Source organism: Biomphalaria glabrata, chromosome 4 (genome assembly GCF_947242115.1).
Source record: "Biomphalaria glabrata chromosome 4, xgBioGlab47.1, whole genome shotgun sequence".
Lineage (NCBI taxonomy): Eukaryota > Metazoa > Mollusca > Gastropoda > Planorbidae > Biomphalaria > Biomphalaria glabrata.
In genome coordinates, this window is record NC_074714.1 from 51000975 (window position 1) to 51131214 (window position 130240).

At 35.9% G+C, this 130240-nt stretch overlaps 7 protein-coding genes and 1 long non-coding RNA gene across 14 annotated transcripts; 5 read left to right on the plus strand and 3 right to left on the minus strand.

Moving 5' to 3' along the window:
• Positions 1 to 4164: 4164 nt before the first annotated feature.
• LOC106077904 (40S ribosomal protein S23) lies at positions 4165 to 7203 on the minus strand. Its single transcript, XM_013238605.2, has 4 exons — positions 7053 to 7203; positions 5962 to 6121; positions 5105 to 5225; positions 4165 to 4342 (listed from the first exon to the last, which is right to left on the minus strand). The coding sequence occupies exons 1-4, from the start codon at positions 7054 to 7056 to the stop codon at positions 4196 to 4198; spliced, it is 432 nt and encodes a 143-aa protein (XP_013094059.1). The 5' UTR covers positions 7057 to 7203; the 3' UTR covers positions 4165 to 4195.
• Positions 7204 to 7544: 341 nt separating this feature from the next.
• On the plus strand, positions 7545 to 14776 carry LOC106077897 (V-type proton ATPase subunit S1-like). Its single transcript, XM_013238595.2, has 9 exons — positions 7545 to 7761; positions 9789 to 9915; positions 10018 to 10095; positions 10273 to 10492; positions 11202 to 11293; positions 11735 to 11976; positions 12266 to 12325; positions 13441 to 13687; positions 14194 to 14776. Exons 1-9 carry the CDS (start codon positions 7661 to 7663, stop codon positions 14404 to 14406), a joined length of 1380 nt encoding a protein of 459 aa, XP_013094049.1. The 5' UTR covers positions 7545 to 7660; the 3' UTR covers positions 14407 to 14776.
• Positions 14777 to 19773: 4997 nt separating this feature from the next.
• LOC106077900 (tafazzin-like) lies at positions 19774 to 34096 on the plus strand. 4 transcript variants are annotated; one of them, XM_056027946.1, is made up of 9 exons: positions 19774 to 19970; positions 20354 to 20618; positions 21589 to 21717; positions 22504 to 22716; positions 25629 to 25670; positions 26546 to 26608; positions 26830 to 26882; positions 27467 to 27544; positions 33876 to 34096. In XM_056027946.1, the coding sequence occupies exons 2-9, from the start codon at positions 20501 to 20503 to the stop codon at positions 33969 to 33971; spliced, it is 792 nt and encodes a 263-aa protein (XP_055883921.1). In that variant the 5' UTR covers positions 19774 to 19970; positions 20354 to 20500; the 3' UTR covers positions 33972 to 34096. The 4 variants fall into 4 exon arrangements, with proteins under 4 accessions (XP_055883921.1, XP_055883923.1, XP_055883922.1 ...); XM_056027948.1 differs by having other exon boundaries at positions 19777 to 19970; positions 20426 to 20618; XM_056027947.1 differs by having other exon boundaries at positions 19777 to 19970; positions 20464 to 20618.
• A 1-nt stretch (position 34097) lies between these two features.
• On the minus strand, positions 34098 to 41414 carry LOC106077899 (uncharacterized). Of its 2 annotated transcripts, XM_056027927.1 has the most exons (3): positions 41250 to 41414; positions 38909 to 38978; positions 34098 to 37196 (listed from the first exon to the last, which is right to left on the minus strand). In XM_056027927.1, the coding sequence occupies exon 3, from the start codon at positions 37183 to 37185 to the stop codon at positions 35740 to 35742; it is 1446 nt and encodes a 481-aa protein (XP_055883902.1). In that variant the 5' UTR covers positions 37186 to 37196; positions 38909 to 38978; positions 41250 to 41414; the 3' UTR covers positions 34098 to 35739. The 2 variants fall into 2 exon arrangements, with proteins under 2 accessions (XP_055883902.1, XP_013094050.2); XM_013238596.2 differs by lacking the exon at positions 38909 to 38978.
• A 69-nt stretch (positions 41415 to 41483) lies between these two features.
• Positions 41484 to 60896, plus strand: LOC106077896 (uncharacterized). 2 transcript variants are annotated; one of them, XM_056027920.1, is made up of 6 exons: positions 41484 to 41527; positions 43904 to 44023; positions 44505 to 47967; positions 48434 to 48631; positions 50049 to 50328; positions 50906 to 60896. In XM_056027920.1, exons 3-6 carry the CDS (start codon positions 44578 to 44580, stop codon positions 55294 to 55296), a joined length of 8259 nt encoding a protein of 2752 aa, XP_055883895.1. In that variant the 5' UTR covers positions 41484 to 41527; positions 43904 to 44023; positions 44505 to 44577; the 3' UTR covers positions 55297 to 60896. The 2 variants fall into 2 exon arrangements, with proteins under 2 accessions (XP_055883895.1, XP_013094048.2); XM_013238594.2 differs by having other exon boundaries at positions 41485 to 41527; positions 48434 to 48625.
• Positions 60897 to 70338: 9442 nt separating this feature from the next.
• Positions 70339 to 82369, minus strand: LOC106078487 (uncharacterized). 2 transcript variants are annotated; one of them, XM_013239366.2, is made up of 3 exons: positions 82004 to 82369; positions 73216 to 73894; positions 70339 to 72486 (listed from the first exon to the last, which is right to left on the minus strand). In XM_013239366.2, exons 2-3 carry the CDS (start codon positions 73778 to 73780, stop codon positions 71816 to 71818), a joined length of 1236 nt encoding a protein of 411 aa, XP_013094820.2. In that variant the 5' UTR covers positions 73781 to 73894; positions 82004 to 82369; the 3' UTR covers positions 70339 to 71815. The 2 variants fall into 2 exon arrangements, with proteins under 2 accessions (XP_013094820.2, XP_013094821.2); XM_013239367.2 differs by lacking the exon at positions 82004 to 82369 and adding an exon at positions 74135 to 74343.
• Positions 82370 to 95607: 13238 nt separating this feature from the next.
• On the plus strand, positions 95608 to 98971 carry LOC129926052 (uncharacterized). The gene is made up of 2 exons (XR_008777735.1): positions 95608 to 95749; positions 97733 to 98971. It is a non-coding gene; the product is annotated as an uncharacterized LOC129926052 (long non-coding RNA).
• Positions 95748 to 98971, plus strand: LOC129926051 (translation initiation factor IF-2-like). Its single transcript, XM_056027940.1, has 2 exons — positions 95748 to 98667; positions 98754 to 98971. The coding sequence occupies exon 1, from the start codon at positions 95965 to 95967 to the stop codon at positions 97024 to 97026; it is 1062 nt and encodes a 353-aa protein (XP_055883915.1). The 5' UTR covers positions 95748 to 95964; the 3' UTR covers positions 97027 to 98667; positions 98754 to 98971.
• Positions 98972 to 130240: the final 31269 nt, after the last annotated feature.

Sequence of the window (130240 nt, forward strand, 5' to 3'; positions counted from 1 at the left end):
TTCAAAAGACTAAGAGATAGGTGAGGTGGTGTGAAGAAACAAGTTCCTTTAATTGTAAAGTGCCTTTAATTGTAAAGCATTTAATAGTAACATATTGTTGTAACCCTGCCTTGCACTAGTGAACGTAAACAGGAAGACACTAGGATAGAGAGAATAACAGTGCATCAGGGATTGTGAAGAGTCTGAATGTTTGGAAACTAAGAAGCCAGCTTTTGTGCTGCCTGAAGGTTGTAGAAGGGACATGGAGCGAAGCGGAGAAGGCTGTCGTTGGTCCACGTTCGGGTTGCTGTCTAAAGGACTGGTAAATTAGTAGCAAGACTCTGAGGAAGCTGATTCGAAGGATGGTATGTGTTTGTCCTAGTGAATAAACATCTGTCTTTATTTCCTGTTAAACTGTGTTGAGTTGTCTGCCTTACGTTGAGTGCCCACCATAGAGTTGCAACAATATGTACAAGGCTAACATTATATACAAAAACAATCTCTACTAGATCTTCTTTCCTTGCCCTTATTTACAACACACTCGTAACTTCCCGCAAGTCCCCTAACTCTCAGGTCTCCAACACTTGACCGTGTGTTACGGTTGACCACACATAGTAACCGTGTCACGACTGTAATTTGATGACATTCAAGGTTTTAAACACAATAAACTTCCCGAGGCCCGGGTTCAACACCTTGCCACAGAAATTTTCTTGGTTAATAATGAGTTATAGTCGTACAAGTTCGGTCTATTTGTCTCGACAACTTTTCTACATGCTCTTGTTGCCAGTCCTCTATGTCATCCAAACATACTTCCGGCGCCATCAGTGGTCACTAAATGTTTAGAGAATATAGAAAGAGGCGCGGTGGTTGAGCGGTAAAGCGCTTGGCTTCTGAACTGGGGGTCCCGGGTTCGAATCCTGGTGAAAACTGGGCTTTTTAATTACGCGATTTTGGGGAGCCTCTGAGTCCACCCAGCACTAATGGGTACACTAGTTTTGGAAAAGTAAAGTCGTTTGGTCGTTGTGCTGGCCACATGACGCCCTCGTTGACCGTGGGCCACAAAAAAAAAAACAACTAGATTACCCTAGTCTGATATGGAAACTTTACAACTTTACTATAGAAAGATTATTTATGATGGCTTAAACTTCAAGAGTGGAGGTCACATAGTTTTCTTAGCTGCTAGCTCGTTTAGGATTTCACAAATGTTGTTTGTAACGCAAATAAATTCCATGAGTTGGGCGGTTTCAACGATGTCGGCAATAGAAAATATTTGAAAATGTACTGGTTTGATTATTACTTTTGACTGAAGAATTTAACTCCAATTTATCACTCGCCTTTTAATAGTACTGGGAGAAAGGCTGACCGCTTAAACTGGGTTCTTCTATTGAGGAAATATTTCCTTCATAACTTTTTTCATCCACTTAGGCCTAACACATTCGTCGTCTCGTAATAAACTAGAACCCAATATCACCCCAACAAAATATACACGTAGAGACAGCTTCCTTTGTTGGCTTAAAATGTGACAAACGTTTTAGCTCGCCTTTCATCGCCTCATTTTATTCTCTTGTGAAATATATTCGTTAATCTCCTAATCACTTTAACTTCATTTAATTCAACTGACTGTCCGCAACTGTCTGACTTTGACTAATATTCTATAACTTACTAACTTTCTCTCTCTCACCAACTCTCTGATCTTGAACTATCGAACAGTTCACTTTGCAAAATAGAAGAATGAACAAGAAAAAAAAATTTTTTTTTTAAAAAAAGGTTATCTAAGGGGAAGAATCGGAAAAAAAATCTCTGCCATATAGCTCAATACTGAGGGATAAGCTCCCCTTTTATGATTAACTATTTCGTTAATTAAAAAAAATGTGTTTTGTGATCCGGTAATGGGAAAAAAAAAGTTGTACAAAATGTAACATAGAAAATAACTCCATATTTACAGTCAAATCAGAACGGCTACTATAGAAAATGTAGTTATAAAGAATATGGTAGAAAATAGTGTATGTATAGGCCTATATAAAATGCACCTAACTAAAAATAACTTTGATAGAACAACTTTCCAAATAACCTCAACTACTAAATTATAAAGCTGACACTGTAAATAGTTTAAATAAAAAATGTTCTGCCACCCACTCGAGTTACAATGCTGGAGTGTAGCGCAACCACACATGAGGATTCTTGGGAATAAAAGAATATTTTACACGTCTTGTTTCTGTCATAAAAACATTGAAATACCAGCATTTGCATTGAAACATTTTAGGTAATACAGTTAAGTACCTTCGTCTTCATCTATCCCTTAGTCTGTCAGACCGTTGGGACACCACACAAGATTTGTCGACCGTCTTTCTCCATTATTCTCAGTACCTGGTATTTGCCTTGGATAGAACCTCTTTCAATGGCAGGCCCGTCCATTTGTATTTTTATCGGACCGCTGGGACACAAGATTTGTCGACCGTCATTCTCCATTCTTCGCAGTATTTGCTTTGGATAGAACCTCTTTCAATGGCAGGTCCGTCCATTCTTTTATCTTGCTTTCTCTGCCTCGTCTTCTTTTTCCTGGTACTGTTCCCTGTAAGTGATACCTAGGATCTTTCTTTAGCATCTCAATGCCATTGCTAGGATCTTCCTCTCTTGCATACAAGTTAAGAAGATGTGATGCTTGATCATTCGGACTTCTGATACCAGTATATGTGCTAAAAATAGCGAAAACTATTTAATCTTCAATGCTTACCTATCATTGTCGGAATTTTTGATTTTATAATCTTTTTATTAACATAGTCAAGAGGGTGGTTTGAGTTAAACTCCCCTTAGCCAGAGGTCTTTACGTTTAAAACCCCTCAAGATGGTTTTGAGTTCAAATTTCCCTATAGATAGTTTTAAGGTTGAAAATCCCCTCTTCAATATTATTCTAAAGCAAACTACAGTCATTAAATTCCAAGAGCATAGCCAAGAGAGGTTACAAATTTCTACCAGTCGCTCCAGTGCAGTGAATAGCATGGAAGTCATCTGCCAAAATTGAAAAAAGACTAAATGTGGTTCAACAAAGATGGCTCTAAGACTGATTTTAGGAGTCAACTATAAAGATCGGGGCTCAAGGAAATCCTATGTCGAACTAGGAGTCGACAACTTAGTGAGGTGGTGAAAGAGCGTCGCATGAGGTTTGTGAGACGTTCTCTGACAAAATGAATTACGCATACCAAGATTTCCAATGACATGGACGCCACTACGAGGAAAGTGCAAACAGGGACATCCTAGTACAACTTCCTTGAGATTCTATATTCTTCTCAATATTTTGCCCATGCTAAGCCATCGGGTACTACTGTTACCGAACATCTGCATGTTTTGTTTCTTAATCAAGTACTTCTAGGAACTGCCTTTGTTTAAAACCCCTAGTTCTGATAAGTCTGGTTACTGACAGTGGCATAGCTAGGGTGGGGGAAGAATGTGAAAATCTCCCCGGGGGCCCCCAAAATTAGTGTTTTTCACATTTAACCCTTAAAGTGCTGAGCTGTCTTACAATGAGTACATACAAAATGGAATTACAATTCTGATGTTCAGAGGCTAATCTACCACACGCGTTTTTAGGGTTAATATTATGCAAAATTCCTAGCTACGCCCCTGGTTACTAAGATGATTAGGTCAATAATGTTTGATATTCAATGTAACTTTTGGTAACCCTTAAGGAATTTATGGTTGTGATGTTTCTTTAATTTATTAAAAGCCTGTTTTTTTTTTCACAAATTACGGGCTCCATCAGTTGTGACACTTGCCATCTTGTTCCAAGCTAACCCAGCACTTTCAACATAGTTCTTCATAGCACTAAATAAATATTAACCAAGTTTGTGTCTTTGACTGAATGTTTTGAAATATTGCCCATGAGAATAATCGTTTATTTTCAGCTCTTTAGAATGACAAAAACAATATTTCTTAAGCCTCTTCGTTAGAAGTTTCATTAATTCATCTAGATATATTTTAAATTATTTATTTTTAATATATTTACATTTTTTGATATGTAAATCTGTAGGTGGCATGTGGGCAGTAATTTGCCCACATCTGATTTAGACTATTGATTTCCAACAATCATTTTATTGTAAGAATACTACTTAAAAGCAAAGCATATTAAGTTCTTAATATCTAAATGCATGACATAAAAACAAAAAAAAACAACAAACAAACAAAAAACAATTTTATTAAGACAGTTTATTTATCCAATTTAAGATCTTGGACGTTCTTTCTTTCCCTTGAATAAAGCTAGCAGAGACACATTGGCCACCTTGACAATCTTGAAACGAACACCCGGAATATCACCCACGGCGTGACCTTTACGACCAAAACCAGCAACAAGAACTTCATCGTTTTCCTGATGAAACAAATTTATTATTATGAAGGTAATAATATAATGTAACAAACCATCATTTTGTTAAGTCCCCAAATAAAAAATAAAATAAATCATGTCGCTTTAATTACAGTATTTAAAAAAATCATTCACTATAATGACCTTTTCTCCAAATTAATATTGCATATTTTATGACATTATATCGTCATAAGCACTTTCAATTCATTAACTCTTCCAACTGATGCCAAAGTTGATATGACTCCCATTTAACTAAATTGGCTTTTGGATTCATAAACTTTAATTTGTGTTGTGTAAAAAGAGCATGCATTCTCCTATGATTCAATACCAAACATAACATTTTCTGATTCATAACAAACGAATTTGACTAGAGTAACACCTTTAGTAAAATCACTAAATTTAGAAAGCCTTCAGGACAGAAGACTCAAAAGTAAAGTAGCAATTATACATAAAACACTGAACCATAATCTTCAAATACAAAATTTAATAAAATACTCTGAAAGACACAAAGATAAAGGCACATTCCTCATCCCATATGCTAAGACAAATTTGTACAAATACTCCTTCTTCCCTACTGCTATTAGAGCATAGAATGGGTTGCCTGAGCTAGCCAGGAAAACTAGTGACTTGGCAGAATTTAAGTCATTGGTTAATATGCATGACGCGTAGGACATAATCATCATCTTTTTTTGAAGTAACGTCTGTATTATATACAATAAGAAGATAAGTTTCTGAAATTTACTAAAGTATGTGAAAAAATGTACTTACTTCAATAAAATTTAGACAACCGTCGTTGGGAACGAAAGCTGTAATCTTTTTGCCATTCTTAATTAGCTGAACCCTGACACATTTACGGATGGCAGAGTTGGGCTGCTTAGCTTCTACACCTCTGAATGAATAAAAATATCTATAGTGACTTATCTGAAGAAATGTGATTAAATAGAAAAAGACTACGGTTCTATATTCCTTACAATGAATACACCAAAAAGATTTGCTATTTATGAACATGCTCCACGTTTAAAAATCTTGAATACATCTATGGTAATACAGTATTTTTATACAACAAATATACAGAACAGAAGTTCCTTAAAAAGTAACCAGTAATTAAGTTATCAGATATGACATTTAATGTAAAGAACACAATCTGCTATGAGTCTAAGATACTAGAGCTCTAGAACTAGACAGATCAATTCTTAAGATTTTATTTTGTTGGAAACAATAAAAAGAATCTATCTTGATATAAACAATCACAGCAAACGTTATTTTTGTCATGATTTATTCCTAATCTTAAAATTTTAATTTCTATTTCCCTTGCAACTTATAAATATTATAAATTCAAATCCCTCTTTTTAAACTGTTCATTTTGACATATACTTTTGTACATATTAATGTATATGTATTTACAATTTTTTCTGCCCTATTCACATTTCCGCAATTTGAATAAAAAAAAAAAAGCTTCACTTTTTTTTTCACTTTATTAAGTCCATTGGATGTCAGGGTGCTTCGAACAAACTTAAAATGTTAACTTTTAACAGAAAATATAAATTTGGTGTTTTTCATTCTCTTTCATTCCTAGTCTAGGTATGGAAAGCATTAAAAGTAACTTTTAAACTCTTAAAACTTACACTTTTTCCAAAACAATGCCTTTAGCGTGGGAAGAACCTTGAAAGGGATTGGCCTTCCAGCGAGTACCCAAGTGAGCTTTCTTGTATTCTTTATCATGCCATCTTTGTTCCCTGCGATGATCTTTCATCTTGCGAGCAGTGTGCAAACCCATAGGCTTCCCTAAAAGTGTACGATGTGTTATTTAATTAAAGTATTACAGCACAATATAAATGAGAAATAGATCTAAAACAAAAACATCATGAAAGTTTGTAACTTTTGTTTCAATATAGATCTAAATACAAATGGGAAATATATTTAAATCTAGATATAAAAAAAAAATTACACACGGACATGACCACAGGCTCATAGGTCTAGATCTATATTATCTAGAATAGATCTAGTTTAATCTAGTATAATATATGGCATACTGACAGATTTGACTGAGGGAAAAACTGCAAGGTCCAAGGAAATAACTAGATTGTTACTAGATCTAGCAATCTAGGACTAGACTAGATCATTCAACCATTGTCATTGACATTATATTGGCAACTGGGCCATTCAAAATCAAGAATGCTTTTCAAATTTTTAGAAACTTTTAGACTAGATCTAGATCTCTAACTTCACAAAAAAAAAACACACATGTCTTTACAGTACTTTACACTCACATAGTGGCTGCCTAGAGTAACAGAGGCAGACTAGACTTGACTGAGTAAGAGTAAAAGCTAAATTAAATAATGTAAATTGGCTAGGCTCCAATTTATATAAGGAGATCTAAAACTGTAGGGGCTTGTTTAAATGCTTTCACCATTTGTTTAAAGATTCACTTCATTTAATTAATTTGTTAATAATAAGATTCTAGAATCTAGTCCTAGATCAATTAGTCTAGTTTAAGTATTATTATAATTATAAGAAGACGTTATCGAAAATCGGTGTCTATCATACTATGTCTGAAAATTAAAATTAGGACATGAAAATTATCGTCAACAAAAGTTGACAATCAATAAATTAGAAAAATATTAGTCAGCAATACATTATTATACGATTTATAACAGTTACATAAGTGGAGATTACATTTTATATAGTAAATTTAAACACGTGAGAAAAAGCGTACCCATGATTACTGATGTGCGTACTCAAAAAGGAAGAAGTTAGTTTAAGCAGCCAGCTTTTTTAAAGTTATGAGTTTATAATCTTTTTATTTTTTTAGGTAAAAAATAAAATTCTTCAAAATCTATTTTTCGAATTATGACCTTTATTTTCTAAATATTATGAAATGTTAGATTTAACAAGTTAATTGGCATATAAAAACTCAGGGTTCAATAAGCAAATTTAACATTTTCTTAAATTCGTGTGAAATAATCTAGTTGGTAAAATATGTGACATTAACTAACAAGGAATACTCAGTGATTATTGATATTTCAGGTAATGTTATCTATTCATAAATTATAAAATGCTTTAATTTAGAATTATGGCTTTTTGGGCATTCAATTACGATTTTTTTTCGGCTATGAAAAGGTATGACCCAGGTCCCACAGACAATCATAATATTTTAGAGCTAAACTGGCATGTAATTAAGACTAGTCTGTTTGTTTCCGGTAATAACTTTATTATATTTAATCACAAGATTTCCGGTTTTCTGAAAAATTTTGCAGTTGTAGTTGACGTACTCTAAAGGCATCTTATTCTGTATTGGAAGGTCAACACTAACAGACATTAAAAATGACGATGCTTAACAATTTACTCCTCGTAGTGATTATTGCTGTAAAATGTGTGTTTGCAAGTGATGCTTCTATCCCAGCTCTGCTTTGGTCTCCAGAAAGGTAGGCTCGTACTGAGACTCTGAGTGAGTGTGTGTAGTTTTAAGTTTATAGACAGTGAGTAGTGAGTGACTCAGTGAGTAGTTACTAGCCTAGGTAGTGTAAAGATAAAGTGTTGAGTGTTGTGAGTAGTGTAAGTAACTACATTAGATTCTATTTATCATAAAACTGTAAAACATGATTATCATGATAAAATCATTCTAGATCTGAGTAGTCTAGTAGTAGTAGTAGACTAGTAGATCTCCTAGGTCCTAGATCACTAGATGAGTAGATCTGACTAGAATTGACTAGATCATGAACTAGTAGATCTACTTAGACTGTCTTAGACAGATTTAGTCTAGTAGTATCTAGTGACCTAGTCGTAGTCTTACTGTTGTAGACTCACTCATAACTCATTGTCAGTGTGTCTATCATCATTGGCCTCCCTCAGTCGTAGAACGACTATCGTTCATCTCAGAGCACACTTCCTCATGTGGCTGTGGAGCCCTATTTTGGAGAGACACTCCCGTCCACAGATAATGCAGGTAAAGGTGGCTTTTGCTTCGGTGGTAGAGGAGCTGGCTGTTTTTCGGATTGTACGTTTTTCTTCCTGAGCTGAGACCCATGTACTTTCATTGTCCATAGCTTTCTTGGTCACTGTCTCTCTCCATCTGTTGCGGTCTATGTTTTCCCAATTGTCAGTATTGATGTTCACTGATTTGAGGTCACGTTTTATTACATATATGTAACGGAGGTGGGAGCGACCAGTTTTTCTTGTGCCAGTCGCGAGTTGTCTGTAGAGGATGACTTTGGGGATGCGCTTGTCCTCCATCCAGCAAACATGTCCAAGCCAGCGCAAACAGCGTTGTCTGAGGGCTGTAAAGATGCTGGGAATACCTGATCGCAAGGGATCTCAGTATTACACACTTTTCATTCCATGTGACTTTCAAGATCCTACGAGACATCTCAAATGGAATGAGTTCAGTTTTTTTCTCTTGTCTTTACTTAATAATTAATAGTAATAGTATTAATACAGTATACAAGTCTAGGTCTATCTAGTCTACTACTTCATTTAGTAAACTTAGTTATTAAAGTATAACTGTCCTAAACTACTAGGTGACCTAAACTAGACTCTAATAGTAATACCCCAGTGACAAGTGATTGTGTAACATCTACAGTCTATAGTACTATACTCTATACTTCAGAGACTCTATATTTGGCTATCTAGATCTTCATTCTAGCTCTTAAAAAAAAGACCTTTCAAGTCAATAAATATTGTTCTCAGGGTCATCCCCCCCCCCCCCCCCCCCCCCCAAGTACTATCCATAATAGTCCTCTCAAACATTTCTATATAGATCTTAGAAAGACATGAGCTACACATCAGTCATGAATCATATTGGTTGGAGCCCTGGGCTTCTTACAAAGACCCAAATTTAAATCTAAAAAGACGACATTCTACATTACATATGATAAATAGATATCTTTAGAAGTGGTTCTAATTAAACAGATGAAACACAAGACAAGCTTAAAAAATACTTTTAAAAAAAAAACAACACAAAGATTATATTAAGCTTACTTTTATTAATTAGTTTGGATCAGTCATGTATTTAAATTTGTAATAAATGTATAAAGTGGACTAATTCAGCTTATAGCACCTCTTCAGTCAAGTACAATGTCTTTCTCTTGTTTGAGATACCAAACAAAATTATTAATTACCAATAATTAATTAAATAATTGGTCCTTTTTTTATTGCAACTTGTGTTGTTAGAAATAATTGTGTGCGAAATTTCAGCTTGAACTGAGATATCATATACCAGATCTGGATCTAACGAGTTAAGGAAATGACCCCAAGATGTTTGTTTTTAAACAGCAAATTAAAAATATAAATTAGATCTATTTCCCAATAAAAACTTAAACCATAGAAATTAGTGCACTCAAATGACCTTAAATTTATAGAGGGTTACCTTAAAGTAGACAAGGATGTTATCAATTAGTAAACACACATTTTCTTACTCTTTTTCTTTCATGGTTTTTATTTTTTTGTATTTCAGATCCATGGCTCATTTGCCAGAGGTCATGGCCCATGAAACTGTCAATGCTGATACTTTTTTAAATAACTATCTGGACCCTCTAATGAAAAGTTCTCAAAATAGTGCTGTAATATTTCTTCAGGATAAAGTAAGCTATTCAAATTAGAAATGTACACCGGTAGCATAAATATAGAAATAATAAACAGTGTGAGTAAACTGCAAAGTCAAAACATTTTAAAACATATTTCAGCTTCATGTGGATGACTTCACAAAATTTGCTGATGTCTATTCAGTTGATAGTGATGGTGGTGCTTTTAAGAATGTCAAAGTAAGTTTTGCACTACTGTGATCCTTTTTCCAACTATCCTTTTTTCTTTTTCATTCTTAATCTACTAATTGGTAATATTTTTAAAGAAAGTTAAAGTTACAGATAATATTGTAATAATAATGTTTAAAAAAAAAAAGATAAAAATAGCAGTTTTATAAGTAACATTTTTATTTTTAGCAACTTATGGAAGACCACTTTTCCCTTGAATTGCCACAAGTCTTAAATCCTGATGATGCTGTGGAGAAGCTAAAATCGTTTTTTAAAAAGATTCATACAGTGAGCTCCATAAAGGATGTTGAAAATCTGAACCTGTCTGGGGATGAAAGCTTCTTGCTCATTGTGAACTTAGAGCCTGTTCACAGTCAGTCAGACCAAGAGAAGGCTTTAAAGCAAAATGGTAAGTCCTCATCTATATTTCCTTAACATACATTTTGTTCTCTGTGTGATTCAAAGGTAAAAAAGCCACAATAATGTGCAAAACATTCATGTTCTAAAGTGGTTCATGATTTATGCTGTTGAAAATCCAATTTTACCATAGCTTACATTAAATTCAAAATTTGCAAGGGCTACTTATGATCTGCCAAAATCTAGTTTTTAATCATTTTCAGCATAAGTATTCATACATAATATATAAACTTTTTTTTTTTTGCCACAAGGTGAAATAGAATGCAATGAATGAGGTGTTTTTGATGATTGTTAGTATTCATTTGTTGATATGGCCATCATTCACCCTGGTTTTTGACTTAGTCCAGAAATGGCCATCATTCACCCTGGTTTTTGACTTAGTCCAGAAATCTGATCCTTTTCTGTCAGCTTAGTCTTCCTGCACATTTATTCTATAGCAATGTAGACATAAAATTAACATACTACATACATTCACACCAGCCATCCTTAACAACCATGGGATATGCAACTCCACTTTCAGAATCATGGCAAATTAAGCTGAAAAGGTCCTCATTTTTCCTTCTTTTTATAAGATATAATGTGTGAGTACGAATCACACACACATGGGCCACCCAGATTGTGAAAATTCTGTTTTTTTTATTTTTTGTTGGTGATATATTGAAATTAAAAAAATTACTCTCATTGTTTTATTTGAAAACTAGATGAGACCATTGGTGCTATTTCACATCACCTGCAGAAGCGAAGGATCAATTATTCAGCTTTGTATACTGCACTATCAGCTGGTAAAGGCTTGGTAAGAATTTTTTAACAGTAAACTTGTTTTTTAAACTTTCCTTGTGCCATTAAGACCTGCTGCTAATTGTGTACATCTATCTACTTTTTGGTTTGCTGCTTGTTTGATGATGACAGCTTTAGTATTATTAGGATAAAGTAAGGTAGTCATGTACCAGATATTATAAGGATCAAGAGGGTAACTTCACCAGACAGCCATAATTTTTTGTTAATTTTTTAAAATGACCACTGTATCTATTTTTGTTCAGTCAAATTTCTGTAGTTCTCTTTGTTGGGAAATGGTATTTGGGGCAGCTCAATTCAGTTGGGCCCACTTCATATCTTCTGCCTCTGCATAGATATGGGTGTATGTGTGTATATATGGATAGAAAGTATGAAATAATTATTGGTGAGAATTATTTGGCTTGTTAAACAAGTCTATTTATTTCATGTTTTATTTCAGAATGAACATGTGGAATCGTATGCTAATAGACATCTAATGGCAGATGCTTCTGCTAATAACAATGGTACATTTATGAATGTCTCTGATGGCAACATTTATGTTTTCTTGCGCGGTGCAAAACTGTGCTTAAAGAAAGGCAAAGAGAATGATCATATTTACACTGATCCTTGTGACTTGAATGCTACCCTTGATGTCAATGATAACACTGCCTCTTTCTCTGAATGGACTAATAATACTGCCAAGTATGTATTGGATTCACTGAAAAAGTTTTATTTTTTTAGCGTTGGTAATTTTCATATGCATTTCAGTAAACTTTAACTTAATAAAATGGATTAGGTGAAGCCAATGTGCCTTACAATGGCCTAGATAGTACTAATGTACCAGGTACAATAATCTTTTCTACAAAATGACATAAAACACTGATGTAAGCTGCACCAAGGACTTTTTAACAAAATGACATAGCACTGATGTATGCTGTATTATGAACTGTATTGTGACTCTTTTGTTATTTATGTTTTGTTTCTTTTCCAGTATTGTTCTGTTCTTTCCAAATCAAACTTTTGAGAATGAAACCTTTAATGTCCACTTCAGGTAAGTTCAGTTTTCTTGTAAAAACTGTTAACTTAGATTGAAGTACTATCAACAGTTATATATATATATATATCATTCAAGTTATTATTATTTTTAATATTCTGTATTGAATTAATTCAATGAACTTAATTATTATCTAGAAATTTTGATTGCTTTAACTATTTGTTTTATTATAATGCTGAAATTGAGTGGTTGGTAGATTGTTGCACATTAGGCCGAGAGTATAATCTCAATTTTAGTGTGATTAAATTATTATTTCTCTTGACTATTTTTAGCTAGAGAGTAGATTTTAGACTAAAGATAGATCAACACAGTGTTGACATTTGTGTTTTATTAAGTAGCAGTAATAAAATGTAGAAAAAAATATTTTTTTTTACTATTAGTATCATGTGAATCAATTTGTCGTTTTTAATGTTTCTACTGTTTAAGTTTTTTTTTTTCTCCCTTCACCTGTAAACAGATTAAGCTTTTTTATTCAACACATTGTCATTTCCTTGTGGTACATTATGTTGAGATATTCTGATATTATGAAAGTGCTTGAAGGCACTTATAAATTTCCTTGATTTAAAAAGTCTGTGTTATCAGGTGAAAAATTGACTTTATTTAAACATTTGCAATGGTACCCATTAATTAGCTGCTTTGATTATTCCTAATGCTTCATGTCCGTTATAACTTTGAGCCCTAGAAAGCAGTCTGTGGGGAAGATATTGGAAAAGTAATCTGTAGGGCCAATGAAGATGCATTGTGACCATTTCTGTTCTTACTGAGATCAATAGGGGGTATTTTTTGTAATAGAGACAGATGAAAGTATCTGCACTGTTCTGTTGGTCATAGGTGTTACTGCTGGAGTGTGGTTTTGTTGCATGATATTATTACATTTATGTTTATAAATGTCTATAACTGCCTTTACTTTGAGCTACAAATGTCAGATGCCCATTAAATCTGGGTGGACTTCATCAAGGACGTCTAAAAAAAAATTTCAATATTTAATCTTCACTTAAATAGAAGTTTAAGGACTCCTTGGTTTAGAAGTGTAGTAAGCAGCTAGGATGAATTTTTAATCTAATATTTCGTTCTAACTTATTTTTCATGATGTGCATTTCTTTCATTTTTAGCATATTAGCACAAAAAAAGATTGACAAATGGATAATGGAACAGCTGGTTTTAAATATAACTTTTGGCCCTAAGTCAGCTTACAATACATCCTTGGAAAATGCAACTCTCAGCAAAGATTCACAAGACTTGACCATTTCAGTCCTGTACTCTTATCACTGTACTGAGATGAAAATGTATCTTGACTACATTCATGACAAGGAACTAGAGTTTTACAAAGGCAGCTATTTGCTACTAGATGGTTTCCAGGTGAGCAAACGTTTCATTAATTTGATTTGTTAACTTCCAGAAAACAAAATTAAAGTAACATTAAGGTGTATATATATGTATATATATGTATATATATATATATATATATGTATATATATATATATATATATATATATATATATATATATATATATATATATATTATAAGCAGGCAATGCAATTATTTACACAAGCATTATTTTTACTTCTCTTGTGATTTTTTTTTTATTGGGTCATTTATATTGAACAGTGAATAAATATAGTGATTTGGAATTGAGTGCCAGATTATACATAAGAGGAAGTCTTTTATTTCATATGATTCTCTTAAAAACGAAAAAAATATTAAAGCTGAGCATTATTTTGCTAATGCTTTTTTTTTTTCTCTCTCATTTCCTATTTGCTGAAATCCCATTAACATCTAGGAATTCATTTCAAAGAAAAAGAAACAGACTTACTAACAATAGAAATTGTTTTTGCTCTGTGTGACACATGTTTTCTCTTTGCAGGTTCAGCCCTTCAACATCCAACATGATCGCTTCAGCTATGCTCAAGACTGTGTCCCTTACTTCACCACTCCCATTTGGATGGCCCTCTTCTCATCGTCATTCCTGCTCCTCATCCTGTACTTTGGGACTATCATGGTGTTGAATCTGTCTATCATGGACCGGTATGATGATCCCAAGGGAAAAACCATAGTAGTTAATGCAGGGGCTGAATAATTTAGGACTTTTTAATTTGACAATCTGGACTTTTTTTTTTTTTAATCTTGATGTTAATTAATTTAATTAGATTTATATGTTGATTTTTTTATTATTATTGTTATTATTTTTTTTTTTTTTGTGTGTGTGTTTATCTAATTTAATCAAGATTATAATCAACTGTCATAATGTACTTAGAAGAAATAAGCTATTGTCAATAGAAACTTAAGTGGATGTATAGGCATCTTTTTGAACAAGATAACAAATTCAGTGGAGAAATATACAAGTTTAAAACAACTATGGCTGTGATAGTGTCTAAAAAATTATTCATAAAATGTCTAAATTTTTTTTTGTGCAACATTCCTTTACCATTAAAAAAAGAGCAATGCAACTAGGAGTTGTTTTTTTTTTTTTTTTTGTGTTGTTTTAATGTTGAAATGAATAAATTAAAAAAAACAAATGTTGAAGTTAAGCATGTCACTATCATTTCATGACCAAACTCTAAATTAGTGCTCACACATAAAGAGGTATCATTAAAATTTAATTAAAAGGCCAATTGTGTTTTGTTGGAAATGTAAGCTAATAGTAAATAGGAAAAAAGAAAAACTTAGATAAAGGAAAGAATTAAAAATTTAATACACCGGTAATTGAAATCAACTCTTTAAAACTTGGATGCTGACTGGGTGTCGAAATCCGGCCCTCAAAGTGCCTGCCTTCATAACAGTTTGATTAGGCCTATTCAATGAAAACTGAACGCAGGCATGCAGACTTTAATGTATTCTTTGTCTTACATGTAAGTAGACCTAGGGGCAGAGTCGTACTTTGTAGGCCTAATGTGCTGGCCGCACGGAGCAACAGGTGGTGAGGAGCATCAAACTTTCTTCCCAGTATTTTATTAACCTTTTGAACCGATGTATCGGTCGTTCTACAATAAGACCAGTGTTTCCCAAACTATGTTCCGCGGACCACTAGGATCCGCGCGATTCGATTAGGTGTTCCATGAACTATTGGAGGATTGAACTAGTAGACCTATACATGAATTCGTCCTAAGGAAATGGAAAAGAACAATTGATATTTATCAGCTCTTATCGGAAAAACGCTATAACAGCATCATTATGAACTTTGAAATTGCAATAAACTCGAAGTATGAATCTAGAAACAGGCGGCTTGATGCCCCAGCAGATAATACAGTTGAGCTTATCAGCAAACAAAAAGAAGTTAAGCCGGCCAAGAACACATTACCATCAAATTCATAAAACCTTCATTTTTGCATTAAAAAAAATACATTACCGGTATAAATATAGAAAAAAAATATCGTTCACACCAGATTCACTCAAACGTAATGTGAAATGTTTACATAAAGATCAGATCCAGTCAATAATTTGATTGCAAGCGATTAAAGGAGTTTTTGTTTATTTAGTAAACAGTATCTTGTATCTCCTTTGTGATGGTAAAATCTCAAGGTAATACAACCCAAAGTAACAAATAAATTTTCCGAAAAAGAACGATTGTGATGGGCTGATGGGCACTTGCAGTGGAAAGTTTAGTCATGAAGCAGAAACAAGCGATGCTCAAAGCGTCGGAAGAAAGGATCCGTAGGTGTATAACTCGGGCGTTCGAGGCTATTAGAGCCCGAATGACCCAACATGAAACGGGTGCCACTACTGTGGTACTAGTAACCGACTCTCGCTCGAGTCTCCTAGCTATGGGTGGCGGCGGAGGAGGGTCGTCCGTAATAGAAGAGGCAGTCGGCGCCGCAGATAACATTCGCCGAGCTATTGAAGCTGTCGTTTTCATGCAGTGGGCGCCCTCACATTGCGGCGTGAGGGGCAATGAAACGGCAGACACCCTCGAAAGGGAGGGTGCTTGGGCAGCCACACACCACGAAGCACCAAGCACGTACTTACAAGAAACGGCACAAATCCGAGCACTCATTCATGAGAAGTGGTTAAAGTCCTGGGAGGAATCCGATAGAGCACGTAGTGTCTGGTAGCACATGCGTCACCCATATCGCGACGATCCTTGGTGGCGACTGAGGAGGTCAGAGCAGACAATTATTGCGCAGTGCAGGACGGAACACTGTCCTATTGGAGCAAATTTTGCCCGGTTCCGCACGAACTCCCGATACCGTCACTGTGGAGAAAGCGTCGAAACGGTGTTACACGTCTTGTACGAGTGTCCCCAGCTCCGCGAGCTAAGTGGGGACCTGACTAAGCAGTCACTCGACTTGTATGGTAGCTACGAGGCATTAGGCAGAATGGCTAAGTTTCTTGCCAGAGCACTACGGGAGGATTAGTCCTTCCTGCTCTGTTTTTTCAATATGAGTTCATCTCAGGTAGGTGTATGGAAAACTACGCCAGCGGCGGACGCCGTCATCTTCACGGACTCAATCTCATCATTAGAGGACCTCGAAGTGCAAGATGCATGGCCTAGAAGTAAGGAGATATTCCTGACGAGCAAGGAGCGCCTATGTGTAAACAGTGTAAATGTTTTTATGCAATGGGTGCCTGTCCATTGCGGTCTGGTCAATAACGAGTGAGCCGCTAAAGCCCTTTACCTTCTGGCACCTGCACCTGATGCATCTCTCTCCTATGACATTGTTCGAGCTTCAGTCTGTGGGAGAGGATATAGCTGGGACAAGTCAGATAAGGGCAAAGAGTTACGACGGCAGATGAAAAGACCAGACCGTTAAGAGATGCATGGAAGCAATGAAAACGAGAAGAACAGGCCGCACTAGCACAGTTCAACAGGCTGTCCTAGCCCAGTTCAACAGGCCGCAAAAGCCCAGTTCAACAGGCCGCAATAGCCCAATTCAACAGGCTGTCTTAGCCCAGTTCAACAGGCCGCACTAGCCCAGTTCAACAGGCAGTCTTAGCCCAGTTCAACGGTCTGTCTTAGCCCAGTTCAACAGGAAGCACTAGCCCAGTTCAAAAGGCTGTCCTAGCCCAGTTCAACAGGCTAGCTGTCCTAGCCCAGTTCAACAGGCTGTCTTAGCCCAGTTCAACAGGCTAGCTGTCCTAGCCCAGTTCAACAGGCTGTCTTAGCCCAGTTCAACAGGCCGCAATAGCATAATTCAACAGGCTTTCCTAGCCCAGTTCAACAGGCTGTCCTAGCCCAGTTCAACGGGCTGTCTTAGCCCAGTTCAACAGGCCGTCTAAACCCATTTCGGAGTCGGTCATTGCATATAGTAACCATATACTTCAGGCGATTCAGGGAAAACTATGACACACGATTGCATAGAGGACGAAGAAATATAGATACCGGTAACATTTTGTCAAAGTGTCGCATCTTGCACGATACGCTCGAGAGAGGAAGAACTGGTCCATGTCCAGCTATAGGGTTATCCCTTTTACAGGGACAAGTGGACAAGGTTACCTTCGAATGCACTGTCCATTTTCAAGGGCTCTAAGGGTATAAGTCACTGCACAATACTCATTACGGTCACGAAAGATGTTTTAAATACGGTGATTAGGCTACAAAAGGAGCGAAATCGACCAAAAAATAATATAACGCACATATGAGAGCAGGACAGGTCAACTCCGTTTAACATTGGATCTATCTCATAGTACCTGGAAATTAGCGTTGATTCATACGTGTTATATGTCATAGATTCATATAAGTATGTTCACATTAACAAGAATTCTATCAGACAATGGGATACGCTATACAGGCCTTGTGTGCGAATCTATTATTACTAAATTAGCTACATTGCTAGTAGGCCTATTTGGCTACACCAGGGGTGGACAATTACGTCACGCTGGAGTGTTTTATGTGGCCCGCGGAACCTACAGAAATTAGGTGTGCTCACAGATTATACATATGAAAAATGCAAATATATTTTTAAAATACTTTAAAATATCTAAATAAATTATTGAAATTTCTGTTTCTTATCACTTATGATGAAGATACACATTGTCTCTGCATGTCATTTAAAAAATTTAAGTTGAAAGTAAATGAAGATTATTCTTATTGGCAATATTTCAAAATATTCAGTCAAAGACACAAACTCGGACCAGTATTTATTCAATGCTCTGAAGAACTGTGTTGGATTGAAACAAGATTGTAAATCGTAGCAACTTATCAGAAGCCGGTGATTTGACTGAGAAAAATAAAAGGTTTTTAATAAATTTAAAGATATATCCCTACTATAAGTACTTTTTTTTTACTAATATATTTCTAATGAAGCGTATAAGACATTGGAAAGATATATCAATGGGTTGTTTGCACATGAAATGTAGGCTATGTGCATTTTTTTCAAACAAAGTTTTCATATTTCTCCAGGCAAGCAAGCGAAAACACATTTGTCATTTTGCTTTGCTGAAAGGGGAAAATATTTCTAGTGAAATGGTTGAAAAGTGCAAGACTTATCTGGATTCCTTGATTGTGGAATTTGAAACCAAATTTTAAGACGTCAAGAGCTTGGAATCAGTTTTCAATACCCGCAGTTCACTATTTAGTGCAGAAACTGATTCAGCTCCAGCGGACATACTTCCAAGTAAATTGTGACCTGAAAGAGAACCTCCGGGAGTTTAATGGGTGCCAGAAACTGTATTTCCACAATTTAAAATAACTTAGCTGCTAAACTTTCATATTATTTGGGTCCACGTACGTCTGTGAAGAATCTTAAAAAAAAAAAAAAAAACAGGTAAGAACAGGTAAATGTGATGACTGACTGTAATTTGACAGCATTCACAAGGATAACAACTAGTAAGCTAGTGAAATGTTGTAATGTAAAAAAAAAAAAAAAACAATAACAAAATTTAAAATCAATATTCGCAAAATTCGTTTCAGAAATTGCTAAATCTTGTAATTCCTCAAGGGAAAGTGTACAAAGAATGAAACTATAGTGCAGAATACAGCATAGAATATGAGTTTAAAGATAGGCCCTATAATAAACACAGTTGAAAAAACATATTATATGGTGACAGAAGCAACTGCGACATGATATTTTTGTAAATGTTTATATTTTTGTTTAGTTTGTTTTAATTTAGTTTACAGACATAATTATAAAAAAAAATTATTAAAAAAAAAATTAAGCAAGGAAGTCCGTGTAAAAGGACAAAAAAAAAAAAACAAAAAAAAAAACAACATAGAATATTCAGTTCGTTCCCTCAATTTTGTTGTCCTCATAATATAGAAGCGTAAACAATTAGTTTTATTTTCTAGACACATACTTCATTTAAAGAGTTGAGCCGTTGAGCCTAATATATCTATATAAAAGATTATTTGTAAAAGAAATTACCGTTTTTTTTTTGTTGTTATTTTTACAAACGCATAGTATGATAGAAATTTATTATATTTCTTATTATCCCCTCCCAATCAATAAAAATATTAGAGTAGTGGCCCTGGACATCCTTTAATGATTTCGGAGTTATCCTTTTTGTAAATAAAAATATCTTATAAATCTAATCTAGAAGCTAGGCTATCTATCTAGAACTTATCAATAATAGAATCTAGATCTAGATCTATATCTAGAATTATTATAGCCGAATTATGCTATAGGGTCTATTAGAGTACGATTTAGATTAAAAAGGACTTTGGTCACGAAGTGAAATGTTGCTTTTATAGTTCTAAATAATTCTAATGTTTGTATAAATGATTTATTAATTTATTTTTAAGTAGTGTCCGAAGGAGTGTCACACTCTCACTCTCACTAGTCTCACACCAGTCACATCACTAATCACACTGATCAGAGTAGTGTCACTTATTAGACTCTAAATTAGTACTAAATAAAAAAAAATCTGTATAGTACTAATAATAGTAGACACTAGACTCTAGATTATTTTTCTAGAATCTAGATCTAGATCAACTAATCTATTTGAGTATTTCAATCATACAATTACAAGAAAAAGATTGATTAGAAATATAAATAATATAAAATATAATGTAAATGTAAGATAACTAAGAATAAGATTATAATAAAATATATCTAGCCATCTAATCTATTTAATTATTTTATCTATCTTAGTATCTTGTAGATAAGTAAATCTAGTCAGATTCTAGAATCTAGATCTAGGCAATCTAGGTTTACATTTCTTAGAATTCTTTCTTAAATCAAAATCGGCTGATCATATTCAGTTATTCAAGTTATTCAAGTTATTGACATTTGGAAAAAATGCCACTAAAGGATGGATCTTGGAGAATTCCGCCTCCTAAAAATATGAATTGGCTTTGGAAGATTTCTAGCAAATTAACAGTTGCCACTGTTGGCTTGTATAGTAAACTATGGCTAGGTAAAATCTTGTGTAAATTATATAGAATATAGATCTAGATCTGATAAGTTTTAAACAATGAATTAATCACTACTCAGATATTATTCTTAACAATATTTACATAATAAAAAAAATCAAAATGACTAAACTCAGGACCCCCCCCCCCCCAAAAAAAAAAACAAAAAAAAAACAAACCCACTTACATTGTTAACAAAAAATACTATTATTGAAAAAAATCTGAACATCTGTGACACGTGTCGTAGGCCAAACAAACTAGCTGAAACTGGGTCAAATTGATTTGACTGGGGCATTTTTGCTTGAGTCACCTTGGTCAGTTGAAGTCTCCATCACATACACTACATGACGAATCATATCTCCACCAAATGACCAATATCAAACTTGTTGTTGTTGTTTTAAAAATTAGTCATAATATAAATTATTCTTAGTATAGATCTCTTTAAATAATTTTATTAAGCATTTTTTTACATTAAGGTTAATAGATCAATAAAAAAAGTAAAGGACCTCTTTCAGGCCCCTTGCAATTTATAGGGAAGATAATGTAAAAGTTATCTGTTTCTATGGCTAACTTGGGTGTCATGTGACTAGCTTAATGATCAACTGCCTTTACGGTTTACTCCCAACTAAAGCTAGAGTTGGTCGACTCAGGGCATCCTAAAAATCCAGAAATTCATATTCCCAGTCTTCACTGAGATTCAAATCTGATACCCCTCGGTTTGGAAATCAAGTACTTTACTGCTCATCCACCACTCCCCACAGTTACCCATTAGAGCTGGGTGGACTCATAGCACCCTAAAGATCCCAAAATTGAAAATCCCAGTCTTCACCAGGGTTCAAATCAGGGATTTTCCAGTTGAGAAGCCAATGTGCTTTACCACTCAGCCACCACACTTTCAATTTACATTATACATTACTGAAAATCAGAATAAATATTGTTCAATAATCAATGTTCATGTGTAAATGTTTTTTTAAGCATGGTTAAATAAAGTTCGTGTTCACAACAAGGAAATCCTAGATCAAGCAATGCTGGATCGACCAAAATTTAAAGGATTACTTACTGTTAGTAACCACACAAGTTGTATGGATGATCCACTTTTGTGGGGTAATTACTTACATTAGAGATTCACAAAACATTTCATTTTTGCTTTAGTATTTGAAATACAAAACTTCAATATAATGAATGTCTCAGGATTGCCACAACTCTATTCTTATAATCATCACTTTTTTCAGTTTATAGTTGACATTCCTTGTTCCACATGCTAGGACAAATTTGTACAAATGCTCCTTCTTCCTTAGTGCTATTAGAGCTTGCAATGAGTTGCCTGAGCCAGCCAGGAAAACAGTGACTTGGCAGAGTTTAAGTCATTGGTTAACATGCTGTCTGGTCGTGTGGTTTGTGCGCTGGACTGTTGTTCAGATTTATCGATGGTCTCGAGTTGAAACCCTGCCCGCTCCCATCCCCCATCGTCCTGTGGGAGGTTTGGACTAGGAAGTAATTATCTTCTACTCTGAAGGAACATCCCAAACATGTAAAACATTTTAAATCCTGTGCTTTATCAGACTAGAAACTTATTCAAACAAACAACAAACATGCATGATTAGATGCATGACACATAGGACGTAATCATCTTTTTTGAAGTAACGTCTGTATTATATAAGTTAAGATAAGACATTTATCTTGGTGGAAAAAGTATGCTCCAATATACCTTTTATTTACCTCATCCAAGGCAACATTTTTTTTATATTTCAAAGAACTTGGGGACAAACTAAAATACTAAGGTCATACTAGAGTTGTCTAACTTTTTGTCTGGCAATAGAAGAAGTAGTATTTAAAAAAAAAGTAAGTGTTAAATTCATTTCACTTTTTGCATTTTTGTTCATTTCTCAGGAGTTTTAAAGACCAGACAGCTAATAAACAGAGATTTGATGCGCTGGACTTCAGCTGCTGAGGATATTTGTTTCACTAATAAATTTACATCACTTTTTTTCTCATTGGGACAAGTGTTTCCTATTGTTAGAGGAGATGGTGTTTATCAAAAAGGCACAGATTTTGCTATTGAGATTTTGGACCAAGGAAAATGGGTGCATTTTTTTCCAGAAGGTTTTTTAGATTTTCATTTTTTTTTCTCTTTGTGTACCATTTTTGTTGCCTATTTAAAGCTTTTTTATACTAAATTGATCAATCAAGTTTTTGCTTTTACTGCATTAACTAAGTACACTTAAATATGTCTTTGTTGTTAATTTTTCGATGCATAGTCTAGCACCAAGCTGCATTAAACTTTCAACAAACATTCTTATTAGAAAAAGACATTAACCAACCAGTCGATGACCTCTGGAATTTCATTAAAAACCATCTTAAAAGCATTATAGAAAATCACATACCAACTAAATACACATCAAACAAAATAAATAAATGCTGGTTTAATAATAGACTAAAGAAGCTTTGTAAACAGAAGGAAAACCTATATAGAAAATTTAAAGAAACTAATGCAGAAAGAGTTTACAAAAAGTATATAAAAATTAAACACTTAACCCAAAAAGTAAGCAGACAGCTGCAGAGTGAATACATAAACAATGTAATATCTAAAGATAACAACAAAAACCTATGGTCATACATTAAGTCTAAGAAAACAACAGGCATAGCACCATTAAAAGATGAACATAACATAATACATAATGATAATGAAACTAAAGCAAACATCCTAAACAAATACTTTGCATCAGCATTCTCAGCCCCAGGAGACAAAGACATATTACTGAATTTGAACCAAGTAGACAACATAGAAGATATAGTAGTACAAGAAAATGGAATTCAAAAACTATTAGCCAACACCAAACCAAATAAAGCATCTGGACCTGATGGTATTCCAGCTAGATTACTCAAAGAACTAAGCAATGAGCTAGCCCCAGTGTTCAAAATACTCTTTCAGGCTTCACTTAACCAGGGCAGAGTACCAAAGGACTGGAAAGAAGCTAATGTCACCCCCCTATTTAAAAAAGGAGAAAAATCTGACCCAGGAAACTACAGACCAGTATCACTTACCAGCATCACATGTAAAATCCTAGAACACATAATATGTAGCAACATCATAAACCACTTAGACAAACATAATGTCCTCACACCATACCAACATGGCTTTAGGAAATATAGATCATGTGAAACACAATTAATAGGACTAATTGATGATTTTTCAAAAGGTTTAGATAATAGTGAACAAATAGATGCTATCTTACTAGATTTTTCTAAGGCTTTTGACAAAGTTCACCACCATAGTTTGCTTAAAAAATTAAAATATTTCGGCATTAATGGTCCACTGCATCAGTGGATTAAAGATTTTCTGATAGGGAGAGAACAAACTGTAATAATAAATGGCTCTAAATCAACACTGATAACAGTAAACTCAGGTGTACCTCAAGGAACAGTCTTGGGTCCACTACTATTTTTAATTTACATAAATGATTTACCAATTTGCATTAGTTCAGGAACAAAAGTCAGATTATTTGCAGACGACTGCATAATATATAGAACAATAAAAACAACACAAGACACAGATATTTTACCAAGAGAATTAGATGAATTACAGAAATGGGAATCAAATTGGAGCATGTCTTTCCACCCAGAAAAATGTCAGTTGTTAAGAGTAACAAAAAAACTAAAACAAATTAATTCCACTTATCTTATTCATGGCAAACCAGTAACAGACTAAAAACGCAAAATACCTAGGTGTTATAATAAATGAAAAACTATCATGGAATCCACATATTGATGAAACTACAAAAAAATCAAACAAAGCATTAGGATTTATTAAAAGAAATTTCTATAAATCAAATAAGAACATAAAACTAAAATGTTATTTAACCTTGGTTAGGCCAATAATAGAATATGCATCCTCCGTTTGGGACCCCTCAACTCAAGAAAACATTAAGAAACTGGAACAGACACAAAATAGAGCAGTGAGATTCATAACAAACGAATATTCACATTTGACTAGAGTAACACCTTTAGTAAAATCACTAAATTTAGAAACCCTTCAGGATAGAAGACTTAAAAATAAAGTAGCAATTATACATAAAACACTGAACCATAATCTTCAAATACAAAAACAAAATTTAATAAAATACTCTGAAAGACACAAAGATAAAGGCACATTCCTCGTCCCATATGCTTGGACAAATTTGTACAAATACTCCTTCTTCCCTAGTGCTATTAGAGCATGGAATGGGTTGCCTGAGCTAGCCAGGAAAACCAGTGACTTGGCAGAATTTAAGTCATTGGTTAATATGCATGACTAGATGCATGACGCGTAGGATGTAATCATCTTCTTTTTTGAAGTAACGTCTGTATTATATAAGATAAGATAAGATAAAGATTATAGTTTTGGGTTAGTATGTTTGCAAATAGGGTGCTTCCTAGTCTAAAAAATAAATTAGGAAAGTACAACTATCTTTGCTTACTTTGCCACACTTTTAGAAACTCAGTTCTTCCATTAAATTTTAAGCTATTGTTAATGTCTTTTTTTTTTAATTAATTAATTAAATTTCTTTTATTCTGTTAATAAAAAGCTCACAAAAAGTGGACATTTTAAAAAGTTAAAGTAAAAGTACCAATTAAAGAAAAACAAAACATCCAGCTCTATCTTGAGATTTGATACCACAATAAATGTTAATACAATTACCGGTATTCAGAGTAAATTTTGCTTTGCTATTCAAAGGCTTTTCTTCATCTATCTGCAGAGCTGTTGTAAGTTCTTTGGCTCAAATAACTAGTCCTATATCTGAGATGAACTGCACATTGGTTTTTAGATCACGCAGCTCTCCATATATATAGTTTCCTTCTACTAGGGTGTTTGATTTGGAGGCAAAAAATTATATGTTGCTTGTGTCAGGATAGCTTGTTATAAGAATATTTGGATATTCATTTGGAGGATATTTTTTTTAAAAGTCGATTCTTATAGTTATTTTGGTTTAGTCATGGGTTATCTAACATTTCTGCACATCTGTTTTTTATTTTAGGCAAAGTGAACCTGACTCTTGAGTTAATGAGACTAAAATGGGGTAAGTATAATATTTCCCTATAAATCTTAAATCCTTTCTAGTGTTTTGTCAAAATTTTTACTTTGATATAGTTGGACTATCATTTCTAATCGTTTACTTGCTGAATAGACATTCTTTCATATTTATTTTCTTTTGTTGTCTGGCTGGCCAGGGTAAGATGAAAAGTATAGTTGCATTGATTTTTTTTTAAATAATCTACTAGATTTATCCTAAGTCATTTGATTGAACATTTGTTTTTGATTTTACAGACAGACCCTTATAAATTGATATTAAAGTAGGCTGCACTATATATTAATATTTATAAACATCTATACTTTCACTTATTCCTTTGAACCCCCAAGGGAGCATAGGGCCGCAACCAGACCACTCCACTGAACTGGGTTCTGAGCAGTTTTCTTTCTTCGTCTGCTCCCATGTCATTCCACTATCCTCAGCTTTGCTGGTGACTGACCAGTTTTGCTTGGGCCTGCCCATTTTCCTTGCAGATTCCAAGTGCCTTCTTTGAACAGTTGGTACTTGGTTTTTGCATGGTGTATCCTATCCAGCACCATTTTCGCTTTTTAATATCCTTGGCTATGGGTTTTGCTTGGTTCTTTCCCACAAGTTGAAAGTAGATATCTTTTCAGGCCACATGATTCTCAATATCCGGCATAGGCAAACATCTATTTTACAATTTACATATGAAGGCAAACGTCTATTTTACCGGTACAATATACTTATGAATATTTTAAAAACATTTATATTCAGCAAAAAAGTTTTTAGCTAGTAGGCAAGATATACTAATCTGCCTGCTCTACACTCTATTAACACATTTTTATTAATGTGTAGGACAAATTTAAAACCATTTTCTAATAATGATATTTTGTAATTTTCAGGTGTTGGACGGATTATTGCTGATTGTAAAGTGACTCCACTTGTTCTACCAATCTGGCATGTTGGTAAAAATAACTTATTGAAACATTTTAAATATATGGAATTATCAAAATACCTATTTCAAATTCTTGATTAAAACAATATGATTCAATGTAAAAAAAAATTATGTAAGAAAATATAAAATATATTCACTTTTTACATTTAATGATGCATTTGCCAGTTTGTTTATTAAATATTTATTTATTTTTGATCTTTTAGTGACAATAAATGTGCAATTTGTTTTCAGGAATGGATAAAGTATTGCCGACACGTTCCCCCTACATTCCACTAATAAATAAGGTTGAGTATTGTGCATGCCATCATGAAAGTTTCAATTTGGGTTCTTGAGGTTATATTTTTAAAGTAGAGCTTATATGCTTTAAGTTATTCCTTTCATAAGAGGTGCACTTATATTGAGCTAATGAAAGCTCATTTTGATATATATGATTCTAGATGTACAATAAAAGGAGGTTTCAAAATGCTATTGTCATTATATATTTATTTGATAGATAGCACACACAAATTAGTCCTCTGTTGTGAGTAGTTCTTAGATCATAAAAAAATTGTGTTTCACAGTGAATAGAAACTACTAAAACTGGATTATCAAGAAAAGCAAAAAAAGTCCATATTTCTTTCAACATTGGGAAGTAATACCAAAATTATATTAGCATGTTTTCAGGGTTCAATATTTTTTTAACTACCTTCTATTTAGTAAAATAGATGTATACAGATAGATGTACGGTATTGGGGGGGTTTTAATACAAAGGGCTAAAACTTCATTCTTTTCATATAAATTCCTGTTTTGAATTTTTGTTTGCTTTGTATAAAATTAGCTTTTAAATTTTTCAAGAATTATAATGTATGTCATTATTTTCTATCATTAGAGCGTCACCTATCTGGTAGGAAATCCAATAGATTTTACCAAAGAACTGAAGTTTTTGAAAGATTCTAAAAAGACACCAGTAAGTTTTGCAGCATGCAATATTATTATTATAGCTTTTATATAGCGCTACTTTCATGCTTATAGCATGCTCAGAGCGCTTTGGTCCAATCTCATTTGTGGACCAGTGGGGGGGAGGGGGGGTATCTAGGAGTTGGTTTTCCGTGCTGCCCGAGTTGGGTGTCGAACCTCGAGCCCCCTTATAGGTAGCCAAGACAAGCCAAGTTCATGCGCACTTAGCCTCTCGACCACGCTTCCCACCAGAGAAGGTTACATTTTCTTTACAGCATGTAGGTCGCAGCTGGGGCTGTGTAGCCATGGGGAATACTGCATTCCTCATTAATCTTCAGACTTGACAAGCCTTATTATTATTATACTTTGTTGATATGTGCTATAAAAAATTTTGTGTATATATTGATTCTAAAAATTGGACTTACAGGATACAATATATTGATCATGTTTATCAACACTTCTATAGACATTTCCTATCCGAGTTGTAAAAAAAAACTTCTGCTACTGACATATGTTCAAACTATATTTTGAGATGAATTAAAGTTGATTGCCAACATCATCATGCACAACAATTAAGTGGAGCAGGCATTTTTTTGTTCTTACATACCAGGTATTAAAAAAAATGTACTTGTCATTAATTCTGTAGTAATTAGTGAGATGTTCTTAGTTATTTTCCTGAAACCAACTTCTGAATGTCAGGGCACTGGCTGTATTTGATGCAACTGGATTTCTGATGAGATGTATGTCATTTTTCAAACCCTGTAATGGATAACTGTCTCTCCATACAAGTAGCTGCCAACAAAACCTATCAATCATCATTAGATACAATCCAAAACCAAGCCTTGTGGTTAATTAGTGGAGGTATGAGAACTACTCCCACAGCAGCCTGTGAAATAGACTCCAATATTGAACCTCTTAAGTTAAGGCGCAACAGAGCAGCATTAGAAGCTATTGAGAGATACAGAAGGTTGGAGGACGATCATCCAAATAAATTACTAACACAGAGAAATAGGAAAAACAACCAAAAAAAGCAAAGGACTCTGATCCAACTTACTGACGAACTAGCCCTAAAACACCACCTACCCAATAACAGAGAAAAAATTACCAGGTTTTCAAACATTACACCCGGACTAAACTACAAACAACCAACCATCAAAACACATTTACTAAAAAACACCTTAACAAAAGAATCAAATCCACTGGAGCTCAAAGTAGGCACGCTTGAAACAATCGAAAGCTATCAAAAAACAGCTATAAATATTTATACAGACGGATCAGCTTTCAAAGCTACCATCAATGCTGGTCTTGGTGCCTTCCTGGTCTTCCCTAAAAATAAACACTTTGAGATAAGTGCACCCTGTGGTGATTACTGCTCAAACTTCCAAGCCGAAATTGAGGCAATTACCATAGCACTCCAGACAGTGGAAAACAAATTATATGAAGGAGTGCAACCACCATCAGATATTGTTGTCTTTACAGACTCCCAATCTACTCTGCAAGCACTTAACAGCAGCACCTCAAACAGCCCAAGAGAGTTGACAACACTCATTGTGATAATTCACCAGATGATATCAAAATTAAATATCAATATTACACTACAGTGGATCCCTGGACACATTGGCATCATGGGAAATGAAAAGGCAGATAAGCTATCAAAGGCAGGTTCATCTATGGAACAACCAGATAGACCTGTTAACTACCTCACCCTAAGGTCAATGTTAGTCAACAATCACAAAGAGGAGTGGCTCAACCAATGGGCATCAGGAAACACAGGCAGAGCCATGTACAGAGAAATGACTACGCCTAACAAACTGGACAGTATTAACTTCCTCCCCCGCAAAGAACAATCTACAATCTTCCAACTAAGAACAGGACACACACCACTATTAAATTACCACCTGAACAAAATAAACTCCACACAACTACCCCTTTGCAGACATTGCGCCCACCCCTTTGAAACCGTAAACCATATCCTCTTTGAATGCCCCTCCCTAATCCACCTTAGGCAGACCCTACTTCCACTACAGCCCAACATAACCAACACCCTTTACGGCAGTGCTGAACAGCTGAAGAAAACAGCACACTTTTTTTCCTTGGCACAGTCTGCAAAAGAGCTCACAGCTCAGCAGCAATAAAGCTGGCTAGATGAAGAAGAAGAAGAACAAACCCTGAAAGTTCACAAATCTTTCATTGAAATTTTACTTGAAGAGCCCAGAATTTGGATCATTTTTGTTATTCCTTACTGCATAAAGAGTTTCAGTTTTGCTTGGAAGGCACTTATGTATGTACGCATGTACATGCGAAATCAACTTTTTAATCCCTTGTGGTTTGGTGTTCAATTCATTCATATATGACGCAATGTTACATAAAAGATTAAATCCCACAAGTACAAGGGGTCATCCGCTGAGGCATTTGCACAATTTCAACCTCAAACCATGGAAACCATTTTAGTACATTTCCTTGGCTTAGCTAGTTAACTTCACTGTGAAAGAAGAGCTCTATACTTGACTACTGTCAGAAAATTTGTTGATTTCACCCCTGTGATTTGATGAAGCTTACAGAGTTGACCACTATCTTAATAACATGCTTCTGGTTCAACATCTTTCTGCAGAGATTTTGATGGTGAATCATGAAGCAACACAGGTTCGACTCAATTCTCAATTAGACTCAATGACTGTTCTAATATATTTAATATTTCTTGCATTATCCACTCTGGTATCTCATAATAATTCAGGCACCATCAGAAGTCACCCCCTATAGTTTTTCTGAAGGAAGAGCATAATGCAGTTTTATGTTATGTTTTGTAAAAACAACCACACTGTCATTTTTTAAATTTCTTCAGCTCTCTCAATTCATCAGCACAAAAATACAGTGTCACTAACATTGTCAACAAAAGAAAAGTACAAAAAAATGCAGGAAAGCAGTGAAATTTCTGTATTATTTCAAACAGTGAAGTTTTCAAATATTGCTTGTTACTTTTGCTTTCTACATTTTCTTCTTTGCTCTTTGTTCTCCATTTACGTTCCAAATATTGCTTATAATTACTGGAGATTTTATTCTTTGAAGTCGAAACCTTAAATAGCCAGCTAGTGTAAAAAGATGTAGCAAGTGTTGATCGTCTATGTATTGTACGTTTTTTTGCTCACTTTAATATCAAACCTCTTATTATTTAGGCTTAGTCTTCTTCTAGCCAGCTTTATTGCTGCTGAGCTGTGAGCTCTTTTGCAGACTGTGCCAAGGAAAAAAAGTTTGCTGTTTTTTTTCAGTTGTTCAGCACTGCCGTACAGGGTGTTGGTTATGTTGGGCTGTAGTGGAAGTAGGGTCTGCCTAAGGTGGATTAGGGAGGGGCATTCAAAGAGGATATGGTTAGGCTTAATTGGCATTAGGGATCTTTCAAAAGGGTATCCTTGGTATTGCTTGTCTCTATATTTCAATCTTTCCCTACCTTCCTTGTTTTATTTTCTTACATTTTTCTTTAGGTATCTTTATTGTGTCACCACATTTCTTTATATCCCATTCTTTCCTTTCTTTGTCTATGTATTTTAAAATTGAAAGAATAAAATCCAAATTGTTCTTATTGAAAAATGTTATTGAACAGAAGATAACTGTGTTCAAATCTAACAATGAATGCCCCCAATACTTACATAATTCCAATATTGGTTGCACAGTGATTTTAAAACTGATAGAAAACAAACTGCAACCTCTTTCTTTTCCCCAAAGTCCCTTTCGAACAATACAAGTCTTATACTATTTGTATGCATAATACTTTTTAATGTTAAGTATTTAACAAGATAATGTTTCTATATAATAAATGTGCACTTATCCAGTTAAGGCATGGTGACTGGTTTAAAACAAAGTTTGCCCTTAGGCGTTATAATTTGATAGAAACCACTTATTACTTGCTTTGAAAACCCTGCTTATGCAATAATCCAAGCAATGGGAAAAAGCTGAATGCCTGCTGTAATAAAAAGCTCATTTGGGATCAGATCTTTCAACTATTATGCAATGAAGCAAATTCTAAGGCGTGCAATGGAAGATTCCACTGTACCACAGTGTTGTGAATGTGATCTTGATGCTTGAAACATACTGAGTTTCACCTTTAACACACACTCCTTGATATACCCAACCTGCGATCATATAGGTCAGTGTTAGTGATGGGAAGGTCAGACAGAAAGCTAACAGTATAGCAGAGTACAGGTCTGTCAACTTTTTTGTTGACCTGAATTGTAGCTGTATAAGAAATGCTTCAGATTTTTTATGGAGAATTATTCAAGTTAAAATTCGTTAGATGTTTTTGGACTAGGGCAGGGGAGGGCAACATTTCTGTATCGAGGGCCGCATTAAAAAAAGTTTGGGAATGGCGGGCTGCATTTATATTTTAGAAAGATAAGCTTGCTGTGTAGAATGTCTTTTAATTCATATGTACACTGTATTACACAATTTTCAAATTGCTGTTGTCTTTTTATATCACAATATCCCCACAAATATACAGTTGTACTTAATGTGCAGTATTTTACTTTTTACACTCGTGCATAATCTTTTTTAACTGTGCAACTATCTTACTAGTTGTTACCCCTGTGACTTCTGTCAAATTACAGTCAGTCAACATTGACCAGTGATTATATTTGTTTAGTTTCCACAAAAATACTTGCACACTGAATGAGACAATAATATTTGTTCCGGAAGTTAAATGTCGGGACGGGCGAAGCCTGCCCTTGTGGAGCATCACCAGAGAATGCTGACCATGTCCTTCAATGGTGCTTACTAAATCAAGGGACCCGAACAAGGCTCTCCAAATACTATTCGGAGAACTGCCTGATCTGGAAACCACTACTCGGTTAATCTCAGATAAAGGATTACTGATCTGAACCCTCCAACATGTAAAATGAGAACGAAGAAGAAGAAGAACTGATGTATGTGTACCCAAATAATGTGAACAGCTGCAACGTTTTTTTAAGTGTGGAAATACAGCTTCTGGCAGCCATAAGACTCCCGTGGTAGTGCTGACTGGAACTTCTCTTTGCTTTGAGTTATGTCCTCTAGAGCTGAATCGGCTTCTCTTAATAAGATTAGTGTTGTACTTTTAATCATTTCACTAAAGATAGTTTCACCTTTCAGCAAAGGAAAATGACAAAATATTTTTTGCTTGCTTGTAGAAATGGGAGAGCCTCTATTGAAAAGATTTCACATGCATTTACATTTCATATGTAAACAATCAATTGCAATAGATACTATATAAGACATGAAATTTTTTCTTCCACTCTTCATTAGAAATATTGGTAACAAAGTCACAGTCAATGTCCTTCAAGTAACATAACAATTTCATCCTTGCGATTGTATATTCTTCTCCTTTGCCTTGCCCATGCTAGGCTAGCGGATGCATTGGATTATTTATTCTTAAATCAAAACTACCAGTGCTCAACTCCCCTAGGTTTAGTGTGTTTCACCTGTGTATTATATAAACGGATGTGTAAATCATATGCAGCTTTGAGCAAACTTTGTTGTTTTTAAGTTTATGGTTCTCAGTCAAAGAATCGAGCTCCATCAGTTGTTACACTTGCCATCTTGTTGCAAGCCTATCCAACACTCAGTCATTGCGTCTTGAATTGAGTGTATTGATGTATAGCCAATAAGCATAATCTTCGTTTACTTTAAACTTTTTATAATGAGACAGTTTCAATCATTTATATAGATATTTTTTTAAAATATTTGCATTTTTATATTTATATACTGTGGGCACACCTGGTTTTTGTAGGTGTCGGCGGGCCGCAATTTGCCCACCCCTGGACTAGGTGATACAAATACACTTTAATCATCACAATCCTGCTCTGATTTTATTGTGTGGGAACCTTTGTTCTTAAATTAAGTCATTACTTTTTGTTTTCAGCAAAACATTAGCACTTTAGGGAAACTTTATGCAGCTAAACATTGAGGACAAACTCATAAAAAAAGAGCTCTTTTTTTTTCAAAGAAAGAAGTACTAATCTGGAAGGTTTGGGCTTCAACTCTGAAGGAACATCCAAAATAGTTTTTATTAACAAACATGTAATGAAAATTCAACAATTATTTTTAATCAAGCCTGGCTAATATGTATAAATTTGGTGTTTTCATAACACTAGTGAGGAGTCACTGAGAAAGCAGTGATGTACCAAAAATGTTGCCTTGCATGCTTTTCTGATGTTTTTGTATGCAAACTTTTTCCACTTGGCAATATTTAGATATTTTTAGATATTGACAAATATTTAAGATATCTATAAGAAGTAGTATTACAATTGAAATGTCAGACTGTAAGAGCTCAGCAATATGGTTTTAATAATTTACCTCTTGCATTACTTTTCCAGCAAGAAATCAGGAAATATGTGACAGACAAAATACAAGAAGAATTCAAGGTGCTTAAAAATGTGGCAGATAAACTTCACACAGAATTAACTAGGTGACATCATGTGCTTTTGTTTAAATCTGCCATTGTATTTGTTGTTTTACAAATGTTTGTATACTGATTACTATGTGAAAGTGCTGTTACCACATGGTTATTCTAATGAAATAAAAACACAGGACACTAGTTCATGGTCTGCAGTTTTAATCTTTCTTTTAACAATAATTATTTTGAACACTTGTATGACCAATGGTAAAATAAAAATTAATCATACCTCTAGAGAGTCATGTTAGGTTTAACAAAGGCAGAAAACATTTCTTTTATCTATATGGATGATAATAATTAACAGTCAAGCTATATTCTCATATTTCAGCACTTTAATAAATACTGGTACAAAAAAAAAAAGTTAAAATATCAAGAAAATGTGTGTTTTTGTTTATTAGATCTATAAAATATGATTAGTTATTTACAAAACAATTTGATTACATTTATAATTATTCAAAATCTTTCCATCTAGTGAAAAGTTGTCTGCAAAGAAAAAAAAATCAACTGGCATGTGCTAAGCATTTTCATTTAAAAGAAATAAAAATATGAGTGTGATATTAAGCATGGCAATAATAATTTTTTTTTTTTTGTAACACTAACAGTGCACAACAGATGTGCAGAACTAAAGGAAAAAAAAAAAGGTCTAATTGTTACATACATTTTGCACCAGGACTATTTAATTTATAATAAAGTTACAGAAAAAAAAAAAAAACACACAGAAAGAAACAAAAATCCACAATTTTAACACATTGACAATAATAATTTACTTCCTAATAGGAACAAAGAAGTCCTTAGTTCCAACTCTTCCGCTTGAACGGCTCCTAAAAACTCTACAGCATCTAAAAATCAACATGTATTTTATACAAAAGATGAGATATTCTTTTATATTGTAACATATTCCTGTCCTTTTTATAAACAAATCGTCAAGGCACCGAGAAATGTGAATTTCAAAACAACAAAGAAGTTGACCCTATTTAAACGTATAAATAAAAGCAAAACTTCACCCTTATGCACATAAAAGTTAACTACTATTTTAAATTCTATCTAACCTTGTAGGCTTAAATCCTGTAAGTCCAGTTTGTCTTGCCAGGTACAACTAATAGTGATACTACTACAGTAATGGCCCAATAAAAATAGTTACTGAAATGTCACATTTCACAGCAGGGATGATTGTCAGAAATAGTCAAACTATCCAACTAACTTACAAGGGCAAACTGTACACAAATCACAAGTTTGAATAAAAAAAAAATAATTAAGAGAATAAATAAATTGTATTGGGATACAAAACTGATGTATAAATAGTGGTAGCGCATCAAAGTGTTCAAAGAATGGATTTAGTCTTTGGCTATTGAAAATTAAGTTTGTGGAGCTTCTTTTTTTATATATTGTGTATGATGGTTCATTAATTGAAGGAACTTGATCTACATGTAGGATTGGGTTTAAAAAAAAAAATGCCACAAAATGTTTGGATAAAAAGAGAAGCTAGCTTACAAAATTATTTTAGAAAAATTACCATTAAATAAAAAAATGGTTTAACAGTTAAAAGTCGTGATTAAACAAAGCATACTTTTAGGAAATTTTACAAATTAACCCACCTATGACAAATTTAAGTTGCCTGGGGCAAATGAACTATTCTAAAAATATGGGCTGATCAAATTAAAAGCAATTTAATATGTAGGGCAATATTTTTTTTTCCCTGTATATTATCTATTGCTCTTACTTTTAGAATAATAATAAATAAAGTATATCAACATACAAACAAATGTTTGACATTAAGTTAATGTTTATCTTTTCTTCTTTTTTAATATTTGCGTTTTAGCAGGATATCCAAGTCCATGCACATTAAAATTAGGAAACAAATTTGGAAGAATAGCAGGCTGTATTGTTCTCATGGGCTTAGGTGCTGCCGTACATGGTGGGGCAGGCTGTATTGTTCTCATTGGTTTATTTAAAGGAGCAGATTGAGTAGGGGGCTCACATACATTTTGCTCTTTTAATTTCTTTTCTTTTTCAATAACTAACTCCACAGCCCTGTTTAATGTCTCGCGGAACCTGTTGCGCACAATGCGCAGCCGCTCTTTGGACGGCAGAGTCTGAATCTGAGAGAAGTCTCTTGAAATCTTAATTTTGTTGGGTGGTGTTCGAGGTGCCATCCTCAGGCAGATCTGACTGTTGTGAATCTCTGCATGGGGTCTCAATAAAGTGAACTGAGGCTCAGGTTTGACCTTCTTTGAGCCTGAAGTATTTAAGCTGCCAGCAGAGGAAGATGATGTATTATGTCCCGTGTTGGAACTTTGCTTGTGTTTCAGGCTTTTCCCTTTCCCTTTGTGGTTTAGTTTTTCGGAGGACATTACACTAGCCGAGTGGCCTGGGACTGTCCAGCCTACAGGAGGGAGCACTGGATAATCATCATTGGCCTCACAGTCAATTTGTTTCATATATGTTGAAATGCTTTGTGTGGAAGCAGTTGTTTCATTTCCCATATCACTAAGCATAGAGGAAGTGGTATCATCAAATGATGAGAATGGCAAAGGGGTTGGCCAATTAATTGTACTTGTTGATGGCACATGACGTTCAGGACTTTGCAGAAAAAGCTTTCTTTGTCTAGTTAATGGGCGACCGCCAACCACTCCCGGAGTTTTTACTAGCGACCCACTTGGGCTATCCTCGGGTAGCTTTGGACTCGACGTAAGAAGTGGATTTTTAAACGGGCTAACATTTGGCGAAGATTTCTTGAAAGGGCTATTGGTTAAAAACGGTTGGTTTCGCCTGGGGCTTTTGGCTGGGCTTCTAATTAGTCCCTCCAAGTCTTCACTGCCTAAACCAAATAAGCCTTCTTGAAAATTATCTAAAAAATTATCATCCCAATCTGGAATCGGTAGATTATCGAGAAGAGACCGATTACCAAACAGATCGGCTCCCGAGGCAGCTTTGTGGGGGCTTGGTGTGCCTTTACATTCTCTCTTTATGTTACTTCTTATGGGACTAGAATAGCCACTTGACTTATGGGGACTTGGTGTACGCAACAAATAGCCTGACTTGTGGGGGCTAAAGCCAGATTGCAGATCAGGTGTGCAGTACTGCTGCCTCTTTACAGGGCTAGGAGTATTCAAAAAGTTTGAGAACTCTCCAAATTCTGCAAGTGGTGATGAGTTTCCCCATGATGCAATGTCTAGTTTTCTTTTATTAGGAGTACGAAGCTTAGAACGATATTCTTCACTCTCATTCATGATCTTTTAATCTGGAGGAGAAAAAAAAATATTTTCCTTATTTCAGAATATAATTGTACAATTTAAAAAAAACATACAGACATATATGGCATGCATTTCTACAAGATTATGTAAGATACTTATATACTGCTAAAAACAAGACCAGAATTACATTAAAAACAAACAAAATACAAAAAAATAATTTAAAAAAAAATTAAATTTGTAATAGATCTAGACCAGGGGTGGGAAAATTATTACCCACAGGCCACATAGAAATCAGGTATGCCCACACATTACACATATAAAAATGCAAATATATTAAAAATAAATAATTGTAAGTATCTATTGAAATTATTGAAACTTTTGATTCTTATCAATTACAATGAAGAGGCTAATGAAACATTGTCACAAAATGTCCTAAAAAGTTTCAAGTAAAAGAAGATTATTCTTAATGGCAATATTTCGAAACATTCAAACAAAGACACAAAACTCAGGCCAGTATTTATTCAATGCCATGAAGAACTGTGTTGAAAGTGTTGGTTGGCTTGAAACAAGATGGCAAGGGTAACAAATGGTGGAGCCTGTGCTTTGACCGAGAAAAACAGGCTTTTTAATATAAAGAACAATATCCATAAACTCATAACGGGAAAGTTTACACAAAGCTGCATAGACTATCAAACACATTGTTCTCCATGATATCTCAGTGTTCTCATATTTGACATAGGGCTGCCTTAGGCATAGGCAAACTAAGCAACTGCTTAGGGCCTAAGATTGATGGGGGCCTCACACAAGATATAGGAATATAGGCTTTATTATTATAGAGAAGAAATAGCGAAACTTGTCCTCAATGTTATTGTTGAAGTATACTAGGTTTTTTTAATAAATTGCATAACTTTAGTCTTTTTACCGTAAATTTTTTTCTCTATTCTATTTGGGGCCACCAAATTCACTTCAACTAGGGCCTCCAATTATCTAAGCCAGCCCTGACTGGCAATTTTGAGAAGTACTTGAAGGTTTGGAAATCTATAACTATAGCAAAAAACTAAATCTATAACTATAGCAAAAAACTATCTATAGATTCTACATTCTACTTAGACAAAAAAAAAATATGATGGTCTAAGCCGATTCCTGGCAAATTATCATTCAAGCCCCAGCCCAATCAATGGGTTGTAAACCACATAAAACATAAAGGTCTAGAGATACAAGATCTAGAATCTAGATCTAATAATAAATAATAAACTGTAATAATAAATGGCTCTAAATCAACACCAATAACAGTAAACTCAGGTGTACCTCAAGGTACAGTCTTGGGTCCACTACTATTTTTAATTTACATAAATGATTTACCAAATTGCATTAGTTCAGGAACAAAAGTCAGATTATTTGCAGACGACTGCATAATATATAGAACAATAAAAACAACACAAGACACAGATATTTTACCAAGAGAATTAGATGAATTACAGAAATGGGAATCAAATTGGAGCATGTCTTTCCACCCAGAAAAATGTCAGTTGTTAAGAGTAACAAAAAAACTAAAACAAATTAATTCCACTTATCTTATTCATGGCAAACCAGTATCACAGACTAAAAACGCAAAATACCTAGGTGTTATAATAAATGAAAAACTATCATGGAATCCACATATTGATGAAACTACAAAAAAATCAAACAAAGCATTAGGATTTATTAAAAGAAATTTCTATAAATCAAATAAGAACATAAAACTAAAATGTTACTTAACCTTGGTTAGGCCAATAATAGAATATGCATCCTCCGTTTGGGACCCCTCAACTCAAGAAAACATTAAGAAACTGGAACAGACACAAAATAGAGCAGTGAGATTCATAACAAACGAATATTCACATTTGACTAGAGTAACACCTTTAGTAAAATCACTAAATTTAGAAAGCCTTCAGGATAGAAGGCTCAAAAGTAAAGTAGCAATCATACATAAAACACTGAACCATAATCTTCAAATACAAAAACAAAATTTAATAAAATACTCTGAAAGACACAAAGATAAAGGCACATTCCTCGTCCCATATGCTAGGACAAATTTGTACAAATACTCCTTCTTCCCTAGTGCTATTAGAGCATGGAATGGGTTGCCTGAGCTAGCCAGGAAAACCAGTGACTTGGCAGAATTTAAGTCATTGGTTAATATGCATGACTAAATGCATGACGCGTAGGACGTAATCATCTTCTTTTTTGAAGTAACGTCTGTATTATATAAGATAAGATAATTCACTAATGAAAATCTAGATCTATCGAATTTAATCTAGATCTAGAATCTTAAGACTTAACTCGTCTCAAATGAAAATTGACAGTCTCAATCCTCAGTAAAACTTAGAACTAGCTGTTTATTAACTGTTCTAATTAGAGAGATCTTGTCTATAATTAAACTTAAACTATAAAACTAGTAGAGTCAATAAGACACGTGACTTAGAAGGATCTCTGTGGCATTTTATGAAGCTCACTAATAGTCATATATATATATATATATCTATTATTTATTGACTGACTAAATTCTACTAAATTACTAAATATATAGATGTTCTAGATCTAGATATATTTATAGTGTAAAAAAAAAAAAGGTCTAATCTTACATTTCTAATCTAGACTAGAATACACTAGATCTAGACTGACTAGACTTAGATTAGTCTTAGTGAATCTATCTAGATATACTAATAATCTAGATTCTCCTAGCGTAATCTAGAGTGACTTAGTTTAGTCTTCGAGTCGAGTGGTTAGTGGATCTAGATCTAGCTAGATTGTCTAGAATCTAGATTATAGATCTAGTTAGGTGGCTTAACTTAGTGACACTTTGAGTTAGATCTTATCTTATATAATACAGACGTTACTTCAAAAAAGAAGATGATTACGTCCTACGCGTCATGCATTCAGTCATGCATATTAACCAATGACTTAAATTCTGTCAAGTCACTGGTTTTCCTGGCATGCTCTTCTAGCACTAGGGAAGAAGGAGTATTTGTACAGATTTGTGCTAGCATATGGGATGAGGAATGTGCCTTTATCTTTGTGTCTTTCTGAGTATTTTATTAAATTTTGGTTTTGTATTTGAAGATGATGGTTTAGTGTTTTATGTATAATTGCTACTTTATAACTACTTAAAAAAAAAAATTGTGCTAGATCTAGACCAGGGGTGAGCACATTTTGACCCTCAGGCCACATAGAAATCAGGTGTATGCTCACACATTACACATATAAAAATGCAAATATATTAAAAATAAATAATTGTAAGTAGATCTATCTTAGATACTATAGTCTATCTATTAAAATTATTGAAACTTTTGATTCTTATCAATTACAATAAAGAGGCTAATGAAACATTGTCACAAAATGTCATTCTAAAAAGTTTCAAGTAAACGAAGATTATTCTTAATGGATATTGTTCTTTATATTAAAAAGCCTGTTTTTCTCAGTCAAAGTACAGGCTCCACCATTTGTTACCCTTGCCATCTCTTTCATGATCTTGTTTCAAGCCAATCAACCAACACTTCAACACAGTTCTTCAATTCATTGAATTGATTGAATAAATACTGGCCTGAGTTTTGTGTCTTTGTCAGAATGTTTCTAGATATCTATTAATCTTCCTTTAGATCTAGTAACTCGTATGATCATCTAGTCAATATTTGTCTTGGACTTGGAAATCAAATGAGTCAAATTAAAGTTAGCCTGCATGTCATTCATGACCACTATCATTGATCTTACTTATTAAGTTATTAACTTAACTGTCTTAACTTACTAGTAATACTAGTCTAGATCTAATAGTAATATCTAGAATAATATTTAATAACTGAAGTGAGTTTGAGTATCCATAATCATAGAAATTCAGTTATTAATGTCATTAAAAATGATTAATGATTATTCACTTATTCAGTCAAACAGTGGATATAGATCTAGAATCTAGCTGTTAATGTTATATTACTTCTAGAGTCTACAGTACTGACTTATGTGACTACCACTGACTACTGTGACAGAGTCACAGACTCAGTGAGACTGAGACTTCAGATTCTAATTCTAAGTATTCTAGATTTTTAGAATAGATAAGCGAAGTGAACCTTAAAATAAAATTTGCCGTTTGTTTCTTCCTTAATTGGTGTTTTCGATATCTCCTAGCTTGAAAGCAGGCTAGGCTATTAACAGACATTTGGTGCTAGTCGTCCATTATTAGGCGCATAAAGATTTGTTGTTTATTAAAATCCAGTTCACACATTGGCGCCATTGTCAATAGCGGAAGTTGATCTTTTATTGGAAGAAAGTTGACTAATCAGATTGCAATATTTATTCTCCGCTGCAGGAAGTAGACTATATTTAGAAGATATTCAGAGGAGCCGAGGTATGTGTACTCTGCTGTGTTTATTTTTATTTCTGCAATGATTTCCAAAAGAAATAAGGATATTTAATCATTGCATCAACAAATACACCTTATTTTCTTTATTACAAGTGTTAAACATACTTGGCAAAGTGTATGTTGCGCTTAAGTTATGCATATTCTTGAAGGCTTTCAACCTAATTTTACGAGGTCCACTCCATGATTGTTCATCTGGCTTTGGTTTGGCTTGCTCAAATACAATAACACGCTGTGCTACTGTTTTCTTCACATATGACCTAGATCCAGATAGTAGATTCAGATTAATAGTATAGATCTAATACCCTGCTTTAGATCTAGATTTTTTAGATAATATGAATATAAAATTAAAATATCGCCCATCTTTGTAGTTGTTTGGTAATAAAATAATTAGTAGGTCTATCAGTACTATCACTATCAGCTCTAGATTCTAGATAGAAGTGCTGGGCTGAAGTAGAATATAGATCTAGATCTAATTATATTTTAACTTTAACCTGGTTTGGTGTATGTGCCATTAGTTATTTAGATCTAGATTATATCAGATTATTATTATAATGATATCTAATAATATATCTATCTAGTTCTAGACTATTATTGTCAATTTAAAAAAAATTACACATTTACTATCATTTAGTATTAAGTATAGATATTTAAATAACTAAGACAAAGTAGTAGCTAACTAGATCTAAATCTAGAATCTAAACCCAAATCTAAATTCTTATATTAGTAGTTAGTAGATCTATGTCTAGAATAATAGAATTATTTAGTGTACTAATAGCATAGTTTTTAGTAGTAAGTAGAGAAGTCTACATTTTTACATTACATGAAACAGACTGAACAGGTTGAAGTGAAATTTGGTACTTGACAAAATAATATTTAATCAATAATTTGAAGACATTAAGTATTTATATCATTATGATTATTTATTTAAAAGAAAAAAGGTCCCCTTTCAGACCTTGTGGTCTATATGGAAGATGATGTAAAGGTCATCTGTTTCTGTGGCCTACAGTTACAGAACGCATCATGTGGCCAGCACAATGTCCAACTGCCTTTACTTTTCCCCAACTAATGTCAGGTACCCGTTACAGCTGAGTGAACTCAAAGGCGCCCAAAGAACCAGAAATTAAAAATCCCTTTCTTCACCAGGATTCGAACCAGGACTCCTGCTTTACTGCTCAGCCACCACGCATCCTGATTATTTATTTGATTTAAATCTATTACAGATCTACCAATTATACTCCTACAAATCTAATTGGTGATACACATTATGCACTAATTCATAAGGTTATTATTATTATTGATAAGCTCAAATGAAGTAGTTTGGTTGGCTTCAGACCCATTTGTTGCCCTCAGTGGCCTCAGACTTAATAATGTCAGCAAACCTTCAAGAATGATTTTATTTTCATATGCTAGAACAATATGTGCAAGTGCTCTTTCTTTCCTAGTACCATCGCAGTGCAGCAATAGAAAATAAACAATGATCTGAACGTTGAGATAGGAGAGCTCACCTCGAGAGTCAGTATCAAAATGATCAAAGTAGTTACACTATTTCACATATAAAAAAATAAGAGGCAAAATTTTGCCTCTGGGGGAAACTCGTGTCATACACACAACAGACATCTGTTCATTCACTAGACATAATCCTTGTCAGACCAAATTTCAGGTTTTCCGTTATAGATCTAAGATACTACTTAAAGTATGCATAACATTAACACTCTTCAGTATAGAGGTCTACTTTGCAGTCTGATTAAAATGTCTGGTTTATACTACACTATACTTGTCTATAGATACTGGTGCAGCAAAGTTACTAAATTTTATTAATATTGTTATATATAATCTAAATCTAGTTAGATTATATCTTTGTTATGACCAGTAGTGGTTCATTATTACAAACCCTTTATTTTACCCCCAAAAATTTGATATAGGTGAAATTGAAATGCACAAAATGATAGCTGCATAAACTCTTTTGTTTGTCTTGTTATGTTGTAAAAGCTAAATCTACATCTAGCTATTGAATTCAGGAGCTGTAGAATAGAAGAATACTCAGAGAATTTATGTAGGAATATTTTCAGGATGGGGTTTTTAAGAAAGAAAGATTTTTGTTCTGTCTTTGTTTATTTGTGATATAATCATGTAATGAATATATAATGAACTGCTATGAGAGAAAATGGTACTTTAACATTGACACAATACAGCAAGAACTGTATTAACTCTCCCCTTAGAGCAGTAGGGACACAAATACTTCAGTATTAGTGACAACTAAAACCTAATTAAATACTTATTTATTAGTTGTCCACTGTTTTACCACTTTTTCAAATGTGTATTTCATATAAAATTTTATAATATAACTTTTCATTGTTACAGATTGCTCATAAAATGGGTGTCTCTGCCTTCCAAGATGAAGTATATCTGGATATTATCACTCAATCTCCCCAGGATTATGGATTTGGGTTAACATTACACTAACACTACAATACCTCATAGGTTGGTTTTACTTTTATTTTTAGATTTATTGCAATGCTAGAAAAAAATTGGAAATACAATGATCCCTTACTTCCACTTGCTAAAAAAATTACTCTTACATTCACTTCATTTTGTTTTATAACTTTTTTTTTTTTTGTTGCTTAAAAAAACAAACAAAGTAAGTGTATTTTGTGCTATTAAGGATTAAATATAGATTTTAAAAAATCAATAACATACTGCTGCCATTTTTGGAAGTTACTGAGGATACAAGGCTCAATTTTTTGTGTGTGTGTGTGTGTGTTTGAATTTCTGCTGTTAGATTGTGAATCAACTCACGATATCATCTTTATTTCTTAGTGAGCAGTCCCAGAGTTTTCATGTTAGATGAGTGAGCCATTGGTGTTTCGCTTATATTAGTGTATTTCTATGTATAGTCTTTTTTTTTTTCTTCTCTTAGTGATAATAATTCTAATTAATTTATTTTTTCTTTTTGTTTTTCAAGTGATTTCTTTGAATGAGAAGGCAGTGATGGTGTAAATCTTTTTGCTTAGCAGGAGGATTCACTACAGTAAACAATGCGCACCAAGGTTGATAAGAGCCACAAAAAGGTTTCTGAGGAGAAACTCAGGCTCAGCCTACCTTCTCCTAAGGTGGTGCTTAATGCCAGTGAGTGTGCTCGTCTTCTGGATGGGAAGGGGAAAACTTCTGTTCTTTTAGTGGAAAAAGAGGGCAGAATGGTAGCTGCCACTTCCTTGACACCTCCACCATCAGTGTCATCTACAGTTTCTTCTTTACCCATAGGCAGTGAAGCAAATCTTAAGGTCATTGATAGTGTGACTAGTCTGAGTTCTACTGACAGTCTAAAAAAAAGCATGGAGCCAGAAACTGTAGCTGGCTCTAAATCTGAAGATTCCAATAACAGTGCGCTTAAAGAAGAGGTGCCAGCTAATGCTAACAAAGTTATTCTTAAACCACCAAAAAAGCGAAGAGGCCTGGATAAAAAATTTGAATCCTCAAGTCAGCCACTAGGAATTTTAAATAATGGGGATATTCCACATGAGACTTCACCGTTGAGAGAATCTGTTGATGTAATTAGTTCTGCTGTGCTTCGTGCCACTGATGCACAGTCCAAACAGGAGCTACCTCAAAAGGTAGACTTTTCTCAAAAACACAGTGTGGAGAACTTGCTGCAGCATCAACCATCTTCTTCTTTGAGCTGTACCAATAGCTTGCTGCTAACTAATTATTCACACCATGCCCTTTTTGATACAAGGACTCATCATCTCTCACAGACAGCCCACCCTGTCCCATTAACAGTCAACATTACGTCACCATCATCGTCATTGTCTATATCACAGCCTGACAGCTACCAAAGTATTGCCCCATATCATTTAGCGTTAGCTCCACCACCATCCCAGTTGTACAGTCATTCACCTTTCACTTCTAGTGCTCATGGTCCAAACCACTTGACATTGCCCTACTGTGTAGCCAGCAGCCACACCTCACAGACTGTTGTATTTAATGCTAACCTGAATGCACAAACCTCTCAGGCTATTACATTTCTAAATAAGCAAGTGTCTCCCAATGAACATTCTCCTTCTGTGTGTATGTCTTTACTGGCCACTGCTGCCACCAATAGCTTAACACTCTCTCCGAATTTCCAACATCTACCTGAACAAGAAGAACCTATGAACCTCTCAAAATCATGCAAGCCTGCAGTGGGTGCCATCACGCTACAGTCTCAAAACAGCGTCAGTTGTAATGATAGCAGGACTGCAGAGGATGTCTCTGTAAACATTGTTTCCCAGCATTCCCCAGCACAAGGAGAGACAGAGCCAAAAGAATTAAACACTGAACAATGTAACCAAGATGCTCCTCTAGTAAAGAAAGCAGATTTGAAGAAACAAAAGAAAAAAAATTCAAAGGCTCAGAAAACAGGTATTATAGAATTGCAAGACTCGACACAGGAAACACATAGTCCCTTACACAATGGCATTGATGATGTGAATTCCAAAGCTTTGAAATCACATGATGCAATAGAAATTAATTCCCTTTGTTCCAGTAATACTGTTATTGCAAGTAAAATAGTTTTTCCAGATCCCAAAGTTTCTACTGATCTCAGTTCTAAAGTGCTTAGTCCCTTGAGTGAGGAAAAAGAACCAATGAAAACGGTGAGTGATTTGAATGAGACACCAGGTTTATCATCAGTCTCTGATGGAAATGCTGTTAATGCTCATTCACCGAAATCTTCAAAGACAGAATTAGACCAGTCCCAAGACACCCTGGAAGAACCAACCAACACAGCCACAATGTCTCTTACAGATGACTTGCTGGCATCCAATGAATCTATTTCTCAGACCACAGATCAGTCTCTTACCAATGAAACAGACCCCACAAAAAAATCAAAGCGACTTCCAAAGAAGAAAGCTGAAATTCCCATGGATGAAGAGTCAAGTGCTCATCGTAGGGCATTGTATTCTGAGACTATTGACTATGTCATTGCTAATTTTGTATATATTCCTGAACCAGTTGAAGACTTAGTTCTAACAGAAGAAGAAGAGGCAGCTATTAAAGATCAGTTTGAAATTCAGAGTGAAACTAGCATCAAGGCTGTTGTAACGATTCCAGAAAAGAAAGAGGAGGACTCTTCTGTTACTTTGCTTTGTAATCAGGCACACGGTCAAACTCAGACTGATCTCTCAGATTCTGATAGCGAGCCAATGCCAAGGCTTATTACACCTCCTAAGAAGCGACCGATTGGCATGGCAGCTAAAAGCGTGGCACCACGTCCCAGGCAGGAGGGTAAAACTAATGCTGATCGAATAGACAGCATCCTGGCTTTTGTTGTGGCTGATGTTCTTAATTCAACGCCTCCTATTGAAAGTGGCCTTGGAGATGAGTTACTTCGACAACAAAAGAAAATTCAGGAAGCACAGAGTATCATTCAAAATTCAGAACTTGTGCAAAACAACAATAATAAAATTGGGGATAACATGCTTATTCAAGAAAATAAAGGAGTAGACAGTCACAATCTTGATATTTTAGTTTCCAAAATAAACAAAAACAATGATGACATCTTGCTCAATGTTGACAAAGTAAATTCTGACATAAAGAAAGTAGCTAGAGTAAAAAAGATCAGAAAAAAAGTGAATGTGCCTGAGAAATCTTCACCCCCTGCAAAAGAGAGTCTTATTGATTCAGAGGACATAGTTAAAAAAGATAGTGACACAGTAGTTAAAAAGAAAATTTTGCAAGGTACATCTGATGCTGTTAAGGAGGGTGATGACAATCATATTTACCACCCATCCACAGCTTACAGTGTTGATGCCATGCAAGTTTCTGATAAAGATATCCTCATCACCAGAGTAGAAACATCAGATATAGGTGAAAGCATTGCCTCAACATCTGGTGGCTCTGAGCAGGATACGCCCGTCCATGAGCCAGAGATTAAATATGAAATGACGTCTGCAGAACCCAACTCTGCGGAGAAGGAGAATCAGGATACTGGGCTTGAGAGTGGTGGGGATGACAACAAGCCTGTAAAGAAATACAAGAAGAGGCTGGACTTTGTCAAGTGTGCCTACTGCGAACATCAGGCTAGGGGCAGGTCAGCCCTCAGTCGTCACATGAAGAAGGTGCACATGCTGGATGTCAACATGCCTTACAAGTGTTACAAATGTGACTATGGGTGCACAAAAATGGCCTCACTAAACAGGCATCTCTTCACCCATGGTGTGTTCCCTTGTTCCCGCTGCAGCTTTGTGGCTGATGAGAGGATTAAACTAGGTCAGCATGTTATGGACCAGCATAAGGACAAGCTGGACATGAAGCTATGTAAAGTGTGTAACAGGTATGTCAAATGTGACCAAGTCAGCATAGAGTCACACACGGAGACATGTGAAGGTCCAACACCATATAAATGCTCTGAGTGTGAGAAGGAATTTAAATATGCATCATCACTTCGGGTTAGTAAACTATATCGTTACAAGCATGTAATTATATTTCTAATAAGTTTTAAAGTCATTGATATTAATAGTAATTGGACTGAATATGTCTACAAATACTTAACAATCACTTTTAAATAAATAAATAATGAGTAAAAAGGATTAACCAGTTTTCTAGTAGAATTAAAGTCTGGTTAGAAGACTTCTTTCAAACATTGTTTATATTTTATTTATTTTTACCTTGTGTTAAATGCAAGGTTTAAAATTCAATCATTTTTTTCTCTTCTCCCTATACTTTAAGCAATAGTTCTTTTAAATTAAGAGTTAAAAAAAAACATAACAATGTTTTGGCGAATATGCTAAATAAATGAACTTAGAAATAATTGCTAGTGATTTTTATTTATTCTAACGCAATCAAAACCTGAAAATCTGGTAAGACAATTGACAAATTTGTTATGTAAGACCTTGTTTAATTTTGTGTTCATAGGTCCATTACCACACTCACTTCCCAGACGAGCCCAAGAAGTTTAAATGTGATCTGTGTGAGTACAGAACAAATTACAAGGCGAACCTACATAAACACCACAAGAACATGCATGCTTCCAAGGATCGGGATATTCAGTGTCCAGACTGCGGGAAGCTCTTTTCTACAGAAGACAATATGAGAAGGCACAGAAAGGTAAAGGTAACCATTTTAACCTTGGGTGCAGCGACCTATTGTCCTATGTGCATTGCACGAGGGCGGCCAAAAATTTAATCCATGATTACCTCTTTTTTTTTAAATCAACTTAAACCACGTTACAGTTGTACACTTTTAATTTAGTATTGATTCTACATAAATATCCTTTGATACTTGTCACTTGGCAGTACAATTACTAAATTTAAAAAAGGTAAGGAAAACTTATTTATACAGATATATTCAAGTACTTCCAAGGACCTGTTTCAGTTTTCATATAAATGTATAATGCTCTTAATTCTTCAAAAAGTTCCTTTCCGTTATATCTGATTGGTTTTCCATAAGATCAGTTAGTTTTGACTGTAAATTGGAACGATTTTTCGGGAACCTTCGCAGCTCATATTTTTAACACTAGTACTACTTATTTTGTATAAGATTTAAAGAATGCCTTTTCTGTTATATGGTTTGTTTTAGTCTGAAAGACTATTAATCAAACATCAGATAAGTGCGTCAATTAATTTAGAATTAGTCATTTAAAAAATTGGCTCAGAATTTGTTGTTTTAAATTCTTGGATTTCAATGAAAAGTATGAAATAATAATTTAGTTGTTTTATTTGATAAGAACTTACATTGAAATTGTGTGGCTTTTTTAATTAGAAATATTTACTTTGAAAATATTTGTTTATACATGTGCAGCTTTACATACTTCATCCTTGTACACTACATGAAATGGGGCGATGACATTTAAACATTTTGTATGCAGGTGGCCACTACCCTCGTGGCGGCTCTGCTTGTGACCTCCAATTTCTTGTGTACTGGTAGTTAAAAATATTGTCAGTACATTTTCGCACAATTTCACTTTCAGTCTAAATAAAATATGTTTTTGTGATGATTTTTTAAGATTAATAATAAAGACATTTTTTTTTCTTTTGTTCAATCTTAATATCGCAAAAGTTACATTGAGAAGTTTTTAAAAAGTTACACCTCTTTCAGTCTTTATGATCTATGGAGGCGGTTAATGTAAAGCTTTTCTGTTCTAAACCAACAGTTGACGAGAATGTCATTAACAAAATAAAATTAATCAAAGCAATTTTAGTGGGTTTTTATTTTTTTATTAACCAAAAAAAAAAAGAAAGTCAACATGAAATGAATTGCATTATATTTTACAAGCACACCTAAATGTTTCAGGAAAATAACATCACCAATTTTAAGATTTTATAATGGATTTCAATTTGTATGATATTTATAGATTTTTTTTAAAGTACTCAACAACAACAAAGAAGTTGACCTAAAATGTAAATACAAAATGTATATTAAGTGTCTTTTCTAAATTTTGTTTTTTAATTTTTAGTTTCTTCTGTTTTATTTATAATTCCAAAATTTTTTTATTTGCTTCCAATGATATTCAGTCTTTTTTTTAAAACAGGTTCACACTTTGGCACGACCCTTTGCTTGTGAAATTTGTAAGAAAACTTTTAAAACTACTGGAGCATTGAAAGGACATCATTTAATCCACACAGCCACAAGGCCTTATTCGTGCAATATTCCAGGGTGTAACAGAAACTTCCGAACACCAAAGTTCCTCAAGAGCCATCAAGAAGAATTCCATAGGCTGGTGCCCAAAAAGTTCTTTTGCACAGTGGATGGTTGTAACTATTCATTCTTTAAACGCAGTCACCTCAAACGTCATGCAATTACACATACTGGTGAGTAATAAAAGTAGACTTATGTATGGATACAGTGGGAAAGTAAGCTTACTCTGTCGCTAAATTGGACCTAATTTTTTACCATTTTAATATCTAGTGTAACAATCTAGTTTATTGAGGCACACAATTTGAATAAAGAGGAAAAATTAGACTTTAGCAAAAACATTTAAGAAGTCCCTGATTAGCGTAAATTGCTTGTCTGTCAAAGTGATAACTCAGGTTTGGATTATGCTTAGTAATTAAAATTTTATAAGAGGTTTCATTTGAAATATTTGCTGAGCACTTTGAGCACTACTAGAGCACTTTGAGCATGCTATAGTAGCATGGAGGTGCCCAGTTTAAGTAAAAATAATTAATGGATTAACTAAAATATTATTAATTTTATTTATTAATATTTTAGTTAATCCATTATCTTAAAACAAAGTTCCTACATATTAATACAAAATTTGAACATCTTATCTTAGTTTATCCAAATTTTTGAAGATCTTATCTTAGTTTATCCAAGATATTGAATATCTTATCTTTGTTTACCCAAGTTTGTTCTTCTTCTTTATGTCTTTTTATCTATATCTTGAAGGTGAACGCAACTTCCACTGTACTTGGCCTGGATGCAGTAAATCGTTTCGACATGCAGACAACCTTAAAGTTCATTTCCGCTCACACACAAATGAAAAACCGGTGCAATGCCATCTCTGTGACTTCAAGTGCAAGCAAAAGAACTCATTGTTCTGGCACAAGAAGAAAGTGCACCATATTATTGATACCTCAGTGTGCCCCAAGCGAAGTGAGGTGAAGTCAAAAGTGAAGGAAGAAAGTGAAAACCAGATAGAGAATCCCATCATGATCACGGGAGAAGGAGAGAAGGACGTATCACCAGTTCAGACTCCTGCTCAGGAAGCAGATGATGTCAGTGTCAAAGAGAGTTCTAGCACCTCTGTGTTAGACACAAGTGTATCATTAAACAGCAGTGGGGAGTCTAGCATTCATACAGACAGCACAGAGAAAAATGAAAAGAGTATGGAGGCTAAGGAGGAATCAATGGGGGAAAGTCTTCCTGAACGTATTGAAGAACAGTCACCTAAGCCCCTTATGAAAGAACAGAGCATCTCAACACAAACTCCAATCTCAAGGGATCCAAAAGACCTGTATGAATTTAATTCGGATAATGAATCAGAGGAGGAGACGCCTGGAAATTTCAGAAGAGACAAGATTGCAAGGGCTATTCTCCCTCCTCTCCCCCCTCCACCTAAAGAGTTGTTAAGGAAGAATGAATTGCTAGAGAAGAAGGAGAAAGAGAAGAAAGAAAAGGCTGAAAAACGGGAACAGGAGAAAAAAGAAAAGGCAGAAAAGAAGGAACAAGAGAAAAAAGAAAGAATTGAAAAGAAAGAGCAAGAGAAAAAAGATAAGGCAGAGAAAAAATTGCTAGAGAAGAAGGAAAAGGAAGAGAAAAAATTTCTGGAGAAGAAGGAAAAGGAAGAGAAGAAAGAACAAGAAAGGAAGGAAAAAGAAGAGAAGAAAGAACAAGAAAGAAAGGAAAAGGAAGAAAAGAAGGAGCAGGAACGGAAGGAAAAGGAAGAAAAGAAAGAACAAGAAAGGAAGGAAAAGGAGCAAGAAAAGAAAGACAAGACTGAGAAAAAAATATTGGAAAAGAAAGTAGATAAAAAGAAAAATGCTAAGAAACTTTCAAGTGAATGGAAGAGAAGTTCAATGGAATCCAGGAAAAGTTCAGTTGATTCTAAAAGGAGTTCAGTAGAAATAACTGCTGAAGAAAAAGTAGAAAGCCCTGTAGATCACAAGCCTAAATTCCCAAAAGCAATGAAGAGAAAGAGATCTTTGTCAGCTGCTCACAGAGTAGTGAGTACAGTTAATGAGGAGCCAGAACAGACAAGGCCTAGTAGGAAAAAGAAAGGTCAACCTCAGAATGGTGAGCCATCACCAAACAAAGACGAGCAAACACCTTCCCCAGCTAAAAGGAAGAAGATGTTGAATAAAAAAATAGAAATTCAGGAAGAAACGCCTCCCAAAACCTCTCCTAGAGCTGTCACTAGAAGAGTTTTAGCACCGAAAGCACCCATTGTGAGCAAAGGAAAGAAAAGGGGAAAATTAGCTCCTCCTAAAAGAAAGCCAAGTGCAAGGCTTTTAGCCAAGCAAAAAGCAACTGCTAAAGTAAATAAAGTAGTTAAAGCAAGCAAAGCACCAAAAATAGTTCCAAAGAAAAGAGTTTTAAGGAAAAGATCAGCTGCAAAAGTTGTAGAAGCAGATGAAGAAGAAGAAGAAGAGGAGGATGAAGTAGAAGCTATGAGATGCCCAGATAAAGAAGTTGTTGAATGCAAACCGGAAGAGAAGAAATTCTCACCGCGTCGAAAGTCTGAAGAAGTGAAGAAAACTGAAGCCAAGTCTAAAGAGGAGATTGAAGAACAGCTTCCACTGGCCACCATTAGGCCCCACTCTCCAGCGTACTCTGAGGAGATGATGCTCCAAGGGAAGGCTAGTCCTTACAGAGACTTTTCTGATGCTGATACTGTTGAGGGAGATAATGATCCTGATGGGGATGATGATGACAAAGTGCTAGAAAAGATTACAAAACCTAATAGCCCTGTGGAAGAAATAACACCAGACCTGCAGGATGCTGATGATAACAAAGAGAAAGAAGCTCTGTCAGAACCTGACAAAGAGGATGAGGAAGAATCTAAATCTGTTCCTCCACCTGAAGATGAATCTTCAGATGATGAAGTGAGCAATGACATACCTCTCACACCACCCAGAGCACCTGCACCGCCTCCTATGGAAAGCTCTGAAGATGAAATGGAACCAGAACCTTTGGTGCCCCCATTTTCTGTGCCAGGACCCAATACCCCATTTTCAGTTCCTGGCCCTAATACTCCCTTCTCAGTTCCACCACCAACCAATCTCATTCAGCAGCACTCTGTCCATTCAGAAGAAGCTCCTATGTCTGTTGTACAGTCTGTTCCGTCAATGGAAATCCATTCACAAGGCTCAGTGGAAATGCAGCAACCCCTTGGCTCAGTGGAAATAAATCATCCTCTTTCTGTAGAAATGAGCCATCCCCATGGCTCTGTGGAAATGCATCATTCCCATGGCTCAGTAGACATGCACCACCCTCATGGTTCTGTTGAAATGCACCACCCTCATGGTTCTGTTGAAATGCACCACCCTCATGGCTCTGTTGAAATGCACCACCCTCATGGCTCAGTTGAAATGCACCACCCTCATGGCTCAGTTGAAATGCATCACCCTCATGGCTCAGTTGAAATTCATCATCCTCATGGCTCAGTTGAAATGCACTCCCGTAGTGCATCAAATGATATGCCAGCTCACAATGCTGGTGAAATGAGGACTACCGGGTCGTCAGAAATGGTACAACCCCATGTTGAAATGCACAGCTCACTGTCCCATACGGAGCACTTAGCATCTGTAAGAACACCTGATACTATAGGAAGAGAGGTCAAGTATGATCTACCACCTCTACAAGATCAGAATCACACCACTGATGCTGATAAGGAGTTTTTCGATCAGTATCTTAAAAACTTGAGTGCCGCAAACAACAGAGCAGCTAATGGGGGACTAGAACCTTTGTCAAGCGGACTGAGAGAGCTGGAAGCTATGGTTGGAAAGTCACATCAGGATCTACGGGAAATGGGCAGTAAGTCTCCCATCAGCTCTCTCCCTAGTAGTGTCATCACAAGCCTTGAAAGTGCATTGCCATTACTTGCACCTGGAGACCTTCGTGCAAGAATGGATGTTTTTGATAGACACCATGAGTCCTTGTATGTGAGGGACACACCGTCATCACTACCCAGGCTCTCTGATCATCAGTCTGCCACACCATTACCTCCAAACCCAGCATTTGATGCATTCTCATCTTTAAACTCGCTTCATCCTGCTGCCTCAGTGGGCAGTAGCAGAGAGGGCAGTTATCTAAGACAGCCAGACAATCTTTTCCCGACACCTCCTGTCCCTAGTAATTTTATGGCTGAAGCCATGTTTCAGCATCAGGCTATGTCTGGGCCTTTTCTTCCCCCTCAGCCATCAGACAGGAGCAGCTTATCTCGTATTCCTGATACTTCTCAACTGCAGTCAAACTCTTCCTCCTTGTTGCGCAGGTCTAGTACCATGCCAGGAACTGATATGTATTCATCTCCCTCTATGCCCCAGACCATGCCAAGAAATCCATTTGCTAATGCTTGGGCTACTCAGGATGCCAGGCCTACACACTGGCAAACTCCTTACATGTCAAGGCAAGCAAATATGACAACCCCTAGCTCATTTTTCCCTTCCAAAGGTAACTATCTGACCGGTAGAGAATTTATGTTTGATCCCTCTGTCCGCCAGTCTGCGGAAAGGGCCATGTTCCCGTCCTTGTCTACCAGCCAAACTCAAGATACCTTCCAGCTAGAAAGATTTGATTTAAGCAACTATTTTCCAAATGCTATGACACCATATGCTAGTTCAACAGGCACTTTGGACTACACCAGGACTGCACACACTGCCGCAGCAAAACCATTTGATGAGCGCTACAGACAATCAACCGCCGCTTCAGCTGGGATTCCTGACTTCCGTGGCCTACCCCCGTCCACTGGCTCCTCAGACATGTTCTCTGGCCTACCCAGCGTGAACAGCGGCTTCAATTTGTATGCCAGCAATCCAATGTCATATCACCACCCTCAGCACATGACAGACAATGTAAATAGTGCGTTCTTGTCCCACTCCACCTCAGCGCAGCATGCCATGTTTGAAAGAGACTATGCGGCTGCTGCACACAGAGGGCTGTATCCACAAAATACACCATATTCATTTATAGACGACCGCCAGTATGGTGCACCATCCAAGTTGTCACACACACATCCTGTTACTCCGTCAACAGTGCCCCAAGACAGAGACTTAATGAGCAGATCTAATGAACCCCAGATGCAGGATCCTTATCGCAGTGTTCTCTACAGATACTAAAAAAAAAACCACATTGGATTGACTCAATCTATTTCCTATGTTGTGTATATAAATGTACAAATATTCGTATTGTAATATTTATCTTGCTCATGGAAAACTACAGACAAGCATTTTGCTATAATGAATTGTATAGCATGCTAAATAACAAAAAATCCCCTCCCCTTTCCATAAATGTCCTTGCCCCCATTCACAAGCCTGTATTGTAGTGCTAATGACTTAATAATATATTTGTTCTTTCATACACAGCTGTTATCTCGGTGGAACATTTGTGAACATAGTTTAATATCCATTCAATCTTTTTTATGCTTGTGAAAATCTATGGAGCTTTTTGAGATGATACATTACTAACATGTAATTTTATCCATTGAATTCTCCTCATGTTTATGGGCAATTTACAGGGCTTTTTTTTTTAGACATTAAATGTCATTATAAAGTAGGACATCGATACAACATAGGTATTTAGTTCTTAAAAAAATCTAGGAACTGTGTATCTATCTTGATTCAATGTAGGTACTCATTTCATTCAACATTTATATCTAGTTAACATTACAACTTAGGTATATAAGTATCAGCACCAGTCTGAAGAATGCTGCTCCCAAGACTTTAAAAAAAAAAGGTGCCCATGAAAAGTTGAATGAAAGAAATTTAATTTGATCCCTCTTCATTTGTTTGTCATTTGCTTCTTAAAACAATCAATCATCAAGGTCATCAAGAATACTATAAGCTTCATTATTTTATATTTGTTTCAGAACAAAATGTAGACAATGTTTAGCCAAACTTTAAGACTTAACTGGCCTGTTAACCTCTTGGTTTATTGACCAAATGGGGACTGACCAGGATTAGCCAAAGATCAACACTGTTGCTCCTTTTAGATCATGTAATACCAGCGTCACCAAGCATGGTGTTGTTTGATGGGCTGCTAACGGATAGAAAAAACTTGATACATTTTTAGGAGTACAGAGATACTTAAAAATTTGTAGTTCAGCTTGTCTGATTAGGAGCGAAACTCCTGATATGGCAGATGGATTATGATTTTTGATGTTGCAAAACCCAACAAAAGAGGACTTATTAATACATTGATTTTGTTCACAGCATCACATAGTATCTGTTGTATCTCCATGGAATGCTGAAATAGGCAAGAATGCTTTCAAGTCATCATCTTGATGTGTTACACAACATTCATACATTTTCCTGTTTCCTTAGCAAATGAAAAGTTAACAAATCTATTAGAAGGGAATTGGCAGCCAAGCTCTTGGTAATAGAAATGCTCTAAAGTTGACATTCTAGGGAGCCATGGATTCCCAATGTTAGTTTTCCTTCAGTTCATCCAGTGCTAATGGGTTGGGAAAAGTATAGTGGTTGGTCATTTATACTGACCCACTGAATACTATCGGCCACAGAGAAATTATGGTCTTAAGAACTTTTAAAAATTAAATTGGTTTAGAGTTTTAAAAGCCCTATCCCCAAACTTTTTTGTTGTTTTTTTTCAAGTTGACTGTCATTTAGCAATAAAAATGTTTCTGGTTATTTCTTTGTTATCAAAGATTTTTTTTTGTTTTGTAATGTTCAAATTATTTTACTTCCTCTTGCTTTATCTGTGTGATATATGCAAATTGTGACAATGTGAACTATTTAAAAACTAGAAGTGTATATAGACATGAGTTTGACAAAGTTTTTGATTTGACTATTTAATCATATTAAACCACTATTTAGATTCAATTATTTGTGTGCATTTGGTCACTATTATAATAGCTGAGTAATGTGCAGACCAACTTGTAGAGATTGATGTATTATGTAAAACATAATGTGATGGAACAGTTGTTTTTTTAATCATTGTGAGCCACCATTAGTGTAGCTGTTTTGCAACTTACAGAATCTCTTGTACAGATAAAATCACAGTGGTGACAAACACACTTCTAACAAGAGCATGGTTAAAGTATTGATCAGTTTGTGACTTATACACATTGATTCAAAGAGCCACTTTTGTGCTTGGTTGTGAAGGGCTACTCATCTGAAGGCACTAGTTCTCTTGTGATTTTTTTTTTTTTTTAACTAAAGACAACCTGTACATAGACATCCCATATAGAGATATATGTGTGGGACAATATCTTTTTTTTTTTTTTTTTTTTCTTATTTAAATGAAAAGCAAATTTATTGTTTTGTTTGAAACATTTTTGCTAATTTTTTTTTTTTTTCCTTGGTTTCCTATCTGTAAATCCAACTAATCAAGAATAGACTTTCTCTATTATCTCTATTTTCTTTTCTTTACATACTTTGATGGCTTCATTGTATTATTTTTGTTAAGGCAGCATGTTGACAATTGAACACAAACTCGTAAGGCTATTTGTAATTTTTTTTGGGTAGTTTCTTCAATGTCTTAGTACTGTTGACTTGTAACGCCAAAGTTTTATTTCAAGTTTTAAGCTTGGGTGCTGTATCCTTTGTACTCAACAAACATCAACTTAAGATCTTTTCCTTTTAGTGTTTTAGTATACCAGTATATTTTTAAAAGGCGCTAACCACATTTTTTAATGCTGGCAAGAGTAAGTGAACTAATTTTTGGTCTTTTACTTACATTATTTTAACCACTATTATAAATGTACAATTTATTTGACAATTGATAAATCTATAATATTTGAATAAAAATTTTTGTTAGTAATTGTCAACCTTATGTTTTTTTCTTTCATGACCATGTTTAACAGATTCAATCTATTGTTCACAGTCCATAATCTATTACTGGTTTTACATTTATGACTTGTAATGAAGCATTTTTCTTAGCCTCATGATCAAAGTTTTTCAACAATCTCATTTTTGGTTTGTTCTATTTATTTATTTATGTTGCTACAGTCATTATATCTATGTAAATAGATAATGAAGACATTTATTGGAGTGTACAAAAGTTACCATTTAATCAAGCTGTCATTGCCAAATTGTGTATGTTTTGACCTTGCTGTATCTTTACCGCAAAAATATCCATAACCATGAGTGTGGTTTCTTTTCAGCATTTTATTTTTAGAGCCTTTGTCATTCGCTGTACATAGCATGAGACTGTGTGACTGTGTGTACATAGATTTGTTGTCGTGTGTATGAGTAAGGGTGTACATAGGCTTGTTGTATACCACTTGATGTGAACATCATTTTTAGCTTAAAGTTTATACCAGGCTGTGAAGGACATACTACAATACCAGTTTTATCTTTTGTTGTGATTTTAAACATTATTTTTTTTTATATTGATATTTACACATTATATTTAAAAAAAATGAAATCTTGAATTAGCTAAGAACAAATGAAAGACTAAAGGTTATGATTAAAACAATTTTCAGAATTGTATATTTTATTGACTTTCAGAGGTTGATGGGGTGAAGTTATTTATCTTGCCACTGTGTATTAGCCTTTTTTAATTCAAAAGGCTTAAGAAATGGAAAAGAATTTTAGCAATAGCTTCCCTTTGGTTATATCTGAGAACTATTTATGCTCTATTTTTGGCAGAAAGATAGCTCTGAAATCGTCTAGACTAGATCTTTGAACATTTTTTTCTTTTTATAAAGTATGAAGTCTCTTCCCCCTTATAAGCAACCCCTCAGAAAATATGTTAGTTACAGACATGTTGGAAATCTTGGTTACTGTTGTTTGTAAATTTGACTATTAGTGAAACAAAAGCAAAGTTAATGATGTGCTATGATACAAAAAATAAAAGTAAAACAGTTCAACTTGAAAGTAAACCAGTGCTAGTCTCTTTATAGGAACACTCTAAACAAAGATTAGCCATGAGATGGGCAGAGTACTTCATTAATAACTTATTTCAGCTGCTGACCTATTTTTCTTGCTGCTTCATTTAAATAAAAAAAATTGTTTGATACTGTTTGATTATTTCATAATTGTAAATGTTGTATGATTAAAACAGTCATTTGGATCATTAGAGCATAATATCCATGGCTTTTCAGAACATTCAAGTTATATAAAAAAAAAAAAAAGATCAAACTCAGATAAAAAATTTACCAGCATTGAGCTTACACCACAGTAAATACAAATCACCACTCAATCTTACTTAATGCTATACACCACACACACTATTGTGCACCACACAATATATAAATGATTTTGTTTTGTTTGCCAAAAGTTGGAATGTAATATCTTTGAGCTGTTTAACATTTATTGAAAAGATCTCATTAGATTTATGTCTTTATTGATCAGGTCAGACAGCCATCATGAATAGTGGATTGTATCGGAAACTTGGGTGTTAATTTGTCCTTATATATAACTGCTTTCCCCCTACCAGAAATCACCTTTCCAGTATTTCTTTAGAATGTAAACTTTAATATAAATATTGTTGGTGGCATTTTTATGTTGCCATTGTTGGTAGAGTCTAGTTGAGTAGAGATGTGATTGAACAAACTGTTTACTTGCAATGATATCTGTCAGTACTTATATACAACTCACCAACAGAGCCAATAGTATAGAATAAGATAGTTTGGCCTTTTAAACACTAAACTGAATTACATTAAGAAGGGCACAGTCCACGTCGTCAAAATTCACTGCAAGCAGTCTTCTTGTCCATTATTCTCTAACCTTTTTCTGTTCTAACTTTTTAATGTACTGTCCAGTCACTAAGGAAATACCCAATTAAACCCATCTTCTACACATCTTACTCTTGAGTCATTACAATATATATATATATACATACATATACACAGCCACCATGCATTGTTATGTAAAACCTAATTATATGAGTTTGTTATATACAAACTTAATATCCATCCTTCTTAACTAAATCTATTTTTATTAAGTTTTCTCCATAACTGGGGTGAAAAAAAAGTCTTAGCTCTGCCAAACTTGTTTTTAAAAAATTTACAAAGTAAGCTGTACTTTCAACTAACTATGCTTAATATAATGTGGTTGAACTGTATATTACCCTATATCTTTTGTGTGTGTATTAATATATAGAACAACAAAAAAAAAAGCATATACTAAACAAAAAAAAAATACTTGAATATAAGTTGTACAAAGTTTGGTTGTTGTTTTCTATCTTTACAGGAACAACAACAATAAAAGCATAATAAGTCAGTTGAATATTTTATAAGAATCTATTTATATATACACATATTCTATAATATCCATATTTTACTGTAAAACTGAAATTTTTTTTTTTTCTCATTTATACTGTGTTCATCATTTACTGTATAGAGCAGTTGAAATCTGTTGATATGTAAATCATATATTAAATATATGGATGCATAAAAGAAGGACACAGAAGGACAAAGTATACTATTCTCCATATATACATATATTATTACTACCTATTGAAAGTGTGATGACATTTTTATTTTATTTTGTCGTGTATTCGATTTCCCTCTCCCCCACCCCCCTTTTTATTTATGTACATAGTTGGTCTCATTGAAATACATCGTTTAACAAGCTGCTTTATGGTATACACAGCAACCTTTGAACTTGTGTGCCGCCATTGTTTTTTTTTTAGTGCACCAGTACACGGTAAACGAGCATATTGTTTACCACTTATGATGTCATGACTACCATGCTGTAGGTCTGTCAATGTGTGAGTGTTGTACAGTCTGTATCTAGACCCAGTACTATAGGCATAACCTCCCCTTCCCCCGCCAATTCTCGCTTCTTCCTCCTTTAACCCTATGTGATTGTTCTCTGTATTTTTTTTTTTTTTTTTTTGACATTGTAATTGTACACGTCATTAGATAGAATTTCTTTTATTTGACAATTAATTTTAATAAAAAATTGATTCGTAAAAAAAAATATGCATAGTTTTTATTATTATTATTATTAATTCAGAGTGATGAGGTTGGTTTGGTCTCTGCAGTTTGTGGTTGTTTGGTCTTAACTGGAAGTTGGACCAATGTCTTTGAGAAGCAATCTGGTAAAAGCAGTGCTAAGCTGTTTGAAGTAATGTGTTTAGCCGTTAGAACCAATGTGTTTAAAATAATGATGGAAGTAACGTGTTTTGGAAGACATCCGTTAAACTGGTGCAGTAGAAATAATGTGTTAATCTGGTAGAGGATATTATTTTTTAAAGTGCTAGAACCAACGTGTTTAAATGGCATGAGAGAAGTGCGCTAAACTGGTAGAGAAGCGATGTGTTTAAATGGCAGAAGTGACGTGTGTTTAGCTGGTACAGAACGTTTTTAACTGCGAGAACTAATGTGTTTAGATGTTAGAAGTAATGTGTTTAGCTGCTACAGGTTTGAATACCGCGTGCAATTAGGGCTGTGCAAGGTGTGTGTGTGTGTGTAAATTAACAGTTTATCTTGTTGAAATATTTATTCCCGTGTCTAAAATGTTTGTAAAATGTTTTACATGTTTCGGATGTTCCTTCAGAGTTGAAGATAGTTTACTTCCTAGTCCAAACCTCCCGCAGGACGACGGGGGATGGGAGCGGGCAGGGTTTGAACTCTCGACCGTCGATAAATCCGAACGACAGTCCAGCGCGCAAACCGCACGACCAGGCAGCCAGTTTTATTTCTGACTTTACATTTGATCAAGTAGTTGCTTTTAATCGATATTTTAAATAGAAACATTGTTTCATTTGGTCCGTTTGTTTAAAATAATAACATTAATTTCTCTCTATACCCTGTGATCTCATGTCGTCAGTCCCCTGACAATACAATAGTATCGGTAATACAGTCGCAATACACATCTTTTTGTATAGGCGGAGATCGGGTTGTCGATAGTTTGTAGTTCAAAGCTTCTGATATTCATGCTGAAAATATTGAAACCTGCCTAAGCGGACCACTTCGGGGGGCCGTTTCTGAGTTTGCGTTTCCACACAAACGGTCTTTGTAACTTTGTTTGTAAATAATTTCGTTTTAAGTCTCTCCAGTTAAACCTGCCGAGTCCTTTTAAAAAGAGGTTTGCCTGAGACTTGGATTATCATCTTTAAAAAAAAACAAAAACCCCAATGAAATAAAGCAAAGTATTCCTTCCAGACCTTGCGATCTCCAGGTCATCTGTTTCTATTACCGACGGTTAACGTGGGTGTTATGTTGCCAGCACTACAGCTAATCGCCCTTACTATTCCCAAACTAATGTCAGGTACCAGTTAGAGTTGGACGCCCTAAAAAAATCCAAAATTAAAAATCTTATTCTTCACTGGGAAAAATTGAAAAAAAAAAACCCGTAGAGGTAGTTTGCGTGATACTGGTACTAATTAAGAAACCAAAACTAAACTTTCTACTTACAAGCTATTAAAAAGACAAAAGCCTTACACTCTAGAGGTCATAGTCTACAGAAGTGGTAGTTGAACTCGTTTGGTCTCGTGCCAAATTTCAGGTAAACGCAGACGACGGATTAAACTCTTTTTACAATTCATTTTTCAGCCCCCACTTACGCAAAAGCTTTTGTGACGTCAATAACGTCTAGATGATCTAACAATGAGTAAAAAAAAAAAAAAAATCAACTATCAAACAATATGAACGACCTTAAGAAACGTGGACAACATACAACACTCATACAAAAGTTTTTTTGTATACTAAAATCTGCCTGCATTATCTCCCCATCTATTATTAGCCTAAATAGTATCAATGCAAAACATCGGTCACCTATTTATCATTTTAAAATTATATGCTAATAGCGTATAATGGTTGTATACAGTAAGGTGTATAATCATTTGCCTTCAATAATAAAAGACAACGCAACAACGTAAAGCTTCCTAGATCATTGAAGAACGCACTAGGCTTATATCTAGTTCATGGCTTTTTCGATGAAGGCCAAAGTGATAGAATACTTGTCAACAAAAACAATTAGATCTGAACCTTTAGGTATGCATATTTTAGTTATACGAAAAAAAAAGTATACTGTAGCAAATCTGCTATTTTCACTAATTACCAAACACAATTAGGCTAGTATCTTCTTTGTTTTGAATGATGGCCTGGGATTAACTTATAAGATAAGACGATTTTTCGTCATCACTAGCTAATAGCTATAAGATAATTCAAGTCACCAACAAGACATTAGAGTCTATGTTTATTTCAGGCAGATGATGTTGGGTTCAAGTCAAGTCATTAAATGAGTTAAACCTGAATCTCGATTTCTTTTTAAACTCATTATTTTAAAACCTGACAGCTTAAAATATAAACCACTCTCCTTTTCTACTTTCCTCTTGTTACCTAGACGCAGATATTTACCTCCCCTTCCCCCTTTTTTTTTTCAAACTGAAGTTCATCAACAGCCCATCCACCCCCCCCCCCCCCCCCAAATTCAGAATCGAAAAGAAAAATTATGATTTCTTGAGCTTAAAGCGAAGCAGGACGTTTTGGCGCTGCCGTTTTGGCGCCACCGTTTTGGCGCGAAGGTCGTTTTGGCGCGAGCCGTTTTGGCGACGGGACGTTTTGGCATGAAATACATTATGTACGTTTATTGTATTATTTCTTTTAAAAAGAATTATTCATATCTATGTTTTGCATGAGTGTTTGTGTTAAGACATATTTTTCACGTACTAAATGTAAATGTGTGTTTGTTTTTCACATCATTTTCTTTAATAAACATTTTGACTTGTGTATGTGTGTTTAGAGGCACACTTTTATTTTCAAAAAAGTTTTTTAAGATATTACTTTAAAATTAAAAACAAAAATAAAAAACAAAATGAAACGATGATAGACTAAAAATTGATGCAATTATTTGTTTACATTAACATTGGTTTATTTAATGACTGTATGGTATCTCCAACTATACATACCAAACACTTGCTAATAATAAGTAAAAATATAATACATGTACCATGTTTCTCAAAATTCGTATAGTTCGTATATTACACTAATGTCAAATAAAAAAAAAATCTTTTGGAAAGAGATCCAAAAATGTCATCCAGTGCGATTAGCAGAACTCACATATAGCATGTCATTACCATTCAGGAATCTGACTTATTATAGGCCTATATTCATGAAATAAGCTAAACCTTTATAATTAAAAAAAAAACAACAATTCGCTGAACGGTGTTAGAATTCATACTATACATACAATATTATGGTAAAATATGGTAGAGTGAAATAAACATTGTTATAAAAGCTACGTTCTTATTAAATTATCGTCAAATGATATCTCGCGCCAAAACGTCCCGTCGCCAAAACGGCTCGCGCCAAAACGTCCCGTCGCCAAAACGGCGCGGCCAAAACGTCACGTACCGAGCTTAAAGCGATATAACATTTGACCAATCTGAAGTTGGCAGTGTTTAACAGGGAAGTTGTTTTTTTTTCCCGACCTTCGTCAAAATTTTCGTGGCCGAGGCTGAAATGACGTCTCGACTCTCGGGCACTTGCTCGGTATTTGTCTTAAACTTGCTCACCCTGAGAGGGATTTCCAGTGAAAGGAGAACAGACATGCACCGCATTTCGAGGTGATACCACCAACGTGAGTATGACGGCGAAGCTCGAGCCAAGATCTTTCCTGTCTCGCTCTCAGCTGTTATCTGATGCAGGCAGATTGAGTCACAGCCAACGTGGCCTGGGGTCACGGAGGTCACGATTGAGTACAGCACTTTAAAGACGTGGACACCCTGGGCAGTATTTTTGTGTAGGACCCTGATCTCATGTGAAGTCTTTAGTAAAAATGATCTCAATTAAAGGCTAGCGTAATGACACATTATATTACTTATATTTTTTATGTCATTTTCTTTCTTGTAACATTTTATCAAAGCTAATTTTAATTCACTCTGATTGTCTGTCAGCCTGTCTGTCTGTCTGGTAAAAATGTGTGTACACGTTATTTCTCCCACATCCATTCTCGAATCAAGATGAAATTTCGCACCATTATTCAATTGCATAGACATGACATGCATCAATCAGAAAAATTAACCAATTGGTCAATTAGTTACTGGTAATTAATTATTTTGTTTGATAACAACTAGGGAAATTAATCAGTATTCACAGATACTGCTAATTATGCTGGGTTTCATCCCCTTAGATAATTGAAACGTTTTTTTCTCCCACGCCCATTCTCGGATCAAGTTGAAACTTTAAACAAAACAAGAATATATTTAAAAAATTAACCAATTAGTCGATTAATTATTGGTAATTAAAGATATTGCCAGATATCGACTAAGGGAAATACATTCTACATTATTGAGAGATATAGTTCCAAGTGTGGAGTTTTTCCCCTTAGATAATTAATTTGTGAAAACCCCTTTCCATCTGAAGGCGAGGCCTGTACTGTCGGCACTCCCGTGAATTCGGCCATGGTCCCGAGAGCCTCCAGTTTAAGTCTCGTGTCACATTGACCAGTTTCATGTCGTCACATCCGTCTGATATCGAGTGTCTCTGTGTCAGCGTACGTGTCGTAAAGAGAGAATGCGGGGTGGTGAACAGGCCAATGTCAAGGTTTATAATCTCTTCTTCGGAGACCGACACATTAATAAAAGTTTAAGACTGTGACATGGTCACATTGAGACAACATAAAACCGAGAGAGCACTTTATTACCAAGGCCACCACGCCCTATTGTGTTTTTAATGCCAAGAGTGTGAAATAAGAACAAAAGACTTCCAGCGGGTTTCATACTTTTAACTCTTTCTCTCCGTAATTATTTTTCAACATTTTGAAGGAATTCTTCATTTTGCTCATTACTATTTCACTACCCCTGTTATGGTTGGGCTTCAATAGTTTTGTTGTTTGTTATCAGAAAATGTTGTATTTGGTGTAGAATTAAAGGGAAATGCATGCTCTTTATATATAACACAAAATCAAGTTAAAAAAATTAAACTTTAATTAAATGAGGTTAAATCAACGATGGTATCGTCGATTAGGAGAGAAAGAGTTAATAGCCAAGAAAACGGATTATTAGACATGTTAGCATTCTAGTTTTAACATATGTTCATTTTACCATTTGATATCTATGGACGGCTACCTGGTGGTATGCGGTCTGGACTGTCGTTCGGTGGTCTCCATGTTCCCTGGTTCAAACCATGCCCTCTGCCATCCACATCGTCATGAGGTAGGTTTGGGCTAGGACGTAATTATCTTGAAATCAGAAGGAACAGCCAAAACATGTAAAAAAAAAAATCAATTGCATTAAAATTTATCCCTAGTCAAATTCTATCCTTTAGTCATTATACAATTAAACTCTATAACTGAATCCATTTAAGTTTTATACCTTAAACAATATTATTATATCTATAAACATAGATGCCTTATACTAGTTGAAGGGATAGTGATAATCGCTTCAGTCGAATATTAAAATTATTTGAATATTTCGCACATTTGCTGATCTAAAGAAACACTGTTCATTGGAATTCCGTTAAAACTAGAAAAACATAGATTGGTTCTTTACTTATTACTGCTAAAACAATGTGTACACATAGTATCAAATAGGCTACAATATAGGCCTAGGTCTAGATTAATTTAAAATGTTTTCATTGGTCAAAAGAGCGGCTAGATTAATAATGTTTACAAGTCTTATAGACTATATATAATAAAATTGTGTATTTCATAATATTTGTCATCTCATCATCATCTCTGCCTGTGGTCCCATCTCGGGCTTAGGCGTAAAATCAGCTTCCCCCAGGCGTCTCTGTTCAAGGCAAGTCTCTTCAGCTATCCTCAAGTTTTGCCCATCAGCTTGGCATCTGCATCCATAGCTCGGAGCCACGTATTTCTGTGCAGTCCCCTCTTCCTCTTTCCTTTGGGGGGGGGGGGGGGGGGTTCCAGGTGTTAAAGCTTGTCTTGTGATGCTGGATGCAGGCTTGCCTCAGGTGTGGCCTTTAAATCGCCAGCGTCTCTGATGGATATCTTCTTCAATTGGCTGCGGCTTTGTTACTGTTGACAACTGTTACTTTCCATTTGAGCTTGTTTCTGAGCGTTGTTAAGGCAGACTCAAAGGAAATTAGAGGAGATTGCCTTTACAATAACGTTCAATTCTTTATTACATTCTAGTTGATAAACTAGTTTGATGTGTAAAACGTTTAATCTAAGGGGTAAAATTTGTGTTAAAACGTTGATTTAAAAAAAAAAATCCAAACTTGTAAATAAAAATTCTTAAGAGAACTTTTTCTTGTCTTATAGTCAGTTTCGTAAGCTAATTTTTGGACCACGAGTTCAGATTTTAATCCCGGCAGCTCCTGCGATAGAGATGGCTCCAAAATGTACTGCTTTCCTAGAGATTTGAAGTAACGTCTGTATCATATAAGATAAGATAAGATTGCGCCTTTGAGATCTAGAGAGACATCATGACGCTGAGGGTAAAACAAACTCGTTTAGTTGAGAACAAAATGTTTCTATATTTATAATACATATATCAACTAGTAAAGAGTATAGTAAAGTTCTCCTTTCAGACCTTGCGATCTATAGGGCAGATGATGTTAAGGTCATCTGTTTTTTTTTTTTGTAGGCAGCAAAACGACCAACTTAAGTGAGGTACCCATTAAAGTTGGGTGAACTCAGGGTGCACCCTAAAAATCCTGAAATTCAAAAAATCCCAGTCTTTACCGAGATTCGATTCAGTGCATCAGGTTCGTTTTCCCTCAAAGTTTACTTCACTGAATGCTCGTATGTCTGTATAAAAGACATGGTTAAGACATCAGTTTGAGACCCGTGTAAGATCCACGCGTGTCATAACCCTGATCCTAAGCCAGAATGACTGCGTCTGCTGTAGTGAAAAGGACAACCTCTTGAGAATGTTACGGCCGCCCTTTTCATGTCGATACAATCTGGTTACTGGTCGTCAGATCTTTCTACTCTAATGAAGGTCATGAAATGTTCCTGGCAAGCTTCCAAAACCAACATGTCAGAACGTATCATTTTTAAAATCCATAGTGTTTATAAATGCGTTTAAATAGCCTATGCGTTTAAATAGCCTATGCGTTTTAAATGTGCGTTTAAATAGCCTATGCGTTTAAATAGCCTATGTGTTTAAATAGCCTATGCGTTTAAATAGCCTATGCGTTTTAATAGCCTATGCGTTTAAATAGCCTATGCGTTTAAATAGCCTATGCGTTTAAATAGCCTATGCGTTTTAAATGTGCGTTTAAATAGCCTATGCGTTTAAATAGCCTATGCGTTTTAATAGCCTATGCGTTTAAATATGCGTTTAAATAGCCTATGCGTTTTAAATGTGCGTTTAAATAGCCTATGCGTTTAAATAGCCTATGCGTTTTAATAGCCTATGCGTTTAAATATGCGTTTAAATAGCCTATGCGTTTAAATATGCGTTTAAATAGCCTATGCGTTTTAAATGTGCGTTTAATAGCCTATGCGTTTTAAATGTGCGTTTAAATAGCCTATGCGTTTAAATAGCCTATGCGTTTAAATAGCCTATGCGTTTTAAATATGCGTTTAAATAGCCTATGCGTTTAAATATGCGTTTAAATAGCCTATGCGTTTAAATAGCCTATGCGTTTAAATATGCGTTTAAATAGCCTATGCGTCTAAATAGCCTATGCGTTTAAATAGCATATGCGTTTAAATATGCGTTTAAATATTTTTTTTTTTTCAGAAATAACCTAGAATCTCTACTAGATCTAGGCGTCTATATCATTGTTAAAAAAAGATTATCCTTGAAAGTTTATAGGACTATCAGATCTTTGTAGTGGTTGATTCTTTGCCACGCGAAAATCAACGTAAGAGTACAAACATCATTTTCTTTGTGGAGATTTTCATACATGGCGGGAAAAAAACTATAAATAGCCTAGTATTTTGGGTGTATCCGGTGTACAAACTAAAGGAATTGTGGGTAAACGAAGGTATAGGCCTATGTTCAATTCTGTGCACATTTTGTAGCACCGCAGTATCTAATTGTCTTAGTAGCTCGATTTGTGGCACAAAATAATCTCATTATCGAGAAGGCATAAGACTTTTAAGGTATGGATTAAAACGAATCCTCGCGAAGGCTGGGGCTATTGATCTCGGGATCTTTACGGCGCCTCAACTCTAAAAAGTAAAAGCGATTGGTCAGTGGCGTAGCTAGGAATTTTCCATCCTTTGGGGGCCCGGGGGGGGGGGGGGCTTGATCTCAATGGGGGCCCAGCATTTTGCGTAATATTTAATGCAAAAAAAACACTCATTTGTGGCCCCCCCCCCTCAAGTGGACTAAACTCTAGATCTAGCAATTAGATCTAGAAAGAGTGTTGAGACTTCAATTGAAGATAGTAATTTATAGTAATAGTAGAGCGAATTCATAGATTTTTTAACAACCATTTTTCACCGTCGGTATTTAAAAAAAAAAGAGCAATTAAATATATAGTCTTTAGCCAGTCTATGTCTTCGTCTATGAGCATGATACATTTTAAGCATGCCAGACAGTGGCGAAGCAAGGGTGGAAGAATTTGAAAATTCCCCCTAGGCCCACACTTGAAGGGGGCCTTCAAATGCAAAATGCCGGGGGCCCCCAAAGAGATAAAGCCCACGCAGGCCCCCAAACGATGGCTAATTCCTAGCAACGCCATAGATGCCGGAACGCTTTTTTTTTACTTTCACTACTTTATGAAAATCTTATTTGAATAAATTTGCCAGATTTTTGGTTATGGGATAGGTTGTCCATTTGAATGGGATTATAAGTCAATATTCAAATAGGACTACAGTCACTAAACATAAGTTGAATTGTATTGATGACTATGTAAGTATTTTTGTGATATTTTTCCAAACAATGAATACAGGCCAGGTTCTTAAAACTTTTTGTTAGCTTGCTTTGCTATCAACCGAATATAAATTCGTTGCTGCTTTTTGTATGTCTAGCATAGGCCTATTAGGAAACTTTCAGTATTTTGAGATATTTTGTTAATAAGTAGCCTAATTTCACCTTTGTAGCAGTGGGTATAATCTCTATGGTTATGGTCGTTCATATTAGATTTGCAATGTAAGCATACAAGTATTTTTCCATTTGTAGATTATCCAAATTGTGGAATGGTGAATGCGTATTTCTTGATTTATTAATATAATCATTTTTTGTATTTTGAATTTATGCAGATTATGTATTCTTCAAATGGAAGAGGGTAATTTTTGTAAATATATATATATAACTTAAACGGAAGGAGTCAATAATAAACCACAGGATATTGACAAACGGAAGCACGTGACACAAACACATTAAACACATTATTATCTGATTGATTCAAATTTTATTAAGACATCAAGAGCTCACAAAACACAGAAAATTAATAATCTCCCTCTACATGCCACCTTATTTTTCTTTGGTACAACCTGCCACACTATAAAATAATCAATCGACGAGATCTAGTATCCAACATTGTTTTTTTTAACCTTTGCTTTTTTGTATTGACTCAAGACTATTTGTTAACGATCTGCATCTAGAGATAAAAAAAAATTTCATTGGCTTGTTTTAAAAAAGAAATGATAATTAGCTACATTCATTACAAAAGTTTCTATTCTTACAAATGTCAGTGCTTATTAATACTTAAATATCTCATTAAAAAACAACACATATTGTGGCCAATTTCTTCATATAATTGTTACACAAACAGTTGCATAAAAATCTGACAAATACATGCACTTGTATCTAGTATTGTCTAATAAAAATAATATTTAACATAATCTTATGTATTTACATTCAAATTTGTTAATCCTCACTTATTATCCCAGTAAAAATGTTAAAGTATTTTTAAATCTTAAAAAAATTTCAATTAAAACATATATTATTTGAAAAAAAAAAAAAAAAAGAGCTAATTTTCTAAACATGTTAACATAAAAGAATGAACACAGAGAATGATATTGCCAACTATGAATGAATGGACTCGTTGAATGTACAACATAAAAAATGGTGTGGAGTTTTTTTGAAAGACTTCGGGTAAATGGTAATGTTATCACTGCACAGCGCAACTCTGACACACAATCCTGTACATCAATAGCTTTGTAAGTTATCTCATGCATACAATAGTAGTTGGCAATAAATACTACACATATGACATTGGGGTTGGCACAATATCAAAGCATCTATATACATTACCGAGGACACATAGCAAAAGCTCTGTTTAGTGTAAAGTACACAAAATTTTAAAGTAAATACTACAAACGCCTTCCGAGTTTTTGATAAGAATACAACTCTACATGTACATCATATGAATAGAATACAGCCTCAATAAATAAATTAACTAATAATAATAATAAATTAACTAGATTACATTAGCATAACTAGCAAATGATATTAAAATCTATCTGGAAAAAAAAACAAGGTATTAGGATCATAACTTCGTGTGTCTATGTAATACAAGAACTGAATGATTTATAAATACATGAACATTGATAATGATGGTAAAATCATACAAATCATAATACTAATATACATTAAATAGTGTAAGCTCTTTGTTCAAACATGAATCTTATAATGCATAGATCCATGTTTAGATACTAGAATAAATAAGCATTCAAAATACATGTCATTGGATTTCAATCTACAAGCTAAGTCACAAAATAATGGAAAGACACTCACTTTGAAAAAAAAGAAATACTTTGTCTCATTAAAATATTAAGACTCACGTTTTGCTTTGATTTGTTTTCTATACGTGCTTGCAAATAGATCTATTTGCAAGGATTCCGTCTTAAGAAAATCTGTTCGTCAATAGATTTCCACATCACTGGAGAATACTGCTATGGATAGCGGCTGATTTTTGTGCTGACTAGTTGGGACTTCATCGACATTTTGACCCACGCTGGGGCTCAGATCACAAGTACTATCTGCAAGGCTTGTCGATGACATGGAGTTCCACTTCTTGCTCAGGTTTTCATCGGTGCTGTTTGTTTCGTCATCTTCGTGAAGACTGGTGTCGCTATGGTAACTGTTGATATTACTACGAGCCAGGTTTTTGTGGAAATCGGACTGGCCAGGTGGGGTTCGCTTAAACTTCCTGTTGCTTCCCTTGCGAGTGAAGAGGCGATCCCCGCGCTGGCTTTCTGGTGAGCTCGCGGGGCTGCTGCTATGCTCAGCTGACCACTGGTTTCTGTTGTCGAGCGGGGCATTGTCCAGCGTGCGAGCAGAATTGTCATTGTTGAGTGGAGGGCTTTGGTCAGAGCTGAGAACCGCTGGGTTTCTGTCGGCGTTGCTTTTCAAGTTGTTCCTGTAGTTGATGAACGCATTTCTCTCCTGGGCGCTGGTGTGGTGGACGTCATTGTCCAGCATACGCTGCTGTCTCAAGAGCACCAGTCTGAGGACCTGGGCGCAGCATAGACGGTTTGAGATGTTGACGATGCTACAATCATCCGACTTCTTCAGGTACTCGATGTAATTATCTGTCAGTGAGAGAAAACAAACGGTGACGTCAATCATACAATGTGAGAAGAAAATTCATAAATTATGAAATCTGCTTAATTAGAAATGCAAATGAGTAAAAAATACTCTCTGTGATAGGTAGCATAAAATAATTTTTCTATCATAACGATTGAAATTATTTACATAAATGTAATAACAAATATGCAAGGGCATAAAAACTATATATATATATATATATATAAAAGGCCAATTAAAATATCTGAAAGTTTTTTTTCATTTGTTACTACATAGTCGTATACAGCTGACTCACCACCGCCCCTTTTTTCCCCCATGAAAAATGTACCTTAACTTGACTTTTTTCAAACTATGCTAACTTGTGCTTTATAGTAAACCATTTTTTTTAAAGAAATATAATATAACGGGTTTTAAAAAAAAAAGCCATTTTTTTAAATTTAAACTAATTGCCTGACATGAATCGCTTGATAGCTTTAAGCAGTGTTTCCCAAACTTTTGCCTTAACGGAAACACTTTCACACATTCTTAGTATTTAGCGGAACACTTTTGCTTATTTTTTTTCAAAAGTGAGATTAGGCCTAATTCACGTGTTGGCTTATTAGTTAATTATTCAAGTAGTTCGCGGAACACCTATTCAGGCCACTCGGAATACTAGGGTTTCACGGAACACAGCTGGGAAACACTGGCTTAAATTAATATCAATTAATAAGCACTAAACAATTCAATGTACTTACCAAGCTGAACGATGTCTGCCATTCGCTTCTCCCTAGTGCTTTCTATACTTTCAGTGCTGGCACCAAGAGCACGTTTTTTGGACGAGCGAAGTTTTGAAGGCGTGCTGACTTTGCTTTTGCTCTTTCCGACCACGCCGTCATCCGAGCTACTGCTTGATCTACTGCTGCTGCTACCCGTGCTGATTTTCCGGAATGGGCTGACAGGCGTAGATAATCGAACTTTCTCTTTGAACTGCGCCAGGCTATTGTTGTTGCTATCCATGAGATTCTGTGAGCTTTTGCTCCTAATCTTGACCGACTCGCTTAAGTGAAAGAGACTTTTGCTCTTGGTTTTGTCAGCTTTGGTCAATCCTTCGACAATGTCCGGAGGGCTTGGGGAAGTTGAGATCTCCTGCAGGGTGTTGGAAGATTTTGTGGCAAAGAGATTCAAAGTGCTTCCGCTCTTCTTCTTCAACAACTTTCTCTCTGGTACTTGAAGCTTCTCACTGGTGTGGAACAGATCGAATGTACTCTTGCTCTTTTCTTTCAGCATCCTGTCTTTCTTATTAAATAATCCGAGAGGCATCTTCAAGAGGCTGTTCTTGGGCTCTCAGGTACAAACAATAATTTGAAATGGCGATCTTGCTAAGGCTGTATATTGCCACAGCGAACTACTTGAAATGGCTTCAAAAGTACAAATCTGTGAATAAAAAAAAAAAATGAACTGGAATGTTGCCACTAAGTGTCCAAGTTGAACGACCCGCCCATTTATTTTCTACACTACCGTGGCAGACGTAACCAATAAGACGCTGGCATAAATTTTTTTCGGCACTGTGCGTTACAATTGCTTGCAGTTTATTTCGAAGTCACTGGCCTATAGAGTCTACTTGGCAAAGTTAAGTAAGCATAGGAAGCATGCCAGCAAGGCATTGTCACTTACTTGAGGCGTGATCGCAGTCTTAAAGAAAGCATTTAAACTGAAGTACAGCTAGCCTACACCTCCCTCCTCTTAACCAACAGGTTAGAAACAAGTCACACGGCAAGCACTAGAGCTAGTAGTAGTGAACAAATTCAACGAGTTGAAATGTTCTTTCCCGCCTATCACCTAATCAGTTCCAGTAACTTACAACACTGGAGAGCTCTCCCTAACTGAGCTCAGCATTAAATAGGATAAATCTCCAAAGAGCCCGGATGACGTATTCTGAACGACACACACACAAAAAAAAAAAAAAAAGGTCGGGTGGTTGGGGAATCCTTAGTTTATCTATGATTTAAAATTAGGCCTTCTCCACATCCGGGATCACGAATACATACATCGAAGTACATTTTGTTTTTTTAGATTGTGTTTTTTTTTCCCCTTCTGGATAATAAAGAAGAATTCGTAGAACTTTAAAAAAACAAATTGTCTAGCGTGGATAAGTCAAGGTTAAAGGTTGGACTAGCGCTCAGAAATGACACTCAAATTATTTGAACTAGTTCATGTGAAGCTAGAGCAATGAACTTCATCACATCGTTCGCTGAATTTTAAAACCATTACCCCTAGTTCACCATTAATGTTCATTTTTTTAGTTCAGATGTGGGCCATTCTAGGAGATAGTCTAATGTCTTTTAATATACATGGGTTTACATTTATTGACTCCTCAACATAACGTGTTTGATAGCAGCTTTTTTTTTTTTTTATAAAAAAAGACTCGATTGGTGTGAGACCATGGACTTAAAATATATAGGTCTGGATGTGAGACGTTTTAATTTTTTTCTTTGTTGCCAACTTGGCAATACGGCTTTTTTTTCCAAACAAAACCCTTAAAATAGCAATATTGGCAGCTATAAATGTTTTTATGTGCTGCATTTATAACTCAGCTAGTTCAAATATTTACTTATGTTAAAGTTACGTTTATAATTTCTTCAAACTTTTATAGAACTTGTAACAAACGACATTCAACATTTAACTATCGATTGTATCATCGAATGAAAAAAAAAATTCTACTAGACTTCTATTTTCTATATGTGTCATGTAGGCTAAGCTTCCTATCTCTATGCTAGCAATTACTCATTCCCATATGTATTGACGTAAAATATGTTCGAAAAGTGGGAGACAATTCAGGTATTCATTTGTATCAGTCGTAAGAGTGTTGCTAAGCTCGTGGGGGAACGAGAGGAAAATCTGGGCATTGGCTAAGGCCAGAACGTTGTCGCCCATACAACACCCCCTCAGTTCCACGCAGCTGTTGGGTTCAAATGATTGGCAATACCCGATACAGTTTGGGGTCAGAAGGGTCTGCTAGAGTGTAGCAGTGCTCTACAAGCTCTCTCAGGGTCACCTGCTTCTGATTGCTTTCTCAGGGTTTACTCCTAAAGTCTTCGCATGTCTGGGTTTAGCCGCAGGCCAGCTGAGTTTTGGAGAGTTTTCCTTCTCCTAGGTGATTAAAAACCAAGGTTAACTAGACCCTCCTGCCATAATCTTTCTGGTTAAAGCGCTAACATAAACTAAGAGTATTTAAATCTGACGTTAGAAATCTATTCAAATTTCAAACACATAATATTCGTACTAATAAATAGTAATATATATCTTGTAGTAAGTATTAATCTTACATATCTACCAGCCGTGAGAATGCACCATATAATTACACTTGTGTATAAAAACACACGACGTTCGTGTATATTGTTTTAAATGTCTTCAGAATTAACGTGTAGATAACATCGTGTTTGTAAAAACGACTCTCTGTTTAGTTGTATGTTTAGCAACTGACCTAACGGATAATGACAAGGCTGTTGTAAGTAGACTGGCTTTTATAATACTTTGCCCATAAAGAGGGACACCACGGAAACGAAATATTCGCCGGGAAGTCATTAATACATAGTCTAGTGACCCTGGACTTCTGTTCCTTGAGCTTTGACATTTGATGAAATACGGACGCTGCAGACGTGAAAACATTTTCCGGTGGCCTTGTAAAATAATGCTCATAATATTTGTTTCCGGAAAAGACAAAAGTTTCCCAATTTGATGAAACGGGAACATCCCGGAATTGAATTGTTAGGCAGTGGTTTTTTTTTTTTTTAAACAATGTCTTGCCGATTTAATGAGGCAGGGTCAACTATTTGTTGAGTCTAAACATAAATAATGGCACTCGGGGTTAAAAGAAAGCAGGAAGTGATATGACATTAAGGTGAAGGTTATGTCAACTGCTAAGGAATAGTTCCAAAAGTGAAAGATAGAGTCTTTATGTTAATAATAATAAATATATATATATATAATGAGGTCCCTAATAGCGGGAAATGATGGAACAAACAAACAAACAAACAAACAAAACTTGAAAGAAATGACCAACAAAAAAAATAAAAAAGGCCGTGGAAAATCAGTTTCGGGTATAAGTTACTGATTTCTTAAATTATTTTTTTTGTGCTTATGAGATAAACTATTTGACGACCATTTTGATGCAGTCCGCACTCTTCGCGGCCCTTAGTTAGTAACATCACATATAATATTAATAAGGCTGGTCTTCGAGTACGAAGATTAACGGAAAATGCAGTATTTCCCGTGGCTACGCAGCCCCAGCTGTGACCTACATATTCTGCCACATATAATGAAGACATTTTATTCTACTTTATAAAGTAGAAAAACAATTGTCGTCGCGATAACAGTCTGGATTTAAACTGTCATGTTTTTCTGTAGAGTTTTTTTTTTCGAAATTGAGATAACTATTGATTTGGATAGTAGATGGTAGCAAGTATAGTTCCTAACAATTTGAGTTTAAAGAAATACATATTTATACGGTAATAGAAAAAGTCAGTTGAAAGTGTGAAAAAAAATAACGAGATTTGAAATCGCTAAAGTAATGGCCGAAACCGGAAATGACGCAAATTCGGGTAAATAGGAAAAATATAAATGAATATGGCGAAGTGTAATTCTGTAAGTGAATGAGTGACCCGAACCGGTACAAATATGATCGGTCTACACGATCATTCCACTGATAATAGTGATTCAACTAATAATGATAGGTCTAAGTCTAAGTTGAAAAGATCTTCTTGACAATTCATGGTAATTACTGAATCTAGATCTGGATCAATTCAATTAAAATTATGTAAAGCAAGCATTATGTCAGCCTGTCAGCCAATAGCATGAAGAATTATTTCATTTAGTAATTCCACATTAACAATCTTTGAAGGAAATTATAACGTAATGATTCCATTTCCTTAATTAGTTTTGATAAATTAAAATGGTCACATCCTTGACAACGGGCTGGTACAAAATAAAAATAAAAGGCACTGTAGCGGACAAATTTGACTTAGAAGCTTGTATTTACGTAAGATACTGCGCACATTTCTATTTAGTCAATAGAGAAAATGTGTAGACATTATATATATATATAGTGTATATATATATATATATATATATATATATATATTATATATATATATATATATATATATATATATATATATATATATATATATATATATATATATATATATACATTACGATGTAAGTAGTTTAGGGTATTAGAGACAAGCAACCTATATGGCAGAGGATGTTTCTGTGGCCAGTACAACGACCAACCGCCTTTACTTTTCCCTCATTAATACCAGGAGCTGGGTAGGCGTCCTTAAGATACCGAAATTAGAAATTCCAGTCTTCACTAGGATTCGAGCCAGGGACAGACCTGAGAAGGTTGTACACAATATTCTGGGTTTAATAAACCTTGTTTTTATGAACATGGTGAGACTTAAGATAAAGACAGAAAAAAAAAATGGTGAGAAAAAAAAACTGATAAAGACAAAGAAAAAACCCAATAAAGACAAAGAAAAAACCCAATAAAGACAAAGAAAAAAAAACAACAAATGATGAGAGAGGGAAGAAAAAAAAAAGCATTTTGAATGCTTGGTGGCCAAGTAGTACAAGAGCTCTAGAGTTCGAATCCCAATGAAGAGTGGGATTTTGAGGTTTGGTATTTTCAGGATGCCCCCGTTAATTATCTGTCATACACACAGATGAGTTTTACATCAACATCCCGATAGATCACGTGATCTGAAAGGGCTCCAGACCTTACTTAGACAATACAATGTAAAGTAACTAAATGCCAAACATTTCAACAATGTATCATTAATATAGGTTATCGGCAAAGAATTTGAACTTTAGAAGAACGCAGTGGATAGAGAGGAGACATCTTTCTTTTTTTCATTATTAGGAAATCTGTTTTTCCAACAAAAACAATCAGCTGGTATAATCAAGGCTACTACACAGATTAAATTAGGTCGAGAGCAAAGGTAGATAACACACGATATAAAGTGTTTCAAAGAAAGGGACATAACTGTCTATGTGGGTTTATCTCAAGTGACAGGTGTCTTCCTTTGATACTTTTGACTATTCTCCGTAAACCCCCCCCCCCCTCCCCCAAACACTCTCACACTTACTAAAAGGTCTGCCACATTGTTTTGGAATACAATAGATCAGCTCGGAAAAAGAAGATATTGTGCGCCTCAAGTGGTAGTAGCTAGCTCATGTAGGCCCAGCAGGGAAGAACGAGGTGGAATACAAACAAAATACAGATGTGTGTGTGTATGTGTGTGTGTGTGTATTTTAAAAAGCTGAAATAAAATGGTCAATAAAAAAATAAACAATAAAAAAAACCAGCATGGTCCTTAAGACAAAAGCCGTGATGTCTTCAACTGGCAGAGTGTAACCTGGAGGAAGCTACTAGTAACAGCGACTGTCTCTTGCCAATTATAAATTTGTACCTGTTCTACAACTTTGGTCTATGTATTTATTGTCAGACACAAAGTATATCTAGTAATTTTAAAGACACTTCTGTGTGTGTTCGTAAACTTCGTTTTGTTACAATTCATAGATCTATTTAGCATATTGTGTCCTTATTTTTGTGTTCATATAGGGCAGCGGTTCTCAACCTTTTAAGCTCGGCGACCCCTTTTATAATCTACCACTTTGCCGCGACCCCCCCCCCCCACACACACATACATAAATAGAAGAGTAGACCATAACAATCCATATTTTCGATGGTCTTAGGCGATCCCTGGCAAATCGTCAATCGACCCCCAAGGGGGTCGCGACCCACAGGTTGAAAACCCCTGAATATAGGGGAACATATTTCACATGTGCATTAGATTATTTAGTGTCAACTTTCGATTTCTTCCCCCCTCCATCTCTAGCGCACTATTGTTAGTTGATAAAAGTATTGCTTGATGGGCTTGAAGAAAGGGCTACACAAGTCAATGCCTTTAACCCTAAAGCTCACTTTGTTAACAGTCTCAAAAAAAAAAAAAAAGTCATTGTCCTTATAAGGGACACCAAGTAAGACGTTTTTCCTAATAAAATTACAAAATATTTCAGGCATTATTCACCCTGTCACTCTCCCCTCATTTTCTAAAGAAAAAAAAAAGTAAACATCAGATTTTATAACATGGCACGAGTGCTATTTTACACTGTATAAAAAAAAAAAGGATCTCTTTTGGCAGAGAGTTGATTTCAGCACTATAGGTCTAGATCTTAGTCAAATCAAAAGTTGAGACGCTCTTTAGTTTGTCAGAAAAAAAAAAAACAACACATGTAAAGCTTCTGTTAAACCCTCGGGCTTTCGGATTGTGTCAAGTCAAGTCTAGATGTGGCGAACACTAAATAATGGGAATGTGTAAGGTTAAGTCAAGTCTAGTCTAGATGTGTAGAAAAATACAAAGAATAAACATGGGGAGGGGGGAGGCGTCGGCGACTACTTCATTGTGGGGGACACACACAGCTTCCTGGTCCTAGAAAAACGTGACATGTCCAGATGGTCAGCCAAGGCCAACTTACACAGGTCTTGTGTCAGCACACCAAAATGAGTTGTATAGTTAAATCTTGTAAGTGCGTGACATGGATAGCGACTAGATATTGTGTAATGTAGAGGCAATATATCATCTTGACTAGATCTAAATATTAAATGTATTAATAAGATCACAGAAAAGTAAATATTAAGCAATTAGCTTACTCTCTTAGCCATTTAGTAGGCTTAACACATTAAGTAGGCTTAACACATTAAGTAGGCTTAGCACATTAAGTAGTCTTAACACATTAAGTAGGCTTAACACAAAGTATGCTAAGATGGTCTTATCAATGTTCTACCACCAAATGGATCCCTGTCATTTCATATTTACAAGGCAAATATTTAATGTCGTTACATTCGACGATTATTGGGCAGGGATGACGAACCAATTTTAAAACGGGGCTGTGTCCATCTCTCTTCACCCCGAGGACTATAGAAATATCTGTCACGTGACACGGACCGCACCCCAACCAAATAATAATAAATAAATAGAATAAAACAATAATTACAAAAGTAAAAATAATATAAAAAAATCGTCGAGTACAATGGAAACGATCCTTCGTTATGCCCTTAAGGGCTGGATATGGCCTTCGGGTCGTAGTTTTAGCACCTTTTAAGTAAAATTAAAGCTGTATTCATAGCAAGTGGTCTCTTTACTCCTACATGGTTGTAAAAATTAGACAAAAAGTCAAGGGACAGATGAGAGATTACTTCGAAATACAAAAAAACTCATTTTTTTTATTATTATATCAAGTTTTAGTGTTTTATTACAGCTTTACCTTTTAGTTTTATGTCCTGAAGTGTCTGTAAATTAAGTGATTATTTCTAATAGATCTGCGAGTGCAACGCTTTAGTTTTAAAACGAACACACAAATGTAAGCTGTGAGATGCAGTGCTGATAGTTTGTTGTGCACAGCATCACGATGCTGCTAGTCATGTGGCTTGCGCTCTGAACTGCCTCCCCCATCGTCCTGCGGGAGGTTTTGGCTAAGATGTCATTGTCTTCAGAATATGCGAAACATGTACAACAAAGCAATAAGTCTGGTGCTACTATAGGTGAAAATGACTGGTATACCCCACAGCTCTATTCATACGAACTCCAAATGACTAGTACGATTAGACCCGCTAATTCCATGTTTCAGGTAAAGACATTTTTAAAGCTTACTAGGGCGATGTCTTCTATGTCCTGCGACTTAAGCCTGATATACTTTATTTATTTGTCTGACACGTCACCGTGTATCAGAAATGGTGTCGAACTTTCTACAAGTATTTAGGTAAAGACCTGTTTCCGTCATTTTGTTTTTAAAGTGTCACTACTCAAGATAACGGCTCAGAAGATTAAAAACTTTGACACCTACTACTTGAGTAGATGTACTGAGACGTGATCATGGCTAACTCTGACACATGGCATGCATTTAAATTAAACAAAAACTCATGTGAAAGACAGATTAATGCGTTTCGATTTGTACTTCTACAGTTTCCCTTTCAACCATTGTTTTCTGTTATAGAGAATAAACAAAACAAATTGGGGGAAAATTAGGTTTTAAGACATTCCATATATACAGAATTTTACTATGTCTAGGTTTAGAAAGATGATTCTGGTTGATTTTATTTCTCAGAAACCCATGGAAAGTCAATAAATGTGATTTTGGATTGCATTTCAATATTTCTAAAGGGTACCATTGATTCAAATAACGTTAAGTGTAATGTAGACTTTGCTACATTCTATATTTCAGTAATTCCGAGTTAAAATGACGATTTAAAGAGGGTTGAGAATTATTTATTTTTGAAATATGAAGCATTTGTAAATATAATATTGGAAAGATCATTTCACCGCTTAAATAATTTGGGTTTAATTCGATAGCCAATAGGCCCAGAGCCTAGGTCTATTTAAAAAAATAGGCCTACGTTAGCTATAGACATGCATTCACAATTTTAAAAAACTGTTCTTAATAAATAAAATAAGAAAGATAAAAAAAAATGTTTAGACCTACCTCACTTTGTTCAAGTTACTTTCTTAATCATACTGTTTCTGATAACGCTGAAGTTTTGATGAAGCTTTCGGGAGGTAACTCCAACTAAGTCCAACTGCTGAACAGCAGACGATATATTATGAATTGGAAATTGAAGATAGCACTCACAAAAATGAACCATTTGTCCGTAGACTAATTTCACTAAAAAGAAGTTTCCAAAAAAGAAATGAAATACACTGGCTTGAAGTTTCTCTAAGTTTCTGTCACTCTCCACCAGGTTAGAGAAGAAACTAGTCCCCCCTGTTTGTGATCTACTAGCAGACGACTTTTTGAAGACTAAGCAGCCAGGTGAAGTCCTTTTATCGGGTCGCGATGTTCAGCTCGAGTGATTTCATCGGGACGACGGCGGTTTCAATCGTCACTGGTCCAAACTTTTACAAACCCCTTTCTGTGACACGAGGCACTAATTTTAGTATGTTTACACCCTCCCACCCGCCTCCCCCCTACCTTCCAGCAGAAGCCTCAGTTGCGTCTTTACCTGTCAGTGACCTTCGTTAATCGGGATGACGTCAAAGCTATATAAGGAGGAAAAAGGGGGGGGGGCGGGGAGTGTGGACATGTGAAAGAAAACTGTTTTACAAAATAATTAGTTCTCTGAGAGTCACGTGAGCCTACGCAAAAGACAAACGAATATCATGAACAAAGAGAACATAGGCAGAAAACAAACAAACAAACAAAAAAGCCTCCACTACTTCAAATACAAAATGTTTGGTATTCTAAAATTTACGCACAGCTTTGAAGCGTCGAAACAAATAATTATGAATATTGTTATTCTTACTTTTTATATTTCTCAACGTGCGTTTTGCATTACTATGTCACAACAGCTCTCAAGGGTGTATCCTGGTCTTAGATCATTTGTGTTATTATTTCAATAATAAACCTTTGGGAAACTCTGATGTAGAAAGATTGAAATAAAAGACTTTCGTGTAAACTCGCGGTCCAGCAAGGTGTTAACAGTTTCTCATCGACCCCCATCCCTCTCCAATTATATTGCCCACCTCTACAACTCTAACTCTTATTTCTTAATGTTAACTCCCTTTTGTGTGTGTGTGTGTGGGGGGGGGGTTAAATTATCTTTCAGCTGATTCAAAAATCAAGTATAAGATAACATGTCTTAGTAGTTCTGCGTTGTACACTTTTATGCCGAAGGATTCGGATGACTTGTTCTATATATGTGATGAACTGCGCAATAGTTTCTAGATCAGGCAGCTTTGAACTTTCCATAGAGTTTATCTTTCATATGGAAGTTTTGGGGCCTGTGTCTTGTTCAGGCTAATTGATAGATTTTCCAGCTTTAGTTTTAAAAGACATGGTTAGCATTCTCTGGGGATGCTCCACATGGCGAAGTTCACTTATCCTAATTATTAGCTTCCCAAACTTTGTTGTTTAAATCTGATTTCTCCAATTCATCAATTAGAATTTTAGAGCAAAGCGTTTAGCACTAGCACCGGGTTTTGGTTTGATCTAACAATTATCTTATCATCTTATATATTACAGACTACAGACGTTACTTTAAAAAAAAAAAAAGATAATTACGTCCTACGCATTTCATGTGTTAATCTAGTCATGCGTGTTAATCAATGACTTAAACTCTGCTAAGTTATTAATTTTCCTGGCTGATTCAGGCAACCCATCCCATTCTCTATTGGCACTAGTGGAGAAGGAGCACTTGTACGAATTTGTTCAAGCGTATGGATTAAACATGTGCCTCTATCTTTGTGTCTTTCTGAGTATTTCATAAGTTTTGTTTTTCTATTTGTAAGTTACAGTTTAGTGTTTTATGTATTATAGCTTCTATACTTTTTATTCTTCTGTCCTGAAGTGTCTTTAAGTTTAATGATTTTGCTAATGGTGTTACTCTAATCAAATTGGAATATTCATTTGTTATAAATCTCACTGCTATATTTTGTATTTATTCTAGTTTATCTATGTTTTCTTGAGTTGAGGGGTCCCAAGCATAGGATACATATTTTAATATTGGCCGAACTAAAGTTAAATAGCATTTTAATTTTAAGGTTTTTATTAAATTCGGACACACTTCTGTTAATAAACCCTAATGTTTTGCTTGATTTTTTAAATAATTTCATCAAGTGAGGATTCCATGATAACTCAACTTATCTATACGTTACGTTCAAGAATTAAACAAAGATGGTAAATACATTATAGGTCAAAATAAAGTTATAAAGAAACAACATGGACATTTGTTTCATTACTAAACTTTTTTTTTTCATAGACCTTATAACATCATTGGAGAGTTCCACGATAAACTGAACAATGTCAAGGACGCTCAATTCAATGTTGCCAACTACACAAAACTACGAATGGGAGAACTTTGAAAATTTGATTCTGAAAGTGCACAGAAATAATCATAGAACTTTTAAAAAAAAAGAAAAAAACATAGCTTATCTACATTTCCTTTATTTTATACACCGAATACACTATAAAGATTGTTATTTATGGATTTTCTGGCTTTGTATGGAGATATCCAATACCGTACTACGATAATCCTCTTTCGCATGTTTGAACTTATACCATTGTTATAGCGTGTGTATGTGTGCGCGTCTCTAATGAAACCATGAGCAAAGGTGGACCGATGGTTTGTTGTGTAGGCTGATGAAACTACACGGTGGTCTGTCGTAGTTCTGCTAGTAAATAGAGGTGTAAACATTGAAGAGGAGGGGGTGGGGGAGCAAGCGAGAGACATGTGACAGAAAGACGTATGTATAAATCCACTCTGTCCGTCTGGTACACATTCTGTACACGTTATTTCTCCCCATTCTCGGACCACGTTGAAACTTGTACACAATTCTTCATTGTTTCCAGCAAAACTTAAATCAATCGAAACATTAACAAATTAGTTCATTAAATAGCGGTAATTCATTAATTTTGTTTGATATCGAAAAGAGGAAATAAATTTTACAGCATTGAGAGATACGGCTGTAAATGTGGAGCTTTCCTCGTAAATAACCTTTTTTTTTAAGTATTTAAAAAAAAAATTTGCTTTTTTTTTTTTAAACTTTCTTTTCTACATATATCTACATTGAAGTTGAAAGCTGTGTATTTGCTTATAAAATTTTTATTCAAGTCTGATTTTTAATAAAAAAATCTGTACAAATTTATGTTTTAAGTTCTACATTAAGAAATAACACGCCTGTAACGGTCTAGTTTTAGTAGTACTATATGTCTGAAGCTACAAACCAACGATCGATTTATGCGACTTGTCATCAAGCAATCAAAAAGGACTACTTTTTCTCTTCAACCGTTGAAACAGGAGTTTTATGACCACTCTGGACAGACAATACTGTCTATTTAATTTAGGAGAATGCTAGACCCTCCTTCAGTCCTTGTCCTGCTTTTAGAGTCTGATCTTTAACTAGTTACTTCAAGTTTTTAAAAGAATATATTTTCCATAAATAGGCACGACATGGCTTGAATACTGCCCAAGTGCCATAAACGAAAGGCCATAAAAAAAAAAAACCCAAACAAACTGTACAGTATTTCCAATGTGGCGATTGGCGAGTCAAGGTCAAGGACTACTGTGGTTGAATAGGACACTAGTATCATCGCACCTTTACGTTCAAGTGGTCGAGAGATTACCTGTCGATCTGAACGTCTTAAAATGTGATCTTATCTTATCTTATATAATACAGACGTTACTTCAAAAAAGAAGATGATTACGTCCTACGCGTCATGCATTTAGTCATGCAAATTAACCAATGACTTAAATTCTGCCAAGTCACTCTAAATGTTAATTTTACTAGGGATAAAAAGACTTTTTACATTCGAGTTGTGGGATGTTGTTTCTTGATAATATGGGAGATGTTTTTACTTGGGATAATTTTTTTTTATCTAGGATTGGTGGGCGCTATTGAGTTTGACGCAATTCTGGAGGTCACGTGGTAAGATGACATCTGCTGGAGAAAGTAAAAGCGACTCCGCAACAAAACGTAGGCCGCCTTGACAAGCGATATCTACTTCACGCGCCAAAAAACTCTTGGTTTGTAGTAGGCCTACTAATTAAAAAAACAAAATAATACTGTATGCGCATGCGCGTTTTAACAGAAGACGAATGTAGCCTACTAATGAATGAACTTTCGCGATATATAGTCATTTGTTCTAGGTTTCGTTTCAAACTTTCCGTCCCTTTGTCTAAGCTTTTAAAATAATTAAATTTCAGCTTTAGGTTCACCAATTTTAAATACTAAACGACTGAAAAATGGCACAAGCCATTACACTACATAATCTAGCCTGACTATTTTATACAGTAGACATCAAAACAAGAGTTAAAATAGCAAACTAATCTCGATGAGATTTGAATAGCCAAGTCTTAATGTTCATCTTGAATGTAATGAAACATGCGGTTAATTTGATCTCAACGGAGTGCGAATTCTAAACGTTTGGTCTGTTTAATAAAAAGGAGCAAACAGAAGAACATTTGATTCCAAGGAAAAGGCCTCTCTCTAATAGTGAAACTTTTTTTTATAAAATCAAGTCTTTCAATTCCTAAAAGAGTGAATAAAACTAAAGGTCGCAGCCCGAGCAAGTGTTCTCAGTCTTTGCATGGCACTCGGGGTGAAAACGGCTGTTAGAGGAAAGGATTAGGTCAATCAAAGTAAAGTTCGCCTTTCAGACCATGCAATCTCTAAGGCAGATGACGTAAAGGTCATCTGTTTCTGTGGCCCACGGTAAACGAGGGTGTAATGTGGTCAGCACAACGACCAACCGCCTTTACTTTACCAAACTAATGTCCAGTACCCATTAGAGATGGGTGGACTCAGAGGTGCCATAAAGATCCCAAAATTAAAAAAAAATCAGTATTCACCAGGATTTGAACCCGGGACCCCTCAGTTCAGTAGCCAAGCGCTTTACCACTCAGCCACAGAGTCTACAAAGCAAAAAAAGAATCCCCGTTTTTCAGGGGCGTAGCGAGGAATTTTCCCTCGTGTGGGGGCTTGGAGGGCTTGACCTCTTTGGGGGCCCCTGTATTTTCCATAGCATTTAATTTTTAACGTAAAAAAACACTAATTTGGGGGCCCATCTCAAGTGGGGGCCCGGGGGGGGGGGGATTTTCAAATTCTCTCACCTCCTCCCACCACCCTAGCTACGTCACTGCCGTTTTTTTTTAAGGCGGACACCTGCACGGCTGATGTGGTACACATCAAGAAAATGGGGGGAGTTTCTCAATGTGGTCGGCCTTTGGCCTCGCTTCTAATCCGACCGTCTTCGGATAGGAATCTAATAATTTACCTCTACTTGGATCTTTCCAATTCAGAAGTTTGTTCAGACATACAGATGGGGATGCAAGCCTCCATAAGCCTAGAGTTCCAAGAGTCATAGACTCAAATCTTTGGACAATTACAAAGAAGAACAATCCTCATTCCGCAGCGCTAAAACGACTAGTTCGCAAAAAAAAAAAAAAAACCATTCATAGTAGTTACTAAATAATTAAACTTCCTGTTTACGTATATACCAGTAATCCTCGTGTTTAACTCTCTTCACCTTGACGTCAAGAAAAAGATCAGCAGATGGCAAGTCTAGATAGTGGACAGGATGTAGAGGGTTAAAGATGGTCAAATTATTGACAGATAATCAGGTCTGTGACCGCAGGGAATCTGATTATTAAACAGATTTAGTGTCTAGTCTGCATATTAAATTGATCTGTTATCTTCCGTGTATGTTAAATATATCTAGTGTATAATTGATTCAGCGATTACGTTGACGCTAAAGTATCCATTATCAGATGTGAAGGATTGGCGCTCCCATAGGACTTTATGTACTACTGCCCAAAACCTTGGTATTATTGTGGAATGTAAGAGTGTTAAGATCAGTATCGATGCATCGATAAAATGCGAAATGAAAAAAAAAGGGGGGGGGGCGCAGGAGAGACGAATGAAAGTACCGTAATAAAGTTCTTATCTTATAGTATGTAGATATTTCCCTCCAAAAGAAATAGTATAACACCCCTTTCTTTTCCATATTATTCTCAAACGCTTGATTTTTAAAAAAAATATGTCATTGTCAGCTTTCATTTAATAAAAATGTAATAATAAGGCGAATAAGGTTTTCCACATTGAATGACACCCCGAAATAACAATTGTGTCAGTTTTTAATGAGATTTGCATGAAGTTTCAGAAGATTTTAATAATTTCAGGAGATTTTCATGATTTTTTCGTATATTTTTGCAATTTCAGGAAAATCCCAGGAACCTTTTAATAAAAAATTAAAATGGTTTAATTTAATAATTTACACCTAGAATTAGCGCGGGGCCTATGAAAGTGCGGGGCCCACTGTGGTCGCATTATTTGCAGTGGCCTAAGACCGGCCCTGGGGCCCCCAATCTGTAGTCTCGGCCCTGTGTGCTGTGTTACTCTAAGTCCCTTTCCGAAACTTATTTCCCATAAAATTCAATGGTTGGTCAGCTCATTTGTTTCGATCAACTCTCTCTAGTTGGTATTGACTTTAGTTGTTCTTAGACAACCCAACAGAAATAAGTGCTGGGTTGTCAAAAAGTAAGACTCTTAAAGAGACGGAATAAAACAAAGAAATACTACGAGTATATATTTAAAAACGTTTGGTATATATAGGCCTGAACACTAGAAACCCGTAACAGGCTACCTCCTATTGGTGAACCAATCCGAAAGATTTGCTGGTCACGTGTAACAAGTACATAGTCCTCCCTATTGCCAAGTCTTGGTCATTTGTGAATTAGGGAGTGTAGTTATGTGATGTTGTTACACCTCTCCCCTTGCTGTTACACCTCCCCTCCCTGCTGTTACACCTCCCCCTTCCCCCTCTCCCCTCCAGCCCTATATATAAGATGTCACTGAAGAGACATCACTGATCTATCTCGTCCCTTAGGCTATAAATAAATCTTTCCGCGATCAGGGGGCGCAATCAGTGGGGTGCAACGAGATATGATCTGACATTGAGTTTTTTTTTTTTTACAACAGTATTCAATTAAAACAAATTAATCAAAGGAAGCCACGTAATGAATGTCCTGCATACGAAACGCATTCTCTTATTTAATAACACAGATCAAGACAGTCCTGATGCCGTGTTACACACCATCAAGTTTTGATTCCCTTAAACCAACTTCCCGTCACCCTTTCTCCCTAATTGGCCTACGGATCACCGACTATCCTATAACCCGAAGTAGCAGGAGATATGTTTTTTTTAGGGAGGGGAGGTAGTGGAGGAGTTCCGAAGATTAAAGAAAAGTGATGATAACAGCGATAATGATAGTGTCAACTTTGGAGGCTATCTACATTTCCAAGATTTGTGTCGCAGGACTCATCCCTTGAAACCATCGTCCAGTCCAAAGGAATCGAACCTCTGCGCTACATTATGAGCAGAAGTTTCTAGGTAGAGGATAGCACTGGGTCACGTGCCGGATGTGGCTAGCAGGTTGTGTATCACTGGCTGTCAAACATTCTTTCCTTAGGCTTTATGACTTCGGATACTCCAATAAACAGAAGATGATTATTTAATAAGGTCTTTTTTTTTGGGGGGGGGGGGGCGGTCCGTATTATAGAAAAGCAAGTATTTGAAGTGGGTACAAATTTGATATAGCCTCTGTCTACAGAATAGGTTCAAGGCTCAGTGTTCAACAGCTGCGCTGGGTGAGGCAATTATATAGGACGGATGGCAGTAGGCCAATGACCTATTTTCGGCGAGTTTATAGAAGGTCGTCGTAAGAGACGCTCCTTGGAAACAAATTAATCCCCCACTCAGACGTCAGATTACACTTGTCGGTAGAGAGATTAAATTGAAAGCATGCCTTCCGAAAGAGACATAGGAAATAATATGTGAAAACAATGAAAAGGGAGTAAAGGTTTTTAGCTAATGTATAGAAATTATTTATGTGGCAAAATATGTAGGTCGCAGCTGGGGATTCATAGCCACGGGAAATAATGCATTAATCTTCGGACTCGAAGAAGATCCTTATTGATGTCCAATATAGGTAATATAGCTACTTATCTTATAAAACGAATCCCTAGCTAGAGAGAAGATACTTACACCAAGGGCTCTTTTTGTGACGGTATGCACCGTAGGGCGTACCGGCACCTTTTTGAAAAAATTATTACTTTTCTTGTATTTTAACATATATTATTAATTTTTAGTAGATAAAACTTAGGCAATCAACTACTGAGTACCGGCACTTAATCACCGAGTACCGGCACCTATTTTTTTTTAACAACAAAAAAGCACTGCTTACACCATACGCTTTTTAGCGACCCTCGAAAGGGGAAAAGACGCTATTAGTTTTGTGTGGATTGTCTGTTCGTCCGTCCATCAGTCCGTCCCGTTTAGATCTCGTAAACTAGAAAAGATAGTGAAAATCCATGCTCAGATGTCGCTAGTGAAGAAGGAGAACTTGCACGAAATTGTCCTAGCATATGGAATTAGAAATGTGACTTTGTCTTTGTGTCTTTCTGAGTAGTGTATTAGATTTTGCTTTTCTATTTGCCTCATAAGAGACTAGTATAAGCTATTGTTCGATAAATGAATCCTGTCCTTGTATGTTAAACAAATCCACAAATCTTTATTATATTTATATACTTTTGTCAATTTAGGCTCATGTTCATCATTATGATCTGACTTTAGTTACTATTCAGGAATTATCTTATCTTATCTTATATAATACAGACGTTACTTCAAAAAAGAAGATGATTACGTCCTACGCGTCATGCATTTAGGAATTATCCAGCATATGATGTTGTTTAGTATTTCGTATTGTTGGTAGCCTTTATGGTATTTGTTAATATTGTGAATTTCTAGCACATAGAATTTTTAGTATATTGTATTGTTTAGTATATCGTAGGCCAATTGTTAGTATATCATTTGCTTATTGTTTAGTATATTCTACTGTTGTTAACAAACGGATGACATTTCGTTCAATATTTTTTAATTGCTGAACATTTGTCATAGCTCAACATTTTTCAAAGTTGGTTTTTATTTGAAACAGTTACTGAAACGGAATGGCTGGCTGGTCTTGTGAGTATTGTTTTGATAGTCATAGGTTCGAAACCTGCCCGCCGCTAATCCTAACCGTCCTTCTGTGGAAAAAGGGGGGGGGGGTAGGGCTAGAATGTAATAATATTCATTTTGGAAGAAACATCCGAAACAATGTAAAATATAAAATAATGTCAACTGTGGAAAACAAAACAAAACAATGTAAAATATAAAATTATGTCAACTGTGGAAAACAAAACAAAACAATGTAAAATATAAAATTATGTCAACTGTGGAAAACAAAACAAAACAATGTAAAATATAAAATTATGTCAACTGTGGAAAACAAAACAAAACAATGTAAAATATAAAATAATGTCAACTGTGGAAAACAAAACAAAACAATGTAAAATATAAAATAATGTCAACTGTGGAAAACAAAACAAAACAATGTAAAATATAAAATAATCTCAACTGTGGAAAACAAAACAAAACAATGTAAAATATAAAATAATGTCAACTGTGGAAAACAAAACAAAACAATGTAAAATATAAAATTATGTCAACTGTGGAAAACAAAACAAAACAATGTAAAATATAAAATAATCTCAACTGTGGAAAACAAAACAAAACAATGTAAAATATAAAATAATGTCAACTGTGGAAAACAAAACAAAACAATGTAAAATATAAAATAATCTCAACTGTGGAAAACAAAACAAAACAATGTAAAATATAAAATAATGTCAACTGTGGAAAACAAAACAAAACAATGTAAAATATAAAATAATGTCAACTGTGGAAAACAAAACAAAACAATGTAAAATATAAAATAATGTCAACTGTGGAAAACAATGTAAAATATAAAATAATCTCAACTGTGGAAAACAAAACAAAAAAAAAACAAAAAAAAAAACATCCATTAGCTTTTCTATGGTTGAATGACTTTGATATGGTCAAGGTGCTCTCCCAAGTCCTGGTGGTCCACAGAAACTTTGATCCGCCTGTTTGTTATGAAACAATGGTTTTCACGGTGTCACAAGACGTCATAACGTCATGGTCGGCGACAGCCAGTATCTTCACAAACAAACAGTTATGGCATGGAGGAGACAGACACAGGCACGCCCCTGCATGCACAATGAACACGTATAAACACAAAAAGGTCATCAGGTGTCTGTAAGTGTGACCGTGAGCTGCAGTCATGATGAAAACATTGGGCTTAGACTGACACCAGATTGATGTTGATGCTTGTGTTTTTTTGTGTTTTTTTTTTGTGTGTTTTTTTCCCCCTTCACTCCTAGTTGTGTTCCTGGGAATGTTGTGCACAAACAAGTATGAGTTATGTCCCATTTGTTATGAAACAAACTTTTTCTTTTTTTTTTGGTTAGAGAGTTTCCGGCCTTGGTTTATGTCAGCTTAAAAGGTTGATATGTCCACATCTCATTAGGCTGTATGCGGGTGTCAGTTTGGATTTTTGGGGAGGGGGGGGGGTAAAGCTTGTTATGCGTGTAAAGAAGATGGTTGGGGGAGGGGGGTGCTTGAGATATATGTGTGTATGTCGTCTAGATAAATAATTGGGAAAGAAATGAAGGACTAGTGTGTGCGAATGTGTGCGGATCTATGTAAGATTCATGTCTGTAAGGGATTTGCACAAGTTCCGCATTCAGAGATGACGAGCCAGGTTTTTGTTGAAATGCCAATTACAAACTATTAGCTCACAGTTCTATTATAGTCAAAAGGGAGGTAAACAACGTGGCCAAAAGTCTTAGTAAATTAAATTAAATAACCTGAAATGTCGCACTAAGTAGTATGGCTGATTAGTTCATAACACAAATATCTTGGGTTCGATCCCTGTTCTAGCCTTTTTTATGCATGTTTTATTCACTATACCCAGTGCTTTTTTTTTTTTTTTTGTAAAAAAAAATAGGTTCCGGTACTCAGTGATCAGGTGCCGGTACTCAGTGATTAGGTGCCTGTACACAGTAATTAGGTGCCGGTACTCAGTGATTAGGTTCCGTTACTCAGTGATTAGGTGCCGGTACTCAATGATTAGGTGCCGGTACTCAGTGATGGATTGCCTAACTTTTAACTACAAATAAATTAATAATAAACGTTAAAATACAAGAAAAGTAATAATTTTCCCCACATTCAAAAAGGTGCCGGTACGCCGTACCTATGCGTACCGTCACAAAAACAAAGCACTGACTATACCTAAGAAACAATAAATATATTACTTGTTTGTGAGTGTTAATGTTGTCTGGAGGCCAATTTTGCATTCCTGACCCTTAACCCTTTATTCAGCATTCAACGAGTGAGAGGTTGGAGGTAGCCAATCGGATTATTAGATCGCCTGTTGGATCATAGATCTACTTCACACGACACTATATGCAACTGTCATCTTAAAGCTCTTGTTTATGTCTTACACTTATTGTAGAAAATTAGACTAGTTCATGTGAACTCAGAAATCTTACCAGGGTGGATATAAAGGACAGAGAGAGAAGGGGAGAGGGCGGACAACATCGCGGCTTGGGCCAGATAGAGCCCGTGGGCCGTAGATTGGGCATCCCTGGTTAAGATTGTTTGACCTGAACACAATATAAGCTGTTGGCCTCCTTCAGTAGAGAAACGGCAATGGCTCGTTTCGTTGAGAACTTTTTTGAATGATTAGTGTGACTCTAGCTCCCTATTATGAAGAGACACTCTCGTCCACTTATACCGCAGCTAATGGTGGCATTCGCTCCGGTGCTACAGGAAACGGCCATTTTTATTTTCCGTTTGGTACGGTTTTCTTCCAGAACTGAGGCCAATGCTTTTTCTCTGCCCATAGCTTTATTTGTATTTACATATAACACAGTTACACTGTACACTGCAAGGCCAAGTTGTAAAACAAAGCTACTCTGGTATTGACTTCGATCCGAGGATTAAAGTCGATTGCAGCATTTACAGTACAATACAGACCCTGCATATTTTGCCACTTTAATGTTCCGAATGTTGCCTATTGTGGCAAATATATAAAAAATATAATTCCGTGAATTGATCGCTACGTTTGGTCTTCACTTCGAGTTGTTCATGTCAAATGAAGACTATCACTTGTCTCCCCTTATTCCATGGAAAATTTACGGAAACTTGATCCGTGTGTACGTGTTTGTGTGTTTGGTGCCTATGTTATGAGATAGCAATGAAATGCAAACTTAAACATGGGGTGAGGGCGGAGAGGGAAGTTAGTTGGAAGCACTTTAAACTGGGGAAAAGACAAACATGACCCAGTTTCCCTTACCTGGCTCGTCTTTGAAAAGAAATTAGATATTCCACTGGTTCTAGTCTATCTTGGCTTTAATAAAAAAAAAAAATATTTTTTTTTTTTTTTTTTTTTTAAATCTACAGACATAGTGTCAATAGGATCTCCTCAAGATCATGTGGATTTAAAGTGACAGTTGACATGACTAGCTACCAATTGATATTTTGTTCACTACCTGGATAGATTGGAGGCCAATGTTTCTAATACTTTTTTTTTCAAATCAGCAAAGTAGAAAAAAAAAAAACAAGAACATGGAACTGAAAGTATAACTGCGCCATTTTATTAAGTCAGCTAAGTGATACGTAGTGATACTAAGACTTTAGAACAAAAAAAAAGAAGCAGTAGATTTAGGAACTATGTTCAAGAAGGGACGAAGTTCAAGTCTCGTCTCATCTGTCTGTCGGTGCGTAGATTATGGCATTCTAGCACCAATGTGTATTAAGTGCACTATTTGTGAACGCACTTTCTTTTTGTTGCCTTGCTTGTAAGTTGATGGAGTGTTTTTGTTCTGCTGGTGTAACGTTTGTTGAGATTCTTCTGTGTTCCCCTGTTTAGGGTGAGTATCTAAGGCATAACTGCGTTTCGCAGTTGTTGCGATGCCATAGTGATAGTCTACTAGACCTTTTTAGTTTGTCTTTACAGGGAGTTAGTTTGGGATTGGAAGTCTACGCTGGTGACTAAAGACAGCAGTGTGTTGTGTTGTGGTTTCGAACATTAATGTGTACGTTGTGGGACAGCAAGGTGTAGAATTATTATTTAATTAGTAAAGTTACAGTATTAAAATGTTCCAAATTCAATGTCATTACTCCATTAGTTTGTCATCATACTTATATTTATATCATTAAATATTTTAATTGTTACCAGTGAGTCATTTATTTATTGTATGCACGAAGGTGCCTGGTTGAATGTCAGGGGCCCGGGCAAACGAGCTAAGGCCTTAACATAACCCTGACAGTTGGGGGCTCGAGTCCGGCTGTGACTACCAGTCACAGAACTATAATTTCAATCATTACATAAGTTTTAGTTACTTGATTATGTAGCAGCAGTGTCTACAATCTAATAATTGTTTACATAGTATTGCATCACAATCTACTGTACTAATATTGAATTGTGTACCATTGGCAACGATGTATATTGAAAGTAGCAGATAAATACATCCTTTGTGATATAAGTGATATAACTATATAACTATACTGTACTATATACTATATAACTATTGTATTGCAAGATTGAAACGTATTTGTATTTTCTTGTTTTCTATATTGTGCTTCACCTTCGAACGAGTGTCTTCTCGCTCCCGACAACAAGCGAACGTGAGTGTAAAGTGGCTGTAAAGTGGTACCTGTACTGAAGTCTGAGGCTACTAGTATTGTGTTGGATTGTCCTGTGGCAACTATATTTCGACGCTGTGGCCTGAGTGAGGCACTTTCCTCCGACGTGGGATACTGCACAGATAGGTTTCTTTCTTTGCCATTTAACCGCAGGCTCTAGGCTTTAGTTGATCTCTTGTACAATTAGTAGAATTTTTTGGTTCCCATATTGTATATAATTTAAATATAATACAGCCAAGTAGTGTACATTGTATTTACCATGGAAACTAGGTTGACAATTACTGCCCAGTTTATAAGTGATGGTCGTTCTCTGGGGTACGAAGGTGAAAGGTTAGGGAGGTATGTGGCTGAGCAGAAAGAAGACTATGAAAAAATCTAAGAAAGAGGAGTTTGAACGAGAAAAGGCTAGATTTGAGAGAGAGGAAAGATTGAAAGCAGAGGCGAAGGCAGAGGAGAAGGCCAGATTTGAGAGAGAGGAAAGATTGAGAGCAGAGGCGAAGGCAGAGGAGAAAGCCAGATTTGAACGTGAGGATAAGGCCAAGCGTGAGGAACACGAAAGGTGGAAAGAAAGAGATGCCAGGGAGGAACTCAAGAGGAAAGAGGAGATGGAACTAGAAAAAATGAAGGAAAAGTCAGCAACAGCGGCTGGGACGGCAACACAGGCAGAGGTGCGGCCTAGAAATGTTTTAGATAAACTTGACAAGAGCTTCCAGGGAATGAAGGAAGACGATGACCTGATGGCATATTTAACACACTTTGAGGCCGTCGCAACAAGATGCAAGATTGATAGAAAGGAATGGTCATTGCTCCTGTCCTATAAACTAACTACTTTTCTAAGAAACTGTATGCTGCGTGACAGTCTGTTTTTGAATGAAAATTATGAGGAAGTGAGGACCGTATTACTCCGACATGCGGATATAAACGCGGAAACCTGCCGCAAGAGGTTCCACCGGGTAAAACCACGACAGAACGATTTTAGGGGTTTTGTCACAGAGCTGCGAAATGCGTTGGACAATTGGTTGAAAATGGCTGAAGTAGGCAAGACTGTGGAAGAAGTGAAAGAGTTGCTGGTGAAAGATAGAATACTTGAGAATGTGTCCGGTGATGTGTACAAGCAACTGATAATAAGTAAGAAAGGCACCGTTGATGATATGATTGATGTTATTGAAGGTTTTAAGGTTGCTAGTGCGGGTGTGTCGCTTGCTAAGGAAGACAAAGTGTATGTTGCGGCAGCGTGTAGTGAGCCTGTGATGAATCGGAGTCCTGGGGGCAAAAGGATGGAGATCGCTTGCTTCAGTTGTGGTGAAAGGGTTCCAAAGACTTACCCGATTAATTCAACTGATAGGGAAGACGATTGTAATACTGTGGTCAGAGCACATGAGCAGAGGCCAAGTGATAGATGACTAGAGGTCCGTCGCGAGTCCAAGAGTCGTCGTGACTATAAGCTGATTCCGGATCGTTACACAGTGACAGTTAGAAATTTACCATATAATGTTAACTGGCAGAAGTTAAAGGATAGGTTTAGAGATGTTGGTTTGGTGGGATTTGTGGAGGTTTTGATGGCGAATGGGAAGTCAATGGGTATAGGTCATGTTAGGTTCAGGAATCTGGCAGACGTTGCGAGAGCAGTTAAATATTTGGACAAGTCAAAATTTGGAGGTAGGAATATTGTGGTTGTTCCTCATCGTATAAGCACGCGGGGATAACGTGATGATAACTAGGGTACTCTGGCAAATCCATATTGGGTTGTTTAAATAGCGAGACCTATGGATGAATGGTGTTAGTATATTTAGATGTTGATATAGTCAATATTCTAGACGAAGCTATTTTTTTCCATTCCACTTATATCTTTATATATACTTAAAGTAAGTTGAGTATACACTTTGTTATTTAAAGTATCGGAACCATATCTGTTAGTTATGGGAGTAAAAGTTTCTTGGTAGATACGTGGATTTAGTTTTTCCTTTAAAGGCATTCTTACGTCGGTTAAAATCCATGAGAGTAGACTGGAGCTGTGAGTGTGCGGAGGCATTGAAGAGAGTGCAGGCCTGTCTGTGTAAGTATCCTATTCTTCGATTGCCTGATTCTTCTTTACTGTTTTATCTCCAGACTGATGCCTCAGACAAAGGGATCTCTGGCATTCTTAGCCAGTGTGTGAATGGTATGTTGCATCCTATAAAATTATGTGAGCCGTAAAGTGTTGCCTCGGGAGCAGAAGTATTTTACCATTAAACCTGAAGAAGTGGCCATTGTATATGCAATAGAAAAAGGGACAATTATTGGCCGGGAACAAAATTTAATCTCCAGACTGACCACAAGGCTTTATGTTACTTTAGGAGCACTAACTGTACCAATGCTCGCATTACAAGATGGGCACTAGTGTTACAAGATTATTCCTTTGATGTTGTTCACGTCTGAGGAAAGGACAATCTGCTTGCTGATCCGTGCTCAAGATAGACTTTTCAATGTGCAGCTACATAAGTTACATATTTATGTATTTTTGGTATATACATGTCTTATGCATTTTAATGTTCCAATGTATACATTATTGTTTGAAAATGTTTGCCTTTTATGTTAGATGAAATTATGTTGCATTTAGTATTATTGACATTAATTTGTTGATTATGCATTTTAAATTTGATCGGTTGGTAGATGTGATTTTGTGAATGGTTCATAGTGTAATGTGGATACTTTGGTAAAAAGTATAATTGGTAATTTTTCTTCTAAGTTGTTATGTTTGGAAGAGTGATGTTAATGCGGATGAATGTTCCCTAGCTGGATGTGCTTACCTTGTAGCTGCAATGATATCTTCTTACTTTTCTTTCAGTTTGAGGTACGGAAACTGGTCCATACTTTGTAAGAACCAGTTTGGGGGGAGAGGGGGAATGTCGGTGCGTAGATTATGGCATTCTAGCACCAATGTGTATTAAGTGCACTATTTGTGAACGCACTTTCTTTTTGTTGCCTTGCTTGTAAGTTGATGGAGTGTTTTTGTTCTGCTGGTGTAACGTTTGTTGAGATTCTTCTGTGTTCCCCTGTTTAGGGTGAGTATCTAAGGCATAACTGCGTTTCGCAGTTGTTGCGATGCCATAGTGATAGTCTACTAGACCTTTTTAGTTTGTCTTTACAGGGAGTTAGTTTGGGATTGGAAGTCTACGCTGGTGACTAAAGACAGCAGTGTGTTGTGTTGTGGTTTCGAACATTAATGTGTACGTTGTGGGACAGCAAGGTGTAGAATTATTATTTAATTAGTAAAGTTACAGTATTAAAATGTTCCAAATTCAATGTCATTACTCCATTAGTTTGTCATCATACTTATATTTATATCATTAAATATTTTAATTGTTACCAGTGAGTCATTTATTTATTGTATGCACGAAGGTGCCTGGTTGAATGTCAGGGGCCCGGGCAAACGAGCTAAGGCCTTAACATAACCCTGACACTGTCCCTTGACTTTTGTCGTAGGGGTGCTCTGGCCGTTCGCGTAACTAAATCCCTCCACTTTTACCGACCAGCAGCTGTTCCTAGCAGACTATCAAGAGAGAGGACGGTCCGTTCTTTTACGTCCTACATCCAGCATTATTTTTTCGGTCGACTCTTTCTCCACTGTGCCTTGCAGGATGACTTTTAAAAGTGAGTCACGTGACTCACGTCTTACAATATGATCAAACCAGCTCAGCTCTTGACTCTTCACTAAGCGATTTTCTTATCTCTTTTGCCGGGCCAGGATGTTGACTTGTAAAAGTACAATCTCATTTGTCTTCTTTTCTTGGTATCTGATACCTTGCATTTTTCTGCAGCATTTACTCCCGGGCATGCTACCCTGCCTCATAGTGGCGCCCGGGTTGAAACGATCGTAGGAGGAAACGATTAGGCTAAAGGGTAGCAAAACAAGATTCCCGCGGGGGTGCCTAAGGAGGTGCGAGAGCATCCTCATTGCCCTGCGCGGAGTTGTCAAAAAGCTCCCACAACCTTGTCACAATCCAGGCGCTGTTTCTCAAGGGGCCGTTACATAAATGGCGTGTCCCGCACGGTTAGCCTGGTATAGAAAAGGAAAATGGTAGGGGTCTTAGTGTACGCGGCCTCTTGCCACGAGTCTGACCCACCCGCCAGACAGAACAGTGTACATTGTTCTCAATCAGGCCGGTGAGACAGAGAACTCTTGTTCACTTTTGCTGGCCTAGAGTTCCAAGAGCCGAAGGCTCAACTCTACCTGACAGTTTTAAGAAGATGAAGAAAAAGTATCATTTACTCTCAAAGGCTTGAACCTCTCTTTCAGAATCAGTGTCCAACTTTCGCAACCATATAGGAGTACAGAGAGCACTGACAAAGAATACGGTTTTAATTGAACTTGGGAGCTGATGTTGCTCCAGATTTCCCACATTTAACTCATGATGGCGGGTGATCCTCAATCTCTTGTTATGTCTTGTTATGTTTGACCCTAGGTATTTAAATGAGTCAACTTCAAATGTTTGGTCATTCAACTGTATGCAACGCCTCGTACTATCTCCACAACACACTAGTACGTAACTTTTGTCCGCACTGATTTCCATGACAACTTTTGCAGCCAGGTGTATGTAAGTTCTCTCCCCTGGTCTGCCGTGTTTCTAATTTAGGTCTCTGTACCTCTTTCTGTTTATATGTGTGTTTCTCTGTATCTTTGTGTGTGTGTGTGTGTGTGTGTGTGTGCCATTGTGTGTTTCTCTATTTGTAAGTTAAAAAAGGTGCTTATACTCTTCATATTATTAATAAGCACACTAACCACCTAGCAGGCTCTGGGCTTAAAAACAACAACAAATATCTACTACCCATGTTTTTAAGGCTCAGTTCCAGCCATGAGCTAGCTGCTAACTTCGTCAGATTAAAATGAAATAACAAAAATTTACACACATACAAACACATGCACATAAACTCGTGCATACCACACACATGTACACAAACACGCACACACACACACCTAAAGCGTTGTTTATGTGGAGATTTTCTCGATAAATTTTAAACACAGTAATCTGCTCTTTGTTTACATTTCAATTCTTAAGATCCGGTTGAGAGCCTTTTGAGCAATAAAATACAGTTACAGAGAAAAACGAAGAGAGAGAAATATGGAAGAACCTGGAAGCCTTAGGCATAGGCAAACTAGGCAGCTGCCTAGGGCCTTCGATTGGGCATCGCATAGGACTCAAACCAATATTTAAAAAAAAATGCAAAACTTATGCCCAATGTTATTAATGGAGCACACTAGGTTTTAAATAAATTGTGTCTTTTTTTTCGCTGTTTATTTTTTATCTTTCTATTTCACTTGAGACCACCAAATTCACTTTGCCTAGGGCCTCCAATATATCTAAGGCCGGCCCTGCTGGAGGCGATATAAGGAAACCTTTAAAAAAAAAACAACTTAGTAAATAAAATGAGGAAGATAGAGATTTTGAGATAAACAGAAAAACTAAAACAATGTCAAGGACACCATGTTAAAAAAAAAAATCCCTGTTGCCAACTAAACAACACAGCTTACATTTTGCGACAAGCAAAAATAGATTCAACAGTGCAGAAAAATGCACACACACATTATCTTACGGTTTATTAAAACACTTCGTTTTTCAATACTTTTTGGACACACCAAAACGCTAAGTATTTACAGAATTGCTTTCATGTATGAAAATATCTAAAATTTATCAGAAAAAAATAACAACATTTTAATGATAAAACATTTAATACAATGAAAAAAAAAACAATATTAGAATTGTGTTTCTTATAGGCGAACTTCATGCAAGACATATATTTGAGATATTTGAGATATTTGATATATTTGAGATATTTGTATATTTTGTGGATTTGGAGTCTCCTCTTACATCGTTGGTGCCAATCTTTTTTTCTGCCAGAGGTGGTGGGGATAACATGAATTTCCGAAATTTGTGTCATGCGCCACATCCCCTGAAACAATCGTCGTGTCCAATGGACTCCAAACATCTGCGGCTATATTATGCTTTGTGGAGGTTTCGAGGGGCCGGACCATGTTACGGGCCGGATATGACCCGTGGGCAGTAGGTTTGACATCGCTGGCTTAAACCATTTGAAACCATTAGGTGGTTGGTCGTTGTGCTGGCCACATGACACCCTCGTTAACCGTGGGCCACAGAAACGGATGACCTTTACATCATCTGCCCCATAGATCCCAAGGATTGTAAGGGTGTTTAAAAAATTAAATTGTTATTATTAAGGGGGGCTAAATGAACATAACTTAGCTCGAGTTAATACTGGAATTAAAACGTGCTGCAAGAATCGTCAATATATTTTTCCTAACATTCGAAACAAATCAAGTTGGCGCATGTAAGTGAATTTTATTGTGACTGGCCTTGGCAGGGGGTTTGTAAATATTCATATGTCAGGCGAAGGTCATGATAACAATATTAAAGTATTTACCAAACGACAACTTTAGTCTTGGTGGCTTATGTCTTGTTCTCCCAGCCCGGACATTGGCATGTGAAGCTTCGGTCACTGGCTGTCGGCCTGCTCCTACAACTGATTGACAATGTGGTTGCGAGGTTTGAGACCGTAAGTCACGTGGTACTCACTGGAGGGCAAAGGTTTAGTTTCTATTGAAGGCTAGTAGTTCACTGCATACCAAGTGGATAGTGCTAGAGCATTGTGTCCGAAACACGCGGTTCCTGGGGAACTAAATCTAACGAACTGTAGACAGGGAACTAGACAATGTGCTTATGTTACACACCCTCTCCCCCCAAAAAAAAAAAGATTTAGTGGGCGATTCTGTTTTGGATTTAAACTTTTGCTATCTTTTGCTCCATCAGCTTGGTAAATCCACAAATTATCACCACGCAATAATGATTTTTAAAAAAAAAGACAATAAAAGGAGTTTGTGTTACACAAACTCGAAGGCGTCCGCTGCGCGTTAGTCGTAACAACAAACTTTATTGTATATAGTAGAGCAATCAGCAAGTAGGCTAATCAAATGTGTCATTACCCTAGCATTATTTTGTCTTTATTATGCATATGGTTGTCTTTGGTTTGTAGCTGATGAAGGCTTGATGGTCCGCAGGTTTTTTTTTTTTGCTTTGGTCCAGCAGGGCTTGCATATATTTATGTTTATTTAATTTTGTTTTTAAAGTTGGGGATATCTAATCGCAGTTAAAAGTAATGGAAACATATCTTCTATATCTGTGTCATTTTAATATCTCTTTAGATATCATTTGCAGCTTCTCATGTGTCTAAAGAGGCCAATCCTTGATACACAGCTGTGGATACAGGCTGGGCTGTAATCACCAGGCGCTGTTTCACTTTGATCCTTTTTGTCTAATTCTGGTGTGTATGCCGTCTGCAATCCGAGACCCTTCTTTTATGCTCGCTCTCCATATGGATCTATCTAGTGTCTCTTTTTCCCAACTGTTAGTGTCGATTTTGAAGAGTGGACGCTCAGCGACTTTCCTACCTTCTATTACATCACTATACAGAATTATCTTGTGGGAGTCGACCTTGTGGCATTCTGTAAACAAAACTAAGCCAGCCAAGGCGTCTACTGCCAATAACAGCGCGGATGTCCTGGCACTCTGCTCTTCGCAGCACTTTCTCATTGGTTATCTTGCCACCTTATTTTAAAAATCTACTTTTAGCAGCGGAGGTGGAAGATATTCAGCTTTTTTTTTCTCCTGCCAAAAGTAGGCCCGCTATACCTCATTACCATATAGCAGAGTGCTCATTTGTATATTATTTATATTTTCGTTTTAAGTTTAGTATACATGTTTTGTATAAATGTATTAATTATTATTTATATAGATCTTTGTGTTTTCGCGTCTTCTAAAATAAATCAACATTCTCAGGAAAAATACCAAGTAGGCTCAAGAATAACAATTATAATATAACAATATTAAAAAATTCACTTCATACTTTCTGTTCAAAAAATGAAGTGAATTAAAAATTCATATTTTATTTGTCATTGAAAAATCATCATCATCATCTTTCCTTTGAGTTCCTAGTGGAACATAGGGCTTCAGTAAAAACATGCCACTCTCCACGGTCTCTTGCCATTTTTTAATGGCTTCCTAGCTCTTTCCTGTCCTCTCGGCTTCATGTAGTATACAGCGTCGCCATGTTCTTTTGGTCTTCCTCTGCGTCTTGTTCCCTGGGGGTTCCACTCTAAGGTCAGCCTAGCTCTGTTGTTGGTATCTTTTCTAAGGGTGTGACCAATCCATCTCCACTTCCTCTCTTAGATCTGCACCTCTATATTTTTCTGCCACTCATTTCCCACAGTTTGGTGTTTTCTACTTTGTTGAAAAATAGAGAGAACTAAAAATGGGCCAGTTGGGGGAAATCTCGTTCAAACTCTTTTCTATCACCCCTCCCCCCCCCCGACCTCTTTTTAACTAAAAGCCCATAAAAATTATTATTTACAAATAAACGTGTAGACAGAACATTCGGGCTTCCATTTTTTAAAAACGTCCCACTCATTTCAAATGAGAAAATGAGTTAATTATCAAAAGAAGGGGAAAAAAAGCATGTATCACTACTGTAGGAGGGTGACCTCTATGTAATTTGCGTGATTGGCGTGGCCGTTGTTCTCTCTTGTTAAAGCCGACCTTGCTTCAATTAATTCTACTTCAATGACGATTTCAACGGGCTCACAAAATAGAGAGTAAGGGGGGCGTTGAGTGAAGGGTCAAAGTTCAGGTCTTGGACTCCAAAGGTAAAACAAAAGACTTAGTGATGTGATTGCGTAGAGCAGGTATGTTATTAAATACTTGAATGGTAGAATGATTCAACATTTACCTCTAGCCGATACAATGTCTACCTGTTGCCTCCCCTGTCCACACAGCTCTGCCCTGACTCAACCCCATCACTACTCCTTCCCTCAATGCGAAGCAGTCAGTCCCAAGGACAATCGCCACATTAACTTTCGTTTTTTGTACCCCCCCCCCCCCGAACTGACGTAACGGAGTTTTAATTGACTGGAGTTCAACCAGTGATTTTTTGGCAGTGTGGCGCCCCAATCGTTGGCTGCACAAAGATCAATGAATATTTTAGCCCCCCTCCCCCTTAAGAATATCTGCCCCCTTCGTGACGTCAAACAATGGAGTGGGAGGGGGCGGGGTGGTTGTACGTAATATAAGCAGGAGTAAGGATGTGTGGTTAGTCAAGGAGACTATGGTAGAGATGGGGGACGGGGGGTGGGAGGGGGGGGGTTACTGTCGTTGACAAACATTGTTATGACATATCAATAACAAGTAATAGTGAAGACATCGCGTCTATAAACCGTTTCTAAAGCGTTGCTTTGTCTTACACTAATACAAACATAAATAAATAAACGAATACATATGTGTATGTATGTGTTTTTTTTAAAGTTAATGCAAAGTTTCCCTTTCAGATGTTGCGGTCTATAGGCAGGTGGTGCAATGGTCATCTGCTTCTGTTGCCGACGGTTAACGAGGGTGTCATGTGACCACCGCAACGAACAGCCGCTCTTACATTTCCCCAACCAATATTAGGTACCCACCACAAAGATTCCGAAATTAAAAATCCCGATCTTCACCAAGATTCAAACCCGGGACTCCCGGTTCGTATGCCGAGCGCTAAAACCATTCAACCACTGCTCTACTGAAATAGCCTATATATATATAACGCATTATGTATATTAATGTTTCCCATGTAATGTTCAAGATAAACTGGGCTATGTATATATACTTTGTGTGCAATCGTACAAATAGAGTAATTTTATTTGTTCGCTGTTATTTTTTTTAGGGGGGGGGGCACTAAATTCACTTCGCTTAGGGCCTCCAATAATCTAAGGCCGTCCCTGCTTTGCGGTGATCTCTGTGCCCCTTTCTTTAAGTCTACTTTGATAGTTTTATATTTACACTTGAAAAAATGCCATATATTTAAATACGTAGTGTTTACTCTTTGTATGGAAAAAAATTGCTTTTGATATCCTTGGTCTCTGTAAGAATAGGAAAGAGCAACATGCTGGGAAAATACCCCGCCATTTTTGTTTTACTTATTCGGATTATTCATTTGTAATCCTGCCTTCTATGCATAACATTGCCTGGCAACCACAACACACAACAACATATATATTGTAACCACAACACAAAAACATATATATTGTAACCACAACACACCAACATATATATTGTAACCACAACACACAAACATATATATTGTAACCACAACACACAAACATATATATTGTAACCACAACACACAAACATATATATTGTAATACTCTCCAATCCATAACTATTGTTTCTTCAAAGAATACTCTCGACTCGAACCCTCGCCAACACATTCACCACCCTCCCATACAACCTACTCCCCTCCAATGTGACATGTCACAAGTATTGTCTCCTTTGTCGTCAGAGAGTGTTAAGAAAAAAAAAATTGGAGCTTTGAAAAGACGATTCAGGATCTCCGAAAGATACATAATGCACAATTGACGTCTGCTTAGAATCTATGACGACACTATTAGAGGGATTAGTCTGAGCATTACTGTGTTATAATATGATGTAATCCCTATGATTACTGTATCGACTAGATCTGTGAAGTGGATACGTGGGGGGAGGGAATGGTGTGGTAGTATAAAACTTCAAGGGCGGGGCTTCGTGACTGAAAACTAAAAGTCCGGGGTTGTTTTGTTTGTAAAATGTTTTGACATGTTTCGGATATTCCTTCAGAGTTGAAGATAGTTTACTTCCTAGTCCAAACCTCCCGCAGGACGACGGGGGATGGGAGCGGGCAGGGTTTGAACCCTCGACCGTCGATAAATCCGAACGACAGTCCAGCGCGCAAACCGCACGACCAGGGGGGATGTGAAAGACAATATGAGAGGGGGGGGGGAAGAGAACTAGAATTGAAAAGTGACAGAATGGCGGAGATGTAAGAAAGAGAAAAACAGAAGAATGAGAATCAGAGAGAAAGAGAAAAATAATCGAGAGAGAGAGAGAGAGAGAGAGAGAAGATGAAACAGAAATAGAAAATAGGAGAAAGAGAGAAAATGACAGAGATATATGAAAGAGGGAATGGAAATGAAAAGGAAAAAAAAAAGAGACAGACATTAGAGATAATTAGAGAGAAAGTAACAGTGAGGGAAACAAGAAATAGAAAGAGAATGATAAAGAGACTAAGAAAGCGAAAAAATGAGAGAATAAGAGAGAGAAGGAGAGAGGAGAGGGAGGGAGAGAGGGGGAAGGAGAGAGAGAGGGGGAGGGAGAGAAGGAGAGAGAGAAGGAGAGAGTGTGAAGATGAAATAGAAATAGAAAATAGGAGAAAGAGAGAAAATGACAGAGATATATGAAAGAGGGAATGGAAATGAAAAGGAAAAAAAAAAAGAGACAGACATTAGAGATAATTAGAGAGAAAGTAACAGTGAGGGAAACAAAGTCACAAGAAATAGAAAGAGAATGATAAAGAGACTAAGAAAGCGAAAAAATGAGAGAATAAGAGAGAGAAAGAGAAGGAGAGAGAGAGAAGGAGAGAGGGAGAAGGAGAGAGAGGGAGAGGGAGAGAGATAGAGAAAGAAAGGGAGAAAGAGAGAGAGAGAACATAAAAAAAGATTATGAAACCAAAGCAAAGAGGAGGTGGAGACTCTATAATTAATGCATTGAAAAACAATTATAAATCTTGACCAAAGCCTATGTCAAGCGTCAATTGATGTCACCCCATGTCAAAAGAAGAAAAGGTTTTTTTAAAAAGTTGTATATTCTATGCACTTACAGACACGTCACAGTGAAAACTTTCTACGATACAATTACTATTTCTAACCTTTTCGTGACTCCCTAAAACAAAAGAGCGGTAGGGGTTATAAGTCCTCCAGAATCACTGACGTCTCCTATGGACAGCTTATTTAACATTGACATTAATCAGATGAATTGATGGACTCTAGATCGTAGCGTCATCGCAGACGGATGAATGCGTGACCTCCGTGACCCGTGACTATGTCGAAGGTGCCGATGAAAGTGACCATCTCCCACACACCTCCTCCACATCTCCCACACACATTTAAAACAAAAGGACTAACGTGAGCGTGATGTGGGGTGATTGATTCTAAACCAGGTTTCATTTAGTAAGTTTTTAAACGTGATCACTCATTGAAGGTATTTTTTAAAATACATTTTCTCTTATCAGCTTGCAAATTCTTCATCGGTAAAACCTGGAACATGGGCATGGATCTCGAAAACGGCTCTAACGATTTTTCTAGACATTTGACAGTTTATGTATATCTTTTTGAAAAAAAAAATAGAATACTAGCTAATTGGTCACACATGGAAAACTCTGGTTTGATCGATATAATTTTTCAAATTATAATCTTCGTAAAGTAAAATTTGGCCTGGAGGCCTAGAACACACGAAAGTCAGCGGGTATTCCCGCATGTACTCATTAAAAGGTTAAATTAAAAAAAAAAAACATTTTGCGCATCGTCTTCTAGGTCTGGGTCTAATGTTGTATCAGAATTTTATTCACTCTGGTAGATTTATACATTCGCTTAACCAGGATTTTCTTTCGGGAGGCCGGGCGGTGGGATTATATAATATCTAATGTCACAAGTGGAGATTTTCACGATATCAAGGACGCTGAATTGAACATTGAACCGTTGCCAACTAAATCAAAAGAATTAAGCTGTTAACAACGCCCCAAAGAGTAGCATTTAAACTCTGTATTAAATTTCCTTTATTACCGCTAGTTAGTGGCCCAATTCTTTTTAAGTGATCTCTAAGTTCACAAACTGAAAATGTAAAGCTTCCTCCGTTTTAAAATTATTTTGTGCAACAAATAAAGGAGCTAAGTAAAAGCAATTCTCCATTGCTAAATAGTGCACAAATAAATAAATAAATACATAATAAAGCATCGTTAACCTTTAAAAAAACAACTAAATTATCAACACTTCCTTCCATTTGTACACCGGATACACCAAAGGCTACCTATTTATGTTTTTTTTTCCCGCCATGAATGAAAATCTCCACTTTCAGGTTGTTAAAAGACATTGTCAGATTGTAGAGCTCATGCCACAAACGTTTGCATCAAGATCTTTATTCAGGTGTAATAGTTTGGGCACGTATGGTTAATAAGTTTTAATGATTGGGTCAAGGTCAATGTGGCCAAGTGAATAATTGTATTACTAGTAGCTACTTTCCCTCCGAGGTAGAACATTCTGGAATTTTCAGCTCTTTCTACTGGCATTTTGTGTTATAAAACTGGTATATAGGGAATTAGTTAACTTTGGTTTTCATGGTATAAATTGTATTTGATGATTCCCTGAAGGTAGTCGAGGTGACCAATGACGACACTGGAGGAAGGTTGTTAGGATTAAACACTAATGGAAGAGTGTACATTGTGACACGCTATGAAAGAATGACGGCGGTTCTTAAGTTAATCATAGTTAAAAGTAATAAAGTTAAGTACCCATTTCATCCCTAGCGACCAATAGGGCAGATGATGTAGAGCTCGTTTCTAAGGCCAACTGTTAACGAGGGTGTCATGTGGCCAGCACAACAACCTACCGCCTTTACTTTCCCATATCTAAAGTAATGTACTCATTAGAGTTGGTTGGGGGGGGGGGGACAAAGGGGCGTCCTAAAAATCCCGAAATTCAAAATCGCAGTCTTGATCGAGATTCGAATGTCAATAGTTACATCATCTGTTAATTAAATATTGTGCAGCATTGAACTAAAATGCTTTGTCAGCGAGGTACCTTATTAAAAACCAAGGAACCTGAAGCTGTTTTTTTCTGATAGGAAGCCAAATTAGCCAATGTAACTCCGGACACTTTTCTTCAAAGGAACTGGTTGTTATGTGTTTTGTTTCTGATGTAACTATGAGTAAAGGTGGGGGAGGGGATGGTTTTGGTTGTGTAGGCCGAAAGAGATTCTGATGAAACCACTTGGTGGTCTCTCTCCATTCCTCTCTATCTTCTATATTGTCCTTCCATCGCATTCTCTGTCTGCCTCTTCTCCTGTTTCATGGTACTGTTCCCTGAATGAATGTCTTTGCGAGCCCCTAAGACCTTGCAATATAATTTGCGTTTTTTTTTTTTACAGTGGTTCTTGAAAGGAAAAAAAAAGTTTGATTGTAAGATTTTAAAGGTACTGAATTGAATGCCATGAAACTTGTTAAAGGTAATACTTGCTTTATAATTAATATTAGTAATAAGGCTTGTCTTCGAGTCCAAAGAATAATGAGGAATGCAGAATTTCCTGTGACTGCGCAGCCTCAGCTGTGACCTACATATTTTGCCGAAAACAGGGCAAGCATAACCATTGTCCATATAATAATATACATACAGGATGACTGGATTTGGATTTATTTCAGTCAACCTACGGGATTGGAGTCCATCATCCTAGAGTGTATTGTTATAACCCTGCTTTGCACTCCGGCATCCAACCTAGTGCAGAAGGTGCGCTTTGGCTCCTGCACTGTTAGATACTAGACTTAGAAGGAGACAATGAGAGAGACAATGAGAGAGACAATGAGAAACGATGAAAGAGACAATGAGAGAGACAATGAGAAACAATGAGAGAGACAATGAGAGAGGCAATGAGAGACAATGAGAGAGACAATAAGAGAGACAATGAGAGAGACAATGAGAGAGACAATGAGAGACAATGAGAGAGAGACAATGGAGTTCATTCCTAGTCTATGGGGCTTATGAAGAAGCTGCGCTTAATGCACACCTTGTTATTATGTCTCAATGATGTCCTGTAAATTAACTCCCTTCCTCGATGAGTTGTGTACCTTAGATATGTTACAGTATCTTAGACTTCAGTGTCATTGGCAGTTTTCACGATAAAATTTGAAATATAGATATCTTCCTCTTTGTTTAGTTTTTTCCTTTTTGAGATCCTGTTCACATTTTTTAAGTAATACAATTAAGAAACAGAACAAGCAAAGTACAAAAAAAAATCTTTTTTAAAAATGAAACAAAGCTTATCTAACAGGAAGAACTTCTTCCTTACAACTATATTTATTAATAATGTAGAAGTTATTTCCCTTATTTGATATTAAACGAAATGATTAACTACCAATAATTAATTTAGGTACAATAAATAATTGTTTAAAGTAACAACTTGATCGGAGAATGTGTGAGGGAGAAACAGCGTCAGTAATAATTTAAGGGGACTAAACCCTACTAATTTAGCCATATCTGTGAATATTGAAAGATACATCTCCCTTGTTAGTATCCAACAAAGTAATATTAATAACTAGTAATTAATTGACTAATTTGTCAATGTTTTGTATTGATTCATATCTTGTCTACGCCAATGAATAATTGGGCAAAAGTTTTAATTTGATCTGAGATTGCGTGTTGGAGAAATAACGTGTACACACGTTTTACCAGACAGACGGACAGACAGACAGACAGACAAAGTGCGTTGATATAAGCTTTGTAGAAATAGATATACATGAACATTTTCACCCATCGTATTACGTACTTCTGTACTTGCAATAATGAAGCAGCACAAGAAAATAAAAGAGGGCGATAGATTACAGAATACCATCAGCTTAATGAACAGGAAATTGATTATAAATAACATGTCTTTTTTTTTACAATACCTCTACCTGGATCCAGAAAGCTGATCTCAAAAATGGCTCTAAAGATTTTCCTAGAAATTTAACAGTTGATGTATATCGCTGAGAAAAGAATTACTAGCTCTGGTATGACCGTTATAATTTTTCAAAGTAAAAAAATAAATACATGTGAATTTGGCTGGAGAGTATATCTAGGTCTAGAGCCAACATGGCGTAGTCAGCCGTATTGCCGTACTTATGAGATAACAGTAAATTTAAAATTGCTTCAATTTTATTGAAGTTTTTAAGCGTTGCTTATATTTTTATATTTTTACGTAATTCTAATTTAGATTACATCTAGATTCTAGATCTAAAAGTAGATTCAGACTGGATCTTCGGAGTTCTAAATCTGAACTTTTGATCTAGTGTTAAATCTAGACGTACACATAATGAACATACCAATAGGTAAACGTAAAACTATATCTTTCTTCCTAGTCTAATAAAAAATTGATCCAAAAATTAGTTTTTTTTTTTAAATTATTTTATTATACTTGAAGTTTATAATGAAGGTATTGTGTTGTCTTTTTTAGAAAATATTTTTAAAATGTTTTTATTGTTAAATGGCATGTTTATGTTTTACTTGTTTATTCTGTGGTATAAAAACAACATCATGACAATCTTGAAAGTACATTATCAATATTCTTAGAACTTCCCCCCCCCCTTTTTTTTTTTCAAAACATTTTAGAGTTCTGTCCCCTCCTCCCAGCAACTGGAAGTGCACGCGCCATATTTCAAACCAGGATACAGCAGAACACGATACAGAGAATCATTCCATTCGTTTTAGTCTCGCCACCAGAGTTCAAGGTCGTTGAGAGGAAGTCTTTAAGCTTCTTTGTGATCTAAATTTTATTGTGAGGTGGGTGGTCATCTTCAACAGTTATATAGAAAAAGCCTCTCAATATTGCAAGTTTCATCTTTCTTTTTATGAAACAAAACTATTTTTTTTGTATTGATTTGTGTGTTCTCATAGTTGTGTTAAGTTTTAACTTGATCCGAGAATGGGAATGTGGGAGCAAAAGTGTAAAAGAATCCACACAGACAGACAGAGAGACAGACAGACGGAGTGAGTTAATATAAGCTTTGTACAAAACAAAAAGCGACCCTTATTCTCCAGTTGTGATAAAGCGTGCCTATCTCTCCACAAAAAATACAATGTCCTACGTCAACTGCAACTTTACTGCAATGTACAGCATACGTTTACACTAATTAAATCCATTTTAATTAGGTTAATTAGAAAGTCTAAAGTGCAAAAAAAAAATATCATTAAGTTCCCGGATAAACTGTTCTAAGGCGCATACCTGGCTTTGAGAAACCTGAACGAACAATATTTCTGTATATCCCCAATTTCTGACCTTTACAAAAAAAAAAAAAAAAAAAGAAAAGCTTCCCACTGTGAGACTCAAGACGAATGCATCTTCGACAAACACGGATCCGGATACCTGGTCACCCAGACCTACTTATTTTTAGACCATGCTAAAAACTAAACGGTAGTATCACATGTAGTATCAATAACTTTTGGTATTTTTTTTTTTTTTGACCTTGTTGAGCCAGTACTTCTAAATGTAGTATCAATAACTTTTGGTATTTAGCTTTTTTTTTTTTTTTTAACCTTGTTGAGCCAGTAGTTCTAAATGTAGTATCAACAACTTTTGGTATTTAGATTTATTTCTTTTTTTTAACTTGTTGAGCAGGTTATGCCTTACAAAGCTCTATACCTTTTTTTTTTTAATGCATAAAGAATATCTTTTCGCTCTCCTCTGGGTAAGTTAAAAACATGAACAGGTCAACATATAGGCCTACATCTATACATGTGTACATAAGGACCGGAATTAAATATCTGGAGGCCCCGGGACAGGATTCTCGTGGAAACCCCTACAATTTCTCAGAAGCTATAATAAAGATCCACTTATAGAATAAATGAAAATACTTATATCTAAAAGCATGCTATGTTTTAGAAGAAAGAAATGAGCTCTTGTAAATTTAATCTCACTTTCCTTGTAAAAAAATAATTTAGAATTTCATATTTTAGTTTTAAAAAGTGTATTTTTTTTTGTTTTTGGAGAATTAGGCTCTTTGTAGACTCACTACCGGGGCTGTATTTACTTATTCCGAGCATGATACAAGTATACACTTCTAAATCACATTTTTGGCAGCCGTAAAAATAAAATAAAAAAATGTTTTAAAAAAAAACAACCTTAAAAGTTTCTGACCCGTCAAAATTCGTAGGGTATATATTTTTTTATTTCTTTTGTGGAGGCCCATTTCTTGTGGAGCTGTAGCCCCCCCCCCCCCTTTGCCTTCTCTTAAACCCGGCCCTGCATAAGGTACATACATTGATACATAGGATGGCTGCATGGTCGTGCGGTGTGCGCGCTGGGCTGTCGTCTCAATGGTCCATGGGTTCATTCCCTGCCCGCTGCCATCTCCTCAGTCCTGTGGGAGGTTTGTGGCTGGGAAGTAGATTCTCTTCAACTCTGTAGGAGGTTTGTGGCTGGGAAGTAGGTTCTCTTCAACTCTGTAGGAGGTTTGTGGCTGGGAAGTAGATTCTTTTCAACTCTGTAGGAGGTTTGTGGCTGGGAAGTAGGTTCTCTTCAACTCTGTAAGAGGTTTGTGGCTGGGAAGTAGGTTCTCTTCAACTCTGTAAGAGGTTTGTGGCTGGGAAGTAGGTTCTCTTCAACTCTGTAAGAGGTTTGTGGCTCGGAAGTAGATTCTCTTCAACTCTGTAGGAGGTTTGTGGCTGGGAAGTAGGTTCTCTTCAACTCTGTAGGAGGTTTGTGGCTAGGGAAGTAGGTTCTCTTCAACTCTGTAGGAGGTTTGTGGCTGGGAAGTAGATTCTCTTCAACTCTGTGGGAGCGTCCGAAAACGTTGTACAAATAATTTCACTAAAAGTTCAATCTGCTTCTTTGCAATATGGATGCGGGGGGGGGGGGGGAGGAGAGATATATAAAGAGAATGGGAGGGAAGGGGGTGAGGTGAGGAGTAAGGAGTATATACGTCTCAAGTGATTTGACAGTTTCAAGAATTCCTTGCCACCTGACTGCATCCTATGAAAGGGATCTGCCACATGGGCGTAGTGCAAGTTCCTGTTTTGTACTAGAAGTACTTTTACGATATTTGTGTATTACAATTGCCTTTTAGCCATATCACATGGTCCTCGGGAACAGCAAAGACCTTCCTTCAGGGAACAGTATCAGGAAAACAAAGACGAGCAGACAGAGAAAGCGATGGGAAGATAACATAAAAGAATGAACGGGCCTGCCATTGAAAGAGATTCTATTCAAGGCAAAAGACCGAGAGGAACGGAGAAAAACGGTCGACAGATCATATATGGTGTCCCAACGGTTCAACAGACTAAGGTGTAATTGAAGGTGTTGAAGGTGAAGTATCTTTGTACTTTTAAGATGATTAATCACTAAGGTTGAAGGCTTTACTTGCTGTGGACTGAGTGATTCCATTGAAACCCAGAGTTAAACTTTCAGAAAGTCTTGTTCAGTCCCTAGTAGAAACCAAGACACAGAGTCCAAGACACAGGAACCATGACACTGGGTCCAAAACACATATTACAAGACAAAGGGTCCAAGACACATGGTTCAAGACACAAGGTACAAGACACAGGGTTCAAGCCACAGGGTTTAAGAAATATGGTCCAAGATACAGTAATTCAATTTAAAAAGAAAATCCCATGTCTTTTAGCATGATGTAATTTTATTATTAAACTTCTCAAAGCAAGTTTTAATGTTGCCGGAATGCGCGCATGAATATTTGTTTCCAATTTACGTCATCAATTTTTGAGTCTAATCACGGTGCTGTGGATTTCATACTCGATTAACTTTTTTTTTCCATTCGACCCTATAGTTAAAAAATTCAATGGACCTCATTCACCAATCAAAAACAAACAACATTGAGCCACGTGATTCTCTATCTCTTCTATACAAATTACGATCTAATTTTAATCAACAATGGTTATCAAAAGACCGTTCGTTTTGGTGAATGAGGTCCATTGTTTTGTGTCTGTGTGTGTATTTTTTTAAAGCAACGTTTTCACATTGGGCTATAGTAGCCATACTGTCCAAAGATTTGTGTCTATTTCATAATTATTTCGCATCTTTTCTTTTAACAAAAGTCATACGCTTTTAAGGAGTTTCGCACATATTTTGATTTTAAGAAAAGTTTCCCTTCTTTGTCTCACTAGCAAACACATACATTTTCTTTTGTAGCCTTGTTACATCTCTCCCACTAAAATAATTTAATAAGAAACCATTAAAAGGCATTTAATGTTATCAACACAAACTCAATTTTCCTTAAAAAATGTATTTGACTTGTAAAACAAAAAATCTTATTTGCTTTCAAAATTTAAGTGGTCTTAGGAAACTGGGTGGTTGGAACCTGGACATTGATTTCGAAAACCGATGTAACGATTTTCCTATAAATTTGGTAGTTAATGTATATCTTTGGGAAAAAATCTACTAGTTAATTACCCGCACAATGAAAACTGGTTTGGCCATTATAGTTTTATTCAAAATATAATCATCTTAAAATTAAATTAGTTAAATGAGTTTTAATAATAATAATAATAATAATAATAATCTTTATTATCCGTAAGGAAATTTGTCTTACAATTTGTGCATTACACCAAACAAAAAACATTATAACTATAAGAAACCAAAGTGTACATTCACACCAGACTCACTCATAATTTACATGTGACAAAGTTTATACCAGGTTGTTCTTATTTAATGATTTGATTGCCAGGGGAACAAAAGAGTGTTTGTGTCTGTTTGTCTTTGCTATCGGTGTCTTGTATCTCTTTTGTGACTCATATGTTTCTGTGTATTTGGAGTATTTCTCAGCGGGTATTTCCACACTCGACTCAAATGCTTCTGTGTATTTTGAATATGCCTCAGCGGGTATTTCCACACTCGACTCAAATGTTTCTGTGTATTTTGAATATGCCTCAGCGGGTATTTCCACACTCGACTCAAATGTTTCTGTGTATTTTGAATATGCCTCAGCGGGTATTTCCACACTCGACTCAAATGTTTCTGTGTATTTTGAATATGCCTCAGCGGGTATTTCCACACTCGACTCAAATGTTTCTGTGTATTTTGAATATGCCTCAGCGGGTATTTCCACACTCGACTCAAATGTTTTTTTCTTTTCACTAAGGGTTGAAGGAATTAATATACGTACATAGGAGTTCTGCGCACTGTTAGAAATTCGCCGGGACTGTTATAGAAGTTATAGTTATAATGTTTCTTGTTTGGTGTAATGCACAAATTGTAAGACAAATTTCCTTACGGATAATAAAGATTATTATTATTGTGTACGCTCAATTGAAAGAAGGTAGACATAAAAAAAAGCTCCAGGGACACCCTCAAAGCTTCTCTGAAAGGCCCTCAGCATTGATCCAACCACCTGGGAGACAGAAGCACATGACAGAGCGTCATGTCTTAGCGTTGTGAAAACTGGCGCACAAATTGCAGAGGACAAGAGAACAGCGCTGGCAGAAGAAAAGCGCCAGAGAGAAAAAAAGCAAGACCAGTGATACTAGCTCCAGCTGGAATAACCTGCCCAGTGTGCAGCCGAACATTCCGGGCTCACATAGGTCTCACCAGTCACATGAGGAGGCACAAAACCCCAGTGCAAAGCCCTCAGCCCCCTGGATGTGAAAAGAGTCATCTTCGAACCACGATGGACGAACTATATATATACAATTAATATATAGACTGAAAACTTATAGACAATCATAAGCTTCATAATCGTATAATTTAATGAAAACAAAACTTGTATGTCCATGTTATTTACATAGTTGATTCGAGTAATCTCTTGTGTGTTTAAGCTACTATGTTCACTTCTTATCTGTTCCTATATGAACTCAATCATAGAACTGATTATCGGAACATGTAATGAAAACAAGAGAAACTGTATGTTGCTTCTAAGTGAAATAACGTGTTGACAAAAATATAAACTAGATTTATTTTGTTTATTTAAAAATATGTTTCTCTTATCTAACTTTAAAAATAAAAACCAAAGTTTTATCGACTAAGTTTTTCAGGTCAACTATTTCAGTTGTTATCCGGTTTGAGTTGTATTAGGAAACAAAAGGGCAATGGCCAGGTTTCACTTCTGCTACAAAAGTTGAGCCAATCAAGTCAATAAATGTCACAAGCAGAGCTATCTCGACCTTGACAAATCAGTCCCCGGTAATAAAAATTAATTGGATAAAATCGACTCCTACAAAATTAAAATATAAACTTACGGTATTATTCTTTGATCAATCTTCGTTTCTTTCAATAGTCGCAACAAAAATAAGTGAATAATTTAACGTCGAGGATCTCAGGGCAGTTGACGCCAGTTGGGAAGAGGCTGCAAAAATTTCTGGAGACCGATTTCTCTGGAGACACCTTGACGCGCAATGCACCGTTAGGCGCGGAAGTTTCTAAGTGTAATTAAAGCCGATAGTGTAGAAAGCTGTTAAATTATTATATTCCAAAAATACGAAACATAAAAATTATGTTAAAAAAATACGAAAAGGAAAAAATTCATAAACGGCTGCGTTCAACCCCCATGCTAGTTTACTGTTTGGCCAGATGAAACCCGAAATCAAGAAAAGATCAGAGATGGTTCAATAAATTTACAAAGCTAAAGAGCATTTCCCGATTTCGCTGGACACTTACTTTCACCTATACCTGACTTTGACCATACCAATTATAAAAAGATAAACATGTAAAATAAAAATATAAAAAAAAATGTAAAAAAAAATACATAAATTAGTTTGAATCAATCGTGTAATTACAGTAATATTTTTTTGCCACTGGAAATATTTTTATTACTGTTTTTGTTTAGCGCCATTTTGTGGACCAGTTTTTTTTTTTTTTTTTTTTTTTTTGGGGGGGGGGGGGGGGGAAGGGTATTTGGAAGAAGGTTTCCGTGCTGCCTTTTCAAAAGCAATTTTAAAAAGTTAAAAAGTCTAAATTCGAACAAGAGGTCTCGAGCCTCTATGATGTAGGGCCTACACGCTAACCGAACAAATACTTCTAAAAGTAGAAGGTTTATGGTTATCTTTTTTTTCTTCAAATTTTAAACCAACGACCCAATGCTCTACACAAGGCTTATCTCTCCCTTAACTAGTGCTGTCTCTCTATACAACAAAATTAATTAGTCACGACTAACAGATCAAATATCTGGTCAATTTTTCGAATGATTCATTATTGAATGAATTATTCAGCAACGTTTTCACCTGATCCGAGACTGGAATGTGGGATAGATAACGTGCACAAAATTTGTATTAGACCGATGGGATATTATACAATAAGGTTTGTAAAAAAAAAAGGGAAAGAAAAAAAAAGAGAGTACAAATGCAAATTTACATAAACCTATGACATCACTTTGTGCATAATAAGAAACAATTTATCCTATAAATAGGCAATGGAGTTGACACACCAAGAATGCTCCGTCAAATGTTTCCTAAAGCAAAGCTCCACTGGCGGCCATTTTGAAGGACCGTTAATTGTCATCCGGGGAATTTCTAATGGTATTTTATTCACCCTTTTTTTTTTCGTGGTAAAGGTGCATACATTTCTGTGTCATTTTTTTTTCTCCTTCTTCTTTTCAGTGCCCAAGAGTGGCCGCTGTCTGAACAACAATGACACAGCAAGTAAGTGCACCTAATCGTTGAACGGAAAATCCATTCCTTTCATTTTGGTCAGACTCTTTTTCAATTTTGAAGTTTAAAAATAGAAAATGTTGCAGAACTGAATACGGATATGTCAGTGCAGACTTAGAATTTGAATTGACTTACGGTCTCTCGGAGTTAAAGCAAACAGACTGTAGGCCGGTGTAATCGAGATCTACATGACAATAATATTAACGAGAGGATTGTATGGCCAACATAATTTAATATGTTACTTAAACGTAGCGTTGGTCTCTTTCTTTTCTTGAAATTCACGCGGATATCCTTGTTCCTCTAAATGTTTGCTTCATTCAGACTGTAAGGCATGGCCTCTATATCGTGTGGGCTACACGAGGTGTCATTAGAGAAGGGGGGTGAGAAAGAGACGCCACTGTGGGCTAAGATAGCTGTTAGGGCCTACTAGTTAGCAGGCTACAAAAGAGGGATGTAAATAGTAATTTTAGGTGAGGGAGTGCAAGAGTGAATGTGACATATTTGTTTGATTACTAGTTTAATTTTGGTTCACTTTAGATTTGTTTAGATTAGTTTAATTTAGTTTGACGTGGTTATTGTTATTAGGATTAATTTGGTCTGGTTTGATTTAGTTTGGTTTGATTTCACCTTCCCCCCCCCCCTCCACCTGACGATTAACCAATTTTTTTTTTTTAATTATGCTTTCCACCCTTACGACAATGTTTAAACTTTTCACAGGCTATGCCTAAATTATACAGGAAGAGTTCTGCCATTCAATTCATAGCTTGATACTTATCACCTTCTGAAATAGCCAAGTGTTAATAATAAAAGAAAAAAATACATCCGCCATTTTATTATGTCTAGATCAACAGTTTTGGGGTTAGGACGCTTTAAGAATATCTTTTCAAAAAATGAAAGAGAAGCCCTAGGAATACAAAAAAAAAAAAAAAAAAAAAAAAAAAAAAAAAAAAAAGTGCCCCACTCCGTATTATTTAAATTCTATAGGCTATCCTGGAAGATCGCCTGGTTCAAATCCTTTTACTAGGATTGTAATAGATTGCACACACTTCTTTTTATGTCCTAGAAGCAAGTGTCTTTTTTTTTAATTCAAAGATTACTGTAAGATTAATAAGTTTTCTATAGATCTACTCATCACTCTTACACCTTGTCAGTGTTGTCCCAGTCGTCTTAATCGGACTGAATAGAACTATGTTACAATGGTTTTAGGTGATCCATACTTTGGGGTATCTTAGAAAGTTAAATCTGATGACTCAATCTTTAATATATAAAGTAGAATGTAAGGCGTATATATATATATGTTTGTATGTATGTAGGCCTATGTCTCGCATAGAAATCAAAACTGTTTGACTAATTTTGACAAAACTTGGCATAAATGTTCCTTCGATCATGACGAGATCGTAGTGTATGTTTAATGTCCCTCCCACGAGGGAACCTAAAAAAATAAATAAAAATAGCGTAAATTCTTAAAATATTAAAGAAAGAAACTTTTTTAACAAATCGGGTAAACCCGTTTTTAAAAGTATTTTATATTTGATATGAGTATGCTAGGGTTAGGGTAAACCAATCCTCCCACTCTACTTTCGTTTTCGTTGCAAAATATTTTTTTTTCATGTTAAGGGAACATTCGCCAAGTATGACAGATATAAATTCAATCCACTAGAGCATTAATATTTTAACAAAGGCCCGCGGCTAGCGGTTATTTCCGGCTAGTGTTTAACATATGCCGGAGATACTTGTCTAGAACTAACCAAAAAATAAAAAAAAAACTCTCTACGAAATATAGGAATTCAATCTTTCATGTAGAAATCATAAAACAATGTAGATCTATCGATTAATAATACACTTTATACTTCAAATTTAATAATAGATTCATAATAGAAAACTTAACATAAAACTGGAAATTTATGGAATTGAATAGACCCGCTTGTCTAGTATATTTATAGTTTTTTAAATTTGAAAGTTCTAGTAACGGAAGTAAATATTTTGTTACATTTTAGCTATCTGCCTTACATTATTTATTTTTCTATGTAGATACTCGAAACTACTAGAAGCCAATATAAAAAAAACAACACAAAAAAAGCACTTCCTGTTTACATTTCTGTCTTAACCTTGATGCGTACAGCAAGTGACAAAATTAAGTTTATAATAATTCTTATAAGTTTTTCCCCCAAGTAATTAAGTATTTTATATGGGTACGTTTTAATGTCATTTGAACTTCAATGTTAAAATCCTGGGAAACAAAATATTTTCTTGATGATTCTTGGTTTTTAATTTGCCATTAGGTCAAAACTGGACACCCGTTGAAACAAGCCCCGCATTATGGGATGGCTGCCTGGTCGTGCGGTTTGCGCTCTGGACTGTCGTTCAGATTTATCGATGGTCCCGGGTTCAAACCCTGCCCGCTCCCATCCCCCGTCGTCCTGCGGGAGGTTTGGACTAGGAAGTAATTATCTTCAGCTCTGAAGGAACATCCGAAACATGTAAAACATTTTACAAAACATTTTTTTATGGAGATGGTTCAAGATCATTACTTCAAAATAACCCGTTGGTCTTGAGTTTTTTTGTGTTGACCTAAATAGTGAAGGGGATCTCTTTCGTTCATACCAGATTCATTCGGTGTCAGAAATATATAAATATTTTTGCCTATTAAAATGGACAGAAAAAAGGTGTATAATTTAAAAAAAAAAATCATAAAGATTAACAATCAAAATTAAAATAGTTCGCCCACTACCACCCTCATGTAACCTAACCCGAATTTATATTTAAACAAAATTGTTTTTCATGACGGAAGAGGTCACCATAAAATACGAGAACGTTCTTATGGCAAAATCTCGTAAGTATGTACCATCTCGTTTCATACCTTTGAGACCCAAAGAAAACTGCTATAAAAGAGCTCCAGTTAGTCCCCATCAGACAACCACCATATCTGCATCGTATGTGGAAAAAGATGTAGGTCACACCATAAATACCCTTCTCCCCCACCTTTTTACTCCCCCAGACAGGCAATAGGATCATAGCGCATTGAGAAAGCTACAAGCGTGAAGTTGCGCTAAAAAAAAAACAATTGAAAAAAACATTTCTCTAATCGCACAGATTTATTATTGTTAGTCTAGATCTATTACAAATTTAACTCTTTCTCTCCGTAATTATTTACCAAATTCTGGTGGAATCAACGCTGGTATCGTCAGTTAGGAGAGAAAGAGTTAATTGCATGACTGATTCAAACTATAATTGATAATAACAATAAAGATTGTCTTCCAGTCCGAAGATAAGTGAGGAATGCAGTATTTCCCGTGGCTAAGCAGCCCCAGCTGTGGCCTACATATTTTGGCCACATCCAGGGCAAGCATAACTATTGTCCGCAGGTGGTCGATTTAGATTTTCTTTTCGCCGTCTGAGTCTGTCCTCGGCAGCGGATATTTCTTTTGGTCTCAAATAATTTATACAACTAGACTTAATATAAGCTTTTTTTTTTTTTTTTTTAAAGTATTTTTAAAATGTTTTCCTTGTTTATTTTTTGGGGGGGCTTATGACAGCGACGTGCAAACTAAATCCCGCGACGCAGTGCTATCCGGCTTTCGAAATATCTGCCTGCATTGTATAATGAGACTTCAGAGGATATATATATATATATATATATATATATATATATATATATATATATATATATATATATATATATATATATATATATACATACATATTTATATATACATATATGTATAAGAAAAAACGGAAAAAATACTTCCACCCACACACACACGAACAAATTCCTGGTTACGCCCGTGATGTAAGTTAAAAAAAAAATAAAAGGTTCACCAACCTCTCTTCCAGTGCGACTTTTTAGTCTGTTCAACATTTAGTGCATGTGTTTTATTTTTCAAACCGGAACCCAGGAGCCCCGCTTCATATTTTATTATTGTAGATAGTTAGTCCTAAGTAGGCATTCATTCATCACTGGCTGACAGGACTGTGACACCCTAGCCACGCTACACAAATACTACAAAGTGTTTTTGTTGTTGTTTGTAAACTTTTGATATTTTAAACTAGTACAAGACGGGCTACAATACCGGCTGCAAGACTTTTATTTTGTATTATCTATACCACTTAGGTTTGTGTTTTGTTGTGTTTTTGTTGTCTGCGTTGTTTTTATGGTCGCGAAAGGGACAAGCGATTGAGAATAGAAAAATTAATGGCTCCTTCTGAGACATGAAAAGGTGAATGCTGACGCGCTTCTCAGAGACACGTATCAGTAAGATCACGTGCTGGGATTCGTGGGATTCATGTCACGTCAGAACGTAAATGAGGTTGACGAGCCTCACGTGACATGGCTATTAAGTGGGACGTGACACTCCATGCTAAGAGTAGGTCACGTTAATTGGGGTTAGTTCTGTAACTGACATCTCGTGATGTTTTGACGACTTCAGTTTATTGTTAAAAGATATTTATGTAAGTTGAACTCTAAGGGAGAGAATCATAAGACAGATCTACTTGATTGACATGACGCATCACTGGTGGAATAGGTTATAGAGAAAAAAAAAAAAGATGAGTATGTGTTTACAACTAATTTTTTTTTTTAGTATTTTAAACATTTTTCTCAAAGGCTTCAAAGAGTACAAGCTAAGAGAAGACTATATCGGCTGTTGTGTATTCAACGGCTGACTTATAAAGAAGTTTTATAACTAGCACAATGGACCTCATTCACCAATCGTAAACAAACAACATTTAGTCACGTGATCATATTGATAAAACAATGAAAAAAAAACTGTCACGTGACAACCATCATGAATTAAACATGAGATCGTAAATTATACAGAAGAGATAGAGCTCCACGTGGCTAAATGTTTTTTGTTTACGATTGGTGAATGAGGTCCATTCGCTTCTTCTTCTAATCAGCTTTTGGCTGTTGACCCATAAGCTGATTTGCAAATAAACATAACACAAAAAGCGTAAATTAATGTCATTTTAAAAAGACGAAACTAGTGTTTGAAAGAGTCGAAATATCAAGCTATTTTGTGGTGTATCTGGTGTACAGAATAATTGAAATATATCTTAGCCATAGCCTTATATATATATTATATCTAGACTGGACATAGAGATCTTTTAACACTACAAAACATGTCGTGAAATTTTTTTTTTAAAGTTGAAACAAGGCGTTGTTTTGTAAAGTAGTTACAAGAAGTAAAATTTTTTTTTCAACCCTAACCTATGTAACATATAATATAAATTTTAGATCTAGAATCTAGATCTAGTAATTGAACATCAAAATATGAGTACTCTCGTCTCATAATTATTATTTTGCAATTTTTAGATACATAATTTAGAAAGACCTAGGTAATCAATCTATTTAAATGTACATAAGATGATTTAAATCAAGACATGATGGCTGCCTGGTCGTACGGTTTGCGCGCTGGACTGTCGTTCGGATTAATCTATGGTCGAGGGTTCAAATCCTGCCCGCTCCCATCCCCCGTCGACCTACGGGAGGTTTGGACTAGGAAGTAAACTATCTTCAACTCTGAAGGAACATCCGAAACATGTAAAACATTTTACAAACAAAACATTTCCAGCTAGGATTTTTGAAACATTATCTCAATGGAAACTAACAGGAAATGGCTTTGTTTCATACATTTGCGTGAATATATAGTTCTGTGATTAATATCCCATTCTAAAGAAAATCCGAGAAATGATTTAGCATTATTTCTCAACTTTCAAAACTAAAGATCATTACTTTTCTAAGACAGAAAACAATGATTGGGGAGACTTCCTTACAGCTTAAAAAAGAGTTACGTAGGCCTACATAAATATATACATAGGTCTATGAATCGATCAATCGCGGATAAGAATTTGTTTCCAGATATAATGTTGTAAACCTGGTGGTGGCACAAATGGGGGTAGTGGTGTAAGTGTAGTCAAATCTCCCCAGGCCAGCGCTAGACGAGCGGTCAACCGTGACGAGCTACGACGGTCAACCGAGTCGAGTATCAACAGGACGATTCGGGAAGGATCGCCGTCGTGAACAGAGCTCAGGAGCGTCACGAGAGTTGTAGTCATCTGACCACCTAGAAACGTCGAGCGGCGTTCTGTCCGGTTCGAGAAGGCCAGTAGGGACCCTATATAAAGAGCGGAGGTGTCGCAGTCAAGACGGTCGAGAAAAGGGGCTCAATACAGCAAGGTTCAGAAAGGAGGTTCACGACAAGAGTTTAGAACACGGTCGACTATAGCACAGTTCAGCGGTGTGGTTCTGTACGGAGCATTACGACGGTTCAGTGCGGAGTACTATCAAGTACAGTTGAGACGAACGGCGTCTTGATCTTGGTCTGCGATCGAGTCCGACACAACGAGCCTAGTGTGTGAAGTCAGTCCGGAACAGTCCAGTGCTAGCCCGGAACGAGACGGAGAGGCCAGTGCAAGAGTTGATACGGCGGAACGGTGTTATCGGAGAGATATTTGTACAGTGTACGTGTTGCCAATTGTACAGTATTGGCTGTTATTTATCAACTATTAAAGTGTTACGTTACTTTGGAGCCCTGAGTTGTCAAGTTCTTTAAGTTGGTGGTGTATGGTGCAGTTTGTAGAGAGCCTGGATAGTGAGATTCGTAACAATAATATATAAGTCTATGATCTTAGCTATGTAATTTCTTTTTTTTAACTACATATATACATTTTTATGATTATTTTTTGTTTCACTAGTTAACTCTCCGGAATCAAATGTTTCAAGATTTTCCGTTTGCTGTTTTTATCTAGTTGGCAACACTGAAGTTCACTTTAGCGTCCTTGACATTGTTTAGTCTATCGTAAAAAAAAAAAAATTCCAATAAAGGAAGTTCAAAAATAAAATACCACATTATTTGAATATGGAAGTAGCAGCCTTGACGACCTTTGCTATATTTAGAAGTTTCGTTCATTTACACAGTCATAGTTTGTCAGTGTTTGACTTGAGATCTTCTAAGCACCCTAGAATCACGGAAGTAGAAAGTTTGTACTTGAATTGTAAATAATGAAATCCCATAATTCTGCATTGAAGAATAATTCGTAGAAAAACGTATACAGTATTTATGTATTACTTGTCGTGATAATTCTCTCCTCCACACACACACACACACACTTTCCCGAACCGAGAACAAGTTATTGGTAGAAGCAATTGCCAAGCAAACACTGTTGACTATTGGCACGGACACTTTCTGGTATTAGTGCAAAGCAAACATAAATTTAATTTTGGCACGAAACTTTATAGTATTCGATACCGGTACTGGGAGTGCACTTGGAAGTTAAAATTACAGACTAGAGTTACCCAACCTACGGCCCGCTAGCCGTTTACAGCCCATAGCGCGATGCTATTCGGTCCCCTCGAAACCTATGCCAACAAGGCTTTATGATGCGATTTATTCGTGATAGGCCCCTATGCGTGTCAGAAATGTATCCCCCCCCCCCCGGGGCCGATTTAAAATGTTTTTTTTCCCATGAACTTGATACCTTAGTCTTACTCTCTGTCTTCAAGCCCAGAACTTTTGATTTCTTTAAAAGTTGTACTTAAGATCGTTGTCTTGGCTACCAGGATTTATAGTTCAATTTTGAAACTTGCAACGTGACAGCCAAATCCTACGTCTGACCTGAAAGATTTGCTCAAGGAGTTTGTGAGCTTATCATTCCTGTACGTGTGAATATCTATGAATGTGTGTGAGTTTATCATTCTTGTATGTGTGTATATATCAGGGAATGCGTGTTGCTGTGGTGTTTGTATATATGTACGTATGTTTGTTGTTGTTATATTTGAGTATGTGAGTGTTAGTTAAGTAAAATTTTTATCTTTCAGACCATGCGGTCTATGGGGCAGATGATGTGACCCACGGTTAATAAGGGTTTCGTGTGCCCCGCACTACGACCAATCGCCTTTTCTTTTCCCCAACTAATGTCAGGTACTGGGATTTTTTAATTTTTGGACATTAGGGCGCCCTTGGGTCTACCCATCTATAATGGGCACCTGACATTAGTTGGGGAAAAGTAAAGGTGGTTGGTCGTTGTGCTGGCCACATGGCACCCTAGTTAACCGTAGGCCACAAAAACAGATGACCTTTACATCATCTGACCTATAGACCACAAGGCCTGAAAGGTTGTTTTTTTTTAAATGTCGTCCTATCAGATCTGGGTGGACTCAGAGGCACCTAACATCCTGAAATTAAACATCCAAGTCTTCACCAGGATTCGAAACCAGGACCCGTCGGTTCGAAAGCCAAGCGCTCTACCCCACCGCGCCTCATTGTGCATGTCAGTACAAATATTATTTATGTGACTTTTTTTTTTTGTTCCGCTCTAAGATGGTGACCAGGTTGTTATAGCTGTTTGGTTGTGTGGTAGGCCTATGCACTTTCAAATGACATCGCTATGGTTGCGAGTTTACATCCTGCATGAGACCATCCCCCAGCATCCTACAGGAGGTCTAGGCAAGGACTTAATCATCTTTATTTCCGAAGCTACGTCTGAAACTTTAAAACAAAGCATAGCACGGCGTAGCATACAAAAAGTTGGAAACCAGGAAGTTTCATAAAGTGTTTCAAATATTACAGAACAAACACACGTGACTTTCTAAGATCCCACAATCCCACACTCCAGACGACTTCAAGATCTATGCTAAGTCTACTCTCTTTTTGAGAAAGGCAACTACTTTGCTGTTGTCTAGTGATAAGTAAATCCTGTGGTATTACGCATGAAAAGCGTAATAAAATATGGATTGGAACTATTACTGTATAAATATATTTTACGTCACTTAAAAATAAAATAGATTTTTAAAGTTTCTGAGCAATACTTTAATATGAAAACATTTGATAGTGTCATAAACATTAAAGACAAAAACTTTTGCAATTGAGAACTCTATGTAAGCATAGTTCCTCCTCTTTCATCAACAGGCCATTAATAGAATCGTCAACAGGATTGAACAGAGTGATCAATATTTGGTGCAGGGCTTCAGACGTTGATCAAACAAACTGATCATTGGGTCCTAGAGATTCTAAAACCTCGAACTTGCAACAAAATGATTGCGTCAGATAAGGAAATTATGAACACGTTCGAGGCAGTCAGACATAGTCAATGGTTGTCATGGAGTTATTAAAAAGAACAACAAAAACTAACAACCGAAAGAATGCTAGAGACAAAGAAAATATTGCTGACCGAGATAACAAGAGTAACGCTTGACTTTGAAAGCAGAGAAATGTGTATGTTAATGGAAGATTGGCATTTAAGACGAATAACTATTTAATAGCTAGGTATTTTGATGTATAAGGTGTACAGAATATAGGAAATGTTGCTGTTTTTGGCCTCCTTTAGACGGAAGGTATTTGCGGGGTCTGAGGACTTTGTGATATGGCCGTACAGTTATAATAGTTATTCTACTTTTTTTTTTCAAAGTTCCTTTCAAAGTTCCTTTCAAATTTCCTTGCTATTGCACATTTTTCTGAATGATCGTGAAATGTGTATAGCGCTCTGGTCTCAGTGGCGTAGCTAGGGTGTGGGAAGGGATTCCAAATTTTAACCACCACCCCGTCCCCCACTTAAAGGGGGCCCCCAAATGAGTGTCTGAAATTAGTATTTACATTAAATATTACGCCGTTATCATGATGTCGTGTGTCAAAATGCAGGGGCCCCTAAAGAGGTCAAGCTCCCCCGGGCCCCCGAACCACTAGCTACGCCACTGTCTGGTCTAATCTCCTTTGTGAAACATGTGAGTTATGGAGAGGGGAAGAACTTCCATGCTGCTGCTTAATCGGTTTAAACGTCGATGTACAAACATTGTGTGTCTCCATCGAGGTTCAAACAGGCAGCTAATGTCACTCTGTTTTGTGTATTCCTCGAGGACGACATTCCATGAATTGTTGAATCAAATTTTTTGGCTTCCTAATAGTGTGCTACGGTACTGTTACACCGTGCGGCTCGCACCCCCCTACATGGCAACGACACTGTTGTGCCCTTCTACTAGGTAGGACAGCGACAAGCACTGAATATGTTTTACCTGATCGCAATGTCTCTAATATGTTATCGTTTACAGCTTCTTATAGGTGGTTGAGCGTAAAGCGCTTGGCCTCCGAACCGGAGGGTCCAGGGCTCGAATCCTGGGGAAGACTTGGATTTTTAATTTTGAGATATTATGGCGCCTCTGGGTCCACCCAGCCCTAATGGATGCTTGATATTAGTTGGGGGAAGGTAAAAGCGGTTGGTCGTTGTGCTGGCCACATGACAACCCCCGCGTGATAACACTTTTTTAAAACTATAATTGTACATATACAAAAGTAAAGTACAGTTGTAGATTAGGTTTTTAAAAAAATGATTAATAAAATTTATAACACGTGAGCATCACAGTATGAGAATCTTTTAGCTGAGTTGAGAAGAATTAAAATCAACAGAATGTTTCTATAGTTAGAATGCGATTGCTCCGTGTCAGACTCTTCTGGGTTTATTTGAACTTAATGTTTGTAAGTTTTCTATTCGTCCACCTACATCCTGATGCTGTATTTGAATTAATATGTTCAAGGTTACACAATCGCGCACTTTTAGAAGAGAGGGAGACAAGCCATGTTGCTTTGATCTCAACCAAAATATTTTGAATTTTAACATAAAAAAAAGAAGTTGTTAGCAGTACAAAATGTCCCTTTATAGAACAGACTGTTAAAATTGACCAGAATGACCGATAGACTGACTGAAAGGCAAAAAGTACCAGCTAGAGCGAACTTTGGAATGTTAAGAACTTGTCCGAATTCTAGACATTGCCAATGTTTTCTTATAAACTTTATCTTTTTACTGTAGGTCTTGGTTAAAAAAAAAATTGAGGCCCTGATACGGATGCTTTCAAACTTGCGACCCTAGACGTTCGACCATTCACAATTCCTGGTCTTTCATCAGATAACCAAAAAAAGGCCGGCAGATGTATACTCTATAAAAATAGTAAACACATTATATAATAAATAAACCCTCCTAATTTTGTATTAAAAAAGACAACAACAAAAGAACAATCGACCCCTCTCAAGTAACAACTTTAAAAAGTTTCAAATGGCTATTAAGGTTTTGCTTAATATGAGTTTAGTATTTAAAAAACGCTTTTTCAAAATTGATTATACCTTGAAAAAAAAATAATTCAGGACTCCCAGATTTAATAAGCGCGATTACGTCTTACTATTTGCACTATTTCTGTTGAAGTGCGCTTGTCCATTAGAATGTATTAACCTATTTATTTAAAAAAAAAAATTGTGTGGAAAAGAAGTTTTTTTAAACAAAATCACGTTTCGGGTATGATCGTCTTATGACTTCAGTACTTTTGTTTGTTTGTTTTCTGTTTCCTTCACCGAGATCAGACGACGTGCCATTCCGTTAAGGGCGTCACATGACCAGCACCGGGT

Coding starts and splice junctions, on each gene's coding strand:
- LOC106077904 (XM_013238605.2), bottom strand. Junction 5,226..5,961: donor GGCATTGTTTTGGAAAAAGT/GTAAGTTTTAAG, acceptor TTATTCATTCAG/AGGTGTAGAAGCTAAGCAGC. Junction 4,343..5,104: donor GTTGTCTAAATTTTATTGAA/GTAAGTACATTT, acceptor TTGTTTCATCAG/GAAAACGATGAAGTTCTTGT.
- LOC106077897 (XM_013238595.2), top strand. CDS start 7,661: ATGACGATGCTTAACAATTTACTCCTCGTAGTGATTATTGCTGTAAAA. Junction 7,762..9,788: donor CTGCTTTGGTCTCCAGAAAG/GTAGGCTCGTAC, acceptor TTTGTATTTCAG/ATCCATGGCTCATTTGCCAG. Junction 10,493..11,201: donor GAAGGCTTTAAAGCAAAATG/GTAAGTCCTCAT, acceptor TTTGAAAACTAG/ATGAGACCATTGGTGCTATT.
- LOC106077900 (XM_056027946.1), top strand. CDS start 20,501: ATGCCACTAAAGGATGGATCTTGGAGAATTCCGCCTCCTAAAAATATG. Junction 20,619..21,588: donor GTATAGTAAACTATGGCTAG/GTAAAATCTTGT, acceptor TGTTTTTTTAAG/CATGGTTAAATAAAGTTCGT. Junction 25,671..26,545: donor GTTAATGAGACTAAAATGGG/GTAAGTATAATA, acceptor TGTAATTTTCAG/GTGTTGGACGGATTATTGCT.
- LOC106077899 (XM_013238596.2), bottom strand. CDS start 37,185: ATGAATGAGAGTGAAGAATATCGTTCTAAGCTTCGTACTCCTAATAAA.
- LOC106077896 (XM_056027920.1), top strand. CDS start 44,578: ATGCGCACCAAGGTTGATAAGAGCCACAAAAAGGTTTCTGAGGAGAAA. Junction 47,968..48,433: donor AATATGCATCATCACTTCGG/GTTAGTAAACTA, acceptor TTGTGTTCATAG/GTCCATTACCACACTCACTT. Junction 50,329..50,905: donor TCATGCAATTACACATACTG/GTGAGTAATAAA, acceptor TATATCTTGAAG/GTGAACGCAACTTCCACTGT.
- LOC106078487 (XM_013239366.2), bottom strand. CDS start 73,780: ATGCCTCTCGGATTATTTAATAAGAAAGACAGGATGCTGAAAGAAAAG. Junction 72,487..73,215: donor GGCAGACATCGTTCAGCTTG/GTAAGTACATTG, acceptor TCTCACTGACAG/ATAATTACATCGAGTACCTG.
- LOC129926051 (XM_056027940.1), top strand. CDS start 95,965: ATGTGGCTGAGCAGAAAGAAGACTATGAAAAAATCTAAGAAAGAGGAG.